Genomic DNA, 144179 nt, shown 5'->3' with positions numbered 1-144179 from the left:
TGGAGTATTGTTGCCACACTTGGGCTAGTGCACCAACCACTGATCTCTTTCTCTTGGATATGGTGCAAAAAAGAGTCTCTAACAGATCTCAGATTTTCTACCAAGCTCCATCCCTGTCATCTCGCTGCAATGTTGCATCTATGTGTTTTACAAGTACATTAATGAAATGTGCTCTAATGAACTTGCTGTACTTGTGCCTTCTCAATGTAAATAACCTGACAAACATAATAAGCAACAAAATCCAACCTCTTCATGGTAAAGATCCCCATGTTATACCTATTTACTATGCCTCCCCACGGGACAGAGTTAGACACCAGGGTCGTTTTTTAACGTGGAGAAAAAGTACAAAAATAAAAATTGTCTCAGTCGTGAAGGATTTCTCCTCCACCGAAAGAGAACAAGAAAATGAAGTGCAGCATCTGTAGAACAGATGGTATTTATTTGCTCCCCCACCGAGCAAATTAGGCACAAGGCCAATTTTTAATGTGAGGAGTGAAGGGAGGGGGAAGGGAAAAAGGGGACCAGCTCCCGAGAGGTGGGAAATGGGAGCTGGTTAAAGGTCAGGTATGTGGGGTTTCCCCCACATCTGGTCTTTGCTGCAGTATCTGCCGGAACAGATGGTATTTATTTGCTCCCCCACCGAGCAAATTAGGCACAAGGCCGATTTTTAATGTGAGGACTGAAGGGGAAATGGGGAACAACTCCCCGGGGAGTAGGGGAGCTGGATGGTGACAATTGGTATGAAGGGTTACCCCTACATTGACCAAGGTCTTATATGTGGGGTCGCCCCCACATATGGTCTTTGCTGGCAGTATCTGCTGGAATAGATGCTACACTTTGATCTTGGCCAAAAGGCCAAGAAGGAAGTGTTATATATTAGTTCATAAATGTCTATAATTTTCTGTTCTTATGCACTCTCATCATAAAGTTATAACTTGTTACGTATTTACTTCAGTTCAAGTTACGACACATCAACCCTTCTGGGTCTGACAACAAATGTTCCTGCATAAAAATTTGGTTCTACCACGGCCACCGAGGTATAGAAGGCCTGTTAATTGAAAAATGCCTGCAGGCAATGTAGGTAAGATTTGTCAAACAGTCACTGTTTTACTATATGAGGGCATTTTTAAAACGAGCATTAAAACATGTTAAAAAAGAACAGAAAGAAAACCAATTCGATTAATAATGAAACTAAACTTTATTCAATATAAAATATAAATATTATCTATGTAAAATTACGTAATTTTAAAGCAATATACAATCTAATACTGATAAAACTGAATTTAAAAATCAAATCCACCTTGGCTTTTTCTTCAAGCTTTCACCAATGAGAATGAAATTAAAAATGACTACTTTGTAGCACATGGGACACCCGAGATGAAATAACACGAAATATATGTAACACATTGGAATATTATATTTCTGTAATCTTTACATGGGGATTGATAATTCGAATTATTTGAACTTCTGTTAAGTGCTAATTGCACAACGTTTTGGCCGATGTAACTTCCAACCTTCTTCATGTGTTGTAGAAGTGTAAGCCATTTTGAATCCTCTCATGGTTCGCTGTTACACACAAGTCCTGGTAGGTGACTTGTTTGTAGTAGACAGTTCCTCAGAACAAAATATTCTTACCGTGTCGAAACCCGGGAAAGAACATGTGAAATTGCACCAGAAAAGGTTTAATATTTATGAAGCAATTCTGGTTTCTGATTGGTTGGTAGCAGCATGTGAATTTATTTGATTCGTCAGTTCTTAGCAGCATCGTTTATAAATAGAATCGTCCGACTGTGTGGGATCATACCCCATTACTCTCTTGAGATGATGGGATGGATGTGTCTCCTAGCGGCTTCGGCTGCAGGGAGACAGGGTAGTACAAGTCAAGGATTCGTCACTTGACACTCAGCCCAACAGGTGAGGGGCCGGGAACCGGCCCAGCACCTGTTGGACTGAGGTACACCGCCTGGGTAATACCTAGGAGGTCCACCCTCCCAGGCCTTGCCACCGGGCTTTCCGGTGGGGCAAGTTTATTGCTTGCTGCCTGAGGCGCCCCGACCGGGGAATGCCGACGGGGTTACTCAGGCAATTTTTAAAATTGCAGGAGTGCCCCTCCTTTAGGGGAGCCTGCGGGTATCCCACTTTCCAGGCCTTGTGCCAAATATTGCCGATGTGGGCGGCAATTAAATATATACCCCATTACTCTCCCAAAATATTCCAACATCCTCCCTATTTTTTATAATGGGGAAGTCCCTTGTGTTTGTTCTGCTCAAAAATAAATATATATTTTTATATTTACTTAGACATACCAAAAATTAGAAATCATTTGGATCTTAGAATTTTAGCCTTTAAAAAGACGCCATTTTTAATTGTGTTCAAGCGTCAAAAAGGAAAATTACAAAGTTTTTTTTTTTTTTTTTTTTTTAAGCAAAAGTATTAGTAGGTTAAAGTGTTAATACAAAATAAAATGGATACAGTTTAACGTCTTGTCCAGGACCATTTTTTTCTTTTTATATATAGAAAAATCTATATACTGAGCATTATCCCTAGGGTTTTCCGCTGATATTCATGCAAAAAAAAAAAGTAATAGCCTTCTCATAAGTGGAACTTCGCTGGTCTGTATTTTTAATATATAGAAATCTATATACATACAGGGCAGTGAGAAAAAAAAATTATTCAGTCGAATTCACCAACAAGTTTTGAGAAAAACGTTGCAGCTCTATCTCCTTTTCTACGAAATGGCATTTTATATCCATATGCCTAGATCTCTCGTTTTTTACGAAATGGCATTTTATATCCATATGCCTAGATCTTTGATTGATCATCCGTGCTCTGTGCTAAGACTATACTGGCTTGATCATCACAATTAATTACCACGGGGCTTGTAATCAATTCTGGCTCTAAAATAGTCTTCAGGATATTTTGAAGGTAGAGTGCTTCCTGGGTCGTGTATGTGATCGCGGTAAATTCTGCTTCACACGTAGAGAGAGATACAATCTGTTGCTTTTTAGATTTCCATGAAATAATAGGCCCATTTTCTGAGAGTCTGAAACAATATCCAGATACACTCTTGCGATCCTCGTCGCTTGCCCAGTCTGAATCCGAAAAACCTTATAATTTTAGGGGATTTCTTGATTTTCTAAATACTAACTTCTGTTCTTTAGTTCCTTTTAAATAACGTAGGACTTGTTTAGCTCTGTCCAAATCCTTCATTTTCGGTCGTGATAATCTCTGTGACAGTTTCGTTACTGTATAGCATACGTCGGGCCTGGTTGCAGTCATCAAATATATAAGACTACCCATAATTTCGCGATATTGTGTCATTCATTATTTCAGACTGTGTGTACACTTTTTATTAATATCATTTTCGACCGGTGCAGAGCGTTTCTTGCACTCTCCCATTCCAAATTTTAATAGTATTTTGTCGATGTACCTCGATTGAGTCATCGTAACAAGTCCTTTGCTTTGAGTAAATTCTATCCCCAGAAACCAGGATATTTTGCCAAGATCGGTCATTTTGAATCTTTTACTTAATTTTTTCTTAACATCAGTCAACATTATGTCACAATTTGATGCGATTAAAATATCCTCGACCCACAAAACCAAAATCAGTAGTTCATCGTCTTTGTGTTGGGTATATAAACAGGGGTCTACAGCGCATTCTCTAAATTGTTGTTTAATAATATAATCATGGAACACTGTGTTCCAACACTGAGCACTCTGCTTTAGACCATATGACTTGTTAAGTCGCCACACGCTATTTTTATTTTTCATTATAAATCCCTCTTGAGGGGGTAATATAAATTTCACAGTCTATTGGGGCATTTTCCACTGAATAGCAATAGTCGATTTGATAATCTTTTATATTGTCGACCACAAAAAAAATCGGGTCGTTTTCTATTTCTTTTTGGGATATCTCTCGACTTTATCATCATCATCATCATCATCATCATCATCATCATCATCATCATCATCATCGGCACTCGTCTCCGTCATTTTTATTCTTTTCGTTTGTTCTAATTATTTGAGGTAATATAATTCCATCCTCTTCATATGACGGGTTTTCGTCTTTACAATTAAACGTGTCTGAATTTTACACACCGGATTCTTTTTATTTTATTTTTTTTTTTCAGGAAAAAAATATTAAATGTGCTGGACTGTTTTTATCGTATCCCAGAAATATACCTCTGTCCGCTTTAATATTCAATTTACTCTTTTTCTCTATATATGCGAAGCAAGTTGAACTAAAATATATGCATTCTGCTTAAATTTTTTTTTTTTTTTTTTTCTAACATGAGAGGATTCAAAATGGCTTACACTTCTACAGGTTATGGGCCCAGCGTGCGTCTTTATTTCGATGGATCCGAATCAAAGTTCGAATTGTGGCAAGTTAAATTTCTGGGATATCTACGAATCCAAAAGCTACACAAAGTACTAGAAACACAACCTGAAAACAGAAACGACCCCGACTTCATTGAAAAGAACGCAACTGTCTTTGCGGAATTAATACAGTGTTTAGATGACTGAAGTCTATCACTGGTAAAGAGAGAAGCCCTGGACGACGGCTGCAAAGAATTAAACATATTGAGAGAGCATTATTATCGAAAGGAAGCCGAAACTGTTACTGATTGTATTATAAGAGCCGAGACAACTGCAAATTCTTTAAAAATGTCTGGCGAAGTTATAAGTGACAGTCTGTTAATTTCCATGGTCCTTAAGGGATTACCGAGTGATTTCAAGCCATTTACCACCGTGATAACCCAGAAAGAAATACCCATGCCAGGAATAAAAAACGCAACTTTGCCAAAAGCAGGTTTTTTCCTAAGAAAAGTACAAAAATTATGTTATAATTGGACGACCTAAGCACAAGAGTTTCCAATGTAGATACAGGACTCAAAATGGCGACTACATTAAAAATGTAGAGAGCTCTGTTAGCGAACATACATTTTTTTTTATTTTCGTGTACATTTGATGCGTCAACAAGCAATAATAATTTTCTTGTCGGTTGTGGGGCCACGACACATGTGATTACAAAGGAATCTGATTTTATCAATTTTGATCCCAACTGTAAGCAACAAAATCATTTTGTAGAACTGGCTGACGGGAGTCGAGTCAATGATATCGTTTTGAAAAAGGCAATGCGAAAATCTTGCTAAAGAACAATAAGGGTGAACTGTGTTTCGGTATTCAGGAGTTCGCTCTTCTGGGCCCATAACCTGTAGAAGTGTAAGCCATTTTGAATCCTCTCATGGTTCGCTGTTACACACAAGTCCTGGTAGGTGACTTGTTTGTAGTAGACAGTTCCTCAGAACAAAATATTCTTACCGTGTCGAAACCCGGGAAAGAACATGTGAAATTGCACCAGAAAAGGTTTAATATTTATGAAGCAATTCTGGTTTCTGATTGGTTGGTAGCAGCATGTGAATTTATTTGATTCGTCAGTTCTTAGCAGCATCGTTTATAAATAGAATCGTCCGACTGTGTGGGATCATACCCCATTACTCTCCCAAAATATTCCAACTTTGTTGAACTACGATTAATGTGTTCCAAAAATAATGCCTTACAGGATTAATGCATTCTATTAATTAAATATATTTGATTAAATATAATTATCCTATAGGGAATTACATTTGACAACTTTATTCTGCATTCAGTAATCAATAGATATGCCATAAATCACATCAAACTTCTGCTATCCCAGGCAAATTTAATTTCTAATTATTCAAAATAAAATTACAGAGCTTTTCTATGTTTTTTAGGACAACTGCTGAATGTACATAATAAGCAACAAAATCCAACCTCTTCATGGTAAAGATCCCCATGTTATATATTAGTTCATAAATGTCTATAACTTTCTGTTCTTATGCACTCTCATCATAAAGTTATAACTTGTACGTATTTACTTCAGTTCAAGTTACGACACATCAACCTTTCTGGGTCTGACAATAAATGTTCTTACATTAAAATTTGGTTCTACAGTATGTGGAGTGGTGTTGTTTCAACCGTCCACACAATGTTTACACGCTTGTACCAAAATGTGCTCATTACAATAAAATCTCGTGCAACCTACCTTTGTGTTTCTTTTTCCTTTTTTCCTCTGTATCTCTACAATGCCATCCATGCGTGGAGTATTGTTGATACATCTGATCTGATGCACTGACAACTAGGCTCTTTTAAACAGGAGAAAAATAACAGCTACCAAACTCCATTCTCTGTCCCATCATCGCACTATTGCATCCCTGTGCTTCTTTTATAAATACTTTCGAGGAATGTGCTTCAATGAAGCACTAGTGGACCCCTGATGTAAATGCTCCCAACTGACCTGATAATCAGCAAAATCTCACCCCTTCACTGTGCAGGTCCCAAATACCAAAAGGCTTTTTACTCTAATAGCTTTTTTCCTCCAAATATAAGCCTTCGTAATTCCCTCCCTGCTTCCTGCTTCCTTGACTGTCTCAACATGCAGAAATGTAAATGTAATATGCACAAACATCTCGTTGCACAATTACTCACTTAGAATGTCCCTATAGGTATGAATAAGGTGGACAAAAAGAGAACGTTGGACTTGAAGATGACCATGTTATAGTCCGTACGGAAGCAACCCCGTAATAATGTATCCCACATTTTGGAAAGAAGCTTTGTCCATGGAAATTCTGTGTGGCTTTATGTACACAGAATAAGAAGGAAGAGTTCTTGCGATGAAGGGTTTATAGAGAGGAACAAGAGATTGAAGCTCAGTCGAGCACCTTTCTATGGAAATAACGATAAAATCAAGAGAGAGACTAGAAATATCTTTTATCTGAGAAGGAAAGAGAAGAGCTTCTGTTTTTTTTTTGTTTTTTTTTTGTTTTTTTTTTGGTTCGTCTTAATAACTATTTTACAAGATTATGAAATCATTTCACAATTCCAGAAACAACACTGTGCTCTTTGTGCACGTAAGGAATGTATGTAGTTCATTTTATATTCAATGCTTCTCGAGATAATTTGGTCTCTTGCCAGTTGTCGATCCATTGCTGGAGTTATAGGCAGATTATCAGATGTCTGCAAGGTTTTATCATTCCCATTTTTCTTTCTTTTTTTTTTTCTTTTTTTGCCACCAAAATATCCAAGAACTAAATCTAGGCCAAGCGATTGCTTATATTATAAAACAGTTTTTCTTATAAACCAGAGCAATAACATATATATATATATATATATATATATATATATATATATATATATATATACTAGCAAAAGTACCCGTCGTTGACTGGGTTCAAAAACAGCCTACAGAAAATGGACTCTGATTTATGAAAGTATGATAGGTTATGAAAAGGAAGGGTTGTAAAGAGATAGCTTCGAATTTGGGTGTATCAAAACCAAAGCAAAATATGATGAAAGTAAAAATAAAATAGATAAACCCCATAATTTATTATACAATGCCTGTTCACACTGAAACACTTATCACAATATTCTGTGGATCTATATTAAAAAACCTTGTTAAACTTTGTGACATATTTCCATTCTATGGAGGTCAGGCGCGAACGAACACCCCATAATTTCATTTTACCATATTTCTTCAAAGTGAAACATAATTATCAAAGTATACTTACGCAGATAGATATGAAAAGACTTTATTAAAGTTTGTGCCTATTTCCATTCTGTGGAGGCCAGGCACGAACGCAAACCCCACAATTTTATTATATCATCCCTATTTAAGTTAAACCATACTTATCAAAGTATTCTTATGTACATCTATATCAAAAAACACTTGTAAACGCTTTTTTTTAATTTTTAAATTTTTTATTTCCATACTTTGTGAACCAGGCGCGAACGCAGACCCCACAATTTTAATGAACCACCGTTCTGCCAGATCAAACATACCCATTTCTGTGTCTCAATACATCTTCTATCATTATATGTAATCAGTTTTTTAAAATAGTCACCCATATAGGAGCCTATTCGTGACCACACACACACACACACACACACACACACACACACACACAGCTTTATATTATATTATATTATATATATATATATATATATATATATATATATATATATATATATATATATATATATATACTTCTATTAAAGATAGTATTTATTTTATTTTACATGAATAAACACAAGCAGTCGCGTTATTCATTGTGTTTGTTTAGAAAGCGAATCTCTGTAATTCTCTTCACAAAAGTTGTGTAATCAGCATTGCCACGTCTATCAGGACAGAATGCAAAAACAAACTTCATGGGTTTACTTGTGCTTAAAATAATTCTTCAAAATTTTTTAGATGAGGATTGAGAATTTGTATTATTCAAACTCCTGTTTTCATCTTTCGATGCTATTCTCACAATTTTTCAATCTATGTAATCTTCGACCTTCTTCAGATGTCTCTTATCGAACTCGGAAATCTTTCTGATTGATGGAATGAGAACAAGCTATTCTCGTGAATTAAAGAAAGAAATCTGTTCGAAATTCCATAGAGATTTCTAAGATCAACATAAAAAATTTTGCCAAGATGCACCTGAAGAAGATCGGGGGTTACATCGACCAAAACACTGCAAGAATAACAACCAAGATGAGAACAAATGTCCGAATCTATATTACATTTCTTTTAGTCTGTCTGCCTGTTCCACTTTCTCGGAAATTACAGGGCCGATCTGGCTGAAGTTTTCTATGTATCTTTGTTATGATGAGGTGCAGCAAACTAAGGATTATGGTGTCTGTTCGATGCCCAGTTAGGGATTAATAGGAATTAATAAGGATTAGTCACCAAAATTCCACATTTACTCTCATTTATTCTCATAAACTTCTGGGCCAATCTGACTGAAATTTTGCATGAACCCTTGATATGATAAGGTGCAGCGAACTAAATATGATATCCGTTGGATGCACACTTACTGATTAATAGGGATTGGTATTGAAAGCAAAAATGAGCACAAATTTTACCATATTCAAGCATCAGTTTGGCATAAAGCACTCATTCTATATCAACGGGCTATAACTGTTGCATGTTTGTAAAAAGCTAAAAAGTCTAGTTATCCGAGCAATATTCATAAACTCATTTCATTTTTATTTAAGAACATAAAAAAGGATATACTTGAAGATGCGTCCATTAATAGTGTGTTTAGTGATAAAAATGGTGTTTAAAACTTAAACATGACAGACTGGACCAACCAATGAACGGATAGAGATACACATCTAATAAATCATTCATGTATTTTCACTTCCTTCTCTTCTCTGATTTCTTTCAACTTATAGATTAGCAATAAAAATACTATAATGGGTTATTGAATGAAAGGTAATTGGATATCTGTAACTATTAAAGTTTTAGTTGTGGTCGACAGTCTATCTGACTCCATGTTCGAATCAGTAAGACAGAATATCCATTCAGTTAATTTTTTTTTTACAAGGCCACTCGAGGATAAAGGGTTAATGGATGTAAGGTGGTAGTTCAGTAATCGTTAATGGTGTAGATTAGGTAGAATTTGGATTATTTAAGAGGCAGAGTCAACAAGAATTTATTTACATTGGACTTGAAGGCTATCATGCTACCATATTTTAATCGGCTGGGAAGCAGGCCAATGGATGAAAAAGTAGGCTACACTGTTGTTTAACAGAAAATATGCTTTATCTTTACAGCGCTGGAAAGTAGTAGTAGTAGTAGTAGTAGTAGTAGTAGTAGTAGTAGTAGTAGTAGTAGTAGTAGTAGTAGTAGTATTTGTAAAAAAAATAATCAGAAAAACAGCCGGGGAAAAGATGGACTGACAAAACCTGGATAGGAAATGAGGCTAGAAACCCAAATGAACAAACATAAAAAAGAAACCAAAACTATAAACAGGAAGAATGCGATGGGGATAAGATGGAAAATTGGAAATGCAACTAGCAGGGAGAGGCATGAAGAACTGAATCCAAAAATAGAAACAAAAAAAGGGAGATTGAGACGATATAGATACAAGTCTGAACAGTGTAAGCAAAACAGGACATTTGAAAACAATTAAAGCCAATTTTACCAAAATGTGAATGGAGGAAAAACAAAAAACAGAAACAAAACTTTACTGGAGTAAGATATGGGTAGAACGACGAGATCACAACAGAAGTGCAGAATGGTTGAAAGACATGGAAGAAGAGTTACAACAAATCGAAGAAGGAACAGTGAATGAAATCAGCAAGGAAACCTTAGACAAAACAATATGAAAAATGGCAAACTGGAGAGCACCAGCGCATAATGGGATATATGCTGACTGGTTCAAAAAATTCACAACATCACACAAAATGCTAGCTCAAAACCTGAGAAGATGTATATAAGAAAACAAACACGCCAGATTGAATGACAAAAGGTAGAACCACACCGATACAGAAGGACACAGAGAAAGAAACCACCTTCAGCAACTATAGGCCTATCATGTGCTAATCCACTATGGGAAAAATACTAACAGCACAACTGAGGGAACAAATTTACCACTTCTGAATAATTGTGGACTTCTTCCTGACGAACAAAGAAGAAGGCCAAAAAAGAAAAAGAGGAGCACTTGACCTGAAGTAGGTAAAAAGAAGGAGAAAGAATTTAGCCATGGCATGGATCGACTACAAAATGTGTATGCCAGGATCTCCCAAGCATGGATAATAAAATGCTTAAAAATGTATAAAATACCAAGCAGAATCAGCAACATGATTGAAAATGCAATGAGAACATGGAGACTGAAACTGAAAGCTGATGGACAACACATAACAGAAATTAACATACAAAGAGGCATCTTTCAAGGAGATTCACTATCACCATTACTTTTCATAATAGCCATGATGCCCTTGAACAATATACTAAGAAAATAACAAGTTGGATACAGGTTCTCTAATACAGACGAAAAATTGAACCACCTGATGTATATGGACGATCTGAAACTTTTTGCAAGGGTCGAAAAGACACTAGAGACACTAATAAACACTACCAGGATCTTCAGCTAGGATATCGAAATGGAGTTTGGTATGAAAAAGTGTGCACTACTAGTTATAAGAAAGGGAAAACTGGAGACGACAGAAGGCATGAAACTACCCAACCAAATGGAGATGAGAGCACTAGGAGAACATACTTGGGAGTTCTGGAAGCAGACGCCATCAAAGCAACAGAAATGAAAGAGAGAATTGGAAAAGAATATCTCAGGAGAACAAGAAAACTCCTGGAGACTAAATTATAGCAGAATCCTAATAAAAGATATAAATACATGGGCAGTATCACTAGTAAGATACTTTGGACTGTTCATAGGGTGGACTAAAGAAGAACTGAAACAGCTCGATCAGAAGACTAGGAAACTCATGACCATGTACAATGCACTACACCCAAAGGACGATGTTGACTGATTCTACGTGAAAAGGAAAGAAAGCATGAGAGGACTGGTTTGTATAGAAGACTGTGTGAATAACACAAAAAAAAGAACTAGAAAAAGACATAATGCAGAAAACTGAAAGGATAATCATGGCAGCGAGAAACGTGGAAAAACAGATGAAAATAATGAAAACACATGGACATAGATGGACATGGATGTGAAAAAGACACATAAACCGAGAAACTGAATCCTTAATAACTGCAGTTCAGAATAACTCGATAAGAATCAACCACATTAATGCAAAGACTGACAAAACATAAGAAAATGACAAACGCAGATTATATGGACAAAGAGAAGAAACGATAAACCATATAGTAAGTGAATGCAGCAAACTGGTCCAAAAAGAGTACAAGACAAGTGGGGAGGGCAGTATACAGGGAATTATGCAAACAACTGTATCTCGAACGCACAGACAAATGGTACAAGTATAAACCGACAAGAGTACTTGAAAATGAGAATCACAAAATCCTATGGGACATGAACATACAAACAAACTCATCTAAGCAAGAAGACCAGATGTCATAATAATTAACAAGAAAGAAAAGTTCTGTGAAATCGTAGATTTTGCTGTTCCAGCTGATCACAGGGTGAATATTAAAGAAAAGGAAAAACTGAGCAAATACACAGAGCTAGCCAGAGAACTGAAAGGGACATGGATAATGAAAAAAATCAGGATAATACCTATAATAGAAGGAGCACTAGGAACAATTCTGAAAAGCTTTGAAAAAAATTGTGAGAAATTGGAATCAGAGGAATGGCTAGAAAGATACAATGAATAACAATAATGAAAACAGCTGAAATATTAAGAAAAATCATTGAATGCGGAGACTGATACACATGAGCCACATGAGCGGGCCAGACAAATTGTTGCAAAGACAAAGCATGAAGAAACATTATATGGGACCAAGAACATTAAAGTTGCATATCTATAAGTTCTCTATCTCTCCCATTGCCCCATCAGCGCCCTCACCCCCAAAAAGTGATACCAAATAGCCGAGGAAGGTCAAGACGGATGGAAAGACTGAGGAGAGAGCACTGACCAGACCTCCGCTGGACAAGTGTAAAGAGAACTGGGACATTGAGGAGGCTTTTTGTCACTCAAGTTCCAGTAGAGACTAATGGCCACTGCCAGCAAGAAACCAATGGTGGGAGGCTGTTGCAATGATGCAAATTCAGTTGTAAATGTTATCAAAAGTACTTGATATTTGGGAGACTTGTTGTCACTCAGTTTCCAGGGAATACCATAGGTATAGGTTGTCTTCAAGAAGAGCTCTTTGATGACCTGTGTGAAAGTTCCTTGTGAGCAAATGATAAAAACAGCTAATAGTCGATCTTTAGAGAAAGGGGGCGTTATGCATCCTTGTAGAGTACATTTTAGGTTGTTAAGTTGGAAAAGGATCAACTTCTGATTCGTACTTTTAGCTGGATTGAACTGCTGGTGGGGAAACATGACTCTTGATAAAAGAAAAAAACTAGTTCAATAAATTGTATTCTATATTCATACGTCAAGCCATTCATTTATTTAAACGAAGAGAAAAATAGTACTTCAAAATATATGAGTGCTACAGTACTATTTTAGATTTAAGAAAGATGGACAAATAGTAAATACGTATGAGCTGACCTACCAATTTTACGATGATGTATGGATGTATCCCGAAATACGATAAAGAGACAGAGAGATTTCCGTGGATGGCCCTTCATTTTACTTTTCTGGATGGGACATATCTCTGGTGGTTGATTTTTCATGGGAGCGCGTCTGTGACTCGATTTTCATTAATCATAACTAATTAAAACAAAGTAATTTGTACACAAATATATGAAGATCTTTATTTACATTCGGATAGATGTTTCAGTAAGAGAGAAGGAGGGGGAGGGGGAGAGGTTTAAAATGCTAATGATTTTAGGACTACACTTCCATACATGTGTCTTGTAGAATAAGAATGTCGACAAAGGCTGCCATCACGTCGGGAGTCGCAAAAATGTGTGTGCAGTCAGCACCAACCCTATTCAGGGTTTCCCGGCTTCCTCGAAAGGAGGAAGTTTCGTGGGAGTATGAAATTCACAAGCGGTCTAAACAAAAAACGGAATCCCTAATAACAATTGCACAAGATAACCTGATTAGAACAAGCTACATCAAAACAAGGATTGACAAGACACAAGAAAACAGCAAATGCAGACACTGTGGACAAAGATGCGAAACAATAAACCACATAATAAGTAAATGCAGAAAACTAAATCAAAAAGAATATAAGAAGATACACGATCAAGTGAGGAAAGCAGTACACTGGGAATTATGCAGACAACTGCATCTTGAACACCCAGAAAAATGGTACAAGCACAAGCCGGCAGCAGTACTTGAAAACGAAAATCACAAAATCCTATGGGACATGGACGTACAAATAGATAAACCCATTCAAGCAAGGAGACCGGATGTCATACTAGTTAATAAGAAGGAAAAGTTTTGCCAGATCATAGATTTTGCGGTTCCAGGAGACCACAGAGTGAATATCAAGGCGACAGAAAACTGTAGAAAATATACAGAACTGGCCAGTGAGTTGAAAGGTATATGGAAGATAAAGAAAGCCAAGAACACTAATAATAATAAGAGCACTAGGAACAATCTCGAAAGACTATGAAAAAAGAATGGGGGAGATTGAAATTAGATGAATGGCTGAAAAGATACAATGAACAACAATAATAAAAACAGCCAAAATATCAAGTAAAATCCTTGAATATTGAAACTAATACATAAGAACTTTAGGTGCTAGTCAGGTGCATAGAAATTGCAACAGAAATAAAACCACATGGAATCAAAAAAACTGAAACTGTATAATAAATATATCTTTTTGATGCTTTCTGAGAAGTGCTTTTTAATGCCAGTAAATTTTATTTATTTATAAATTGATCCCTATGGACGCCTTGGACTTTGGATATTTTCATAATAAATTTTTTGAATTTCAATTTGTTATTAACTGACGTTTTGGACTTCACTATAATTCATTCATACCGCGGATTGCAGATGCTTCATTTTGGACCTTACAGAGTACAACTTGATTGATTGTTTGATATTTTCAAATTTAACTGACTATTTGAGTTTCACTATAATCCATTCACACCTTGGATTTCAGAGTCTTCCTTTTGGACCATACAGACTACAACTTCATCAATAAACGAATCAATTAATTAACCAAAAAGGAACTAGAAACACTAATAAACACAACCAGAATCTTCAACCAAGATATCCAAATGGATTTCGGTAGGGAAAAGTGTGCACTGCTTATTATAAGAAGAAGAAAACTGGAGGCAACGAAAGACATGGAACTACCCAACCAAGTGGATATAAGAGCACTAGAGGTACATGACACCTACAAATATTTGGAAGTTCTGGAAGCAGACATCATCAGGCAACAGAAATGAAAGAGAAAATTGGAAAGGAATATCTCAGAAGAACAAGACAACTTCTAGAAACTAAACTATGTAGTAGAAACTTAAAAGGTATAAACACATGGGCAGTACAGCTGGTAAGATACTCCGGACCATTTATAGATTGAATCAAAGAAGAATTGAGACATTTTGATCAGAAATCTAGAAAACTTATGACCATCCAGAATGCACTACACCTAAAGGATGATGCTGACTGACTGAATAAATTAATACCCCCCTAAAAAAAAAAAAAATCAACCACATTAACTGGTACCACACCAAATAGGGGAAAGATCTGAAATGACACAATGGATAGCAATAATGAAATCGGCTGAAGTGTTAAAAAAAAACTTGAATACAGAGATTAAGAGATATGAGCTACAAGCACCAACCAACCGTACGCAACCAGCAACGTAAGTGAAACACGAAGCATGATGAATACCAAAAGAAAACTGAAACTGTATTATCATAAATTACCCTATGCCCTCCAAAAAACAATGAAACAATGTGTCAGCATGAACTGGCACCATACCGAATAGTACAGAAGGATCAAGGAAGATGAAAAGACCGAGGAGAGAAAGCACTAACCAGACCTGACCTCTACTGGATGAGTGTGAAGAGAACTGGGATCTTGGGGATCTTATTGCCACCCAATTTCCAGTGAAAACAAATGATCACTGCCAACGAGAATCAAGGGTACACAGCTGTTGTGACTACACAAATTGATTTGCAAAAGTTATCGAAAGAGGTGGAGAATACTGGAAATCTAAGGAGATCCGTTGCCACTCAAACTCTAGGGAACACTACAGGTTGTTCTCAAAGAGAAATCGTTGATGATGACTTGTGTGAAAACTCATTGTAGCAGTCACAGAGAACTATTTTCTCTGGTGAATCAATGCCCCCCTCTGAGTTCTCCGGCCACAGGCTGATCAATCAGCTAACAGGGCGCATTGATTCATCTGCTCCCTAAAAATCTGGAGGGAACGTCAGCAGTCAGTCCGGACCGCCAGCCTAGCAACATTTATCCTCTTTCGTCTCCTGTCCACCGAACATCTCGCAATAGCATTGACGGTCTATTTGAGAGAACTGCTATCCAGCTGGAGACGACACGATACTGACTGACCTTCGACGATCTTAAAAGAACTTTCTTTGCCTTCTTCCCTTTTAGCAGTCTGACCTGCCAGTTCCTGTTACAAATAAAATACTCTTCATTGTTATTGTTTAAAAGGAAGTTCGTGTTTCTTTTCTGCCTTGTTCTTTGCTACAATTTATTAGGAAGGTAAAACAATTATACCTCACTCTAACCCTAAATCATAGTGAATTATGTGAATAATAATAATAATAATAATAATAATAATAATAATAATATGACAAAGTATGTGCAAATGTTTGATTTCTTATTTTCTTTCTTCCTTTCCCTAAACATTTGAAATAGTTTCGTCCAGCATTTTTTTTTTATTGTTAACTTTTGTGTGATGATACAAATTTATATTTATAATTAAATGCAAAGTGGAGAATATATATATATATATATATATATATATATATATATATATATATATATATATATATATATATATATATAACTACTTCATTTACTCACATAAGATTAATATACGAAAGTATGCATAAACTTTAAGTATTTACTTCAAAAGTGCTCAATACGTAGGTAGAGATAGTTAGTAAGTTATAAAATATATATGGCGATTAAGCTACACTGAATATTCCACGTTTCATCCACTCTAGGCCTCTTCAGGCTCATGCGCATAAGCCTGAAGAGTCCTAGAGTGGATGAAACGCGGAATATTCAGTGTAGCTTAATCGCCATATATATTTTATAACTTACTAACTATATATATATATATATATATATATATATATATATATATATATATATAAGTAAGATTGTCTCTGTGTGTGCCTCTGTGTGTGTGTGTGTGTGTGTGTGTGTGTGTGTGTGTGTGTACATTTCCCTTCCAAAACGCTCTTTTAATTTTCAGTCTACAGACTCGAGATTTGAGATAAGTGGTATTGAAATTTGGGAAAACCTTTTTAATTGGTTTTTGGCCAGAAATTAAGCTGTCAAGGGGTTGAAATTCAACGATTTGACCTTTGAAAACTCTACCAAACTCCTCTGCCAAATTTTGGGTCTAACCACTTAAAATTTTAGATGGACATGGATCAAACTTTTTAATTTGATTTGAGCCCAAAACAATAAATGTTAAGGGGTAAAAATTGGGGTCAAAATTTTTAAAATATTGACCTCTGCGTTCTCTACCAAATTATTCAGCCAATTTTTGATCTAAACATTTAAAATTTTACATAAAGTGTACTCAGACATAGGGCAAGGTTTTTAATTGGTTTTTGGCCAAAAATTTATTTACCAAGGGGTAAAAATTCAAAAGATTTGACATTTGCGATCTCTAGCAACAATTCAGCCAATTTTGGATCTAAATATTTGAAATTTTACATAAAGGGTATTCAAACATGAAGCAAGCTTTTTAATCAGTTTTGGGGCGAAAATTTAGCTATCAAGAGGTTAAAGTTGAAAGAATTGACCTTTGCAGACTCTACCAAACTCCAATTTTGGATCTAAACGCTTGAAATTTTAGATGTAGGTTACCTAGACATGAATCAAACTTTTTAATATATATATATACATATACACATAAAGTTATGAACAGTACATAGGGCCCGAACAAAGCCAGGCTGAACTTCTATTCTAGCATATATATATATATATATATATATATATATATATATATATATATGTGTGTGTGTGTGTGTGTGTGCGTGTGTGTGTGTGTGTGTGTGTGCGTGTGTGTGTGTGTGCGTGTGTGTGTGTGTGAAATTGTCTGTATGTGTGTGTGTGTGTGTGTGTGTCTACATTTAGTTACCAAACTACTCTGTCAATTTCAGGTCTACAGACTCGAGATTTGACATAAGGAGTTTATTTGGGAAAATCTTTTTAATCGGTTTTCTGTCAGAAATTTGGCTGTCATGGGGTCAACGTTCAACAATTTGACCTTTGAAAATTCTACCAAACTACTCCGCCAATTTTGGGTCTAAACACTTGAAATTTTAGATGTAGGTTACTTGGACATGGATCAAACTTTTTAATTTGATTTGAGCCCAAAATAATAAATGTTAAGGGGTCAAAATTGGAGTCAAATTTTAAAAAATTTGACCTCTTCGGTCTTTACCAAATTACTCAGCCAATTATTGGTCTGAACATTTGAAATTTTACATAACAGGTATTCAGACATGCGGGAAGCATTTTAATCAGTTTTAGGGCGAAAATTTCGCTGCCGAACGGTCAAAGTTGAAAGAGTTGACTTTTGCAGACTCTACCAAACTCCTCTGCCAATTTTGGGTCTAAACACTTGAAATTTTAGATGTACGTAACTTGAAAATGGGTCAAAATTTTTAATTCAATTCGAGACCAAAACAATAAATGTTAAGGGGTCAAAATTGGGGTCAAAATTAAAAAAAATTTACCTCTGCTAAAGTACTCAGACAATTTTTGTTCTAAACATTTGAAATTTTACATAAAGGGTATTCACACATAGGGCAAGTTATGAACGGTACACAGGGCCTGAGCAAAGCCGGACTGAACTGCTAGTATGTGTGTGTGTGTGTGTGTGTGTGTGTGTGTGTGTGTGTGTGTGTGTGTGTGTGTGTGTGCTTATAAAACTCTATAGGTCTTACTTGCTTGTTACTTTATTTATCACTCTGCACAATGGATGACGTCACAACGTTCCTATTTGATAGCGTCACATAAGCATGACGTGAGATGGAAGAGATTCTTTATGATGATGTCATAAAAGGAGGAAATCATCTGTAACTATGAAGGGCGATTTATAAAAAGAAGTGGTGAATGATGAGAGAAAGAGATGGGGGGCCCGATAGAAAGGGAAACAAGTGTGAGGAAAAAGACAAAGCTAGGACGAAGAGAAAGAAGAAGAAATAGAAAAGAGCAAGACAGATAAATCAGCAGGAGAACCATGTGGCAGACAAAGCATTAGAACCTTCTTTGGAGGGGAAATAATGCAACAGAGAGAGAGAGAGGAGGGGATAGAAAAAGAGTAGGATTTATTTGTTTCCTCACTGAGCAAATTAGGCACGAGGCCGTTTTTTAATGTGGAGACTGAAGGGGAAATGGGGACCAACTCCCCGGGAAATGGGGGAGCTGGATAATGACAATTGGTATGAAGGGTTTTCCCTACATTGACCAATAACTGATTGCCACAAGGGCAATGGTCTTATATGTGGGATTGTCCCCACATATGGTCTTTGTTGCCCGGGCTCCGCAGGAGCCGAGGGCAAGTTGGGGGGATAGAAAAAGAGTAGAAAATGCTTAAGTAACTAATAATTATTAATAAGAAACAAATATATACAACTAGCAGGCCGTCCCATTACCTAGTTGTAAAATACGTTTAAATATGATATTTTAATTAATGCAGATTTTGTATTTATTAATATATTATATCAGACTCAATATATAGTAATGATTTAAAAAGTTAAAAAAGAAAAAATGACTCATGCGCCACCACCGAGAATCGAAACCAAAACGTTTAGCTTACGATTTACTTTTTCCTTGACGTTAATGCCTGAGCTATGAAGACATGTTTGCTGCAAGGCTAAAAATTAAAACATGAACCTATGTTACGCATGCATATTCGTAATACGGTTGTTCGACCTTCACCTGACAAATTCCATTTTTTTAATTTTCACACTTTTGCACCGATTTTTCAAATACCCTATATATTAAGTTTCATGGCTGTAGACCAAAAACTGATAGAGGAGTTTGGTAGGCAAAATTTTTTAAATGCATACATAAATATACATAGAAAGAGGTTTGTGTTTACTATAACCTTTTTACACAAATAGTATGCAAATATAAATCATGTAGAATATCTGCATGAATATAATTACACGAAATACTTAACTAAAGATGATCATCCCAAAAGAAAATCCAAGAAACTAATAGGAAATGAATTAAAATGAATGTATAAAAGAATACGAAAATTAGCCAGATCTTTCATAGATTAATAAAATTCCATAGCCCATTTAGTACAATGTTGTATTTTCTTTTTAAATAAATAGAAAAAAGGGCTTTTGATATGAATTTTAAAACAAAAAAAAATTATGGGAGAACAGATTCCTTGAAATGATCTCGTAAAATATGAATAGTAGATTTGCCAGCTTTATAGATAGACTAGACGACTAAAGAGTCGTGTTTTTCTAATGAAAATCACTCCAGACAAGGCATGAATCCACTCGATATAAGGAGCTAAAAATACTACTTCAAGTTCAAAAACTTGCCAACGATAATTGTTAAATTGAATAAATTCTGACACAGAAAACAAGAATTCTTCCTTCTTTGTTGAAACATCACTTATGGAATATGAGGACTAAAAAACAAAATAAGAAAAGTGGGAGTAACGAGACTGCCGAGAATAAAGCCAAGATCCACTTTCTTTTCTCTCTTGGGCTACAATAGATAATGAGTTAACATATATATACATATATATTGCATTGATTTTACCGTCATTGGATATTTTACCCTTAACCAGACTATCCATTCACGTGAAATCACTTTTTTCTTCACCCTATTCCATCTGCTTCATTTTTTGTTATCAAGTAAGATTTATGACTTACTTGTAGTTTCATTAAATACTTTTGCAAGCAAAATCCGATTCCGCATTTTGCTAAATCCTACCTTCTGTTGAGAAGGAAAGTATTTCTTTGAAACTCCGTGGATTAAGGACTATCCACTTATTTAGTGTTTCCTTTTTAAAATTAAATAGGTTTTTAACGTTTTTTCAAAGTGTTTTTTAACATGTCTTATTCACTACTTGTTCTTTTATATATATATATATATATATATATATATATATATATATATATATATATATATATATACAGGGTGTCCATAAAGTCCGTGTGCAATTTTAAAATGAATTGTTCCAAAATCAAATCATTTTTACATGTTATTTCTATTGCAATCACAAATAAAATTATAAATATTTTAAGGCGCACACAGACTTTATGGACACCATGTATATATATATATATATATATATATATATATATATATATATATATATATATATGTATAATATTTCTGTGGAAATATATTTTATTTCATTATAATATATACCAATCCTTATTTAAGAAGTTCAATCTAATTACCGAGCAATATAGTGAATAAATGACAAAAGACTATATTCAAAAGTTCTTGATGCTGACCATCTTATAATTTATTCCTTTAATTCAGTTGACATTTACAATTCTTGACAGTATCTGTTTCATAGCACAAAATCAATCACTTAATTATTATATCAATTAGTGAATCTATTTTGCCTTAAACTCATCAGAAGAAATAGCAACAATTAATCCATCAAAAGGAAATAAAGTGCGTTTTGACATGATTAAAATCTGAAAATTGGAAGAGAAACTGTAAATATCTTATAATATGTTTCCATTACGCCAATTGGAATTATATATATATATATATATATATATATATATATATATATATATATATACTGTATAAAAGTAGATGGCTTTCCTAAGAAACATATACGACGGGCGTGCAATAAGTAATGCCTCTGACCCACTTCCAGTTGTCTAATCTAGCTGAAATTTTTCATGTGCAATGATTTATATCTCTACGTGTTATGTGGCAAATTACAACTCTGAACTAATTGTAATTTCTGTTTTACAGGTGTTTGAATTGAGTCAGGTGTGAAATGGAGCCTGTTGAATGTTGAGCAGTGATCCGGTTTTTGTATTTGAAAGGACGCACACCACAGGAGACTTTTGATGAAATGAAAGAAACTTATGGTGATAATGCCCCATTATATTACCTTGTAAAACGCTGGCATTGTGAATTCAAACATGGCCAGAAGTCTGTGGAAACAGCTCCCAGACCTGGTCGCCCCCACCTCCTTCTGCCATTGATGAGGCATCTGTCCATCAAGTTGAGGCTGCCATCTTGGAAGATCAGCACATTACTATTTGCCAAGTAGCCCAAGATGTCAAGATTAGTACAGGATCTATGGAAACTATCATTCATAACCATTTGCATATGCATAAGGTGTCTGCCAGATGGATTTCCAGGTTGCTCATACTATTCCAGAAGTGAGAACACGTCGAGTGCTCGAGGATGAATTTGGAGATGTGTCAAGAAGACGAGTCAAAGTTTTTCAAAAGACTGATTACACAGGATGAAACCTGGGTCCATCACTATGATCCAGAGACCAAAGCTCAGTCAATGCAGTGGAAGCATTTGGACTCACCACCTCCAAAGAAGGCAAGGGTGCAGCCCTCTGTTGGCAAAGTCATGCTCACAGTCTTCTGGGACCAGGACGGAGTAGTGCTGACAGATTTCCTGGCAAAGGGTACTACAATTACAGGAGCCTATTATGCTTCACTTTTGAGGAAATTAAGGGAAGCTATCAAAATCAAGAGGTAGGGCAAGATCAGCAAAGGTACCCTCCTCCTGCAGGACAACGCTCCAGTCCACAACTCACATGTTGTCAGATCAGAAGTACGGGTGTGTGGTTATGAAATCCTTCCCCATCCTCCCTACTCTCCTGACTTTGCACCCTCTGACTTTCACCTCTTCCCAACCATGAAGTTGTTTTTGACAGGAAAGCGTTTCCTAGATGATGCAGCCTTGATTTTTGAAGTCACGTCGTGGTTGGAGGACCAACCTAGAGTGTTCTAAAAAAAACGGTCTCCAGAGCTGCATCAAACGATGGGAGAAATGCATAACTCTGGGTGGTTCCTATGTAGAGAAAGATTAATAACTGTGCCAAGTTTCGTTGCTCTACTGCTATGGGAAGTGAGTCAGGGGCATTACTTACGAGTGGTGTTCCAAAAATTTAATCTGTCTGAATTGATCAGAGAGAATTGCAAAGTGCATTGTTATGATGATTGAACATGCATTTATAACCTAAAAGTTTCATATCTCTGCTGCAGATATTGTCGATTTAAGACTCTAAGAAATATTAAAAAAAAATAAATAACATTGAAATGGCAAATGAAAAATTAAAATATTCAGCACTATTTTTGGAAAGAATATTTTTCAGTTTGATAAAACAGACGTTGGACGCTCATGCACAGCCATCAGTCATCGCTGGAAAATGGTTTTGAGAATGGTGGTGACTACATAGAAAAATAAATCCTGGACCACAAAGAGACACTCATTTTAATAGTACCACTTCCGTCTTCGTAGCTCTTCAACTTTTTGCATTAAAAAAATAGGAGGCTTTACTTTTGGAAAGATATTATTTATATATGTATTGCAAGAGATCAGAATAACATTAGTGCCGTCGGTTTCAAATTTAAACAAAAGGGACTTATAGCTAGTCTTCTATGCCATACTCTCCTCTAAACAGGGGCTGAAGAGAGTCCAGCATAGGAAACCAAATATAAGTCCCTTTTGTTTGGATTTGAAACTAATGGTACTGATGTTGTTATAATCTACTGTAATAATAATAATAAATAAATATTACGCTCTCATTATCTGAACTCAGAAACACACGGCTTTTTTTTTCTCTACAGTAGGCATTACTTTTAGCTAGTCTAAACTTAATATGTAACCCTAAAGGTATTACTCGTAACCAGTTTTTAAACGAGTTCTCCAAATAAAAATTAATAAAAAGTAATCCAGACTTGCCAATTTGATAAAAGTTCCATTATAGCATATTTATTATGGGGTGGAGCTGGAATGTTCGAACATTCTAGCTCGAGGTAGATATAGGCAAAAAGTATCCATGCATTAATATGGGAGGAGAGACTATCTTCAAGTACTATCCTAAACTGGGAATGGGGCAACAGACTTATACTAAGTAAATATTAATAAGTCCTTCTCACCTTTTTTTTTTTTTTAAATGGAGAGTAGATAATGTATGTGGATGTGTTATCGGCAGCTCCAGTAACTCTCACTTCTCCTTTTTTGTCATTCAGTCCTCATTTCCAATGAGTGATTTTTCTGACAAAGGGTGAAGAAAAAGCTGGTTTGTCAGAAATTTTCTGTTTCTATGTCTATCCTTGTGGTCATGTCACTAGTAAGGGTGCTGGAGGTAAACGTTTCATCTGGGCTGATGTTATCCGCCTGATAGTCAGGGACCCGAACCTTGGATTAAACACTAAGGAGGCTGTCCTATCAGTAGGTGCAAAGTACCGGGGCTGCTGTATTGCCATTTGGTGAATTGATTCTGGTAGAGCCTCTCAATGCCATACTAGTGGGTAATTGTTACGGATTTACCTTATCATGTGCTAAAAAAAAAAAAATTCCTGTCTTTTTCTCACTGTCCTTCTCCAACCAAGTTTAATGACCTGTTCCACAAATCCCAAAACCTCAACATGACAAATCTCCAGAAAAAAAAACACGAATAAACCTAGAACCCCATCCTCCAACGTAGACCCATACTACCATATCTCCTTCTCCAACATCAGGGGTCTACGTTCCAACCTTCCAGAGGTTGAAACACAATTACAGGAGACGAAACCGAACATATTCTTTCTAAGTGAAACTGGCATAGGGCCGACCACTTCCCTAGATGAGTTCATAATTAAGGGATACTCTAACTTAACATCTAAATCTGACCCCGAAGATCGCCATAGGGATGGAGCATGTGCTTATATTAAAAATGGCTTTCCATGTGGTAGGGATATCTCCAGAGAAGACCTTAATTTACCTTATATGTGCTTCCGGATTGCACTAGCTTACACCACTGCATTTATATTTTCCCTCTATCGCCCCCACAACAGGGGGGGGTAATATCTTTAAGAGTATATCTGAAAAAATTGACCACATCCTGTCTGCTCATCCTTCAGCTAACATTCACATTTGCGGTGACTTCAATGTTCATAATGTGGAATGGCTGACCCACTCAAATAAGACAGACGATGAGGTGAGGTTCTGTCATGATTTTGCCATTGCCTATGACCTCACTCAGATTGTTCACGAACCCACCCGTGTGCCCGATACTACAGGTCAGTATGCAAGCCTTCTAGACCTTTTTCTCACAACTTCTCCTAAGCTATGTTCATGTTTCGTCCTATATCCTCTGGGATCCTTCGACCACTCCATTGTATCAGTTAAGATAAAAATGAAATGTAATATGTCCTCAGACGTACCTCTTCACCGTACTGCATATCGATACTCTATGCTGACTGGGATAGCTTCCGTACATTCATATCTGATCTACCTCTGCATTCCATGTTTAAAACGGATGTGTCCTCTATAGTATCAGACCTGACCGAATGGTTAATTGTAGGCATAGATCGATTCATACCATCCAAAAAATTCCAACAAAAACCTAACAGCCAGCCATGGTTCTCTCCTGAATGTGCTGCTGCCAGCGCACACAGAAATCACTTTTTCCAACGTAATAGATGTACTGAGACTAAAGCTGCTTTCAGGACTGCCAGCAACCACTGTAAAAGAGTAATAAAAAAATGCAAGAGAGCTATATGCTCAGTCCGTTAAGTCCAAGGTAGCTGAGCAGCGGCTTGGTTACCACCAGTTTTGGCAAATAGCAAACAGGATTCTGAACAGAAGCGTGTGTTCTATCCCAACCATCATCAATGAACCTGGGGTCATCTTGTCAGCATCAGACAAGGCCAAACTATTTGCCAAGAACTTTGCAGCTAATTCTACCCTATGCGACGAAGCCCATCAACTCCCCGTATTTCCTCCTATGACAGACAACACACTATGCAACATACAAATATCTGTGGATGAGGTCGCCAATCTAAGCAAGAACCTTGATTCCAGTAAAGCAACTGGCCCTGACGGCATCCCAATTATAGTGTTAAAAATCTTCAACCAGAATTTGCTCCCATACTTACGAAACTGTTTAAGCATTGCCTTCAGGAGAAGTGCTTTCCAACACCCTGGAAAACCTCATCAGTATGCCCTGTATTTAACAATTTAGGTGATAAGTCATCTTCCTCTCAGTACAGACCAATAAGTTTCCTGTGTGTCATGAGTAAGTTGCTGGAATCCATATTAAATAAAGAAGTAGTCAACCACCTCAGCAGAAACAATCTTCTTAGTGACATGCAATATGGTTTCCGCTCCACAAGATCTACAGCAGATGTGCTAACGGTTATATCTCATAGGATTAGTGAATCTCTTGACAAAGGCTTCCTTTCTAGGGCAACTGCTCTTGACATATCAAAGGCCTTCGATAAGGTATTGCATAAGGGCCTACTTCACAAGATTTCCAGCTACGGTATAACTGGAAATGTTTTCTCAATTATTAAATCATTTCTCTCTGATAGGTTCATAAGAGTAGTGGTTGATGGACAGAAATCAGAGGCCCACAGTATTTATGCTGGAGTCCCTCAGGGGTCAATCTTGGGCCCAACTCTCTTCCTGATCTACATCAATGGTCTCCCAAAATGCATACTTAAATCATTCGTTGACATCTATGCTGATGACACGACCATCTATGGCAGCACATCAAAGACTGTAAATGACAAAGGTCTCTCTGATTCTCTCTCCTCTGATCTTGAGTGCGTGGTACAGTGGAGGAAGAGGTGGCTGGTTACTTTTAATGCATCTAAAACCAAGCTCCTATCTTTACATCATCAATGCTCTGATCCCTATCTTGCAACAATTGAAATGGATGGCTCTCGTCTTGGGGAGGCTCCATCTTTTGACAAGCTTCTGGTTTTGACCTTTACTCCTGATCTGAAATGGAACACATACATCGGGTCTGTTGCCAAGGACACTGGGAAAATGGTGGGATCCTTCTACCGCTCTAGAAGATATCTCACTGCTGATGCAATTCTCTATCTGTATAAAAGCCAAGTACGTCCAAGGATGGAGTACTGCTGCCACATCTGGGCTGGAGCTGCTAAAAGCAGCCTATCCTGCCTTGATAGAGTACAAAATAGACTTTGTGACTTAGTGGGAGATGCTCTTTTCTCTTCCCAACAACCTCTCTCCCACAGAAGAGATGTTGCGAGCCTGTCTTTGTTTTATTGTTATTTCCATGGCAAGTGCTCGTCTGAGCTCCAATCTCTGGTCCCCCCTCGCCAATCTTTCATGAAAAACATCCGTCTACTGTCATTAATTATTCCCCAATCATTACCTGTGCCTAAATCCAAACGTAGATTCCATGAGCAGAGCTTCTTTATTAGAAGTGCACGACTGTGGAACTCTCTTCCGTTTGCCTGTTTCCCATCTGACTCCAACTGGATGTCTTCAAGTCCATCATAAACAAATTCCTGACAAACCGCCCCCTTAAGTAAGACACTCCATCAAATCTCCAATACTAATGATTACTACAATACTATCTCATTGATTACTGTACACGCAATAACTCTTATCCCCGAGTTGCTTCCAGGCCTTGATAAATGGTGACCTCCATGTAAAAAAAAAAAAAAAAAAAATTTCTTTTTAATTTTTCTTAATAATCAAGCACTCTGCTGGGGGTTCGCTCTTACTAATGATATATATATATATATATATATATATATATATATATATATATATATATATATATATATATATATAAATCCCCGAAACAGTGTTTCATGGTAAACAACTGATGATCCCTTAAAAAATAAAAAAATTGGTATTACAGTAAATTCGAGAGAGTTGATGCAGTGATTGCAGGTGATTAAATGACTTACTGACTAGATGTTTTTTTTTTTTTTTTTTTTTTTAACGAATGATAAAAAGTAAATTTTTGTATGGTTTCAAATGTTGAAAACTTCAAAGACTATATATATATATATATATATATATATATATATATATATATATATATATATATTAGCAGATGGCCCAGCTTGCTCGGTCATAAAATACGATTAAATATATTTTAATTGATACAGATTTCGTATTTATTATTATAGACTCAATTCTCTTTCAATTATTATATTGTACCCAATATACAGCAATGATTTCAAAAGTTTTTAAAAAATATGACTTTGGTGCCATCATCTAGAATTGAAACCAAAATGCATAGCTTCTCGGCATTATTCATTAAAATAGTCTTTAGCTTTAAGCAATGACACTATACAATATGGTCCGTAGTTTTAAACAAGATTGTAAAATGGTTTCTAGATTCAAGCAGTACCACTGGTAAATGGCCTCTAGTTTTAAGCCATAACACCATATAAAATAAAAAGGACTTATTCTGCCTTGATAGAGCTCAAAATAGACTTCGTAGCCTCACAGGAGATGTCCTTTTTTCTTCCCTGCAACCTCTTTCTCACAGAAGAGATGTAGCGAGTTTGTCTTTGCTTTATCGTTATTTTCATGGCAAGTGTTCGACTGAGCTTCAATCTATGGTCCCCCCTTGCCAAAGTTTCACAAGAAACATTCATCTAGCTGAAAACACTATCAATAATTACCCTCACTCTTTATCTGTGCCTAAACCTAAACGTAGATTCCATGAACAAAGCTTCTTTCTTAGAACTGCACGCTTGTGGAACTGTCTTTCGTTTTTCTGCTTTCCAGCTGACTACAATATGGTTGTTTTCAAGTCCAATGTAAAAAGTTCTTGATAAGCCGTTCCCCTTAAGTTAACAAATTTACTGAATTTCCATTACTGACAATTACTATATTGTCCAATTGACTACTGTACACTCTTTAATCCTTATCCTTAAGTGGCCCCTGGGCCTTGATAAGTGGTGATACCTATGAAAAAAAAAAATACCATTAGAGCTAAGACTATATGCATATTAAGACTTTAAAAATATTAAAGTATAGATATATATTATTTTAATTAGAATTCATTGAGATGAGTATTATTTATTAATTTATTTTATTGTGGACTATTATTCTCATGTTTTTAGTTGTTGTGTTACCACCCATACCTGTATAAATATATATTTGCACATGCATAAACGTTGCGCATATGCTTAGGCAACTAATTTTGTTAAGTTCCAATTACAGTAAATACCTATATTTTATTCTTTACTGTGTTATGCACGTTTTGCAGCTGATGATGGAAAACATTGTAGCGTAACATTGGGATTTTGATGATTGTCGAGTCAGTCAGAGAAATTTATGTTGAAAGGGTGCAAGTGCAATGTTACATGCAAGTGAATGCTGGGCTCCTAATTCAGTTTTTCTGAAGATGCAAGAAGTGACAGGGCTAGATTTTGGTAGATGTGTGGTGTGTGTCTTGATAACAGAGTTAGTTCTATTTAGGCTGAAGCTGCCCAGACTAGAGTTAGCTTTCCATTGCAACTGCCTATGATGGTATGGACATGTTGAACAATGCTCAAGGATAAATAGATGTACACACATCTCAATTGAAGATCACCAAGAAAAGGGGGAAAAAGTTGTAATGACAATAAAAGACGACCTCAAGCACATTGAAACTGACTTAAATGATAAAATTTCAAAAAGTAAATCACTTTGTACTTCAATAGCCAACGTGCAACTTATATCTCATATGGAAAAAACATATTAAGCAAAGAAGAAGAAGAAGAAGAAGAAGAAGAAGAAGAAGAAGAAGAAGAAGAAGAAGAAGAAGATATAATGTGCTTTTCGGCTAAAATTTATGAACTTCTTCATATTTATCAAATAGAAATAACCTTATGTAAAACATAACAGCACATATAAAATTATAAAATTTATTACAATATCATTTTAATGTTTCGAATGGTTATCTTCTCTTTATCAAAAAATGTATTATTTGATAAGAACTGAATGGACTGTTAGCTATAGTTAAAAATGAAAAAAACAAAACAAAAAAAAAGTTTGAAAAGCTTACCTGTCTAGTTACACTGAAGAACTGTGATACAGTGGAATAGTCTGGATGACTATAATAATTGTGCATTTCTTTCCCTGAGTTACCTTAACTGTAATGCTATCCATATGTGTGCACTAAATCAATGCAGTACCATGTTTGAGTTATATTAGGGCTATTGCCTCACTTTCACTAGCATATAGTAAGTATTTTATATACACAATGCAAATGAATAAGTAATATTGTTTTTGCAATTTACAATCATCATCATCATCATCATCAGTTTAATGACCATTTTACATGTTAATATGAATTATTTGGATTATTCAATAATTATTATTTTTATGCATCTTCAGAAAAACTGAATTAGGAGCCCAGCATTCACTTGCATGTAACAAATATGCTCATATAAATTATTTGGATTATTCACGGTTCTCATCCGATGTAACCTCCCACCTTCTTCAGGTGTCTCTTGTCGAATTTGGGAATCTTTCTGCTAACCTTGAGAATCTGCTAAGAATTCCGTATGGAAATGAGGATAGCACGCCCTCGTTCCATCAGACTTGCTACTTCAAATAAAACAAATGACCAATCGTCATCTTAAAATTCACAAACGTGCTGGCATGTGTGGGACAGCTTTTAGAATTTTACTTCCAAACTTACATATCTCCGGCCAGGTCTTCATTTAGCCTTCTTTCTTCCAAGTTCATCCTTATCACTTCCTCCCATGTTTTGCTGGCCTTCCCTATGAACTGACTTCGATTGTTCTATATTTACTAACCTCTCATCCGTTTTTTTTTTTTTAACATAGTCAAACCATCAAAATCTCCTGTTTTGCATACATTTCTCTATATTGTCCATATTTAATTTAATGTTTAGATCATCAGATCTGTCTGCTTTTAAAACTCACATAACACATCCATCATATCATTCTCATATGATTTCTCACCATGCAACACATGTCCTTAACCATCGCTGACCAGATTTCACTTTTATACATCATCACAATGTCCACATGTATCTGATAGATGCTTTTCTTCATTTACAGTAAAAACACTCTGCTGATTAGTAATGGCAGAAGTTCTTTGAACTTACTCCATATATTCATAACTCTTACAATCACACAAGCATCAGCACCAATCCCAGCACCTGTACTCCAATAGTATCACCAATATAACAAAATTTCTAAGTAACCTCAATAGCATTACTATTCATGTGTGCAATATTTTTTATATAAGTGAACGATAGGATTAAAAAAAAAATTGGAAAGTTCTACTTATAGACACTGACGATAGGAACTGACCAATCAAATTGAGTCATGTTCTGCTAGCAACCAATCAGAAATCGAAATTGCTCCATAAAATATTGAATCTTTTAGAATTTCTGCACATAATGTTCTTCATGTCCACATGAGAAAGATCTTTGCTTTTTGTCTGCAAAATTTTAAAGTTCGAGAATTATACAGAACAACTACCACCAAAAACACCTTTTCATCTCCGGGACTTGTACAGAATACCTACCCATCAGAAACTCTTTGGAAAGAAGAATGTAAAAACGTTGGTTGATCCGTGTAGACTCCTTACAATGCATATATATATATATATATATATATATATATATATATATATATATATATATATATATATATATATATATATATATATATATATAGTCTTATTTGTATTATTCCGAATCTTACTGGGTTTATATAATTCTGATACAAATTGAATTTTTTATTGAATTTTTTTTTTTAATGGAGATACGAATATAGGTAAATATATAAATCTTTAAAAAAAATACTTTGCAAGGATGCGATTTAGGTGAAATATTTTCCCTTGTTTTGTTTTCCTTATAAGGGAAATGGTTTCCATAATGTTTTATTGTTAAAGTGTTTTTATTCAATAAGTCTAAAGAAAGGCTGTTCTTGCGGAAATTTTCAAATGACATAATGTTTGAATTTGTCCGAAGAGTCTTGAAACAATTGTAACTAACGATGAAATATTTGTTGCTATCAACCCATTCTTTGAAGTCTTGGTTTTTGTTAAAACAATATATATATATATATATATATTTGTATTATTTGAATTCTTTGGGTTACTGTTCTCATCTTGAGTGTCATTTTCACTATGTTTCAGTCGGTGTAAAGTCCGACCTTCTTCAGATATATGTTCTTGAACTCAGAAATGTTTCTGCCAAACTTGCGAATTTGGATGGAATTTCGAATGCAAAGATCCATGGCATAGTGGTTAGCGTACTTGGAAAAATCAATTGTAAAAATGATATTCTCCTGAAGATAGAACGTTCAATTCACAGCATGGGCAACCAAAAAATAGAATTGCAAATTATTTAGGACTTCTATCCAGTCATGGCTGATGGAACGAGAGCATGATACCCTTGTGAAGTAAATAAAAGGTTCCTTTAGTAGTTCCATCCAAATTCCTGAGAAGAAAGTCGGAAGTTAGGGGAACCTGGGGCAAAATGAGATAGTGGGGTAAAACGAGACACCACAGATAACTGAAACAGAGAGAGAGAGAGAGAGAGAGAGAGCTCTTTCGTGAGGAGTCTGATCAAGAGATCACATGGTAACGCCTTGCCGCCAATGTCTACCATTGTTTTATTCAGCCCCGTACATCAAAAGAGGGTAAGTATTCAAAATTTATCTATTTTAATCTGTGACGAACTATACTCTGAGAGTGCAGAAAGCTGGGTAGCCTGTCAAGGGGACAGTAGGAAATGGGCACACTACGGCTGTGCAGGTCTAGACGAATGCAACAAGACCCCAATCTTCAATTTGTGAGCTCTGTGAAGACTGACTTATTCAAACCAAGATCCGTCTCGTTTTGCCCCAAGCATGGGGCAAAACGGGACAATACAGTTAGCTGAATAAATCATCTGTATTTCTTTTGAAAATAATTTCTCACCTTTTTTTTTGTTGTGGCATTGTTTTCCAATACTTTGAATATACAGTACACATAACTTTGACGCGACAGTATCTCGTTTTGCCCTTAAGTATCTCGTTTTGCCCCAGGTTCCCCTACATCAACCGAAACGATGTGAAAATGGTATTCAAGATGAGAACAGTAGTCTGAAGAATCCAAATAATAAGAATAACCAATTCTCATCTGAAAAATTCAGAAACATAATACGTACATTTATTTATACGATTATTTTTATTTTATTCATTTTTAACTTAATAGAAAATGATGATGCATTTCATTATTAGACTTAACAAAAGACTGAATCATACTTGAATAATAAAAAAAGGTTGGAATTTTCGCAGATAAAACAAAATGTAAATATCTTTTCTTTTTTTTTTTTAATTTAATTTAATCTGTGACATCTAATAGTTTGATATCCTGTTAGTAGGTTGTGTGCAAATCTGTTTTATTGAAATACCATTGTTCTAGTATGCAAAACCGAGAACCAAGTACTTAAAAGTTGGAAAACATACACACCTAAACACAACTAAACTCCACTCCTTGGAGGAGAAAGGTTTCCTTCATATATATATATATATATATATATATATATATATATATATATATATATATATATATATATATATATATATATATATGATGATGAGAATAATAGAAATAAAGGAACCAACTGAGTTATGTATTTATCAACGTTACGTCTTTATTTCAGCACTTTTCATTCAGAGGAAGTCTCAAAATAACTCGGTTTGTTCCTTTACTTTATATATATATATATATATATATAGTCCTAGTCAAAATCATAAGACCACTTAAGAAAGTAAGCGTTTATGCATATTATCGAATTTTTAATCAAACAAATGGTTGAAACCATTGCCAAAAGGGAAAATATGATGGAAAAAAAAAAAATGAAATCTGCTTCATTCGAAACCTTAACCCTGATCTAATAATTATTTTTTAAAAAAACAAACAATTTCACATTCATATTGCTCGGGCCCTAGCTACTGTTCATAACTTTATGTGCATATGTATATATATATATTAAAAAGTTTGACTCATGTTCAGCAACCTACATCTAAAATTTCAAGTGTTTAGACCCAAATTTGGTGGAAGTGTTTGGTAGCGTCTGCAAAGATCAACTCTTTCAACTTTGACCGTTTAGCAGCCAAATTTTTGCCCAAAAACTGATTAAAAAGCTTGCTGCATGTCTGAATATCCTTTATGAAAATTTCAAATATTTAGACCCAAAAGTGGCTGAATAGTTTGCTAGAGACCGCAAAGGTCAAATCTTTTGAACTTTGACCCCTTGGCAGCCAAATTTTCGGCCAAAATCCGATTAAAAAGCTTGCTCTATGTCTGAATACACTTTATGTAAAATTTCAAAAGTCTAGACCAAAAATTGGCTGAGTAATTTGGTAGAGACCGCAGAGGTCGATTTTTTTTTAACTTTGACCCCAATTTTGACCCCTTAACATTTATTGTTTTGGGCTCAACTCAAATTAAAAAGTTTAATCTATATCCAAGTAACCTATATCTAAAATTTTAAGTGTTTAGACTCAAAATTTGGCAGAGGAGTTTGGTAGAGTTTTCAAAGGTCAAATCGTTGAACTTTGACCCATTGACAGCTAAATTTCTGGCCGAAAACCAATTAAAAGGGTTTTCTCAAATCTCAATTCCGCTTATGTCAAATCTCGAGTCTGTAGACTGAAAATTGGCAGAGTAGTTTGGAAGGAAAATATACACACAAAGACACGCAGATACAGGCACACAGAGAGAGACAATTTCCTTAATAATTATTATAGTAAATAATCATATATATATATATATATATATATATATATATATATATATATATACTCGTAGTCAAATTGCATATTGAAATGCTCATATCTTTGGTCCTATAAGATGAAACTACATAACAATTTGTAGGCATTTTGAAGATTATTATACTATTCTATGGTTAAATTTTATGCCAATTGGTAAAAAAAATATATTTTCAAACCAATAAAATATGTCCAAATTTGCCTACATTTGTATATATAGTGTCCTGGCAGGCAGCTTTAGTTTTGCTGTTTCGGTTGTCTTCCCTGTGACCTTGCTGGACACTAATATATATACATATAGATATACCACATATTTTGGCAATTTTGTAAGTTCCAAATCTCAATGACTATTGATCAGAATTTAACAAATGAAGGCTCGTTGGAATAGTAATGATCTGAATTGTGTAGTGAACACATTAAGGGGATCATCCCTCATCCAGCCTATTTTTGGCACTTTTTTACAGCCATAAAGTGTTTCAATCATAGTCATTTGTTTTCTTAGTTTTGCATATGAATTACAAAATACTTGATATTTTCCCAAAACATCTGGCCTTGGTGGAGGAGAGACTAAAATTTGCTGCTATGATTTCAAATGATTTAAGATAAAAGCAAGGGGAGAGTTGATTCTAAATATTTCTCATATGTTATACCTCCCCTCTTTGGTTTTCATACGTGAAGTAAATTTCCCAGTGTATAAAGATTATTTGATATTGGTGATATTCATAATCGTACCCCATTTCCAAAAGAGGGGAGATATATATAACATGAGAAATATGCGGAATCAAGTCTCCCCTTGCTGTTATTTCAGATCATTTGAAACTATAGCAGCAAGTTTTAGTCTCTCCTCCATCAAGGCCAGAGGTTTAGGGGAAATATATATATATATATATATATATATATATATATATATATATATATATATATATATATATATATATATATATATATCACAATAAATATGTTTTTCAGAGTAAATATTGTCGCAAATATATAAATGTGTGTGTGTGTGTGTGTGTGTGTGTGTGTGCACTTCACGTGGTTATGTAATATAAACAAACTTCATCGGTCAGCTCTATGGTTCATACCTACTCAACATATTGTAAGCCTCGACCCCAACACTTGGGGTTGGTCACCCTAGGCGACTAGTACTTGTAAACTAAGCATTTTCAATTTAAAATGTGATAATTTCAAATAGGAACAAAATTGCACTTTTCAAAAAATCACAAAAATGTTGGGAATGAAATATCCAGTATTTATTCTTTCATCAATTTCTCTTGTAATGCTTATATTTTGAATTCTTACATAATGGAGACTTTCTTTGTCTGAAAAAACATATACACCACTCTACAAAAAATTAAAAAGAATTGATAATAACACAGACCTTAAAATGTTTTAGCTCTAAACTGTTAATTTCTTAAAGGGAGGGTAGATGCTACAAAAAAGTATCCCACCTCCAACTGGAAACAGAGTCTACTCCATTGTTGAGGTGGCTTGTTCCCTGTTGGTTGAACTATAGTTCTCTGCGATGCTAAGATGCCTACTTTCCCAGGCTTTGCCTTCTCACCGTTTGAGGAGGAGATAGCTTATTACTAAACGCCTGAGCCGCCCCTATAGGTGAATGACGACAAGGCTGCCCAGGCATTTTCTGTGAGCCAGAATGCTCTTCCTCTCGGACACTGACTTAAGAAATTCCCTCTTTCCCGACCTTGTGTCATATCTTTCCCTTGTAGAGGGGAGATGGTTTTGTTTATCCTACTGGACTATTTGTTTTTTAAATAAATCAAAACACCACAAAACTGTACTTTAATTTAAAAATTAAAAAGCTAGTTTACATAAAAGGCCGATGATATATAAGATAATTAGAAATATAATTTTATTTGTTTCAGATTGTTACAGTTACGTGTGTGTGTGTGTGTGTGTGTGTTCTTTCCTTAAAAACGATTCTGTATGTTTTCCAATTACTTTTTTTATTAAGGTACAAAAAAAAACAGATCTTCAGAACGCTGCTGATCCCCCCCCTCCCCGCCTCTGGATTGCGCCGGTGCTATTTATCGTAATATCGTAGTAAGACTAATAACGCATGCTTTCGGTGAAAACAAAAAAGATAAATATAGGTATTTGTGAAACAAATCATGAGATGTTTTGTATGTTGCGTAAAGCGCAAGGTGGTTTCCTCAGCATGTGCGCGTGTGTCGTCTACTGACATTTTCGAAGCCCCGCCTCTTTCAGCTGTCAGGTGATTGAGTGTAGCCACGCCCCCTCGTTCTATCAGGTGATCCTTACACCGTGTAAAATGGCTCTCTCCTCACTTCGGAGATGATGATTATTTGACATAATTTACCCTCTAGAATCGTATGCAAACACAACCGGGAGATACACAAGGACTCGTCTATTTACTATCTGAGGCTTTTATAGTTAAAACATTAAAAAACAGTTTATCACAGCTATGAAACAGAAGTCTTTTTTGTTAATGAACGGGCTACAACTACTGTTATGATAAAAACCGGTGTTCACCCACAATCTGACCTTTTTTTTCTGTTTAGAACGTGGATGATGAGTTCATCTTTTCCTAATCTATTTTTTAATTTTAAAGACATAGTTGACGATATTTATCCATCGTGATTTGAAAAAAGAGAGAAAAAAACTTTTTGATTCGACTGGTCGAGTATTTATTCAATAGTAACGGTAAGTTTTCTTTTGTAATGTATTTTTCTTCGATCCGTATTTTTAGGATGACAATTAGAGTTCAACTCACCGGTGTACGAGAATGTCGACTGCTTCCCCAAAATAACTTCTTTCTTTTAATTTCCGTAAATAAAAGTATTTTTCCACCCGAAAATATATTGGTTTTAAATTATGAATATTAATAAAACTTCTACTTTAGGATAAGTTCATCGAATTGTGGCGATTATTGATTTAAATTGTAAATCGATCCCCCATTTTTGGACCTTTCTTGTTTGATGTCTTTTCTCTTTAAATAAATGTAATTGTTTTATTTCATCCCCCCCCCCCAATATATTTTTTCGAAAGATCCATTCCATTTTCTGTTTTCTATATTGCATTTTAAATCCTATCCTTTTCACAAAAAGTCACAGGACGAACAAAAACCAATTATTTATATTTTAATATCTGTGTAGAAGAAGAAAAAAAGACGTGTCGTTTCTTTATCCGGTTTAGTTCATTCATTCATTACTTTTGTCTTTTTTAAAACCATCCTTAATTCAAACCTCTCAAAACAAATTTACCTTTCAAATTATATATTTTCTTTTTATTATTATTATTAATTTTAGTTTTCTATTTCATTGTGTTTATCGTATTTTTTTAAAACCTGTTTAAATTTCGGAAATATCTTTTACTTTTATTTATTTATTTTTTTTTTAAAGAATTTGAAATATAATTAAAAAAAAAAAAGGGTAACTATTCATTGGATTTTTAAATGGATTATATTTAACTGTTTGTAATTTCTTCCATTAAGTCGATTTTCTTTTTCAGTAACAAAATATCCATTATGTTCGATTCCCCAGCCAGCGTCGATGTCGTAAAGATGGATATTTTTTTCTAGTTAGTTACATAAAACTGATATTAAAAAAATATTTGTGTATGAATAATACGTGTGTATATATATATATATATATATATATATATATATATATATATATATATATATACGTATTATTCATACACAAATATTTAAAATCGTGTAATAGCTCAAACAGATACTTTTAAATAATACATTTAACATGCTGGCTATTTTGGCATTTTTTTAATGGCAAGTTTCTATATTATTCAGCAAAAATTGGACACTAACGAACTCAATTTTCTTTTTGTATGAAAAATTAATAATAATAATAATAGGTTTCATATTTTTTCGAAAGATCCATTCTACTTGCATGAATTTGAAATGTTTTTTGTTTTGGTTTTTCGTTTTTATTTTATTAGTTTAAACTAAAAATTAAATATTCATTAAAATCACATTTAAAAAAATGTGTGTTCATCATCACTTTAGGTTTAAACTTTCGGTTTTTTATACGCCATGTGGAAGTTCAAGAATGCATGTTTTATTAAAATGAATCTCGTAGCCTAGTGGGAATACCCTTTTCTCTTCTCTGCAATCTCTTTCCCACGGAAGCGACGTTGCGTTGCAAGCCTCTCTCTGCTTTACCGTTACTTTCATGGCAAGTGCTCGTCTGAGCTCCAATCTATGCCCCCCCGGCCCGACTTTCACGAAAATAACTCGTCTAGTTGAAACCACTATCAATAATTTTCCTCCACTCTTTCTCTTTATCTGTGCCTAAACCTAGATTCCATGAACAAAGCTTCTTTCTTACTGCACCCGGCACCCCTGGGGAACTTTTGTTTTCAATGAAAAGTTTACATGCTTTCCAACTGACTACAGTATGGTGTCTTCAAGTCCAATGTGAACAAATTCTTGATGAGCCATCCCCTTATGTAATCCAAGTTACCAAATTTCAACTACTAACGATTACTATGTGTTCTCCTTGACCACTGTACACTCATTAACCCTTATCCTCTAATGCCCTCGGGGCCTTGATAAGTGGTTACTCCTTTCAAAAAAAAATCACGTATTTTTAAAACATATTTTAAATCTTTTTACAAATTTTAGCAATTTTAATAGTAAATCGTAGCACTGACAAGGCTAATTTTGATCTCGGTAGTTTGTCTCCCTTTAATTGAATATGGCGGATCAATACAATATTCAGTTCCTCATAATTTTTTTTTTTTTTTTAAAATTAATAAAATACTTTATGGATTTGATTTTTTTTTAATATGTGATTTTCTTTCTGTTACACGTACGTATATCAAAGATTTTTCGGTGTTTACTTAGATTGGTACCTGGCGCCAATTAAAAGTAAATAATATAGAAAAGTCTGTAGATGAAATATTCCAAAATTACATAATTTGATCGTTTTTTTTTTTGTTTTTTTTTTCTTCAAGAAAATCAAATTGGTACTCATGCAGAGAGTGATCCGTGCTTTTTTTTTTTTTTTACATGGAGATCACCACTTATCAAGGCCCGGAAGCCACTCGGGGATAAGGGTTATTGTGTGTACACTAATCAATGGGATAGTGTCGTAGTAATAGTTAGTATTGGGGATTTGATAAAGTGTCTTAAGGGGGCGATTAATCAAGAATTTGTTTGTTGGAATTGAAGACATCCAAGTTGTAGTCAGGTGGGAAATAGGCAAACGGAAGAGAGTTCCACAGGTGTGCACTTCTAAGAAAGAAGCTTTGTTCACGGAATCTACGTTTTGATTTAGGCACAGATAAAGAGTCGGGGAAAATTGTTGACAGTGCTTTCAGCTAGATGGGTGTTTTTTGTGAAAGATTGGCGAGGGGGGACCAGAGATTGGAGCTCGGACGAGCACTTGCCATGGAAGTAACGATAAAACAAAGACAGGCTCGCAACGTCTCTTCTGTGGGAGAGAGGTTGCAAGGAAGAGAAAAGAGCATCTTCCACTAAGCCACGGAGCCTATTTTGTACTCTGTCAAGGCAGGATAGGCTGTTTTTAGCAGTTCAAGCCCAGATGTGGCAGCAGTACTCCATCTTTGGACGTACTTGGCTTTTATACAGATAGGGAATTGCATCAGTAGTGAGATATCTTCTGGAGCGGTAGAAGGATCCCACCGTTTTCCCAGCGTCCCTGGCAACAGATTTGATGTACGTGTTCCATTTCAGATCAGGAGTAAAGGTCAAACCCAGGAGCTTGTCAAAACATGAAGCCTTCCCAAGACGAGAGCCATCCATTTCAATTGATACTAGATTGGGATCAGAGCGTTGATGATGTAAAGATAGGAGCTTGGTTTTAGATGCATTAAAAGTAACCAGCCACCTCGTCCCCTACTGTACCATGCGCTCAAGATCAGAGGAGAGAGAATCAGAGAGAGCTTTGTCATTTACGGCCTTTGATGTGTTGCCATAGATGGCCGTGTCATCAGCATAGATGTCAACGAATGATTTAAGTGTTTTGGGAGATCATTGATGTAGATCAGGAAGGATGGACCCCTGAGGGACTCCAGCATTAATACTGTGGGCCTCTGATTTCTGCCCATCAACCACTACTCTAGTTGGGGTGTCTATTCCGAAAGCCGTTCTTAACATGGAGAGGGGGAGACAACTTAAATCGAATCTGAGAAGTGAAAATTCAATGCAGTTTAGTAGTAAAATACCTAAATAAATGATAACAAATATTTTAGAATGGTGATCACTAGTTTCTCAAATGTTTATCCACTTTCTGGCTTGATAACGTAGATATGTAAGCAATCCTTTTCTATGTAAATCTTAGTTGTTTCCCTAATTTCTTTAAATTTAGAGGGGTATTTTTTCTTTACATGTAATTAATAGGGCATAATTTTACAAGTATTTAAAAATTAGTAATTTAAACTCATCGGCAAAATTAGTTAAATTCCACTTGTAGTAAAATGGGGTCCATGTAGAAGTTGTAGTTTCAGAAACCTGTTTAGGTTATTTCCCTTTTCTACTCATCTTACTGTCGATTTTCCACAAAAACCACATTGATGTGGATTGCAAAAAAAATCAAGTATTATTGTGGGTAGTATCCCTTGAGAGCGTATGATGGTTATATGAGAAAATAAAGTTGTGTACGTATTATAAATGTTTATTTTCTGTGCCTTATGTTATACATTAGTACATTAGGGGTCATTTCGAGTTAAAAGTTTACTTACTGCAGTGACTGCACCCATCTGAACTAGAGAAAATCATGATTAAAATGTGTATGTCTCATGTAAATAACTAACGATGAATATCTAATATGGCGGACCAGACGGGTGATCAAAAAGTCAGATCGAGCGTACCGGAAAACGAAATGAGACCAAATTGACATCTGGCCTTTTTTTTATTTTTATTTTTTTTTTTTTGCTTGAACTTTGCGCTTTTCGGATTATTTTGTTACGTTTTATTTTCTTGGTAGATATATTTTTTTTTTTTTTTTTTTTTTGCCGGCTTTTTTTTTTTTTTTAGGTGGGGGGGATATTTTGCCAGAGATTATAGTTATATTTTTAATTAACAAAATTGGTGCAAATCTAGATTAGTAGCAAGTAAGTAGCACTTGTAAACAAAAATGAGTACCTTTTATTTTCTTGAATAAAAAAACCAAAAAAAAACGGGTTTGTATTACTGTACATACAAACAAAATACATTACATAGATTCGAAAAAGTTGTCAAAAAACAAATATATAACAAATAAATGTTATCAAAGGCAAGATAAGTTACTTTTCTACCAAACTGGATATATTTTTCGTGTTTTTATTCAATGTAACATGTTTATTAAGATCGAAAACCATACAGTGTTTACCGATGTATTGGAACATTCAAGATGGCGTCTGATTCTCTCTTTAACACGGTAAGTGTGGGAAAAGATGTTATAAATAAAAAACCGGATAAAATACTGTTAAAAACTCGCTCAATATATGTTACCGTGACATAGGTTAAGGTTGACATATATTCGGCGGGTTTTTAATAGTATTTTGTATAGTTTTTTCTATTTATAACACCTTTTTCCAAACTTACGGTGTTAAAGAGGGTGTGAGACGCCATCTTGAATTTTCGAATACATCGGTAAACACTGTATGTTTTTCGAGCTGAATAAATATGTTACATTGAATAAAAACACAAAAAAAATATATCCAGTTTGGCAGAAAAGTAACTTATCTTGCCTTTGATAACATTTATTTGTTATATATTTGTTTTTTGACAACTTTTTCGAATCTGTGTACAGTAATACAAACCCCAAAAAACTTACTCGACGAGAACACGACTTTTAATTATTTTTTATTCAAACGTAACAAATAAAAATTTCAATTTGGCTTGAACTGCGGTTTTCGGATTATTTTTTATTTTTCTTATTGTTTTTTTAGCCGGATTTAACTAACAAACAAAACAAAACAAAAACAATTTTGGTGCTTACGTATGCACTTATGTTACCGTTGTTTTTTTATGGTTTAAGTGTTTTCACCAATGTTTGAAGTGTTTCTAATGTTTTTACCTATAACTATAATCTCTGCCAAAAAAAAACTCCCCCCCCCCCGGCACAAAAAAAAAAAACGGCCAAAAAAAAATATCCACCAAGAAAATAAAACATAACCAAATAATCCGAAAAGCGCAAAGTTCAAGCAAAAAAAAAAAGCAAAACAAAAACAAAAAAAGGCCAGTTGTCAATTTGGTCTCAAGAATCAAAAATAAAATATCGGGTTAATTTCCTTTTGTTTTTGTTTTTTTAATTTAATAAAATTTACATTTGCTATTGATTTTATTTGCATACATTTTTTTAATTCATATTTCTTTATATGAATTTTTAAAAAATATATGCAAATAAAATCAATAGCAAATGTAAATATCATTTATTTATGTGAATTATACATTTTAATATTAATTTATTACCGTAAATGCAGAAGTATAAAATAAAGCCATTTTTATCGGATTTTTTCAATTCTTACGCAATTAAATGACCCAAAATGCATGTCTATCGTTTTTAATCGTTTTATTAATTTCAACAATTAAAATATTAAAATGATGGACTTGTTTACAAAGAAACCGGTATGCATTGTGGCGGATGTAATTTCGTAATTTTTAAGCTATTTGCTATTTTATACACTACTGCATTTCTTTGTTTTGATAAATAAGCGATTTGATAAAAAAAAAATGTCACATAAAGATGAAGTGGTCATATGAAAAGGTTTACTTATTTTAAATATCTTATTAAATATTTATGTATTGAATAGTGTTAATATCTTAGCTGAAATCTTTGAAATATTAAAAAATAAAAAATGATTATAAACGTATTAGCGCCTGAATATTTCCCCTGGTAACAATTTGAAATGCTCGATAATATTGGCCTAGAATTCTTCCTTCGTTTATTGTTATTAGTTCAATTACTGTTTTCCTTTGATTTGATTAAAAAAAAAATCCATGGCGTATTCTCTCTTTGCCAATCTAAAGGCTTCACAATCCCGTTCGAATACCTGGACATCCCCCACGCAACACATTCAGGTTGTTATAGATTTTTTTTAAACGACGATTTATTTGTATTTGTGCTAAAGTTAAAACTGATCTTGAAGCTTTTAAATTTGCAGCGACATTAATTTCTGGTTAGAATGTAAAGGTCATCGAAGTCAATTATTATGGTTCATGTGTGCTTCTAAATCAAAGAAAATTATTATTTCGTCTGCTGTGCTTACACTGCTACAATATTGCATTCCTTGGAATTCTTTCGTCATTGATTTGTGTTGCGCTTGTCTTGCATAGGAATTTTAGTTATTTGAAGAATTAAGCATTCTTTGTAACTTAGTTTCCGCGTTCAAATTGCATATTGTCGATGCGAACACAAAATATGGAAAATATTTTTTAATAAAATTGAATTCAGTAACGCCTAGCTAAAACAACCGCCAACTTTCCTCACTCTCTATCTGTGTTCAAAACTAAACGAAAATTCCATGAACAGTTTCTTTCCTAAATCTGTCCGTCCGTGGAATGCATTCGTTTTCTGCTTCCCGACTAGCTATAACATGATAGTCTTTAAGTATTGTTAATAAATTCCCATTGAGTCGTTCATTTAGATAATCTAGCCCTACCCAAGTTTTACCGTGTTATCGCCATTTACCTAACACCATCCATATCCTTGAGTGGCCCCAGGCCTTGACAATTGTTGACTTTCTACGTAAAAAAAAAAAAATCAAAATTCCATATGAAAATAAAGCAACAAAAATTATAATTAATATGAAGTTGTTTTTATTATAGAAAAAACAAACAAACCCGGTGGCTGTATCTTTTAAGTAATTTTTTAATTGAATTTTTTTTTTTTTCAATATTTTTTTTATAAGTTACAATAGCTTAATATACAGGGCGTCCACAAAGTCTGGCTGCATAATCTACAGAGTGCCCATAAAGTCTGGCTACACAATCTATAAAGCTTGTTGACCCATTTTATTTGAAAAAAAAAAAAAAAAAAAACTTCATATAAATTAACTTTTTTTTATTTTTTACACCATTAGTGTTCAAATGGGACAATCATCTTTAAGTTGGGTTTTGATGCTAACTAATCCAAAACAATTATTGGTACTATGCACAATTGTTACCGTGCTGAAATAATAACGTTATTATTTTGAAAGCCATTCTTATATGCGGAGGGGAGGGTGTTTTGTAACTATTCTGTGCTTCAAAAAAAATATATATCGTGAAACTTAAATTGAACTTGAAAAGTGCATAAGCACCCAATTGTTTTTTTTTTTTTTTTTTTTTTTTTTAGACACTTTTTAATGAATAAACATCCAAAGGTGATTTAAAAAAACAAAATTATTTTGATGTAAATAATTTAAGTTTTATCTCCATCACACGGTGATAAAATGTGACACAGGGTCGGAAAATATTGAAAACCAGCGCCCCGAGAGGAAGAGTACAGTGACTTACAAAAACTGCATCTGCATTCTTTGGTAGGGCAAGGGCACCTCAAGCAATTAGCAATAAACTCTCCCTCTTCTCAAAAGACGAGAAGATAAAGCCTAGGAGGATACAACTTTTAGCACAGTACTATGCCTCAGCTTGCTTCAGCATAGAAGAAGGCCAGCAATGACCCAACTTTGGCAAACTTATTGGTAAGGACTTGTCTTTGACTGGTATGACATAACAGCCCCCCCCTCCTCACCGGTTGTTTTGATAAATAAAGCAATATTAAACTCTGTCAGTTTACAGTGAAACATGTTTTAGTAATAAAAAATATTAAACCTTAGCAAATTTAATTGAATACGTGAAATGCGGACAAAACAAGTCGACTGGGAAAAAAGCGATATCAGCATTTTAGACTAAACAAACACGCTTGACTGGGGGGAAAAAGCAAAATTATTCATTTGATTTCGTTCCCTTTTTTTTTATTGCAGCAATTTCTAGGAAATTCTTTGTCAGCAATTTCGGCGAATTGTTTTGGTGTCTTTCGTTTTTCTTTACTTTTTAAATTAAATTGTTATTATGGTGGAGGGTTGTTTTTTTTTTTTTTTACAACTTGAGGCTATCTGGAGTACGGGTACATTTTTCTTCAAACCTTCTTTCCACATAAACTTGTTAACAAAAAGCTAACCTTTAATAATAAACATTTTTATTATTGTTCTGTTTGTCTAGTATCTCTCTCTCTCTCTCTCTTTCTCTCTCTCTCTTTCTCTCTCTCTTTCTCTCTCTCTCTGTCTCTTTCTGTGTTCCACAAATTTATAATTCTTTAGCTGACTTTTAGATTAGAATTGGGATAATATTTTTCATTTTTAAACCAACGATGGCTAACAACCTCCATTTGTCCCATATTTTCGATGGCCTTGTGCTTAATTTGTCCTGAACAAGTGTGTGTGTGTGTGTGTGTGTGTGTGTGTGTGTGTGTGTGTGTGTGAAAATTTCTGTCGGTCAAAGGAGACATCCTTGTCCGAATTCAGCCAGAGTGCCTTTTTTCGGGGAGTTGTATCCTGTTGTTCTCATGGAGAGATAAATAAATAAATAGGGATTTTTAGATTAAACAAAAAATAACTTCAGTTATTTTCCATTCTTGGAAAAGGTTTTCAAAACATTAGATACGTGTCAAGTTGTGGTGGACTCAGACTCTGAACTACGATAAACTTTGTCGAAAAAATAAATATTTAGAAAGCTATCGCTTTACACATTCAAAACTTTTAATAATTTTTATTATTAATTTAATTTGTGATTAAAGTCCGTTTTATAACCCCACCCCACCTCCACCTCACCCTTTGTTGCAATTTTGTTTGTTTTGTGGGGGAGTTTTGGGATATTCTATATAATTGTTTACATTGTTTTCATTTTTTGACTTTTGGTTTCTTTTCTTTATTCTGTTTTTAATTTTCCCGATTGTCATTTTGCCATTCTTGAAGGAACGTTTAATTGCTCAACAACTTGTATTTTGACTTGTTTGTTGGAGTGTGTAAGTATTTCACTTGGTTTGCTTTAATTTACACCTTTTTCTTTCATTAAACATTGTCATTTTTATATTCATTTAGGGTTAATTCCTATTTTAGTCACATGAATGATTTAGAATGAAATGGTTTTTCGTATTTTCATTTTATTTTTCACTTCACTCATGTTTTAATAAATAAAAACAGATCTTACACTGAGTTCATGCAAGTTGCATAATATGCGCGAGACGCCGAAATGAAAAGTCGCCAGGAAGCGCAGTCATCAATTTTATAAAGAGTCTAGCTAAAAAAGGGTGATAATTCAAGATTATAATTTAAAGGGATTTTTTTATTTAGAAAATAGAAATTAAACTCGATTTAGTTATTTGTGTTGTGTTCAATTTACAAAAACAGTGAATATATTTTTTTCTATTAAGGATAGTGGTTATTATGTATGTGCATTATTAAGCACATACGCACGGACGTCTTGAACATGATATCATTACAGTGAACTAATAAACCTAGTTTCTGTTATTAAATGTTTAAATTTCTTTTTCTTGGACAATTTTCCACTTCCTCAACAACACGTAACATTGACATTTTCTCGACCCATAATTCCTTAGCCCTCGAATTAAAACTGATTTCTATTAGTGTGATTGACACTGTCTTATTTAAACCCTGATAATGAGTAGCACACACACCACAAAAATAAATAAATAAATAAAATAACACCCACAGATAAACTTTATTTGAGGAAAAAACGATTTGGTTTCGTTTGTTGTAAAGCAAAGGGAGATAACTCTACTTTTCAGTAAACGGAATACGAAAGTCTTTAACAGAAAGACCCGGCGTTACTCGAGATTTTATAAGGAACCCTGTACCTCTCCTCCTCCATTACTCTAGCACATCCCAACCAACAATACCATTATTACTTTTTGTTTTACATTTTATAATATTGTTTTGTGAATGGGTCTTCAAGACATACTCAACATCGATTTAGCGGAAAGCACTGTAAGTAAAGTGGCACTTTAAAGTTCTATCGAAATAATTTTTGGTAAATTTATAGTCTCTAACCACCCGGCGGTTCACAGGAATGAATTAGGTACTACTGCTCAAAACTCTGAATTCCATATAACCATTTTTTGTCAATCAAAGTTTAACTCGTTGTTCTAAGGAGGTAACTCTATTTTACTAAAGTAGCTGAAAAAAATCATTTTTCTTACAATTACTCGTATATTTTTAAGAAAAATTACAATATCGTCGCATTTTACATTTATTATATATATATATATATATATATATATATATAAAGCGTTGTTACATTAAATAAAGCAGTTAAAATATTTTTCTTAAACTTTTTAGTATAGTGTAACCCGAATATAAGAGATTTCTCCGGTCACTACAGCTCTTATATCCGGGGAACACTGTACATTAACACATGCTCTAATTTGGGACCAGAGAAAATCTCTCTTATATCAGTTTTTTTATCGGGGTCTCTTATATCCGGGTTTCACTGTAAAAGTTACCTCCCTTAAAATAATGAGGTAAGATTCCAAATTGCCCCATCTTTATTTTTTTATTATAATATATCTCCTATATCACGCATGTCAGATGCGAATGCACCCTAAACACACACACACACACACACACGATATTATCCCCCCCCTCCTTTTTGATAAAGTTGAAATGCCATTTATCCAAGCAAACTGGTTAATGTACTTTGAAAATATATATGATGGTGTGGAGGGGGGGAGTTTGGAAACTAACAAAAACTACAACTCAAATTCTCTTAATATTTCATCAAATAGAATGCTAAAAATTTCTTGTAAATTTATCTTATTTATTCGTAAAACTTTCTACACTATTGCAATTTTCAGCTTCATTAGATAATTTGTTGCAAAAAAAAAAAAATATATATATATATATGCGTATATTTATATATTGATACAACTGAATCTTGATTGCTTGATTACATGGTGGTTGATGCCAACGTTCATACTGGCTAACAAAGCGCAGGAAGAGATGCAAAAAAAGAACAAAATAAAAACTGAATTATCAAGAAATATGTCTAATTACTTGAAAATAGATGATGTCATAAAGAATGAATGGTAGCTTTTGATATCTTTATATATAAACTATACAAATGGTCACCATGGTGGCACGTGCAATACTTTTGATAGTTCAGAATCACAGGAAGCAGGCACAAATAGGTGAGGAGGTTGTCGAACGAGATTAAATTCATTTTTATTCAATTTTAAATAAATTTAATTTAAGGTAGTAAAATCTATTTATGTTGATGCATTATTATTTTTTTTTTTTTTTTGCTTGCCAAGTCTGAAAACAAGAGGGTGACTTTTGCTAATGTTTCACCTCATAGAAATTATATCTGCCAGTTAGTCAAACAAATGGACTGTACTAATCAGGATGTTGCAGGTGAAAAATGTATCTAGAATGATGATGATGATAGGGATAATATAGAAGCTTGGGTGGAACATTATGTAAATGTTGACTCTCTCTCTCTCTCTCTAGGATATCTCCAGTTGCTGTCCCCCTTCCCCATGTGTATGCAGAATTGGTTCCAAATATTATCCATAGGATGAAAAATGTCAAGACTTTTGGCTTGTCTGACATCATCATAGAGATGCTCGAAGCTGTTGACAAAGTGTGAATTGAATTGGTGAGGCAATTAGCAGAGACTGATTTTCATGGGAATGAGATCCCAAAGGATTGAGTTACATCCTAAATCTATACAAGGGTAAGAGGGAGGCCATCAACCATAGCAACTATTATGCCCTTAAGTTTACTAACCAGGTAATGAAACTGCTCCAGCATATACCTTAGACTTTAGGGGATGATGAGCACTAATGAAATGCGGTTCCATTTTGTGATGGGTAGAAGCACATCTAATGCCATTTTTATTGTATGCTAACTGCAGTAACAATACATTGCATCCAGAAAACCTCTCTACTTTGCATTCAGGGATCTCTAAAACACATTTGACCACATGTCTAGGAAATTATTCTAGTGGGCAATAAGTTTTGGTGTGGAGGAATGAGCTGTCCATGTTGTCTAGAGACCGGATGCAAATGCTCATGATTATATTTGTGTTGACGGCCATTGCAGTGAAGAGTTTGGAGTGAGAAGTCGGGGTCTATCAAGGCTCGGTACTTGCTCATCTTCTCTTCATGATTCTGGAGGCATTGAGTGAGTTTCTCGTGGGTGTTCTATGGAAGCTTTTGTATGCAGATGATCTTCTTATTGCAAATTCCTTGGAGATTGCTGACATGGAAGGCGTGCATGGAGAGCAAAAGACAAAATTTCCTGTTAGTGTTAATCTCAATTTTCTTAAGAATACTGGATGTTTCCTTGTGCTGTTTATAGCAAAGGTTTCGATGTAATCTTCATCGAATGTCCCCAGTTCAAACTAGGAGTCCACAAGAAGTGTGATAATCTTGTTGGGAGGCTGGTATATGGCCCAGATTATGTTTGTCATTGATGTCTGGGTGTTGACCACCCAATTGAAGATCAAACGGCAGCACTTGTGGATGTAGATGATACCCATGGAAACTACTTTCTGCTACTCGAGTGACATGTTGAATGCTGGTTTGTTGCAAACCTACTATCACTGCTTGTAAAACAGGCACAGGATGCAATATTGTGGTGATGAGACAGGGGTTGGAGCTTATTTGACAAAGTGGCATCTATTTTTTTTTTTTTTTTTTTTTTTTTTTTTTTTTTTTTTTTACCTTATCCGGTGCAGTTTTACAATTGTTCATTGTGCAGAGGGAGACAACTGTCTTTTACTGAGATTTGTTCATTTTTTTTCATCTCATAATTTAGGATGCTCAATGCAGCGATATTTTTTTATTAAATCAAAACATTAAACAAAAAGAAAGCTGCGACGATTATTTGTAATGTAACAGTTGATAACATTAATAATACAAAATGTAGTCTGTACGTGACTATTAAGAAAAAACCAACGTTATTTTCATTAGATGAAAAAATTTAAATTAGATTTTTTTTTTTTTTTTAAATTAAACAGTAAATATTATGTTAAGTTTTTAAAAAGTTAGTGTTTAACCTTTAAAGAAATACAAAAGAATGAAACTCGTAATAAAACAAAGGTGAAATTTTTAAAGCTGTGTTTACAGTTCCTTTACAACTAACATCGCATTTTCATTTTTTGTAATATTAAAAACTAAATGTTGGTGTTATTAATATAAGCTTTGTTAAAAAAAAGTCGCTGCAGTTTTAAGTTTCATGCTTGTTTTATTAAAAAGTTTTAAGTTGAACTTCAAATAAGTGATGGTTGCTAAATCTACAATTAAGTTGTTGATTTAAAGTTCACCACAAAAAAAAAAAAAAAAAAAAAAAAAACACCATATATTTTTATATCTTTGGTTGTACTACACCCATGATTAAAATAGTGAACACCTGCTTCTCCTCCTTAATTTTTTTGTGGATACAATTTCTCTAGACTTTAAGTAGAATTTGTCACATACCACTACCCATCTGCCAATCAACATTGGTGAATTCCTCATTGTTTTGTTACATACACAAAAGTATACTAATCTGTTCGTTATTTGGCATCTTTTTAATTTGTTCTAGATTAATTAATAACTAATTGCCATGTTTTGGAATAAGATAATTAGACCCTAATTATTTTGTAAGCTTGTGATAAACATAACAAAATGGTAAAAACGTTTTTATTTTTGTAAAGATGGACAACATTAGATTAACCGAAGTTGTAGTTTGAAAAAAAAAAATGAATTATAAAAACATACTTGGATATAATTAAATCACCTGATAAATAAATCCCAAAAGAAATACACCTGTGCTATGTCAGATTGTACCTTTCTAATTACACTTTTTTGATTACTCTTCTGCCTTTTTGGAGCTATAAATTACAACTGTGTATATAAGTACCAGGTATTTGATATAGGATGTAGGTTAGCTAATTACAGTTGGACTACTTGAAACAGCTGATTTTTTTTTTTTTTCAAAGAATTCAAAGAAAACAAATGATTCATTGGTTTTCTATTTTTCTTTTCTTCTTCTTTTTTTTTTTTTTTTTTTTTTTTTTAGTGAAATAAGTTTTTGAAAAATATCACTAAAAGTATTCATAGTTCTAAAAATGTTCAGTTTTTATTATAATATCCATTGTTTGTGGCAGAGCAAATTCGTTGTTTTATGAGTTTGAATCCAAATTAAACATTTGGGCTACAAACTCATGGCCCTGTTTTTAATCATGTATCGCTTTTTCTTTTTAGATTTCGTTCATTACAAATGATAAACAAATGAATTCAAGGTGTTAAAAAGCATTTTTAAGATCTAAATGCCAAATACATATATATTGAATTTAAGTGACAGTCATAGGAAATGGGAGGGGGGCATTAGGCTAGATGACTAGTAAAATGGTGTGGTAGATTTAGTTTATTAAATTTTTCTTGTTACTAAATAAAGGGTGTTTTCTTTTTTATGTTTTATTTATTTTTAGAATTGGAAAACTTTAAAATAAGTCATATCTATTTCATTTTTATTATATTCCACATGTGTATAGCAAAAATAAAATAGTTGTAATAGACATTATGCTAGGTTTAAATTTTTTCTTTCTTTTTGGAAAAAACATCTTTTAAATCTAAATGCCAAATATATATATATATATATATATATATATTGCATTTATGAATTAAAAATGAAAACCTAGAAGACCTGAAAGTCAACATTTTGCTCACTGTTTTGTGGGCTTTATCAAAAGAGAAAAAGTTAAATGGTCCATACAAGATGTGTATGTATAACTTTTTTTTTTTCCAGTTTATAGAGTAAAAAATGGTCTTTGAAGGAAACTAACTTTCAATGATAAAGAATTAAAAAAAAAAATAATAATTTCATAACCTAATATATTTGCCCGGTCTCATTCAAAAGACTCACATTTTAACAGGTCACATATCTCAAATAAACCGCTGAAAAACTGGGCAAAACGTTGAACTTTTAGGTCTTCCACATTTCTATTTTTAATTCATGCCATCAGATTTCTATTATCCTTTTATTATTATATTGCATTTACAAAAACTAACTCTTCTATAGCCATTTAATGTTTTTATGATACACATGCATGTCGTAAAAGTGTGTTTTTCTAACATCATTTGATATTTTTGATTCATTCATTTCAAATGAATCAAATGATTCTTCTTTGCATTCATCCCCCTCCAATATCTTTTTAGTCAGAATTTTTTCTAGAAAGACATTGAGTACTTATAGGAATGATTATGTGAAGGTTGCCAACATCCTAAGTGAAAGTGTTTCTATGAAATGCCTTAGATTCAAACTTGTCACATGCAGATTGTCAATCTGTGTCGTTAGTCACTTAGCCACTGTCACATACAATTGTTACATTCCTTGTGATTCTTTACCAATTTCTGTTCATTTTAAAATGAATTTATTGTTTGAATTATTTGGATTCTTTGGATTGCTGTTCTCATTTTGAGTCTTATTTGTACAACATTTTGGTCAATGTAACCTCTGACTTTCTTCAGGTGCATCTTGTTGAACTCTGGGAATCCGCATGGAATTTCAAATAAAACCCTTTATTTAATCCACAGGGGTTATATACTTTTGTTCTGTCAGCCATGACTGGGTAGAAGTTCTAAATAATTAGCAATTGTATTTTTGGGTCGCTTACACTGAGGATTGAACCGTCAATGTCCAGGAATGTAATTTCACAAAGTACTCTATCCACTGGTCCTTGTGGACATTTACTGAAACGGGCAATTAACTCAAAATAAGAACAATAGTCCAAAGAATCCAAATCAAATAATCAATTCTCATCTCAAAAATCCAGAACCGAATTTTTTTTTTTTTTTAACTATTGCTATGTAGTTTTTTGTTTTGTTTTGTTGTTTTTTATGGAGTTCAGTTTTCCAAAAATTTCATGTCATTTACGTGTAAATTTCACAGAAACTGCATTGTTGTCATGGTAAATGAAACTAAACGTCCTTAATGTTGAACATAAGATTTATTCCTCCAAATTTCAAACCTGCAGATTCTTTGACGAATTTCAATAAATGTTCAATGTTCTCATCGTTTGCGATCTAACCTTCTCTTGTATTGTTCAGATCCTTTTTTTCTGCACAGATAGCCTTTCTCTTTACATGTTTTTTACCATGTCCAAATCTGCATTGTGTTGGTGACTTTTCTTCAGAAATACACTTATAATCATGTCAGACTTTTCAGACATATTCCAACATGCAAAACGTCGTTACTCTTCTAGTGAATAGTAGTTCTAAAGAAATTAAACATTCAAATTTTGAATAGAACCGAGCGAAATTACATAGTTTTTGATTCTGTAGTTTAGTATTGAAAGTTTCCTACAAAGAGGATGCATTTTTCTATATAAATTACAATTTTAAAAAAGAAATGTTACGTGTGTTTTTTGTTTTTGTTTGCACATAAGAAACCGGAATATTCAGATTTTAATCATTCCAGTAATCATAGCCACTTGGCTCTGAGAATGTAGAGTTCAGACAATTCCAGGTATTTTTGTTTGCTTAAAACATGTGCTGCTTAAGAATATTTATTATGTTTTATTATTTAATTAATGGCTGAAATACCCGGAAATATATAGGTAATCTCTTTATATAAATCCTCATAAAAACAAATGAGGCTTCTAGTATAAGTATTGTTTATAATCTGTTATTTGCAGATAATCCGGTAAAGTCAGAATATGGCACTCTTTCCAGTTATGAATTATTACTCTGTTGATCTGTTATCTCCTTAAAATGTAATATTTAGAAGGAAATTTTTTTCTAAACTCGATTCCTCCAAACTAAATAGAAATCATATTAAAATAGATGTTCACAGGGCTTTTATTAAAAATTAATTATACCTACCCGGTGTTGCTTGGAAGTTTTTTTTCCACTGTCATTTTTAGTTTTGCTCATTGCCTGCTCTCTCTTTGACTTGTTTTATTTCTTGTGAGGAATTTTTTTTTTTTTTTTTCGAAAAATAATAGAGGAACTGTTTAAAATGAAAAATCAGTTTTGCAATAAAATCAATAGTTATATTTGTTTCATTTTTTTTATGATACTTTTATCTATCAAATTGTGTCTTTTAAAATTAAATTGCATTTAACTATTGCTAAATTAAACAATTTTTTATATAACTAATTTTATGGTAATGTTCTCGTAATTTCTTCTGTTTTATAAAATTATTGGATGTGAAAATTTCGAAAAAATTCAATATTTTACCACATGATAATTTTAAAGTAAAAAATGATTTTCTATTCGATAGTTTAAATGCTTTCAAATTTCACAGGGTCGCAATGTTTTTTTGTCTTTGTTTTTTTAACAAATTAAAAATGATGTCTTTGAAATTACCAAAATATCAAATTTGTTTTAGTAAAGTTGCATGTTAATTGAATTTTGTAAATAAAAATTTTAAATGATTTTCTGTTTTAAAATATAGCAAAAATCAAGTTTTGCCAAAAGGTTATTTTCAATGTTTTTAGAAGTTATGACTGTATTACAAATAACTATAAAAACGTACAAATAGAAAAAAAAAATAGAAAATGTGTAGGTATAAAAATGGTGTTACCTATTGTGTGTGTGTGTGTGTGTGTGTGTGTGTGTGTGTGTGTGTGTGTGTGTGTGTGTGTGTATATATATATATATATATATATATATATATATATATATATATATATATATATATATATATATATAATGATAAAGAGTATAGTGTAAAAAGATGTTATTAAAAAAAAAAGAAAATGCTGCCACAAGTATTAAAAAAAATTAACTTCAAGCCGAAAGAGGGGGATATAACAAACAGAAAGTGACTAATTTAAGATTAAAAAAAAAACAAAAACATTTTAACTTTAACTCATTTTTTCCTGATTCAGCAAAACAAGTCTTAGCTAAGCTGAATGTGTAACTCAATGAGTCACATTATGTCTGGTGTGTGTGATATATATCTATACATATACATATATATATATATATATATATATATATATATATATATGCACAAAAATTGTACAGACAGCTGTCTTGCCATATCATAACCTTTCAATGTAGCTAGACATGGCAAGTGTTTTCCGTGTTGGAAATTGAAACCTGGCCACCCAATAACTTGCAACTGTTTTCCAGTATTTATAGCTCTATGCTAATATGCTGACTCTAAAACATAATTTCTGTTGCTTTTATATATTTTATATTCACATTTCTGATTAAGAGTGTTTGGTTATTTTTTGAAGAGCTGTGTCTTATGCTAAATGAAAACCATTTATTTTTTGACTAGAGAGCTCAACCCACATGTGTGTTTATATGTAAAACTTATTTTTTTTCCACGTATAGTTAGTCATATCATCTCACCTGACCCTTTATAATACCAGAAAGTAGCATGTTCTAAATATAGTCCCACCCACAATAATACCCCAACCATCACCATTGTGTACTTTTACCTATTTCACTTGAGAAAAGTGGTTGTATAGGAATTATCTTTTTTTTCCTTGTGATTCATTTGTTCTTTCACTATTCCTCCACAAACAACATGGGGGTTGGATCAATATGTATCACCCTATAGATCACACCATATTATCACCTACTTTCACTTTGTATATTTCTTTGAAAGAGGATTGTTAAATCCATAACATTCTGGTCACACCATATCACCCCACATGCCAATAAGTTTCCCCTCCCTCTTCCTGTTAGTTTCGTGTGATAAGACTGCCACTTCTGACTGGCCAGATATTTTGGGATGTTTTTCTTTTGTTAAAGGTGTGTTTTATTTACTTGACATTGCTACATGAACTCTATAATCATCTGCAAATATAAAATTAACCACACACACACACACACACACACACACACACACACACACACACACACACACACACACACACACAGAGAAGATATCTTGTTAGAATAGAGACTCTTAAAAAAAATAAATAATAATTGAAACAATTTTTAATTAAAGTTCCATTCTTGGTAAATTCCATTTTTTCCTGTCTTCACTTTCACAAATTTTACAAGATTCTGCACATTTTGTAACATTGTTTTAAACTTGTTGCTTTCATTCTCATCTCTACTTCCTTCCAATTCCTACATCAACAACATTTGTATATCATTTCATGTCCAATTTAGCAAAGATCTCCAGCGTTTTAAATCTGCTTGCTTTGCTACAAAATTTGATAATATTATTAATAAACTAGAAAAAAATATTTCTTGGAAAATCAAATGCTATTTATTTTTAACTTTTAATTTTTAAATTAATAAATAAAATTGAAGAAAACTGCATTGTACTTATTTATTATACACATCACATTTTCAATTAAAAAAAAATTGCAAACTTTTTGGAGAAAAAAATCCATAATTTGTTTGTTATTGAAAATGACATGAAGTAAACTGATTCCGTTTTCAATTTATGATTCTACAATTGTGTAACTTGTCTTTCTCCTGCATGTTCACAAAGATTTTATAAATTCATAATTATTTTTATTTATAACTATCTACATACACTGATAAATTAACTTTAAAATCACCTTTTATCATATTAACATTTAATGAGTTTTATTCCTAGAAGAAAATTCAGTTGAAACCCAAAGAAAAGGTGATTTATACTCATAGAAAATTGAATTTGGACAAGAACTTTTGAAAAAAAAGGAAAACCACAATGATTTTACTTATCTATAAAAGTGAGAATGTGTGCATGTGTGAGAGGATACTTCTCAATCTATATACTCAGCAAATTTTTACTTGAAATTTGGTATATACTGTATTCAGACATGTGGAAAAGTTCTTAATCGGTTTTCAGTTGAAAAAAGGGCTGCTAAAGAGTCAAAATTGAAAAATTGGTATGTGTGGGGGTGGGGGTAAGCAGATTTTTATCTGTTCACGAATGCATATGTGTGAATTGTTTACATGACATTACTTATATTAAGAATAAGTAGGTTTGAAAACACTTTTTAAAGATCATATCAAGCTGGCCTAATCGTTATTATACTTGACTCGCTGTCTTTTGGCTTTGGTTTCAATCTCAACTTGAGTTGTTTTTTTTACTTATTGAACTGTTTAGAAGAAATATAATACTCCCATGCACATGTCTCAGTTTCTTTCTGTTTTTCTTTTTTTTACTTTATTTTCTTTTAAGGAATTTTACGTTACGTTTAATACCGGGCAACGCCAGGTACATCTAGTTTAAGTAATAAAGTTGGTATATACAAAAACAGATGATGTAAATAAGAGAAATATACAGAACTGAAGGTTGTCAACGCTTGCAGTGTTTTTTTGGTCTTTTTCTTTGTTTTTTTTTTTTCTTTGTTTTTTTGATGAGGATTGATATTTGTATTTAGATTATTCGAACTACTCATCTTGGATGTTATTCTCACAACGTTTCAGTCGGTGTAACCTCTGACCTTCAAGTGTATCTTGACAAACTTTGAGAATCTGTACACAATTTCGAATGGAACCCTTTATTTAATCCATGGGGGTAATTTGTTCTCATTCTATCAACCATGATCATGTAGAGTTTTTAATTATTTGTAATTATATTCTTAGTATCGTCCACACCAAGGATTCAACCTTTGACCTTTTAAAAGACTATCACTCAGAACTGATTATTATTTGTTAGGACTGTTACCTATTGTTACCAAGTTCCACTGTTGTCTAACTTTAATTTTAAAATACACAGCTAGTAAATATATAGATGATCCTCCTTTTAAATATTCTTTTTGCCATCTAATGCTCATAACTTCAACATTATCATTCATATATTTTTGATTATTTAGTTGTGATTTCAAATGAATTCCAAACTACTTTGGCTGTGATTTTGAAGACAAATTTGATTTCTATCGACTAGCAAAATGATTTCTCAACTGAGTGCTCTATTATCGTTGCCATGTGCCATGCCAATCTAATTTTAGCAAATATATTTATCATAGCATTGCTTGAACTTTAGAACAAAAATCCGAGAAAGAAACTGAACTTGTCAACTGCTACACATGTGCTAATAGCTGATGTTGAATGAAGCCATGCTTTTCGTATGAAAATGTCAACTGGAGATAAAAGTTGGCCATCTGTCATGGGAGTTAGCAGATGACCATTCACACATGAATTTTACAATCCATTTAAATTTTCCATTATGGAAAACATGACCCACTCTCTTTGCCAAGTAAGTGATAACTATTCAAGGACTCTATACATAATGGTGATCTATCTGACTGCAAGCATTATCAATTTTCCTTTTTCTAGACTAGTTACACAATGAAAGCTTTACAGTTTAATCTACTATATCATCCATAGCTGACTGAGAGAAGATATGGATTCATACCTTTCTCAAGGGGATTAAAAGAAATGATGTGATAACCCTGAAAGTGTCCTCAAAATGGAGAGACTTCAATTGGGAATAGTGTGATCAGACATCTCTCCACTCATTTGTAGTGGAATGATACCATAAATGGATGGTAACATTTAATGCCACTTAGACCTTTAAACTTTTCTAATCATTGATTGCCAGGGCTAATAGAACCTTATCTGAGAGTCTAACATTTAACAAGTAACATGAAATGGAACAAATACAAAGAAGGTACTGTCAAGTCTTTGCTAAAGAAGGTTGGTTCCCTCTACCAGGCTAGAAAATTTCTCACACCTGCCAGTATCTTATATCTCTACAAAGCCACCATTCATCCAGGCATATAGTATTGTCACATCTGGGCTGGTGCACCAACCACAAATCCCTGCATATTAGACAGGATTCACAAAAGAACCTCTAATCTAATAGGTTCCACAATATTTACTAAGCTCGAGCCACCGTCCCATAGCCGCAATGAGGCAACCCTGTGCTTGTCTTACAAGTTCTTCAATGAATTTGTTGCATTTGTACCCCTCTTCAATGTACATACTCCCTCGGTCAACTCAACAAGCAGCAAAATCTTACCTCTTAATTGTAAAGCTTCTCGGAAAGCTTTGTACTCTAATAGCTTCTTTTCCTTGAACTACTAGCCTTTGAAATTCTCTTCCTATTCCACCTACGTACCATCGTTACTATTAAAACGTTTTTGCCACTAACTGCAGAATGTGCTGAATATCATGGCTGAATGTCCTCCAAACCCTACATTTTTGATGTTTGCTTTGTTCATCCATTCACAAACTGTTTATCCCTCTTTTCTTTCGTCTACCTTAAACTTTATGTGAACAACAAACATCTCTCTGCACAGTTTTACACTTAGTGTGCAGCTATAATTCTGATCCTTAATTTCATAAAAGCCCCCTATGAATTAAAATAAAGGATTATTGATAATCCTTTATTTTAATTCTTTATTTCTTCTTTGCTTGGCCGGGTTTTTTATCTGCAATTTCCGTTTTAGTCTTTAAATATTCCTATCTATCTAATATATCAATCTACCCACACATTCATATCCTGTATGTATATTTACTTATATTGTATTATATGCATTTACTTACATACTTACTTGCTTTATCCTGAATTTGCAAATACCGGCCATCCTCTCCCCTTAAAATTTTTTATTTTATTTTATTTTTTATTTATTTATTTATTCATTTTTTCATTTTTTATTTATTTTTTATTATTTATGAATTTATTTATTTATTTTTTCCATTTAGTGTCTTTTAACAACTCTTGCTGACATTTTCTTAAGTAATAACCTGTACATTTCAGTTGACCTATTTTTTTGCCCTATATTTTTTTCGCACCTTTTGACATTTGATTTTCTATTTCATATATAATTCTATCATTATTTAATTTTTTTCCTCTTCTTCTTCCCTGATCTTTCTTATTTACATTATGTCTCAGCAGCCACGTGAAAAGCATATCTTTTCTTTTATTAATATTATTGGAATTTTTCCCCTTTTCCTTGTACATATTTTTGAATTATTCCATGGATTTCAACCTTTTGGATTATTTTGGACCATCTTCCAATTACGTGATTTCCTTGGATTTTACTTGTGCAAATGGAAATTTAATTAACTTTCTTGGAGTTATATTTTTGGATTTTACCGTCATTGGATTATTTACCTTTCACCAGACTATCCATTCACATGTAATCACCTTTTTCTTCACCATATTCCCTCTGCTTCACTTTTTTGTTATCAAGTAAGATCTTTGACTTACTAGCAGTTTTATCAAATACTTTGGTATGCAAAATCCGATCCCACATTTTGCTAATTCCTGCCCTCTGATGAGAAGGAAAGTATTTCTTCGAAACTCCGCGGATTAAGGACTATCCACTTATCAAGTGTTTCCTTTTCAGATTAAATATGTTTTTAACTCTTTTTCAAAGTGTTTTTAACATATTTTATTAACTGTTTGCTCTTATTATAAGCTCTATCTCCTATTTGGTTTTATTGAGCTTTTACATCTGGTTGCGATTACTTTATAAATATTAATTCTTTAATATTTATAATATACTTTAGTTTTACCATATTGGATCATTTTGGTAAATTTAATGTTAATTTTTATTTTATATATATATACATATATATATACACACACACACACACACACTAGCAGATATCAACAAGGACAAATGCCTAGTCGAACTGGGTATCCTCTAGTTCTTATCAGACAAGAACTTTTGCAAGAATCAATTACATAACACAAGCAGGTGGCTAGTATACAATTTGCATCATGTCACATTTGAGAAAATCCAAGAGTGATTGTCTTAAAAAAAATTGGCTTCTATAAAAGATTTTTAAAAGAACCCTTTATACAACAGCTCCCTGAACCCATAGACACTCGGCATAAAATAACCCAAAGGGTTGGCATGCCATAAAACCCAACAAAACAAACAAACAAGAGTGATTGTCTAAGAACTTCTATGACTTTAACAGTCCCAACATTTTCCAACTTCCCTGATTGTAACTTTATGGTCTGTTATGTGTGGAAGTGTAGTTAAGAAAGCAACTGTACCATTTACAATACCAGGAAGGTGGATGTGGCTAAGTGGTTAACAAAATGGACTGGTGACTGCGATTTAGTTTGTTTCATAGAAAAAATTTCACTTAGGAATGTTGGCAATCTTCATGCAGTTCTTCCCATGAGTACCTGATGTCTTTCTAGAATGTTTTCTAACTAGAAAGATATTTGGGAAACGAATGCTAATAATAATCATCTGATTCATTCGAAATGAAGGAATGATACTCATTTGCAATATCAAGGATAAGCTGTTGCTAAGTATCTCTAAAAGAACCCAGTAAAAAGGCTGTATACTCCAGCTTCAAGTCTCGCCTAGATGCTTAGATTAACTTCTTTTGAGTGAGCTGTATTCATCAAAAGATTCTCTTAAAGGTGTATTTTGAATTTTGAGAAGTCGGCAATTACTAACGAGTTTTTTTCTTTCCAAATAATGTCAAATTTATTCTGAACATCCTGTATATAAGACAGGAATAACAACTCGTGTGTGTATATTTGTTTTTCAACTTGAATGATTTTTCAATTGACTTGTCAGTATAATGATATAAACATAATGACTATTTTTAAAGGTGCCAACTAAAGATAAGTAAATAAAGCCCTGCTGTTTGTCTGCTCCAGTAAAGTAGATCAGCTGATTTTTTTTCTTCTTTATTCTTACTTTAATAAGTCGGAGGGGCTAAGAGAAAAAGTATATCTGGTTTATTAATAGAATTTTTATTTGATTTTAAGCCAAGCAGGAAGTACTCACTCCCAACTTTGCATGTGTCTTGTTTATAGAAGCATATTTATACATAACGAAGAGTATCTTGTTTTATATCATATTTATTATTTGGTAGGATTGGTTTATTGGATTTTTGTGTGTGTGTGTGTGTGTACATTATCACATGAAAAAATGCCTTTCCTGTTTTTTTTGGGGTGGGTGGGTGTTACTTAATACATGATAGTATTATTGTACTCGCAGATCGCCCAGCATTACCCTATCATAAAATGTTTAAATAAATTTTACTTTATGTGAATTTCATATTCTTATAAAGCCAATTCTCTATTGATTATTATATTGAACCAAATATAGTAGTGATTCCAAAAGTTGAAAGAATAATATGACTTTGGTGCCATCAGCTAGAATCAAAACCAAAACATTTAGCTCTCTGGCAGTATTTGCTACCATCTGAGCTAATGACATGCATCAAAACTTGACAAATTAACAGTTAAACATGTATATTTGCACATATGTAGAGCATACACATTACATTGAACTACACCTGCCAAGTTCCAATTTATTTTTATTTTTATCCCACTAGCAGCTATTTTCTGGCTAAAACAAATCAGTTTTGTTCCACAGATCCAAATACTTCATTAAAGATTGACTGTAGTTTGGTAGAGACCACAGACAAGGTCATTTTTATATAGAGAAAGAGATTAGATTACAGCAATAATAATAAAGTATTGCATTTTCATATATTAAATAGGATTTTCTTTTTTAGTTTGTATATTTACTATTTCTTTGACTTTATTAGCATTCATTAATACAAGTAGATACATAATTTTGCTTTGCAAGTCAATTATTGTAAATATTGGTCTATTTGATAAAGATTCAATTTCTAATTGATTTTAATATTTAATCCTGTTCAATACTTTTATTTTATTAATCATTTAGAAAAGGAATGAGATTTTACTTGCATGCAATTTTTTTTTATTCTGAAGTATTAGGATTGTGCAATTAAGATTTTTTTTTTTTTTTAAAGAAAAATCTCGTCATAATCTTTTTGTCTCTGCACTAACCAAAAGCCATAATTAAAGTTATGCTTTTTTTCAATTTTTTTTTTTTTTTTTTTTTTTTAAGATCTATTCTAATTTGGATATCTACTATATTTAATAACTGATGGTTGCTCCAAAATACTCCATAGTAATAAAAAAATGTATGTACATACATATTATTCACTTTTGAATTGAAAGCCATTTTTGGTTTCAGAAGTAATGAAAGTCTTCTTCCAAACAAAGTGACAGTCATCAATCAGAAGCTTTGAATTGTAAAAACGAAGACGAAGAATAGGATTTTCCTTTGGGTAATCAATCTGTACAACTGTTGGATTGTAAAAGCCTGCAGACAGAGAGCAAATTCCTTTTCGTGTTGAACACTAACAATCAAGTGAGAGAATGCTGAGTGATTCAATAATTTTACTTTTTTATTTTTATTTATTTATTTTTTTTTTTTGGAACATAGCTATATAAAAGATTGTAATGTAGGCTATATTTAGTTTTAATTTTATGCAAAGTGGCAAAAAATAGTGGAAATCCTTTGTGAAAATCCTTTGGTTTTTGTGAAATTTTAACAATAGATACTAGACATCAGTAAATAAATATTCCTCAAATTTTAGTTTCTTTAGGGTATTTTAAAGAGTTTTTATGGGACATATGGCCACATCCCATATAAGAATTCAAATATATCAGATTTGCATTAAATTTGATCCATACTCATTAGACATTCCTTGAATTTCAATTCCTTAAGATTCCTCAAGTTTAACCCTTCTATAATCAAAATCATGTAATTTTGATCCAAATTTGAATAAGGATTTTAAACATATTTAGTAGCATTATACTTTGCTAAGGAGACATAAAACTGATGCAAAACCTGTTTCAGAAATTCATTTTACCTGTCCTGATATTGCATTCTTTAAGTATATAAATATATTACAATGGTGAAAAGTTATAGCCTACATGACTGAAGCTATGACTTAGAAAATAAGTTCATCTATCTAACTTTATGATTTTTAATAGTCTCAATCATTAAAATTAAATGTTAAACATATTAAATATGTAATCCCTTTAAAAATTTCTAAATTAATGGACCATCTTCTCTATCTCTCTAATAAAAATAGTTCAAATCTTGCTATAGTGAAAACTGAAAATATAGCTTGTGGGCTTTAAAAAAGTGTTATTACAATTGTAAATAACAATAATGTTTAACTTTGTGTATAATATTTGTCCAACACATGCCAGCATGTAAAACGGACATTAAATTCAATATTATGATTATAAGGTGAAAATTATAGACATTTAAAAATAAATTCATAAAAATAGGAACATGGTGTTCAGGGCTAGTATCAGTACATATAAATTGTCATTCTTAGGCAGTGTAAGGAATACATTCTAGTATGATATACACACAAACATGTATTTAAAAGTGCGGTTCACATGTAAATTTTTTTTCTCCACCTTTCTTTATGTGGATGTTGCAGCAAACATTGGTTGCCCAAGTCTATTGTTACTGTTTTGTAATAATAGTGAAGCTGGTTTTTATAGGTCAGTGCACTCGCCAGGAGTTGTCATACGTCTTCAGTGCCCATTTGTCATGACACAATGGTAGTGGCATGAACAATTGGTTTTTCATTTTCTTACTTTTTTTTTTTTTTTTTTTTTTTTGACTTATTTTCTCTTGCAAACCTTAATTAACAAAATCACAGATCAGTCAGGCTCTTACGATTAGGATAATTTTTGATTTTGATAAAGATTCTGCATAAACTTCTTTCTGCTATGTTGCATTTTGTTTTCTCTCCAACAAAGAGTTAAATATTATTACTTATGTAGTGATATTTCCTTTTATTTATGATAGACTATTCCAATCTTTAATTTATTATTTTTAATAACTTTAAAAAACAAGTTCTAGGTTTTCTTTATTCTATTTTTTTATTTTAATAAATATTTGATCAATAATAATTCAATTCAATGTATATTTATCAAAGTTATGCATTGGTAAGAAATATCCTCTGAAACTATGATACTTGACTTTTGCATTTTAAACTTTTATCCAAGCCATTATACATAAAAAAAAACTATAATTTTATAAAATAGTAGGTTCTCTACAGTGCAATATAGACTACAATGTATGGTGGACTGTCACCGTGGGAAGGCATGTGAAGCTTCCTCCCTGTGCACCATGATGAGTACCTAACTAGAGCAAGCAATTAATCGATTTGATTGAAAAATGGGCTATTGCACCTGTTTAAATGACAATAAAAATATGGGAGGGTGAAACATTTGTTAATCATCAGTCAATCTTGGGCATCGTCCGGTCTCCCTGCTATTATGTATATACTGTGATGTTTGCAGGAAAGAACCCCAACAAAGTGCTCAATTATAAAGAAAAATCAATATAAGAGCATAATATTTATTTTAAAATGTTACAGGTTTTTCTGATCTTTTGTAACATTTAAAAAATTACAAGTAGTTATAAATAGTGGTCTATAATGACAAGCAGTAAGAGGGAACATGTAGAAAATAAAATAGGTTTAAGGCTCCTAAAATTAATACAGGAATTGTTCTCCAGGATCTGTAGCATAATGGATAAAGTATTTGGGAAATTTAGTTGCAAAGTTACATTCTTCTGGAGAGTAAAGGCAAATTTACTTAGGACTTCTACTGGGTTATGGCTGATGGAATAAAAGCATGCTTCCCTGTGGATTAAATAAAGTGTTCATTATATCAACCAAAACGTGAAAATAACACCCAACATAACAGTAGCTCGAAGAATCCAAATAATATGAATAGAATGGAATATCTTGTGTGTATTTCTTTTAGTCTGTCCATTCTATTTTTTTCTCTGAAATTACTGGGCTGATCTGGCTGAAACTTTGTATAAACCTTTACTATGATAAAGTAAAGCAAGCTTAAGTATTAGGTATCCGTTCAATGCACAGTTAGATATAAATAGGGATTAGTAGTTAATGAACGCAAATTAAACCATATTTAACCATCAATCTGGTATAAAGCACTTAATCTAAGTCAATGGATTAAAAAGTCTAGTATCTTGTGTATCGGTTTCCATGATTGTTTTGGTGGCTTTACTTGTGATCCTCACGTGTCATCATATTTGATTGCATCTTTGTGACTGGTATTTGCATACAAATGAGATAATAACTAAGAACAAGATAGTAGAATGTCAATTTATTAACTCTATTCGATAATCACCTGTTGAGTTGTAGGTTGCTTCAAGGAGAATGGACGTTTCCCTGTCCATTCCCCTTTCTAGGTGATCATAGAAAAGCTGTCCCTGTATGGTCACTTGTAAGCTTAGTTTGTCATGCCAACTGATTGAATTTGATTTATTATTTAAAAAAAAAAAAAAAGATCTTTTCCCTGTCATATCACATGATCTGATTGACTAATCACGGCTTAATACTGCTGACCTCTTCTTTATTTGCTCTAATGGAGTGTTCTTGCTTTGAGGTTTGTTATTCTCATGTAGTTCTATTTAGTTTGTGTTTACAACATGCCAACCCAGTTTGGGTTATTTAAAGCTGAAAAAGAAAAAAAAAACTTCCTATTGTAAACTATTCATTTTATATAATTAACAAGAGTTGCTATTTTAGTCATGAATTAGAGACTTTGTGACTTTCTCAGTGTTGTCTGTGCATAATTGAACGCAAAAGACCCAATAGATTGAAATTGTATCACAGATTCCATAGTTTGTATCCATTATGCACGTCATCTTACAACTAGTATGAAAAAAGCAATTAAGAGTAAAATGTGTTGTCATATTACTGAACAAAAGTAAAACCTGTTTAGGATTAATATGTAAACCTTTAACTTTTTTCTAATGCGTTTTTTCAACTTGAGCAATTAGTATTGGTTGACCTTCTACATGATCCTGAAGCATCAAATAAATTAAGTTATTCTTGGTAGAAGTTCACTGTTCTTTTGAAAGGAGATGATCTGTTTATATCTCGTATTAGAAACCTTAACAAAAAACATTATTTTACTGGTATGCCATGGGTGATGTTTAATGAGAACTTCAGTTAAAACATTTTTACTTGAAACAATTTTCCCAATACAAAACTGACTTACATCCTTAACCTTGACACACCAATAAAATAAATAGGTTGTTTCTATATGTATTTTTTTTTTTTAAGTTTGTATCTAATAAGTACTTATTTAAAAATTTACTTTGTTTATTCCAGCACTGTCAATGGGCTTGAACAATTCTGGGTCAAGATATATATTACACACAGTTGAAAATTGTGCAAACTTTGCTTCACTAGCAAAAAATATTTCTCTTCACTGCACACTTTTCAGGTGTCCATTCTCTTTAGAGGCAGAAGGAGGTCGACAACTTATTTAACTCAATTTTATTTAACCTGGCATTTTACCTAGATTAATTATCTGGTAGGCCAGTCATTTTTTTTTTTTTTTTTTATATAGGTTATTTTCTGAATTCTCGTTCCCATTGACAAACAAGGCAAATTAGTCTTGCCAAAATCTACTAATAAAGAATGTTACTATTAAAATTACTTTTTTTTTTCCTCAAGTGTCTACCTGACTATGCCTGTAGGAGGCAGCGGGCCACACAGGTCATGGCTTCTTCTCAAAACAGAAGGCCACCTCTGGTGAATCATTTCTTTGTCTCTTATCTCTCTTGTCTATTCAGCTGTCGATTTCACTCCCCCATTCCCTATCCGCCTGGTTCTTGATTATTTGTCCACTCTGAGTCTTGAATTAACTCTCCACACTTGTCCTTTCGCCTTCAAATCATCTTCACTGTTGCTTCTCAAAACTCTCTTCCATATTTTTTTTCTTTTGTGCGTGTCCTTTTTTGCTATTCAGCTTTCAGGCTTTTCAACTTCCTACTTATTTCGATCTGATGTCTGTTTTCTTTCACTGAAACATTACTCTATATTTTCTCTGTCTGTTGGCTATCACAGGATGAAAATAATTTTACATGTGAGTAAATTATGGTCTTCATTGTCAGATTTACTGTTCAAATAGCTTTTGTTTTTTGTATTTGTCCATCTATTTATTTCCTTTTTAAAAAATCTCATTGTTCATTTTCTTAGTCTATTCTATCATTTTATAAAGCATAACTGAACTGCTTTATTTTTTATTTATTTTTTTTTTTTTGCAAAATTTTTTTAATATCAAGCATGTTTTGTTTTTGTTTAATTATAAGCATAAGTTTGCCACTAATATATATTTTGAAAGTGAAGATAGGTTTCCTAAAAATCTTAATTTTAAAGTGCTCAATGTGAAAAACTGAACTAATAGTCATAAGACTAAAAGCTTTTTGTTTGAAACTGCAGTTTTTACCCATATATATATATATATATATATATATATATATATATATATATATATATATATTATACGGGCAAAAACTGACCTAATATGTGTGTATATATGTATGTTTACATAAAACTGACAAAATTTCGACTTGATGGTCGTTTCAGAGTATCCTTTTATATAAATATATAACTATATTTTTTTTTTTTTTTTTTCTAAATAAATATGGAAAATTTTTACTTGCTTTTTCTGAAGATTCTAAGAAATAAATGTTCTTTTAACTGCTGTACTTACTTTTCATGATATTTGAGATTTAATACAAACAATTTATCACAAATAAATTTGGCATTTCTTCATAATATATATGTATATTAGTTGTGTTTACCTGCCTGGGAGTCTTTCATTTTTGTATGAATAACACAAAAAGGGTTGGTATGCTATAAAACCTAGCAATTTACATTTTACTTGGGCAAAACATAAAAACAGACAATAATATTAAAAGCTCTTGTGCAACACCAAGTAGGTAAAGCTAATATATAATAATTTGCACGAAGAAGGAAATGTTAATTTCAAACTGCTTTTGCTTTAACAGTAACACCTTAAGTTTGATTTTGTGGTCTATTAATAAATTTATTTTTTCTACTCTCTAAAGATAAAATAAACCACATTCTGATATGTTTAAGTTTTTTTTTTTTTAAGAGGGGGGGGGGGTAATTTGCGGTAAAAATAATTGAGTAATAATAAAAAAAAAAAAAATGAATCTTGCTGAAAAAATTTCTTCGTTTCACTTTGCAAATTAATCTCTGGTTAACTTGTCCTGCTTCTATTTTCATAATTCAATGAATTATTTCATGACAGCTGCCATATTCTCTTTTATGTTTGTTTTTGCTTTGTTTACTTTTTGCTTCTATTACTAATCCAATGTGTGTGTGCTAAACAATCAGATTATCTTCATTCACTTCATTTTAGCTAATCTTTTAATCTCTTCAGTCAAAGAAACGCTAAGGACAACATTAATACACTGGCTTTAACAAAGTCTTGTACAGCAAATTTTACCTATGATAAATGTTCAGTGAGGTTTGGGAGTATTTGTGTACAGATTACAAAAAATGGATTATTTTGGATTGGTCCTAAAGTCGGTGCCCCGTATTTAAGTTCAAAATTGCTAGAACTAATCCTCACGAGTAGTTTGTTTTATAATTGACATATGTTTGATAGGGAAAGTATAATAATTAAAAGTTGTGCCGTTTTACAAGAGTGTGGTAAGTTTGTCTCTGCTTTATTGTTATTTTCATGGAAAGTGTTCGACTGAGCTTCAATCTATGGTCCCCACTCCCTTGCCAAACTTTCACAAGAAACATCTAACTGGAAACACTATCAATAATTCCCCCCCACTCTTTATCTGTGCCTAAACCTAAACGTAGATTCCATGAACAAAGCTTCTTTCTTAGACTGCACGCCTGTGGAATTGTCTTCCGTTTTCCTGCTTTCCAGCTGACTACAATATGGTTGTCTTCAAGTCCAACGTAAACAAGTTCTTGATAAGCCGTTCTACTTAAGTTAACAAATTTATCGAATTTCCATTACTAATGGTTACTATATTGTCCAATTGACTACTGTACACTCTTAACCCTTATCCTCGAGTGGTTTCTGGGCCTTGATTAGTGGTTATCCCTATGTAAAAAAAAAAAAAAAAAAAAAGTCTTTACGTTCGCTAAACGTGGTTGTCTACTTTTAATTAAGATCAATATGTTTCTTCTTGTGTACTAAGCAAACAGCTTGCCACATATGTAAACTTCTGTCGAGCAGGATTGATAAAGTTTTTTTTTTTTCTTTTTTTTAAATACGGCCTAATCTGTTTTTAGATTCTTTACGTTGACATGATACCCCTCCTAGCCACCCACATTTTTATATAGAATGGTCAGAAAAAATCTATATTTCTCTTAGTTTGCCTGTCCATTCCACTTTTTCTCTGAAACTACTGGTCTGATCTGACTGAAATTTTGTATGTATTTTAATAAGATACATCTAAGTATTATGATATGCGTTTGATTCACAGATAAGGATTAATAGGATTAGTATTCAATGCAAAAATGAGCACAAATTTAAGAATATTCAACCATCAAATTGTGTATAAAGCACTTATTCTAAGTCAATGGGTTATGATTTGTCCTGTTTTTAATGGGTTAGAAAATCTAGTTTAAGATATGTTAAAATTGTAGATCCTTAAATGGATTTAGTTTGAGAGAAATGGATTTTTTTCTGCCCTTTTCAGAATGTTAACTGAAAAATTAATGAAATGTGAATGGATTTTCTTAAAATTCATCCATTTAATCTACACACATAATGAAAGTGCTCTTTCAAACTCAAACGTGACAAATCAATAGCTTATTTTTTAGATGACTGGAACCATTTAAAGATGTTATTTCTAAGTGAAATGTGACCTTCGAGAAGTGCTTCTTATAGAACTGCTTGGATGCGTTTAAAATAAGATGATTCCCTTCAAATTTATGTTTAATTATGACAAATGATGCTTCAAACTAACCATGTTAGAAAACTACTCACACTTGATAGTATGCTATATCTCTAATAAGCCACCATTCGCCTATGCATGGAGTATTGTTGCCACATTAAGGCTAATGCATCTACCACTAGTATCTCTCTCTCTCTCTCTCTCTCTCTCTTAGAGTCTCACAAAAAATAAGTCTCCAATCTAATAGGTCCCACACTATTAGCAAAGCTCCAATGCCAGAATATTGCATCTCTGTACCTATTTTACATGTATTTTAATGGAACTAGTAACACTTGTGCCTTCTTGACATAAATACCCCCATTTAAGCTGAAAAGCAGCAAAATCCCACACCTTCACTGTAAATGTCCCTAGATATCAGAAAGCCTTCTACTCTGATAGTTTCTTCCCATGAACTGTTAGAATCCCCTCCCCCATCTCCTGCTTCCTTGAGTGTACTAGCATGCAAAAATTTAAATGTAATGTGAACGGATAGCAGTCTGCTCAATTTCCTACATAGTTTCCTTGTAGACATGATCCAAAATAACTGCCCTTTATGTCCAAGTGGCAATACGCTTTGTTTGCAGGGGAGGAAAAAAAAAAACTGTAACAGACTGACCAAATGCATGGTTACATCAAAAACAACCATACTTGGCAAGAATTTTTTTTCTTTTTAATTTTCAAAACTCAACATTTTTTAGTAAATATTATTTATATAGACGCTTTATTGGAATAATAATAAAAACTACATCCTGTTTTGACTGTCTATAAATTGTCAGTACTTATATACTTCCCATGCTAGCACATAATACTTTTACATTTAAAAGTCTTTAATATTTCAAGTTTGTGGTTAACAAAATCATGGGTGTGCCGAGTTTGAGTTCGAACCCAATTGATTCTACGAAAAACACTTTCATCAAACCTGCACTTGACATTGTACCTAACCTCCTATGTGCTTTGAAAAAGAGAGGGAGATAGTGGGAAGAAAATAGAGGGGGAAGAACCAGCACATGTCTGACTAGCCATGACTTCGTAAAATATCTTAAGAAATAACTTAGAAGCAATAACCTTATTTTAACATCAATTTTAATAAAAAATATAAAGTAAGAAAAATAAACAGTTAAAAGAAATGTTTTAGTTTTACAGCTGTCTCATTTACATTTTAGAAAGTGTAAATATATGATTATAACAAAATATTGTTGTTACTGTATTATTTGAAAGCTGAATCATAACTTTGTGAAACCCACGTGATACTCCACAACATCGCCACTAACGTTTCTGTGGTCTTCTCTTCTGGCTGTGTCATCATCTCTCATATTGAGGGCTTTCAACAGGCTGCACATGGGTTCACAAGTATATAATAAAAAAGAATATAAAATTACTCCAAAGGAAACGTGGAAAAACGTTCTGTGAATATCAGTTGGGTGCATGTGTGACACTATCATAGGAAACTATCATCTAAATGCTAACATCCATATCTTCGTTTTCTTGTCAAAACTGAGCTTGTAAGTTAACGTCAACTCCTTAATCTCCCAAAGCTCTCTCGACCTGCTCCAAGTCATGATTTGCCTTTGATGGTCTCAAACTCGCAACTCCAATTTATTGTCCCCTCCTGCCAAACTTTCACAAAAAGCACTCCACTAGCTACAGCCACTATAAATGATTTTTCCCCATTCTGCCAGTTCCTAAATCTAAATGCAGATACTATGAACAAAGCTTTTTTCCCAGAACTGCCCGCCTGTGGAACACTGTTTCACTATCCTGCTTCCTGGTTGAATACAACATGGTACGCTTCAAATCCAATGTAAACAAGTTCTTGAGCGTCTCCATAAATCAAATTCTACCCAATTTACACCATTAATGATTTCTACACTTAACATTAACCCTTATCCTCAAGTGGCCTTTGAGTCTTGATAAATGATGACTTCCAACTAAAATAAAAACTCCTCAACTTGACTGTCATCTACCATCGTAAGCCCAAGACTCTCCATCCACAAATTGCTACCAACCACTGTAAAACTTATTACCACTCTTAAAAATGACCGTAAATTAACTAACCCTATAGAATTTTTAGAAAGGGTAAATATATAGTTAGAACAAAATCTTCTATAACTATATTATTTAAAAGGTGAACCATGACTTTCTCATCTCCATTAACTCTTAACACCATTGGAATGGTATAATGGATACAGACTTTGACTATGGAATCAGCAAACCTGAATTCACATTCAGTTGACTCATTTATATTCATTTATCAAGTCACAGAAATTATTGTAACATTTTCAACAAAAAAAAAATAGTTTTTATACATGTGTGGTGTGTTTATATTCTTTTTATTGCTAAGTTTGGCATTATTGTTTCTCTACTCTGCATTTGATGAGTTGTTCTTGATGTCTTGTCTGTTTAACTAAGACGAATAAAACTTTTCATAAATAAAGACATACAAGGGAGACGTTCATTGAGTTTTAAGGTTTTATTCGGAAAGAATTTACTCAGCCACATCTGGGCAGGAGCTGCTAAAAGCAGCTTATCCTGTCTTGACAGAGTTAAGAATAGACTTCGTAGCTTAGTGGGGGATGCCCTTTTCTCTTCTCTGCAACCCCTTTCCCACAGAAGAGACGTAGTGAGCCTGTCCCTGCTTTATCGTTATTTTCATGGCAGGTGCTCATCTGAACTTCAATCTATGGTCCCCCTTGGCCAGACTTTCACGAAAAACACTCGTCTAGCCACACTCTTTATCTGTGCCTACACCTAAACGTAGATTCCATGAACAGGGCTTCTTTCTTAGAACTGCATGCCTATGGAACTCTATTCCGTTTTCCTGCTTTCCAGCTGACTACAATCTGATTGTCTTCAAGTCTAACGTGAACAAGTTCTTATTGAACCATCCCCCTAAGTAATCCAAGTTATAAAATTCCCGCTAATGTTTACTACACTAAAATCACAATGACTAATGTATATCCATTAACCCTTATTTTCGAGTGGCCTCTGGGCCTTGATAAGTGGTAACCCCCATGTTAAAAAAACAAAACAAAAGAGACTAATGTTATTGTAGCTAGATATGTACTTAAACTTAATTTTCCAACGAAATGAGTGACGCGCACAAACATCAACATAACATTCCCTTTAGATTACAAGTTTCCTACATTATTGGCAGTGTCTCATTTGCACAGCTTCCCGGTGAGATTGATTGGAAAACCTTACTTTTCTTTCTGCTCAAAAATGTGACTTCATTCTTTATCTATCCAGTGATGCCTGGGAATAAAACTAAGTGACTGATTTGTTTACAAAGAAGCCAAAATCCAACAAGATAACTATTAAATCATTTTTTCTTCAGTTCCTTCATCAGAGATTGAACTTACTATCTCCAAAGTAGAATTTACTCTATAATAATACATAATCAAGTCTTTATCTACTTGACCATGTATCCAGTAGTAGGTTTTCATTTATAGCAAAGGAGACCTGAAGAAGGCCAGTAAGCTCAATGAGTGAAGTGTTGTGAAAATTGCAACAACTAAGATTAGTGGTCTTGGCTATCACCTTAAGATATCCAATAGTGAGGCTACATTTGGGGGCTTTAGAGAATATGGAGTTGCTTCTTGGTTACCATTGCTCTCTGGTACACTTTATCCTGGAGTAGTAATACCTATTAAAGCATCTGATGCTACTAGATCAGGCCAGTCTAAAGATACTGGCTTCCTGACCAAAAATACACCAAACCTTGATGTGATTTTTTTTCTTTTCCATTTGCAAAACTCTATCATGTTCTGTAAAATCAAAAGCAAAAACAATTTTCTTCTACAAAACAATCAAACCAAATATTATAAATAAATATTTGGAGATATGAAGACTTTGTAACATAAAATCCTTACGACACTATTCAAGTCTTCATGAAATTTTTCTCATGAGGTCAATTTAGGTCATTTTTCAAAGTAAGGTTATATGGCTTGTCATGCCATTTTTCTGGGTCCAAATTTAATGGGAATTCAAAAAAAAAACTGTCAAAAATAGAAAATCTGACCTAGTTTTAGAGATATTCTAGTATTTTCAAAGTGTCAGATTCCTAAATTGAAAATTAGTATTTTGACGGGTTTCCTGAACATAAAACCATGCTGTTTTTTTACTAGGAACCTAAAATTGAAAATAAGATACTTTTTTAAAGAAGCTGCAATCAAGCAATTTCATCCCTAAGACAATGTTGCATGATATGCTTCGATTTTGAAGCTAGTGCAGCATCACTTTAATTTTCACAAAATTCCTGGATATGATGAACAGGCTTCTGATTGTAGTTGTCCTCGCCAACCCATTTCACAATCAATTTATCTCTCTGCTTAGAGATGCAGTGTTGTAAGTGCCACTTAATTGATCCTATCGAATTGCATAGAATATTTGAATGTGAACTACCATCAAAATGGCTTTTTGATAATGTTGTACCATAACTCTTGTGTTCAATGTAGTAAAACAATCCAACGTCATTATCGTAACAAATGTAGAATACGTCAAAGTAGTATATACTGTGAGAATTTCCCAGAGCTTCGATTCTGTGATTGTGTACTTTGGTACATTGTTTTGGGCATGATTCATGGGTTTTCCAGCATTTTCCTCGCATACATACAATGAAACGATCATTTTTCAGAAAATTTGACCTGGACAATAAATTAATGTGTAGTCTGAATATCAATACTAATAGAAAAAAATTGGCTCATACATTTGAAATGACTTTTTCTTAAAATTTTTTGTCACAAATTTAGGCCCATTTTTCGCTACTTTTTCACACAAGTGGTGGTCTAGCTCGAAAAATGTAACTTAGGTATATATGGCATAATCATATTGACACATCGGTTCTCACCAGATCACTGAAGTTAAGCAAAATTGAGCCTGGCCTGTAGCAGATGGGTGACCATTTGGGAAAGCGAGCTGCTGTATATACCGCGAGGTAAAATACCAGGTTGAGAAACTGCCGTGGTCTATCCGTCTCTCGAGGGTAGATGAGACTCTCTTAAGCCATGGTAGGCATCCTGTCTAGTGATGGTGTCAGGAAAAAAAAATACTCTACATAGCCCTGGCAAAGCATCAAGTATTCAGCTACCAACAAGATTTGAATTACACTACAAACTCATGTAGTGAGCTCAATTTCAGCTATGGCCATGCTGGATGGGGAAACCCTATGATTTTGAAAGCTAAACTTATTGGCTACAGACCTAACCACATGTCTACGTCTGTGCTTGTGAAGGGTGGATGGAAATATTTTGGCTTCATGTGAGAAAAAAACTTTTTCGTGGAGACTTGAATAGTGTCTTACTTAATTCAGCATTAAATAACCCCAAAAATGATAAGATGTAATATAAAAATAACCAACCAACAACCAAGATTAGAAAAGCAGTCCATTACATGTGAATGATGTAATATCATCCGATATTAACAGATGTTTATTGAACTTAGCTTAGTTTTTAGAAAAAAAAAAACCTTTATGTTCTGTTTCTTTTACAATTTCATAACAATAGTACTTTTAAGTTACCTTCAAGCCAAATCTGTTATAATCTCTACCTATTTGTATTTCCGTCTTTTGATCTTTAATTTAACAGATAAGCCAAGAGATTAACCGAAAATAATAATCTTATAAGGATAAGCAGCCTGTTGTTGTCTTGTGACCTACTAGAAATATTGTACAAAGATTTTGTTTTGTTTTCTTTCATTAAATTGGAATCTGTTTCAATTTCATTTTTTCTGAATTTAGTTGACTTTCCTTTTTTTTTTTTTTTTTTCTTAGTGGATAACTTCAAATATTCAGGTTTAAAAAAAATTGTTCTCATGGTTAACAAATATTCAGTAATAAAAGTGAATATTTAAAATTTTTACATTTAAACTAGGTTTTACAATTTTAATTGAATGTTTAATAATGTAGACTGAGAAGATTAAAGATTCAAATGATTATTTTTTTCATTTTACTTCAAAGTTCTACTAACACTTTATCTCTATATAAGATATTTGATTACTCCATTGAAGTTCTCATTTACCTCTCAAACACTGAGTTAGTAAAAAAGTTAGTAACATAATTTTCTCCTCCTCAATTGAATCATTTAAATGTTATAGTATATATTTCTTCTGGTCCCTTCGTCTTACTGGATTCCAGGACAAGAATTCATCTTGTCTGGTGTAGTATTCAGCTTCATGCTGTTACTTAAGGTAACGTCAGTTGAAGAACATGCATCATTTATCGTAAAAGCTAGTGTGGGTTAGCCATACTGAGATCTTATTTGTGCTACAAATACCATATGATTTTGTATATTTAGTCAGGGTTTACTTCTAGGGAAAAGTATCCTCATGCCAGGTTGTTCTGACAAACCCCTGTACAGAGAGACTTTAGACACTCGAGGATAGTGTCTGGTAAGCATTCAAGTTCTTCCCTGTGGGAGCACATGTGCCAAGGAAAGGGTTATTTTTAATAGCAGCAACCTCTTTTCAGACGTTTAACAAAACGAATGCTTAGCATGTTTTGCTTTAGCTCGAAACAAACTGATAATTCTAAATCCTCCCCTTCGTCTCAACAAATAATTAAAGAACAATAACTTTTTGAACCAATCAAGTTTAGTTATTCGCCTTGGTTCTTTCCTGATTGTCTCTGCATATTGTGAGCCACTTTTCAAGATGACGATTTAAATATAGACATGCTGACAAAATATTAAATCCATGTGAATTATTCAAATCAATTGTGAAAATGAGTAAATTGTTTCTTATCTGTTAAATTTAATGGAAATCGCTTCAGACTAGGTATAAAGTCACTTAATGTAAAGAGCTAGAAAATACTATTTTCTGGTCTAAAAACTTAAACTACCCAATGATAAATGCTAGATGCATATATTCTGACCCAGAAAACAGCAATTCTTCCCACTTTGTCAGAAACATTGCTCATTGAATGTAAAAACTAAAGGACAAAATAAGGTAAGTGAGTTACAAGGCTGTTGTCCCCTCTCGCCAATCTTTCACGAAAAACACCCGTCTAGCTGAATCCACTGTGAAAAATTTCCCCCACTCTGTATCTGTGCCTAAATCAAAACGCGGATTCCATGAACAAAGCTTCTTTCTTAGAACTGCACGCCTGTGGAACTCTGTTCCGTCTGCCTGCTTCCCACCTGACTACAACTTGGATGTGTTCAAGTCCAATGTTAACAAATTCCTAATGAACCGCCCCCTTAAGTAAACACTTCATCAAATCTCCACACTAACGTAATGTACTTGCAATAACCCTTATCCCTGAGTGGCTTCCGGGACTTGTAAGTGGTGATCACTGTGTAAAAAAAAAAAAAAAAAAAAACCCTAACCCACTTTCTACTTTCCTTAGATGTTCAAAATCAATTTATTTTGTCTGTAGTTCTTATTCCAGTTTATTCAACACTAGCAGGTTGCCCAGCATTACCCAGTTCTAAAATACACTTAAATAATTTTAAATTTTAATTTATGCAGATTTTGTATTATTATTATTATTATAGTTAATTCTCTATTGACTATTATAGTGTATCCAATATACAGTAGCGATTTCAAGTTTAAAAAAAATGGCTTGGATGCTAGAATCTAAAGCAAAACATTTAGTGCTTTACATTTTACCATCTGAGCTAACAAGATAAGGTCACTTATATATAGAGAGAGAAGATATTCACAGATATTCTACCATAATTTGATGATTGCTAAAACAGTAGTTAAAGATATTTCATACCCCATCAACTATTATCATAATACAAAAATAAAACAAAACAAAAAAACAAAACAAAAATTAAATTTTTAAACATGCACACACACACACACACACAAGTTTATTTTCCTAATTCTGAGTTTGAGTGATTATATTACACTACATGGTGGTCTTTCTACAAAATTATATTCTGAGAATCATACACCAAAATGATTTGATGCTTATGTTATCAGTTATAGATATATTCACATATTTGTAACTTTCTGAAACGTGTATATCAAATGTAATACATCAGATATACAATGAAATTCTTTTGACAATAAAATTTGAAAGGTTGCACAATATGTAAGTATGTAAAATATCTATAAATTAAAATTGGCTTGAACTTGATTAATTTAAAGTAATCTTAATTGTTTTTTGTTTTGTTTTTTTCTTTTCAGAATTCCATTGAAAGATGAGTGCCTTAATAAACAAATTTTGGGGTTTCTATAAAGAAATCAACCCTGCCACTTTGACTGGATCGATCGATGTTGTCATCATCCAGCAAGAAAATGGCACATATCACTGCTCTCCATTCCATGTACGCTTTGGCAAACTTGGTGTCCTTCGAGCCAGAGAAAAAGTCGTAAGTTTTTTCTTTCTTATTCTTTCTAATTTTTTAGAATCCTTAAATGCCCCACCCTACCTCCAAGCTTTTGAATAATATACATTGAAGTTATGTGTTCTCTAAATATGATAAAGTTATGAAAAAAATTTAAACAGTGCTCTGGAAACCTGTTTTATTATTTTTGGGCCTCCTTGGTTAAAATACTGCTTGAAAATATAAAATAATTTTAACAATAATATTTTAATTAAAAAAGAAAAACATAAACGTAAAAAATAATAAGCTTGCTCTAAGTAAATTTGACTCAAACTTCAATTCTGTCAAACAATTTTTAAAAATAACTATGCTTTTAAAATTTATAACTTATGTTTCTGCAAAAACCTGTGGTGTAACAAATAAAGTACTTGGTAAAATTTAATTACAAGTGACACTCTTCTGTAGGTTGAAGGTTCAATCCTCAGTGCGGGCAATACTCAAAATACAATTGCAAACTATTTAGGATTTCTATTCTGTCATGATTGACAGAACGAGAGCATGTTACCTTCATGGATTAAATAATTTTCCATTCAAAATTTTGTGCAGATTCCTTAGTTTGAAAATATACCCCTGAAGAAGGTCAGAGGTTACATTGACCAAAATGTGAAAATAACTCGATGAGAACAGTAGTCTGAATAATTCAAATAATACAAATTTATAACTCCTATTCTGTATAAAATATATAATTTATTAGATAAATGCTGTAATTTGACTAAAATTTAATATTTGATACGTGATGTTTAAAAAAAAAAAAAAAAAAAAAAAAGAGAGAAATAGTTAGATTACCCCATTTGTTTTTTTGTTTTTTTTAAATAAAAAAATAATTCCCTAGTATAGCTCTTGTATCATAGCTGAATGACTGTGGAAGAAGTGTTATTAGCTCCTAGTGGTAGGGTTGGATCAAATACTGACTTTTAACAATTGAAATACAAATACAAATACTTTTATTCCTAAGTCTAAAAATACAAATACAAATACTTTTATTCCTCAATCTCAAAATACAAATAAAAATACAATAACTGATTTAAACAAAAACAAATATAAGTACTTTTTTTTCAAAGTAATAAAGAAATCTGAAAAATATGCAAAAAAAAAAAAAAAAAGAAAAATATTTCCTTCCAAATTTGACATCTACATTACATTCTATATCATGTCCTCATTGCATTTTATTATCATTAGAGCTCTGAAAGTTTCCTTCTCTCTCTCTCTCAAATATAAATACAAATACAAAATACTATTTTCCTGGATGCCATAATACAAATAAAAATTACTTTTTCTTGTGATGTTAAAATACAAATACAATTACATTAAAATTGTATTTAAATAGAATTGAAATACAAATACAATTGTATTTGATCCAACCCTACCTAGTGGTAACTAACACTACTCATTCTCTCTGTTTTTAAACAGTAAATAGATTGTTTGATTCAGATATACAGAAAAGTAAAAAACAAAAATATACAAATTACTACTGTAAAGTTTGTATATTTTATATACATTTAATTCCCATGTATTTGAAATATATTATTCTCTGCACACATGGCTACCATATTCACATCTAACAAAGCCAACGAGATGTAAAAGGGAGATTAAATGTAAATACATGAACGTGCACAAAGAAAATGGCTTTGAAAACTGAATTCTAAACAAGAAATCAAAGACAATAAAAAATGCATGAATTGCTAAAGAAACAGAAATTGTATTTCATGTTTACAAATCAGTTTTCTGAGTTGTTTGCTTTGGGTTTTTTTGTTGTTTTTTTTTTTGTCTTTTAGAGAAATAATAAAATTACTAAAACCAAAGAACTCATTTTAAAACTGAATTTTTTTTAATTTTTAAATGGAAATTGATCCAGACAAGATATGACGCCACTTGATGTATGGAGATAAAAAAAGAAATATTACTTCATAGTTAAAACTGCAAGGAAGGTGGGCTCTCTCTACCGTGCTAGAAAGTTACTTATGCCTGAAAGTATCCTGTACCTTTATAAGGCCACAAATCGCTAATGTATGGAGTATTATCACATTTGGGCTGGTGCATCTGCTACCAGTCTCTCACTCTTGGACAGGGTTCAAAAAAGAGTCGCGAACCTAATAGATCCCGAACTGTCAGCTAGGCTTCAGCCTCTCTCCCATTGATGAAATGTTGCATCCCTCTGCCTGTTTTACAAGTATTTTAATGATAGATGCCTCGGCGTAAATACTCCCCCCCCCCACCTGATAAACTTGACAAGCAACAAAGTCTCACCCCTACACAGTAGAAATCCCCAGATGTCAGAAAACCTTCTACTCTGATAGTTTCTTTCCCAGAACTGCTAGACTTTGGAATTCCTTTCCAGCTTCCTGCTTCCTCGACTGTACTGACATGCAGAAGTTCAAGTGTAATGTAAACAGACATCTTGCTGCGAAACTCCCTACATAGTATTCCTGCAATTATGTCCTAAATAGTAGCCACCTACATCAGTGGCATTGTACCTTGTTTGGAGTGAAAATGCAATAAAAATTTAAAAAATAGTCAATGATAAATGTTAGATGAATAGATTCCGATCCAGGAAACAATTCTTCCCCCTTTGTCATAAACATTGTTCATTGGATGCAAAGACAAAATAAGAGAAGTGAAATTCACCTATGGTCCACTTCTATTTTTCTTCATGTATTATTTCCTTCATTTCCCTTTTATTTCTAGTCAGCATTACTAATATATTCTAACAAACTATAAATATTGTTATTAATGAATGTTCCTTGACAAATGTCTGTCATTTTTATTAACCTATAAACTTTTAGCTTGCACACTCCTCCAGTGAAGCCAGCTTTAAAATTCACACTGAACACAATTTTTCAGGTTGCTTTCTAAATTTAAACAATTTAGAATCTGATTTTGTAAATATGGAATCTTCATTTGTTTGTTTTTGTTTTTTTTTTTTTTCTTTTTCTCTCTGGTTTCATTGGTGTTTTATTAGTTTTTCTATCTAAAGTAATTTTTTTTTTTTTTTTTCAATTTTCAAAGGTGGACATCACAATCAATGGCAAAGCTGTGGATCTTCACATGAAACTGGGAGAAGCTGGTGAAGCTTTCTTTGTCCAGGAAGTTGAAGAACCAGCCGAAGAAGTAAATAAAAAAAAAAAAAAAAAAAAAAACATTTTAATTTATTTTGTCTAGTTGTTAACTACCAATATAATTAATTGTTTATTGCTATTAAATGTTTGACTGTAGACAAAAATTAAAAATGATTGAAAATTAAAACCCGCAGAGTTTTACCATCTGTTGACCATGGGAGGAAAGGAAATCTTTCAAACGTGTATGCAGTGGGATCATGTATCAAAGTGAACTCTGGCCAGTGAAGGCTGAAGATGTGTTGCATGGAAAGAAATAATGGATGTGCAATACAACTTAGACAGGCTTAGATCTGATGACCTTGCACGAAAATGAAATCTATACAGTATATGGAAATGTGTGCAGAACAGGAAACTTCAATAGTACTGCTCTATTGAAAAAAATGGCTGAGAGTTCTTGGATTAGTAGATATAAAATAGTCCAAGGAGCAAGGTCAGTTGGTAGAGTAAGACCAAGTGAAACATGGAAGGAAATGATAAAGAAGGATGAGAGAGAAAGCAGGATCAATAAAGACTTAGCAGAAATAGATTACACCCGTCTAGCTGAATCCACTGCGAAAAATTTCCCCCACTCTTTATCTGTGCCTAAATCAAAACATGGATTCCATGAACAAAGCTTCTTTCTTAGAACTGCACGCCTGTGGAACTCTGTTCCGTCTGCCTGCTTCCCACCTGACTACAACTTGGATGTCTTCAAGTCCAACGTTAACAAATTCCTAATGAACTGCCCCCTTAAGTAAACACTTCATCAAATCTCCACACTAACGTACTGTACTTGCAATAACTCTTATCCCTGAGTGGCTTCCGGGCCTTGATAAGGGGTGACCACAATGTAAAAAAAAAAAAAAAAAAAAAAAAGATTAGTTTGGAAGTCAATTTCTGAAAGCTGTCCAATATATGTCAGTATGTAAAACAGATGCAAACACCATATGATGGTGAATATGACTAGAAGATGAGATATTTTATCTTACCTCTCAACAAGGATAAAGCCATACACAAGGTCAGTTTTTAATATAGCGAAAAAACCCAGCTCTCTCTCCCTCACTCATTCACAAACGAAACAGAAAAAAATGCACATTATGCTGCATCATGTGGAAAGTTGTGATTAGATCATATTGAAACAATCATGTCTGATTACCAAAGTTAAGTGACAGTAAGCTTGTTCAGTATTTGGATGGGTGACCATTTGTTAATACCAGATGCAATAAGCAAATACTCACCTAAGTGTATAAACTGCTGGGAATATAATTGGCAACAGATTGATATCCTGTCTTTAGAGATTACTAGCAGGCCGCTCGCTTGGCGTTACCCGGTCGTAAAATACGCATAAATATTATATTTTAATTAATGCAGACTTCTTATTTATTGTAAACAGAAATACTGTAGGTATTAAATGTAACGTTAAATTTAAAAAAAAAAAAAACAATGAAGTAAAAAGAGAAAGAAATGGAGACATGTGCATGCAAGTATTATGCTTTTTCTAAATGGTTCGCTTCTTGTAAGTAAAAAAAAAAAAATACTCGAGCTAACTTTGAAACCAAAACCTAAAGACAGTGTGTAGAGTATGATAACCATTAAGCCAGCTTGACACGATCTTTAAAAGGTGTTTATATCCTGCTTATTCTGAACATAAGTAATCTCTCATGGGAATGATTCACGCATGCGCATTCGTGAAACAGATGACAAATAGAAAAATCTGATCAACCTCACATACCAATTTTTCCATTTTGACCTCTTAGCAGCCTTTTTTTCCAAATGAAAACAGATTAAAATGTTTTCCACATGTCTGAATATCCTATATACCAAATTGTCTGTAGATCAAAAATTTGTTGAGTATATAGGTTGAGAAGTATGCTTACACACACACACACATTCTCGGTTTTATAGATATATAGATTGTTACATATAAGAAGTTAAAACAAAAATGTACGGTTTAATCAAGACATTAAAAAATGAAAATATCGAAAAAGGTTATATTGCACGTATCCGTTATGGAACAAAGTTCTCTGAAAAAAAAATTCACTTAATTTCATCAAGTGAATTTTTTACAGCAAAAAAAAAGAACAATTTATGATACTGAGCAAAAGGTTCGATTTTTAGGAAGAAAAACTAGTATAAAGATGGGGAGGGAGTGTCGGCGCTCTACATTGAGTTATCTCCCCGTGGCGTATTCAACTAATTCCATAATGGCTGACTTCAACACACTTCAACACACTCTCATAAAAACGTGTTTTTCCGCTGTAAAAAAAAAAAAACTACTCAAATTAAATGAAATTTTTTTTTTTCAGAAATCTTCAGTCCAAAACAGATACATACGATATAACCTTTTTTTGATATTTTCATTTTTTAATGTTCGATTAAATTGTACAAGTACCAACAAAAATTATTTTTAATCTGTAATTTTCCACCCGACTATATTAAAGTTCTGAAATTTTGAGATGAGGGCTGATTGTTTCTATTACTTGTATGTTGCACAAATAACATTCAAGATGAGAACAATAGTCCAATCAATACAATACAATATAAGACTATATTAGTTTTTTATAAAACCAACTCCTTGATTGCATATATTGAGAGATTCACTTCTCAAATTAAACGGAGAAATGACTAATTGTATTTCTGAAGCTCTCCTCCAGCATTTCAACCCAACTAAAACTTTTTTTCTTTATGGAAATCGCATGAAGCCATTTGATGTAGAGAGCTAAAAAAAAAATATCTCTTTAAGATCAAAAACTAGTCAACAATAAATGCTATATGGATAGCTTCTAACCCCCCAAAAAACATGAGAACTAAATAAAATAAGGGAAGCAAGAATTCCGAGGCTGTCGAAAGTAAACCCTAGCTCCACTTTTTACTCTCTTAAATATAATTTAACTTTAAATTCTAATAAAACAATTGTAAATTACTTATTAAATACTAGCAGGACCTATGACAATTCCACAGGGGACTCATTCATATGTAATATATTGATGTTGGCATTCTGTAGATGTTCAGTGTAAATGGAGATGCTCTGATATTATAGCTTTTTTTGTTAAAACTGCAAAAGTATTTATCTAAGCTAGCACAAATGCCTGGCAAAGCTTCATTGTAAAGTATACTCAAATATGACATTTTAATTCTTGCAGATTTCGAATATTTTATTATAGAATTAGTATTTTATCAATTTTTATATATTATACAGTTGCAATATCAAATAAAGAAAATATTCATGACTTGGGTGCATTAGCTTGAATCGAAACCAAAATAAAAATTTATGAAAAAAAGAAATATAGTCATCCACATACAGTACTGCTTCGCTGTTTCACAGCTCATCAGTGCGGCTAGAGAAGCAACTACTTCAAGCCAGGATTGAAACCGATCACCCAAACAACACTGAAGCTTCTAACCATTGTGCTATACAGCTGCTGCTTTGTGGGCAGTGAATTAACAATATTTTGACATTGTCCAAATATTTAAACTCAATTTGTTTACACAAAGAGCATCGCTTCATACGCTAATGGTAATTTGTATATCATATATATATATATATATTGAGTTCTTTCAGCCATAATCGAAACCAAAACTTATGAAGAATTCTTGATAAAATTATTTATGACAAGAAATGGAAGTATATAGCAATTAAACGACCCGGATGTAAGTGTGACACAAAATAACACACACGCTATCGTATTAATATATTGATTAATAACATCAATTCATAAAGATCTGGTTGAAGTAAAGAAAAAAAAATTGGGATTTTATTTTACTTGCACTATAAACTAAGATACAGTGTATATTGGTAATAGATGTGTGCATTAAAGTTAATTTACTTCAAAAGAATTTTCAATTATGAATTTTTTTTTTTTTTTTTTTTTTTTTGCCTTTTATTAAATAAGACATAATGCCACTTGGAAATAGGGGGCTGCTACTTGGGAATATATATATATAGAGAGAGAGAGAGAGAGAGAAGGACACTATGTAAGGAGTTGAGCAGCAAAATGTCTGTTTGTATTGCACTTAAACTTCTGCATATCAGTACAGCCAGGAGGGAGTTCCAAAATCTAACAGTTTGAGGGAATTTCCTATTAGAGTAAAAAGATTCTCTACAGTGAAGGGGAGGGATTTTGTTGCTTGTTGGGTTAGTCAGGAGTATTTATGTTGAGGGGGCACATGTGCTAAATTAAACCATAAAGTAAATATACAAAGTTTTAATATAAAAATCAGGCATTTAAAAAAAAAAAAAAACTTTCTCGGGAGAATTAAAGATAATTATCATTTTTACTTTAGATGATTTATTAAAGTTATGTTTAGAATAGTTGCAAACTTTATAGACAAATATTTTCTTTTTTAGAATGAAACTAAACCTGTTTCGTTTTTATTTGTTTTCAGTTTCCTCCTTATCTGGCAACGTCTCCAATTCCGTCCGGAGCAGAGTTGATGAAACAAGGCCTTAAAGAACTTTTACAATCTGAAAGCCGCTCATTGTCCGATGAAAACTCCACAGGTGATGGACGAACTCTGTCTGAAATATCAGTTGGGCATGTCATCTCCTCTGCAATTAGTGGCCGAGAAAGCTCTCCTGAAGGTGGAACCAGTGAGAGTGAAGGACACGGCCACACAAAGAAACGAAAGAAACGGAAAAACATGAGACGTAAGGCCGTGAACAAATTGACTGATGGTAAAAAACACAATGAGGAGGACATATTTGAAATGGAGGATGTGTCTACTGATGAGGACTGCCAGATGATTCGAAACCCCTCGTTGAGTACTATTACCGTGGAAGACAAGATGAATCGCACAGATGACTGGGCTAAAAAACAGTATCAGTATTTTCACCCTATGAGTGACACAGATGTTTTACCACATGAGTAAGTATTTATAAAAAAAAATTAAATATATTCTGTGTGTGTGTGTGTAGACATCTCGACTCTAACATTAAATATCTGAAAAATATAAAATACAAGATGCTTAAGATTTTTCTTTTGAATTTTAGTGGAAAAAAAAAATACATAAATTAAATGTCTGATGCATTTTAAGTTTTTATCCTAATTGTTGGATTGTACACTGGTGAAGCCTCTTCATAAATATTTGTGATATTTTGTATATGATAAAAGTAAATATTCTTTGTGTGGCGCAGGGGACAATTCTCTGTCAATGTTATAGTTAAAAACATCCTTTCTCTTTTCCTCTCAAGGCCTCTCTTTGTCTCAATCACTCAACACCTCTCCCTCTCCTTCCTGGGAGGGGGGGGGGTTGCTCACATAAATATCTTTGGTGGTTTTCTGGATTTCTTCACAATGCTGTGTCTCTATCTGTAATGCTTTTCCAAGTCAAAACATCTGACATTTCAAGAAGATAATTTTAATTCTGTCTCTATCTTTGAGACAATATGCCCTCTGGCTTGTGTGTAACAAACTAAGAATGTCAGCACTGTGGTTAGTCCAATATCTCTAGCTAGATTTTTACATTTCTCTGCACTCCCCATTCCATCTCATCTGTATGCACCTGTAAACACTCATGACACTATCATGTCGCATCCTATTTTTTTTTTTGTTTTGTTTTTTTTTAATTTTCAATATTTGAATTATTTTTACGGAAAAGCATTTTGCCTAAATGTTGGTGGGGGAGAATTTTTTTCCTTCATCGATGTGAATCTGGCTAAGTTCAGCCACACCGAGTTGTAACACAGCAAAATGCTCATCTGTGTATAATTATATATGTCAATAAATTGTCACATTATTCAGCAATGTTTCTGATAAGAAGTAAGGAAGAATTACTGTTTTCTGGGTCAGAATCTATTCCATCTAACACTTCTTGTTGGCAAGTTTTTGATCTTGATTTAGTTTTTTTTTTTTTTTCTAGCTCCTTACATCAAGTGGCTTTGTCTTGTCTGGGGCGATTTTCATAGAAAAAGTAATAAAATTCACTCTGTCTTAATTTATATGTTAGTGTGTGTATTTATAAATTTTTAATTTTTTTTCTCTCCATAGAAAATCAGATGGTTATAGAAATCGTAGACAAAGATAAAATTCAAAAGTTTTATTTCCATGGAAATTTAAGAGCTTTAAGATAAAAAAGGGTTAGAAAAAAGAAGCGACAAAATCAATGAGAACAAAAATGTTTTTTTTTAATAAGACTGTAATACAAGTGTTACTGATACAAACTTTGGCTTTGGTACGTTTGGTGTTTGAGTTATATCTGTGTTATTGGATCACTTTGACTGATAACCTTGAGAAATGTCCTGCACTGGCTATGAGTGACCAAGCATAATAGGTTCTTGATGCATGCCACACTGTAATCTGCACTACTTTACTAGCAGAGAGAAAGAGTTCTTTGTAATGAATAATAGTCTACCATAATAAAATTCATGTGTGGGGTATCATTTCATAATTAGATGCTATTTCATTATTTTCTATAAGCACTACAAATAATATTAATTTTTTTTTCTTTAAGAATGTTGCTAACCATTGTTATTGTATAACTGTACTGATATTGGCTAGTGCCATCTTATTTGTGAGTCTGAGAGACATTCGGCCACTTGAGTGGTATTAATCTGATTGTAATCTAATTATAAACAGATCCTGGTTATTGAATAAGTTAATCCAGGCAGGTTGCGTTGACCAAGCTATAGTCAGCTATGAAGTTTTCAACTGACAAAACAAAGGTGGCCGTCAAATGTACTTGTTCAGAAAAGGTCTGGTATTTGATAATCAGCTAAAGAGAGGTCTGAACTTATAGCTTGCCCCTTTCCTTATCTTATTGTATAGAGCAGTGTATCTCAATGTCTATCTTTTATACCATCAGCACATCTAGGAGCAGATTTAAATGTTATGAGGTGAAACCTGAGATTAAAAAATAAAATAAAAATATGAATTTTATTTGAACGTTTCTAATCGGTCAATTGTGCAGTTTTAGTGTGAACCTCAATATTTTGAATGTATGGTAATTCATTCAATAAATGTTTTAAAAGATTAAATTATAAATAAATACTTTTAAAAAAATTGATATTAAAACAAGAGTATAAGTTAAATAACTAACAAATAATAATAAAGATTTTTTTTTTTTCTAATAAATATTAATTTATTCAAATATTATCAATGTACTAATATTACTATACAAATACTATGACAGTATTTCATGATGGACTGGTGTGTTATTGAGACAATGGTTGAAGTCAAGAATTAAGAGAATGTGCTTTTATTAGATGCATCTTGACATTTTCATCGTTAAAAAAATGGGGACTCTTTTGCAGGATGTTACTTAAATTGTATAATAAAGGAAGATAATTTATCTAACTTCAATATAATTGACTAGTACAAGGAAGACAACTTATAATATTATTACATGTAGTACAATAGTTGATAGTCACTGATATCTCTTTTCTTCTTTTCTTCTCTTCTCTATCTCTTCTCTTCTTCTCTTCTTCTCTTCTTCTCTTCTCTTCTATCATCTATCTATCTATCTATCTACTTCTATTCTTCTTCTATCTATCTATCTATCTATCTTCTATATAAATAAAATGAACTCATTTTTTCCCCATGTGAGTTTGACCTTAATAGGATTAAAAATCAAGACATTACATGCAAATGTAATGTGCACAAACTACAGCACAAAATCTGAGGTGTGCTATAGGCCTATTACCCTTACACTTCCTCGATAACCGTACATTCCTATATTTTTCCCGGTGAGAGTTAACTGCCAAAATCTGTTAGATTCAATGGAAGTTGCAACATCTTTTCTCTCTATTAGATTCCTCCTTTTCCCGCTCCCCATTTACGCTGCATTGGATGCGTTCACAAGAAACAGTACAAGGAAACACCGGTTTGGAATCTTACCTGGTTATTTATGCAGTTTTTTTTTTTTTTTTTTTTTTTTTTTTTTTAATCTTTCCCTGATTTATGCTTTCTGCTTTTACCCTAAATAAAATAAAATAAAAATAAGAAAATATAAAAAGAAAATGTGATTATTATTATTGTTTTCTTTTTGCTTTTTTTTTTTTTTAGTTAGTGTAAGACGCAACCTGCGAGACTAACCAGTTCTTACTTCCGGTTTTATTGCTTGCAACTAAACATTTATTTTCACACAAAGAATTGTCTCCACGTTAAAAAACAACCCTGGTGTCTAACTCTGTCCCGTGGGGAGGCATAGTAAATAGGTACACTTAAATTAAAACAATTCATTTAGAATTTGAGAAAACAATAAAAATCATTTATAATTTGTTCTCTGCGGAATTGATATTTGACCTAATTCACCTTTTAGTTAATTCATCACTTTTTTTTTTTTTTTTTTCATTTTTTTGAGGATTTTTCAAACACCCAGGCACTGCCGGACCGTTTGTATTGCTTCACGTTCATTTTTAAAATTTTTTTTCAGGATTTTTTCTTGATAGTTTTAACATTGTTTGTTTTTATAATATTTAAACAGGGTTATTACTTCACTTTGTCTTCATTTTACTACCCCCCCCCAACCACACACGCATCTAAAAACCCGGGCAACGCCTGGTACCCACCGCTAGTTGATGAATAAAGTGGTGCCTGCTACATTGTGATTTACATTTCTCAATGAATCACTAGAGCAATCACAGTCAGTTGAGGAAGTTAACAGTGAAGCATAATCTACACCATAACCAGGTGCAGCACAAGTTGACTCGCAATGTGCATTTTTGTTTTGTTTTTTTTCTGTGTACTAGTTTATTTATTTATTAAACTTTTTTTTTCTTGCTTTCCAGACTACAAGATGATAATATCAAGGATACAAAAAGTGACACAGAAGTAGAAAAATCACATAAAACGAGTTTAACCTCTGATCTGATAGCTGAGGAGCAACCAACATGGGAATGGGGTGACCTTCCCAAACTCACAGAAGTTACAACAGTGACCAGTAGTTCAAACCCAGTCACAACTAGTAAGTAATTATGTCCTTCTGCTTAACATCTATCAAAGTATTAGACAAAAATGAATTTGTTTGTTTTTTTTTTTTTGTTTTTTTTTTGGTGGCTTTTTTCTTTATAGTAAAGATCTAGGTTCTTTAATATGACAGAAACAATGTTTTTTTTTTTTTTGTTTTTTGTTTTTTTTACTCACATTCACTCCTAACAAGGCATATTGCCAGTTGGACACAAGGGGATACTATTTAGGATCATGCCTAGGAAAGATTAACAAGATGTTGGTTTACATTACATTTAAATTTCTGCATATTTATACAGTCAGGGAATCAGGTAGCAGAAAGGAAATTCCAAAGTCTAGCTGTTTGAGGGAAGAAACTATTAAAGTAGAAAGTTTTCTGGCATTTAGGGACGTCAACAGTGAAGGGGTGAAATTTTGTTGCTAAGCAGGTTTGTCGGGGATATGTACATCGAGAAGGCACTAGTGCAACGAGTTTACCAGAGCGCATTCCATTAAAATATTTGTAAAACAGGCAACATTGCGGCGATGGCACAGGGGTTGGAGCTTAGTTGACAAAGTGGGACCAATTATATTCAAAACTCTTTTTTGAATCCTATCCAAGAGGGAGAGGAGACAATCCTCCATGCATTGGCAAATGGTGGCCTTGTAGAGGTATAGGATACTCTCAGGGGTGAATAGTCTTCTAGCTCAATAGAGGGAACCCACCTTCTTTGCAGCAGGCTTGGCAATGTCCTCAATGTATTTGTTCCAGTTCATATTGCCCGTGAATGTTAGACTGAGGAGTTTGAAGGAAGAATTCTCAGGTAGGGTATTATAAAAAATCCTGGTTTTCATTGGTTTCAGATACATTAATCATAATACTTGACTTTTACCTTAAAATTTTAATTGAACCAAGAAATTATTTTAAAATGGATAGCTTAAAGGCTTCAGAATCATTGTTGAAATTGTAATATTTATGAAGTAAACATTTGCAGGACATTTTATTTTTATCTCTTCATAATAGATTATGTATTTCTAATTCATATAGTACAAACTTTTTTTGACAGACTCTAATTTTATTGTTGGCTTGGTTTCCTTAGTTATTTCTAGAATCCACTACATACAGTAGGAATCATGTATATGGTTGCTAATATTCATAGTGAGAGTAGTACTATGGTTATTTATCTCCAATGGTATGAAGACAAGGATCAGGAAGTGGAATCAAAGAATCAAGCCCTAAAATAAGAGCACTCTGGCCTGTGAAAATGCCTTAGTAGCTCTGTCAGCATTCTCCAGTAAGGGCACCTCAGATGATTAGTAATAAACTAGCCCCTTTTCCAAGAGCAAAGGTAAAGTTTGTGAGGGTAGACCTCCTAGAACTTCACAGGACTAGCAACATACCACAGTCATCAGGGAAAAAACGTTTTAGAAATGGCCCAAACTCGGGGGGGGGGGTACTATGAAACCAACAGGATTTGATCTTGGCACTCCACATTACTGTTCACTTCATCACGACCATCTCCCAATTTTTAACTGAAACATGACACTGACCTGACAGGTTATGTCTCTTTAGGGAAATGCTTGAATGAATTTAAAAATGCTATTTTAGACTTAAACATGATAAATGGACCAAGGGTCTCTAGTGTGTGGATGCATATAAAAACAAACTCTTCAAAAAAAGATAAATGCTTTCAGTGTTATATATTTGTTATTTTCAGGTGGTAATCCAGGGGAATCTGAAGCTGGAGGTCTTTTTGGCTTTATTAGTAGCAAACCAAAGACAACAGTCACTAACAAACCACAACAGGAAGGCATCTACTTGGAAGAGATTAACAAATTGGATGATCCAGAAATTGCAAAATATTTTCCAAAAAGGTAGTTGCAAGTTATTTAATTTTCTACCAAAATTATTTCTACTTTTTTGAAAGTGTCTGCCTATCCAATTCTAACTCGTTTGGCATCTCCAATATTCATTTGCACTTTAACCACACTCTGCCAGTAGCTGATGTTTTAGCACGCTAACCATTTTGAATAATAAATGTTTGTTTGCATTTTAGACACTTACCTTTATCCTTATGTTTGCACTCTAACTACTCTCCTACTTTTACTCTATGACCTTTAATCCTGTAGCTACCTCTGCTCTATGGTCTCTACTCTTGTGGGTACCCTTGTTCTATAGCCCCTACTGCTGCGAATGCCTTTGTTATATGACCCCCTACTCCTGCAGCTACCCCTGCTCTACGGCCCCTACCTCTGCTCTATGGCTCCTACTCCTGCAGCTACCTCTGCTCTATGGCCTTGACTCTCCAGATGTCACTGTACTATACCCCTGCATCTGACAATATCATCCAACTCACTTCCCTGAATTCAAATTTATTTATACTTAGGCTCTTTTTCTTTTATTTTTATTTATTTACTTTTAAGTTAATACCTAATTCATTTATAAATCATATTTTACATAAGATATCACAAAATAGATTTGTTACCAAAGCATAAAATGGTTTAGGGATTCCTTATTTCTTAAAAAGAAAGGTAATTGCACATTATGGACAAACATTAAAAAAATGTTTATGTATATATAATTTTATTTTTTTTTATTTTATTTTATTTTTTTTAATTGATGTAGACAAGATGCTGTTCATTCTAAACACTTCCAAATGTTTTGTCTGAATATTTTGGGTGAACAGTTATTTCCATTGTTTTTATCTTTAAACTATTGTCCTTATCAACATTGCTAATTATATTATTACGTTTCAGTCACTGTATTTGTTGCCCTTCTTCATATATATTGTTCATTCATATTTTTCCAATATTCAATGTTGTTGATTATTTGTGTATTGTATACACTGAAGTTTCCTTCACACTTGAATTCAATGAACCAATACATTTGATGAAGGCTGACACCTATGTCTACCTTGTCCACATTTTCATTGGATTTAATGTGGTCATGTTGATGATGACAATAGTTCAAATAAAAATATCTTTCCCATTTTTATTTCTTACATTGATATCATTTTTTTCCCTTATTTAAAATGGCAGCTATTAAATTGCTAAATTTAATATTTTCTATCATAAAATCAATATTTAAATATTATAAAAACAATTTTCTTTATTATTTTCTTAAACTCTTTGCATGCTAACTTTAAATACTAAAGTAATGTCTCGGATTTTTTTATTCAACAAATTTATGATTATTAGAGAATCCACACTAAGAATTGAACTATTAAATAAAGAAAAAATGCCACTTTTTTCATGGCAATGATCATAAAATACACCATAATATTTTGTTTTGGGTTTTTATTAGCTTTGTGTCAAGATAAACATAACTAAATTGAACACTATCAAATAATAAAACAAAACATTTGGTATTAGCAATAAAACCCAAATTTTAGCATGCATAGAGTTTAAAAATCAGTTTAAACTTTTTCTCAAAAGAAATTTAACTTTAAATTTTAGATTTAATGTTTTCAGGTAAGTCTTTTTGCAAGACTTTATTGTTATATATTTTTTTAATCATTTATGGAATGTGTTAGAATGTTTATTTTCTATTTCTTTTTTTAATAACACAAAACCTTGTCCCTATAACTTAATTTTCTAAAATGTCACTAGTTTTTAAATTAAAACTTATTTGATTTCTTTTTTTATTTTTTTTTATTTTCCTCATCTTTTGTGATTTACTTTCCTAAGTCAAGATGCCCAATAAATCCCCTAAAAGGTTTATGTTATCATTTATCAACCTATAACTGCCTATGCTATTTCATGTACCATTTTAAGAAAACAGTTTAGTAATTTCAAGTCGGTGAATAATATTAAAACACTCTCTAACAAAAATGTACTTTTACTCTGTACACTTTTTACTAAATTATGTTTCACGTAATGTAGTTGCAAAGTTGAATGAATAGTCTTATGAATTATGATTATAAATATTATAACTATTTTTTCTCTATAATATTGCATAATTGAAAGAAAATTTAAATTATTTTTAGTTTTGTAATAATTGAAGTAGGTTTAATGATAAAAAAGAAAAGATTCTTAATGTATATGCATTTACTTGAAGAAAAAAAACAATTGGCTTAAACTATTAAACATTTGTCTCATTATTTTAAACTAGCAGGACTTGTTAACCGGAGTTACCCGGTGGAAGCATGACAGATCCAGAACAGAATCGTTAAAGGATCCCCCTCGAAAACAAATTAAACCACTGCTGTCCCTGGAAAATAGTGGATACTGGTGGCCGTAGCCAAAATGAAATAATCTGGCTTCCACTGTTGGCCATTGTTTTCCGTGGCAGCTAGTAGAAGCCACTGTCTGTGATTGTCGGTACTATTGGTTACTGGCAATTAGTGTTGGTTTGGGGCGATAACTTGCAGGTACTGGCTGATTTTAAAGAAAGCATTTACTAACTTGGTAGATTGAGCGAGGTAGATAACTACCTTCTACCGATGACAGTATCTTTCAAGTTGGCCATCGTTTTTCTTATCGGTATACTGCACACATTTTTTTTCTAAAAATAGCTTTAGCATATCTTCGAAATGATAAAATATTCCACAGAAAGTAAAAGTGGTAAGAAAACAACTATATAACAAATAAGTGTTTCCATAGCTAATAAAATGTACGTTGCATAATATTTTTGTATTTTAACTTATTTGAAAACATTTAATCAGTTCTAAAAAGAAAGTGTCGGCATAAATTACAGTTTTGTAACCTATGTAATCGGTCAAGAATATAAAATTAAATTTGTTAACAGGAATAAAAAATGCAAAAAAAAACAAAAAAAAAAACAAAACAAATATAGCATCATTAAATTCTTGATAATCACTCAGAAATCGAAAATTATATATTGGTACACGTAAAAGAAAATTTTTTTTTTATTAATTGAGGTGGGATGGGGTAGTGGCATGTTGGTATTTTGTGCATATTTACTTTCCCAAACCAATGCTGTGTTTACATTTGCTCGAGTTCCATTCGAGCAAGAAAAGAGCAATATTTATTTGATTACATTTATTTATGTTAGTTCCATATGGACAAGGAAAGAGTTAGCAATGCATGCTGAAATGCTAATACTTCTAAAACCTTTTGACACCATAGCAAAATTTTAAGACTTCCAGTATTTAATTTTAATAATTTTGAGCAATTAAGACTTCAAAGAGGCTGTATATGTTTTTTAGCAGAATTGCATCATGTGTAGAAGTTGATTACATTTTATGTTTGTGCAATTATCGAGTGTTAAGACGCTATGTATATTTTTTTTTTTTACTTATGCACGTATGTTAACATGCTGAATAGTTCAAAATAAGTTACCAGTATTTATGAAATATTAGGATAATTTTAGGGTTACCAGTAGTTAAATTTGTTTTTTGACCGATTATGTTTCTATTTGTTTTTTTTAGCACTATTGCATCCTGTAGAGGAGTGTTTTTTTTTTTTGTTTTTTATTTTTTTTATAGCATCTGTTATTAATTTGTTAGGTGAAAGTATGCAATAGTTGCAAAATACTATTCTCTCATGTTTGTAATGGGTTTTTAAATAATCACATGATTATTTCAGTGCCCTTCAGTAAATGTGTAAGTCCAAAAAGAATATAATGAATGTCCAAATAGAAAAAGTATGAATATATAAATAAAAAAAATAAGTGAACATTATTCATCAAACCATAGCATATGGTTTGTGCAAATATCGTCTTCTGCTTGTAGGCGATCAGAATGAAAAAGGAAATTTTATCCTAATAAATCCTATTTTTCCACGAGTCTCACTTGGCAACATCGAAAATGGCAGGATTATACAGAGTGAGTAAAAAGACGCAAGCGAGCAGATGGGCAAAAATTGGAATGAAACCAAAGAAAAGAGGGTATTTTTTTTTTACAACCTAACCCAGCATAGTATAAACACCCCAACCTTGGAAGTCATTCTTAACATGGGGAGGTTAGGAGTGTTTATACTATGCCGGGTTAGCACTTAAAAATAGCTTTTTAAAGGCTGTTTAAATGTATTAGGTAAAAAAAAAAATAGATTTACAATTTTTTACGGATTAAACGATGCTGGGTTATGTCGTAAAAAGAATTTCAAACTAACTTTCCATACACAAACAAAAAACTGTATGTGTTCACTAATTCAAAGAAACAAAACTTTTATAACAAAAAAATAAAAATAAATAAAAAACAATTGCCAATAAAAAAAAAAGTAAATAAAAACAGTAAAATTTCTGAATTTCTTACGGTAGGTTGTTTGTTTCGACAAATACAAAGAAAGAAAGAAGACTGTAGAAGATACATTTACTAATAAATACTATACATATGTTTGTGTATGTTTTAGTCCTAGCAGAGAAGCGAAACAGTCATTAGTTATGTAAAAGAGTGGAACATTCATTTGCTGTTATGTTGCAAATTGTCTGTTAACTGAAATTGATGGCATGCAAATCAATATTTGTCCTAGTGATGCCATGTGTAATGTTTTGAAGTCTTCATTCAGAATGGTCTAATTTTGGAATAAGAGAATTAGCGGGCAACCAATCAGAGGCAGTGGACTTTCCCAAGGTAGATTTTATTATTTTTTGATTCTATTACGGGGAAGTTAATGGTATATCTGTTTGTATTAACCAGTTTCGGGCTATGTAAGTGTAGAATTTGTGGAACGTGTAGACTTCCTCCTGATGGCGGTGGTAGGGATAAATATTTAGAGGGAAAAATAGGTACCCCTTCCTCTAACGATGTTGTGATGGTGTTGCTCATAGGATGTAATGTAGTATTTTATTATCACAATTGAATGTGTCTGCAAAGATGTTCAAAAGTTACATAAGATAGTGGCTACTAGCCTTGCTGTACTGAATTTGTGTGTGGCATCTGTTGCAAACCTAAAATACTTTGGTCCAGGGTGGAATTTCTGCAGTCATTTTATTTTATCTGGAGATATTTGATATTTAGATTTTTTTTGTTTGCTCATCTTTAAATTAAGAAGGGATTTAGTTAAAATTATATATATATATATATATAATGTGTGTGTTATAATGGAATAATTCCAGAGGAAATTCGAGTATGAGAGCTCAATGTGGTAAACAGAGCAATAACATAAAAAGTATAACACGGAAATTACATAATTGTCGATGCAATAATTTATTTCAACCTTATGGTATTTTCAAGCATCTAAACCAGACAATTACATTTTTGATACTTGATCAAAAATGTAATGTTATACTTATGTTATTTATATATATATATATATATATATATATATATAACATCTTACAAACATTTCCTTTTAACAAAAGAAAGTTAAACTTGTATAAATATTTTTTAAAAAATCTTTTATTTTTCTAAATCTATTGTTACAAGAATAGTGAGTCTGGAAGCACTTCTCCCCTCCCTCTTTTCTTTAATTCACAGACCTTAATATGGCCTTTGTGATAAAAAGAATATACCTACAATAAGTGGATGTAAATTGAAGAAATTCATTAACTTTTACCATTTCTTTTTCTGTATTGACATTTAGTAATATGAAAAGATTTTTACAAAGTATTTAATAGAAACAAATTTTTTAAATTCTGGGAAATGTTCCAAAAGTATAGCTAGTTGAAATAAAAGATGAAACTTTTTTTTTTCTATTTAAATTGATGTTAAAAAGAAGTTATTGCTTGTTAGTGTTGCAGATCACTACAATGTAAACATAATGAAACCTGTTATTGCCAGGGATAAACAATAATTTTTCAGATTCAAATAAAAATAATAAATAATAAGTAGTTATCTGTCCTGAATTCTGCTTTGGGTCTTAGGAAATATTAATAAACAAAACACACTAATGAAACAGCAGTGACACAGAATATTGTATAATAGAGACATTTAAAAAAGGATATAATGAAAACAGAGTAAGTAGATATTTTCCTGAGTTGGGAATAAACTCAATTAAAACTAAATGTAAAAAAAAAAAAAAAATTTGATAGTTACAAAATTTAATAGAAGCTTCTATTTAAAATGTTAAAAAGATTCTTAAAAATTGTAAAGGAATTCGGAAGCTTACATCCAATAAGTTTCTAGCAATTAAATAAATTGAAACGACATTAGTTCTAGAACAATTTTGGTCAATGCAGGATAGATACAGTTAGTTACTAAATAAAATAAGAAAAGTCAAATTGTCTTTTAATGATAAAATGGAGTTATTGCTTATAAGTTGTTAAGGCATTTTACTCAGTCATGTCTAGTTAGACGTGCTGGCCTCCCCCTCTTTTTTTTTTTTTTTTTTTTTTTTTCCCAATCTATAACCCCCCTCCCCCGCTTTTTCAAAGCATGCTGTCTCTCCCTCCTCTCTCTCTTTCTCTATCTCATGTTATCTCTCTATCTGTTTCATATTTTGCTGTATACAATGTCAAACAGAAAATACTCCAATAAACCATTTTCACAATTATTTGTGCAAACTAGTGTCAGAATGGAAATGTGTTCATAATAATATTCTTTTTTTTTTTTTTAAACAAATCCCTTTAATTATTATTTGAATTCTTCAAATTATTGTTCTCATCTTGAGTGTTATTTTCACATTGCAGTTGATGTAACCTGATTTTCTTCAAGTGCATCTTGTCAAACTCTGAATCTGAACAAGATTTTGAACAGAACCCTATAAGAGTAGCATGCTCTTGTTCTATCATCCATGATTGGGTAGAAGTCCTAAATAATTTGCAATTGTATTTTGAGTGTAGCCCACACTCAGGATTGAACCTTCAACTGAATTTTAAGTGAACTATTAGCTGATGGAACAAGAGAATGCTACCCTGTTAGAAATTCTGTGCAGATTTCTGAGTACAACAGATTCTAGAGTTCCACAAAATACACCTGAAGGTCCAAGGTTACGTCATCCGGAGTATTGTTAAAATAACACTCAAGATGAAAGCAGTAATCCAAAGAATCAAAAGTATAGGAAAAATCGTCATCAGAATTCAGAAACATAAATTCCTTTAAATCAAATTTTAAGTGATTTCATACTTATTTTGTTCACAAGCAATAAATTTTTGTTCCAATACTAATTAAAAAGAATTATTTAAAGTTTTTCAGTTTCCGTAGATTTCAGCAAATATTAATCTGTTTTCATGTAAGCTATTAGGATTAATAAAGATCTGAATACCTACGAAACAAAAGGAAGTGAGGGCTAGAAAAACCTTCACCTAAAATTCATAAACTCATTCATATTTTATTTTTTTAATATTACCTCAAATGTAGGTAAATATGACATACAATTTTTTAAATCTTATTCTATTTCTAAAATGTTGTATATCACTCCCTATCCCTAACAATAATTAACCACCATTGGCTGTTGTTCTTTGTTTTTACTTTTCTTTTTACTTTACTGTATAGCTTTTAATTATTGAATGTTTCACATTTGTTTATGAGGACTGTTAGATTAAGTGTATTGCAGTGTCGATAATTCTGTGTGATGTGTTTGTATTGTTCATACATTTACACTTATCCTTATTTTTTTTTTAATCATTCCTTGATCCCAAAAATAGAAAATTTATGAAATCACAATTTATTTTTCATTTATTTTAGATGATTTATAGTTTTGAAACTTGTGACAATTTAAATTTAAGATTTATTTTACATTAATGTTATTTTACTTGTACATAAGTTTCCATAAAAAAAAAATTGTGTTTTTTTTGACAGAACTTTGCTAAGAGAATTTGAAATAAATGACTAAATTCTGTGACTTTATTCATACAGATATTTATTTTTTAAATGAATTTAAAATTCATTTTGGTACTTTTACAGGAGTAGTCAAGACATTAAAAAATGAAAATATCAAAAAAAAAGTTTAAATTGTATGTATCCGTTATGGAATGAAGTTCTCCGAAAAAAAAAATTTCATTTAATTTCATCAAGTCTTTTTTTTTTTTTTTACAGCGAAAAAACAATTTATGATACCGAGCAAAATGTTCGATTTTTAGGAAGAAAAGCTAGTATTAAAGATGGGAAGGGGTATCAGTGCTTTAATTGGAGCTATCTCCCTTTGGCATTTCTAAAATTCAAACAAAATTTTTTTTTAAATCCAAGATGACTGCCTTCAACATGCTCTCATAAAAACGTGTTTTTCCACTGTAAAAATAAAAAACTACTTGATGAAATTAAGTGAAATCTTTTTTCAGAGAACTTCCTTCTATAACGGATACATACAGTTTAAACTTTTTTCGGTATTTTCATTTTTTAATGTCTTGACTAAACTGTACAAGTATCTTCATTTTAAAATAAAATTGAAAAGTGGCAGCATTTGTTTTATTTATGTTATATATATTGTTGTCATTTTTCAATATTCCTTATTTTGTTAATGTTTTTCCTTTTGTCTGAATATTAATGTCTGAGTTTTCTCTCATTAAACATATTATTCGGGTGTTTTGGTAAATAAGGGTTTCTTTCTATATTAATGTTTTTATACATATTTCCTTTCTATTAATTTATAAAAATGAACAAATTCTGACTTGATAAGCAACAGCAAATGTAAGAGTAAAATGTTTTTATTTCTTCATAAGATAAGCCGTCTTGATGAACAAATACTTATTGAACAATAACAAAATCAAGTGTGTGGTTTGAGTTATTTTGGGGTGAGAAGCCTGCAAAAAAAAAAAAAAAAATTCCTAAATTGCTGGCTTCTGACTCTCCCCGACCTCTTACTTTTTGCTATGAAAATATTGATTTCATTTTTGATGATTACTAGATGGTCAGAACTGCTATGTCGTGTACCTCCATGGAGCAAAAACTAAAAAATTTATGAATGAAATTGGAATTTGAATTTTCTTCGACTAGATTTTTTTTGTTCTCATCTCGAGTGTGATGTTCACAACATTTTGGTTTTCTAACCTTCTTTAGGTGTATCTTGTTGAACTCTGGGGATCTTTCTGTCAAACTCTGGAATCTTCAGAATTTTGAACAGAATCCTTTTATTTAATCCACCAGGGTAGCATTCTCTTGTTTAATCAGTCATGACTGGGTAGAAACTCTAAGTAATTCGCTATTGTATTTTGAGTGTCGTCTTCACTGAGGATTGAACCTTCATATTCCAGAAGAGCAACTTTACAACTTTGAAATTTAACCAAGTACTTTATCTTGTGGACAACTCTAGTATAAACTTTAGGAACCTTGAATCTATTTTTGTTTTTCGATTTACAATCTTACTACTTTTCGCTACGTATCACTTTATTATTACTTGTGTGTGTGTATATATATATATATATATATATATATATATATATATATATATACATACATATACACCCACATACTTATCACTACATATAATTACTGTGTATGTGTGTGTGTGTATATATATATATATATATACGCACAAGCACTTATCACTACTATATATATATAATTTATGATTAATTGTATTAAATTCTATTTTAGGTCTGTGTAGTAGGTAATTGTTGCGCAGGATATACACTGTTTTGATCTATCTTACTCCCCATGAGGAGAGATGAGAACACTAATTCAAAGAATCGAAATAATCAATCTCCTCATCTCAAAAATTCATAAACATGTTTAGATTTTGTTCAACAATTGCTTTCAAGCATCCATAGTTGAAAATGCATAGTCATCCTCTATCTTCATCTTCAGTTCTCATTACCATTATGGAATTTCTCAAATTTCTTTTCTACTGTCTGATCACTTGTAGACCTTTTTTCTCATGCTCTGTTGATATTGGTAGCTGTTTGGACAGCATTATGGTAGTTTGAATTCTTTTTTCTTTTTTAAGTTATTAAAATCATATTAAAGAAATTACTGAAATGCATTAGAGAGTACACCTCAATTATTAAGCATGTAAAATTTTGTATAAAATACTGCAAAAGAAGCAACCAGAATCAATGTTTTTAAAATGAGTCGAAAATCTTCAAGTATTTTTCAGGCAACCTAACTCTAATAGTTAAAGACTACTTTCTTCAGAATAAAGAAGTTTTGGAGAGTTTTTTTTTTTTTTTTTTTTTTTTTTTTAGCTAAATTCCCATCTAAAGTAGAGAGTTGAAATCTGAAATTTTATAATTTATAGGAATCCTGAACCAGAAGACTTTTTTTTCTCCCAAGTGTCCACCACTTATATATTGATTATAATTTTTTTTTTCTTTTACTTTATATTCAAATAAATTAGTAATTTTTCTTTTTCCCTTTGATGTAAATGTCATTTGTATTTGAATCAGAAAACCAGTACAATTCATTTTTTTTTCTTTCTTTTAATAAACATTTGCTTAAAATCAACTACATTTCTGTGATATAATGCCATTATTAGAAATAGGATCAGTGTGTGTGTGTTTTTTATCCTTTCTCATGGCATAGTTTCACTAGAAAAGTAGTTTGTTCTTTCAATGGCAATGTTTTCAAATGTTCTAATCAGCAGGAGCGTGAAATTAATTTGATTGAAATACTTTTTTTTTTATAGCTCAATACATACATATTAATTCTTTCCAATCATTGCATTTATTTATTCATGTCTAAATGTCACATTTCACACTAACATTTTATGTTAAAGTCTTCCATTTTCTTTGTTTTATTTTTCACAAGTTTCAGCTTTATTCATTTAACAATTAATTTCTTCTAATTATTTCATCTTTTTATTTTTCTAATTTAACAAGTCTTTTTCTAATGAAATAAAATGTGTCATTCTTAATATAAAGTTAAAACATCTGTTCAGGTTTTTGCAAATTGAAACTTTTTTTAATGAAAATCGCACAATAAGTTTTTATTTAATCTGTATTTTTCCCCCAAAGGTTTTAGATGGACAATCACTGATTTCAATTCTTTCCTTCTAGTATTGTTTAATTTTTTTAAATGTTTAATAGCATATCAATACTTTTATTTAAAGCAAAAAACTTATTGTAAATCGAATAGGAGTTAGTTGCATCTTTTTGAAAACCTTATTTCATAAAGTCAAATTTGAAAATTTTAGAAAACTGAGTAATGGCATATAATTTCATTAAATAACTAGCAGGGAGGTCGACTGATCTTTCCAGTCATAAAATACACTTAAATATATTTTAATTCATGCAGCTTTTGCATTTATTACAGAGTTAATTTTCTATTGAATATTATTGTACCTAATATATAGTAATGATTTCAAAGTGAAAAAAAAAAACTTGGTGCCATCAACTAGAATCGAAACCAAAACATTTAGAACTCTGCTGCATTCTCTACAGTTTGAGCTAACCCGACAGATGGATGAGAAAGTTTTAAAATTGAACCACTTATAACTATGATTAGTTTTATGCATATACAAACTAATACAAATATTTTGGCAAGTTGAAATGCAAAATGTTCATTTCAACTTACCAACATATTTCTTCACGTGTTAGTCATCCATCCAAACAAACATTTTACTCGTTATAAGCTATCTTTCGTGTATGATTACTATTTCTATTAATTTCAGTGTTATGTGACCAGTAGTTTAAGAGGTTATCGGTTAAATATTTATAGATACATCTACAGTTTTATTTATATAAAAAAATTATTAAAAATATTTTTTTCTTTTTTTTTTTTCTAAAATTAAAATTACTCGATTTTCTAAAATTATATAGCATTACTTGATTTTCTAAAATTATACAGCACTAACAGTTCAGCCTGGCTTTGTTCGGGCCCTATGTACTGTTCATAACTTTATGTGTGTATGTATTAAATATTAAAGTTTGACTCATGTCCAGGTAACCTACATCTAAAATTTCAAGTGTTTATACCTATAATTGGAGAAGTTATGTAGAGTCTGCAAAGGTCAACTCTTTCAACTTTGACCTCTTGCCAGCCAAATTTTTGCCCAAAAACTAATTAAAAAGCTTGCTGCATGTCTGAATACTCTTTATGCAAAATTTCAAATGTTTAGACGCAAAACTTTTAGAAACCGCAAAAGTCAAATCTTTAACTTTGACCCCCTGGTAGCCAAATTTTCGGCCAAAACCTGATTAAAAACTTGCTCTGTCTGAATACACTTTATGTAAAATTTCAAATGTTTACACCAACAAATTTGGCTGAGTAATTTGGTAGAGACCAGAGGTCAAATTTATTTAACTTTGACTCCAATTTTGACCCCTTAACATTTATTGTTTTGGGCTCAAATCAAATTAAAATTTGATCCATGTCCAAGTAACCTACATCTAAAATTTAAAGTGCTTAGACCCCAAATTGGCAGAGGAGTTTGGTAGTTTTCAAAGGTCAAATCGTTGAATTGTGACCCTTTGACAGCCAAATTTCTGTCCAAAAACCAATTAAAGACTTTCCCAAATCTCAATGCCCCTTATGTCAAATCTCGAGTCTGTAGATTGAAAATTGACAGAGTAGTTTGGTAGGGAAATATATACACACACACACAATTTCACTTTTATATAATATATATACTAGCAGTTCAGCCTGGCTTTGCTTAGGCCCTATGTAACTTGCTCTTGTGTGAATACCCTTTATGTAAAATTTCAACACGTTATGTAAAATTTCAAATGTTTAGATCAAAAATTGGCTGAGCAGTTTTCTAAAAACTGCAAAGGTTAAATCTTTTGACCTTTGACTCCTTGGCAGTCAAATTTTCGACTGAAACCGATTAAAAAGCTTGCGCTATGTCTGAATAACCTTTATGTAAAATTTCAAATGTTTAGACAAGAAATTGGCTGAGTAATTTGGTAGAGACTGCAAACGTCAAATTTTTTTTTAATCTTTGACCCCAATTTTGACCCCTTAACATTTATTGTTTTGGGCTCAGGCCAAACCTTATAATTTGATTTATGTCCAAGTAACCTACATTTAAAATTTCAAGTGTTTAGATCCCAAATTGGCGGAGGAGTTTGGTAAAGTTTTCAATGGTCAAATCATTGAATTTTGACCCCTTGACAGCCAAATTTCTGGCCGAAAACTGATTAAAAAGATTTTCCCAAATTTCAATACCCCTTATGTCAAATCTCGAATCTGTAGACTGAAAATTGACAGAGTAGTTTGGTAGGGAAATACACACACACACAATTTTACTTTTCTAGATATATAGATTACTCGATTTTCTAAAATTATACAGCATTACTCGATTTTCTAAAAAATATACAGCATTACTCGATTTTCTAAAATTATACAGCATTACTCGATTTTCTAAAAATATACAGCATTACTCGATTTTCTAAAATTATACAGCATTACTCGATTTTCTAAAATTATACAGCATTACTCGATTTTCTAAAATTATACAGCATTACTCGATTTTCTAAAATTATACAGCATTACTCGATTTTCTAAAATTATACAGCATTACTCGATTTTCTAAAATTATACAGCATTACTCGATTTTCTAAAATTATACAGCATTACTCGATTTTCTAAAATTATAAAATTTAACTTATTGTAAATATTTAATTGAAGAAAAATTGATATTTTACTTATAGCTGGGTTATATTTGCTGTTGATAACTTTTCCAGTGATATCATTAGTGAATAACTGATTTCAATCGATTTGTCAATACCCGTTGAACTCGTGCATCCTCAAGAGATTTCAATCATTTGAAAAGATTTGATCAGTAATTCAAGTTTTGCATTGACTTTATTTTCTGCGGCAATGTTTTCATTTTTTTTTTTTTTTCCTATTTTGCATGTATTTCCAGCCTCGTTAAAATGCCCCCTCCCCAAATGTCTGTATCTTATGACATAAAGTATATTTGCACAAAAGGATGGTCGGTTTTCAGCTAAACATATCCCTCATTCACTCTTTCTCTCACCACCCGTTCTGTTTGTAACTCTCTCTCTCTCACAACTCCCTTTGTGTGTGTGTGTGTGTGTGTGTGTGTGTGTGTGTGTGTGTGTGTGTGTGTGTGTGTGTGACTCTGTACCTCCACCCAACCCCTCTGTGTCTGTTTTCTCTCCTTTGGGTGCTTGTCTCTTTCCACCATCCTCTTTGTCTGTCCTCCCTCTCTGTCTGTCACTGTACTTTCTCTGTCGCTTCACCCTTTCTATCTTCCCCTCTCTCTGTCTATCTTTCCTTCTTCAACACAGATGATCTGCTTCTTTTTATTGGGTGGGGGATGCAGAATGAAGTGGACCTGGGTTTTTTTTTTTTTTTTTTTTTTTTTTTGTGGTAATTCTGAAAATGTTTCCATTCATTTTTTAATATTTCAGAGTATTAACTGAACACAATATTTAATGTATAAGATTGCATACTATTAATACATACAAATAAACTTGCATTTTAGATGGTTTTGTTAGTGGAGTAATCAATTCTTTGCCTTTTGTCATGACTGGAACTACCAATTGCAAACTATTTCAGTTTGTTTTGAAGTTAAAGATAGTAGTAATAATATTGGAATGTCCTAGAATATTATGCTTTAATATAATGCTACAATTTATAACTTTATATTGTACGATTACTTTGTTGCCCATGAATAAAAATGTTATCAACTAACAAAAAATATAATTTTGATTTATTTGCACAGATTAGAGTGTGCAACCTTATATTATTTTTGTCTTGAAAGAAAATATTTGCAAGTTCTTGTCGAATTCTCTCTATATTAAAAAAACAAAAGTAAATAAAAAAACAATCTGTATGATGTACATACCTGAAACAAAAAGATTTTTCAAAATGACGAACAGCCACTCTGAGTACTCGTAAAATTTGATTTTATTATTTAAAAATAAAACTACTTGATCAATGATGGAATATATTTTAATTTCATCATGGGTACATACATCAGATTTTTATTTTTGTTTTTAATATGGGGGGAATTCTGGACAAAAACTTTAAAATGTTTAAAAAGCTACTCTGTTAATACTCTAAAAATATTTTCAAAAAATGTTATTTTTGATATCTATAAATAATATTGCTTTCCTTTAGCTGTATCGGTGACACTCATAGATATTATTTTTTATTTAGCAAGCATCTCATTTTTATCAGCGTTTTATATGGCTGGAAATACAATAGTCTTGTTTTGTTTTTTCTTCTCCACTTTCTCATTACAAGTTATTTTACCTTTTTTCCCCTCACAGCCATTTTGAATCTATCAAGGACAAAGAAGAGGACAATGAGTCCGGGCGTGGAGCTTCTCTACCTCAATCCCCACATTCTGTGGAGGGAGCAATTGGGGGTCCATCTGTGAATTTCCTTGAGTCTGAAGTTAGACACCTAGGAGAAGTCTCTCTTTCCTTATGTGGGGGCTTAGGTGACTCCGAGGGTGTTACATTGGAAAAATTCATGCAGAAAGTCCTGACCTTTGACGATCTCTGTGAGGCACCGAGTATCCTGAGTAATCCAGATCTAATTGTCAAAATACATGACAAGTGAGTCCGCTCTCTCCATTTAAATTATTTCTATTTTTTTTCTTAAAATGAAAAAAGAAAAACATATCGGACATCTGAAGCAGTGTTTATGACAAATTTACTGCACTTTTAACCAGTAATTTTAGAGCCTAATAATTTTCCTTCATAGTAATAGCAGTTGTATTAGTATTAACATGTTTATCCTTCTATTGTTCATGTCAAATTCAGATTTCTGACCAATAGTTTCAGAACCTATAAACGTTTAATAGACGAAATTATGCACAAGTATAACATAGGTGCTCTAATTGTTAATTTAAAAAATTCTTTTAGTGTGTGTGTGTGTGTGTGTGTGTGTATATATAAGGAAGCTTGTATAATGAAAACTTTTCAACAAAAATGAAATAGCATATCATTTTGTGACTGCAGTCAGTAAACTCCATAATCTTTAAATATGGCTGTTAATATGTATGCACACCAACACTACACACATTGGAAAGCAGGAAGATTAACCTGACCTTCCATCTACTTACAGTACCTTTGTAGTCCCAAATGATCACATCTAGTACTAGCTAGGCTCAATTTTGGTGATCTGACAAGAACTGGTGTGTCAACATGATTGTGCCATATAGCATATGGAATATATATATATATATATATATATATATATATATATATATATATATATATATATATATATATGATAATTATACTTGTACAAATTTTAACTGAAATATCATTGTATATTTGAAAGCTTATATTAAAAATTAAAAAATTATGTCCTTTACATTTCTTTATTTCACTTAAACTTTTTTTTATGATAGATGATAAATGCATAGTTTGCATTTATCTGATTTTCTTAATTGATTATGTGAATCATTTAAATGTCTTGATTAGAAAAATAGTTCAACCCAGTAAATAATAATTGGTGTTGTAAAAATGGACAAAAAAATCCATGATTCGATTTACATTACATTGGAGGGGAAAAAATTGTTTATTACTAACTGTTTATTCTCCCATAAACCCAGTAGCTGCATGTTATTCTTGTTCAGCAAAAAAACTGGTATTTCATACTGATGATTAAATTTTATTTGCATCATCTAATTTTCCTTTGCCCCTGTATTTTTACTGATCAACATCATTAGTAAAAGTTCGTTTTTTTTTTTTTTTTTTTTTTTTTTTTATCAAAAATCTATTTTGCTGTTACCTTTTTTATAGTCCGTTTTTCTTTGATCACAGATAACCAAATGCTGTGAACTGTTTTATTTAGTTAAAGTCAGCATGGAAAATAATATAGCGTGGCTTTAGCGTGCGTCAACTTTAATCGTCCCTTATGTTTTGCTTTTGCTTAATTAAAATTTATATTCTTTTTTGAATGATTTGTACATCTTTGTTCTTTTTTATTCTAACTTGCTATTAATTTTCATAGTTCATCATATGTTAAGATGACAATCTTTTCAGCGTTATATTTTACATGTCATGACTACAAACTTATCAATTTTTCTATTGAAATTGAAAAAATAAAATTGTTGGATATCTCCAACACTGCTTTTATTTGTAGACAATTTTATATTGTATAATGTAATTGAATATTCTAAAAAAGCAAATTAACAGTATATATTTTCATTCAGTATTTTTTTTTTTTTTTTAATTAAAATTTTTTATCAATTTATTATGTAAGATACAAACAGAAAATATTTTACTGCAATAATCATGTGTGTTGTTACATGCAAGAAAATGTCTAGGCAAGGCACAACATAAAAAAAAACTAAAAGAAGGAATTAAAGAGAAAAATAAAATAATTTATTGAACAGATCAACAATGAAAACAAATATCTAAAAGAAAAAGTCTGTAAGGGAGATAAATCTGGATTTGGGTTAATCTAGCTTTTACTTGGTGTAAATAATAACCAAGTTTGAGAAATAATAATATATTGCTTTGGTCAGAATATAAGATCAGAAAATCAATATTTACTAAGAGTCCAGTTCTTTGTTTCAGGAATTCCTTCTGGACAGATTTTATTCCAGGAAAATAGGCCAGAGTCAAATATAGTTGAAAGGTCGCCCCAAAATAGCGTTTCTTCTTAGAGCTGACTTAATAACTGAAATTATGATGCAATTAGCTATTTAAAGTCGTTGTGGATGGAACTTTCTAGAATTTAAAAAATGGAATGTTACGACTTGGAATTTTCTGAAGCCCTCGGAAAAAGAACGTTTTTCTGTTCTATTTTTAGAACTCTCCAGAAACGCTTAAAAATCTTTTTTCTAATTGTAATGTATTTTAATAGTAAAAGTTTTATATTTTATATTATCATATATATTATAATATTAATTTTATATTATTATTAATATATTTTTATATTTATTTTATATTATTTGTGTAAAAAATTGTAATTTCTTCATATTTTAAAGAGGAAAATGTCTTATGACTGTGTGTGTAATAAATATATATATATATATATATATATATATATATATACACACATATACACAATGAAGCTATAAAAAAATCTTAAACAAAGCAAATTCACCAAGATAGGAAAAGCTCAACTCTTAATTTAATATATCTATATATGATGAGAATAATGGAAATAGTATCCCAACAAGATAGAGATGAAAAAGGAATGAACCAAGTTACATGTCTACCAACATTTCGTCTTTATTGTAAGACTTCTTCTGGATGAATAAATTGAAGAAAATAAAATATCAGTACAATATTTAAAAGTATATTTGTTGTGAAAATAGAAATAGAACAAATTAAAACTTTTCACAACAAATATATTTTTAAATATTGCACTGGTATTTTATTTTCTTCACTTTATTCATCCAGAGGAAGTCTTATAATAAAGACGAAATGTTGATGGACATGTAGCTTAGTTTGTTTCTTTTTTATCTGTCTGTCTCTGTCTTCATGAGCATGTTTCAGTCAGCTAGTAACTAGAGACCTCTTCAGGCAACACAGCTTATACGAAAGCAAAGTTTGCAATGAAAATATTGAATCTTCTTTAACAGGGAGTTAAAATCAGGAGGTTCCGTCAAATATTGTGAAAAATAAGATTTGGTTGTGTGGATTTAAGTCTGTGTGGGAATGAATGATAGGGGGGGGGGTAAAAAATGATATTCATATGTATGTATGTGTGTGTGTAATGGCCCGCTCCAAACTTTTAGCATACTAGTGTGTGTAGGTTCAATTAGTGGGGGAATATGAATTTGATATATCTATACTAAAAGAGGTTTCAGATTTAATTGGAGTCATTCAGCTATAAAAATGTTTGCATTTGACTAGAATTTTTATGTGGTCAGAAAACGTACTACATGCATTGCCCTCTTGTATATCCCCGCCCCACTACATCATCCCTACCCACATCAGTGAAGAGGTTAAGAGATAAGGAAGAAAAGAAAAAGACCCAAGGGAGAAAGAAAGAAAAGAAATAAGAAAAAAAGAAGGGAAAGAGCAAGAATTAAAATTTTATTGGTGATTCTAGGGCATGTTTCTCCTTCCAATTCATCCCCCATCCCTGTCTACTCCCCTGCCCTCACTCCCATTTCTCATCATAGTTTTTTTTACTTATTTGCTATGTAGCAATAATCATAATAAAATCTCAATGTATATAATTAATTTATCTCCATACTTAGATATAATCATCTACTTTAATTGTGATAATGATAATTAAAAATAGAAGGTAAAGTGGGGGTAAATAATTTGTTGACTGTGATATAAATGACAATTGATAATTTTTAATAATGTTGATCAGTAACAATAGTGGGTAGGGAGTATTTAAAGTAAGATTAAAAAATTGAAATATAACGAATAATGGATTTAAAAAAATAGATGCGATGGCAAAAGATAAAATATAGTATAAGTCTAGATAATTGATTTGAAAATGTCTATGCATGTGCACATATGTATGTTTTTTGTTACTTTTAGAGTAGATTCAAATAAAAATATTTGAGAGTTAGTCTTTAAGTTTGTGTAACGGTGCATATTCTTTGCTGTTTATTTTTACTATTCTTTATTTTTGGATTTTCATCTTAAAATTCATAAACTCAGATACACCAGTGAACTAAATGCAAGAGAAATTCAAACAATTGCACTTAAAGGGATAGTCAGAATCTTAAAAAGATCTCTCGGGTTGGAATGTCGGAGTTAGCAAGTGAATGTTTGGCATCTGGTAGGATGCCCCATCTCCAGCTTGAACAAACTGATTGAATAAAAAAGTTCAGAAATTCTTCTTGCATAACTAAAAAATAAGTATTTTTACTTGCATATTATTATTTAGAAATATTCTTTTTATTCTCGTATAGAAGTAGACTTATTATTTTGCTATTTAATTAACATAAGTATTTGGTGTGTATGAACACCTATGTAAACTAGATGGTGATGCAAGTCCTTTCTCGAAATGCTCACAGAAATATTAAGAAATATCAGAGTGGTTGCAACGACATAGTGAGAGGGATGAAATACATATATAATGAAGGGGAAGATGACTTGTTTTGTTAATTGTAAATTCTGGATAATTAGAACAAAACAGAATTCTTTTTAAACCTAATTCTATCCCAAAACTGAGGTATATTTTAAGATGTAAATTGTATTATTAAATTATATATGAAAAAACAGCTTTAACTCATATTTAGTGTAATAACAAATGTATGTATAAATAGCAATTTTGTTCACATTAAGGGGGGGGGTAATTTAATGTTTGAGTACATGACGGTATCAGCCAACTGAAAATGAGTATTGTTTGTATTATAGAACTCTTCCTACTGGTTGTTTTCCTCTTATTTTTTTTTTTTTTTTTTTTTACTTGGGTGTCATCACTTATCAAAGCCTGAAAGACATTCGAGGATAAGGGTTCATGAATGTAAGGTGATAGTGTAGTAATCACTAATGGTGTAAATTGGGTGAAATTTGGTTATGGGGACGGCTGAACAAGAACTTGTTAACATTGCATTTGAAGGGTACCATGTTGTATTCAACTGGGAAGCAGGCAAGCAGAAGTGTTCCACAAGCTGGTAGTTCTGGGAAAGAAGCATTGTTCATGGAATCTGCATTTAAATTTAGGTATGGTTAGAGTGGGGGAAATTGTATATAATGGTTGTAGCTAGCAGTGATTTTTGTGAAAGTTTAGCAATGGGGAACCATAGATTGGAGTTTAGTTGAGCGCTTGCCATGAAAATAATGATAGAGCAGACTCGCAATGTTTCTTCTATGGGAAAGAGATTGCAGGGAAGAGGAAAAGGCATCAACTACTAGGTTTCGAAGCCAGTTTTGAACTCTATTAACGCTTACCCTTGGTCTTGGGCATCTCCTGTCTTTGCCGTAATCATCTATTATTCTTGTTAGCTCCTTACATCAACTAGCTTCATGCCTTGTCTTGAGCAACTTCCATTAAAAAAAAACTGAAATAAAATAACTGTTTTTAGATGAAGTGAATTTAATTATAAAACTTTTATGTATTTAATTCTTTAATAGGATTTCTTTTAATATTATTCTTTCTTTACCGTTTTCTGGATATCCACACTTGGCAGTGCTTAATTACAAACATTATTTAATGTTAACAATAAAAAGAACACAAAAACAATGAAAATAAAGTATACCATCACTTTTGATGCAATTGTCACTTATGTTTGAATGAAATTATTAACAATTAACTGTTTTAATAGTCAATAATAAATAGTTTAAGAAAACTCAAAATTTTTGTTTTTTGTCCAGAATTTCTCCTATATTAAAAATATTTATATATAAAAAAGAAAAATCTGCATGATGTACATACCCATGATGAGACAAAAATAAAACAAACAAAAAAATAAAACTACTTGATCAGTGTGTGTGATTTTTTTGGAATATATTTTCATTTCATTATAGATATATATATCAAAGATTTTTATTTTTGCCTTTTTAATATGGGGAAATTCTGAACAAAAGCCAAATTTATCAGTAAAGTAGAACAAGAAAAATATTAAAATGTGTCTATTCAGTCTATTTTTTGATTTAATGCTATTTTAAACTCTAGTAGTAATGAAATACTTTAAGCTTAAGCTTGTGCAGGGGTTTATTATATTGAGCCTCTAACATGCTTCATTTCAAAATAGCATTGTCAGAACTAAACCTGCAGGTAAGATCCATTCTATTTTAGACGTGTTCAAGGTTTGGTTTGGTTTAGTCCATTAATCTAAGTTTGAAATAGTATTTTCATTGTTAAACACGCACACAAATTGAATGGACACATCTTAGGAATATTCTTGTCTAATTGATTTTTTTTTTTTCTTTTATTCAGACTAAATTGCTTTCTTTTTTTTTTTTTTTTTTTTTTTGAAGAACCTCACTTTGAAACATGTGACAGGTCTTTTGTTCATTTAATTTAGCATTCGAAGTGGCAAGTTGTGTTGTGACATAAGACTTTTGCCATTTGGATATTTATGATCATTCCTAAGGCATTTTTAGATTTTTATTGTTTTTATAACAAAAAAATCATTGATTTTATTTTTTCAGTTTTTACAACTGGCAAACAGCTGCACCAATTGTTCTATCAATGATTTCTTTTCAAAAGAATCTCCCACAAGTAAGTCTTTTTTATTACATTTATTACATTGTTTTTTTTTTTTTTGTTCTAAATTTCAAAATTTAGAAAACTATATGCTGATTTAATAAATGTCTCAATTTATAAAAAAAAAAAAATTTCTTGATAGTAAATTCAAGATGTTTTCAAAAGATTTCTTCAGTGATTTTTTTTTTTTTTTTTTTTTTTTTTTTTAATTTAAAAAAATTTTAAAATTCCATTAATTCTCCACAAAACTCTTGACTAGAGAAGATAGTTTTAAATCAAATAATCAAGCCTACATGTCTTTATATTAACCTTACAACAATTAATTAGTTACTTATGCTCTATTATCCTCCTTTTCAACCAGGCTTGTATCCTGCTTGACTATGTCTCTGATAGTTATTGAGGTAGAACTCTTGGATCAGAGCGCCCAAATGCATATATTTTCGGATTTTAATGTTCACCTCAAATTGGCTTGGTTTCTCTAACTTATACTATTGCAACTGGTAACAGCATGCATAGTTTCTCTATTGTACATTCTGTTTCAGATTGTCACTTTTCCGACTTGCCTCCTAGATCATGAGGATCAGCAAGCCTTACTTCTCTATCTATTCTTGATTATATTACCTGAGGCTTGTGTGATGGATGTTCATAGCCCACTTTGAAATGCTGCTCATCTTGTACTAATGGTTAATATTGCTCTAAACCTTTGACCCCAAATTGAAGAGCAGTTGCTTAAGACAACTGGATATAACAAACAGGCTAACTGAGAATCTGAGATCACATCAGAGATGCATCATGGGATATAATTTTTCTCTCCTTGCACAAAGGAATTAACTGAATGGGTCAAATACGCTATAGCAGCGCATGTTCCCACACAAATTCTATAGCAAGCTCCACTCTCAGCAATGGTTCACTTCAACCTACGGCAGAGGCAGCAAGCATTCTGCTGATACAACCACCATAAGTCTGTTAAGAGGGACGTAATAATTTTTTGTTCTTTCTATTCTTTTTAATTTTTTTTTCTTTTTTTTTTTTTTTTTAAGTTATATGTATCTGTTTAAGAATCTATTCTTTTAATCAATAATTGCATTTCAAATGTTGACGCTACCACATGCAAATTATCAGAGACAGATGAATATTAAACAGTTACGCATAAGTGGATGGAATAAAAAAAAGAAACATTGGTTTCAAGCAAGGAAAAACAAAAATTTCAGAAATTCTAAAACACTAAGAAATGATATCCAAAGAAAGATAAACCAACAAGACAAATACACTCAATCACACGAGGAAAACGTTCTACAGCACAATCTTGAATTTAATTGGACAGAGCTAGGATCATTAATCAATCATCGTTGAGTTTCAAATTCATAACAGTTTGAATATTGCATAAGGAATATATACTTTTTAAAAATATATACATTTTATATACACTCTCTTTCTCTCTCTCATATATATATATATATATATATATATATATATATATATCTTATATATATATATATATATATATATATATTGTGTGTTTGTTGAAATGGGATTACACTAATAGATGACAAAAATGTGATAATTTTGTATGCTTAATTAGATCTTTAAAAAATTATGTGTTTCTGGTAATCTATTTTTAATCAATAATTCCATTTCAAATATTGTCAATGTTCTCGTCTAAGTTTTAAACCACTACTCTTATAACTTCATATCATTCTATGTCTAGTTATATGAAACTCAACCAATGAGATATCTACCTTTTGTACAATAGTTGAAACTGTAGTTAAACCTCTCCATCAAACGTAAGCAACTTTTTTACATGTTGGAATAATATTCTTTTAAACTTGATACGCAACGTATATTTTTGTTTTCCAGCCAGTCGTAGATGGTTTAGTTAAGGACAACATGCCCAAGAAAGTTGACAAAAAGAAGACTGGAGGAGGTGTAAGTTCCTGGTTCAAATGGGGTCGGGGTTCTCAAGACTCTCAACAACTGGCGATACCCACACCACCGCCACCACCACCACCCCCACCACCTCCCATTACAGAAAGTCAAGAGTCTACTACCAGTACAACCATCACAACAGATCCCTCTACAGTTAGTGCTACGACAACCACAGCCTTAACAGCTCCCTCTACAGTTAGTGTCGTCACCACGACTCTGACGGTCCAGACAATTGGTGCAACTACGGTTACAGATATTACAGCTCCTTCAACAGTTGGTGCCAATATTCAGACAGCCACTTCCACAGTCAATACCATTACCACGACAGATACAACAGTTCCTTCTATAGTCAGTGCCACTACCACAATGGCCTCCTCTACAATAGGTGCCACTACTACAACCACCACTACTACTGTCAGTCCTGCTGTAACTGTGATGAGTGGAGCTGTTACTAATCCACCTTCTACTGTAACCAGTGGAATTGGAACATTGGTTGCGCAACCGCAAATTGTACTTACCTCATCCAGTCTACCTGAAACGTCCCAAACATTGGAGGAAGTCATTGTACAAAAACCTAAGGTAAATTATGTTTACATATATACTAGTGTATTGATGCTGGGTCACTGCTTATCAAGGTCCAAAAGCCACTCAAGGATAAGGGTTGATGAGTGTCAGGAAGCTGATGTTGGGATTTGGATAATGTTTGATTATTTAAGAGGATGGCTCAACAGGAGCTTGTTTATATTAGACTTGAAAACTACCATGTTATAGTTATCTTGGAAGCCGCCATGTGGTATTGTGTTCCACAGATGGATAGTTCTAAGAAAGAAACTTTGTTTGTGGAATTTTTTAGCTTTAGACACAGAGAATAAGGGAAATTGTTTCAGCTAGATGAGTGTTTGTTGCGAATGTTCTATGAGGAGGGGAGTATAGATAGAAGCTCAGTTAAACCTTCACATTTAAAACTTTGAGAAAAGTATCAACTCATATCTCTTCTCCTCTACTAGCTGTGTAAAATTATAGGATAAACTGAATTCTGTCCTAAATAGGTAACCAGTCTAGAAGGACCACTCTGAATTCAAACCTCTTGGTGTTTGAAAGCATTTGTTGAACAAAACTTGTCAAATTTCTAGGGCAATTATTGTCAATATTTTAATGGCGTCCAACCACTAGAATCAAATGGCTAAGTTGAGTTCAATAAATGCTTGTTTCTGAAATGGGTCATTATTTTCCAAATAATCTAATAATAATAATAAAACCTTATATCTGAAATATCTATATTATTTCTTAGTCTGTCTGTTTGTCTATTCATTCCATGGCACTTGTGCAGTTTAATCAAGACCTTAAAAAATGAAAATATTGAAAAAAAGGTTATATTGTACGTATCCATTTTGAACTGAAGATCTCCGAAAAAAAATTTCACTTAATTTGATCGAATAGTTTTTTTTTTTTTTTTTTTTTTTTTTTTTACAGCGGAAAAACACGTTTTTATGACAGCACATTGAAAGTAGACCTCTTTGAATTTTTTAAAATTTTTGTTTGGATTTATAGAACACACTACGGGGAGATAACTCAATTTAAAGCACCAACACTCCCTCCTCATCTTTTATTACTAGCTTTTCTTAAAAATCGAACTTTTCGCTTGGTATCATAACAAATTGTTTTTTCGCTGTAAAAAAAAAAAAAAATAGATGAAATTAAGTGAAATTTTCTTTTTCGGAGAACTTCATTCCATAACAGATACGTACAATTTAAACTTTTTTCGATATTTTCATTTTTTAATGTCTTGATTAAATTTTACAAGTACCTATTCCATTTTTTTCATAAATTACAAGCTGATCTGACTGAAATTTTGCATTATAACTATTGTTATAATAAGGTGCAGTGAACTAAGTATTATGGTATCTGTTCGATGCACAGTTAATGCGGATTAGTATTTAATGCACAATGAACAAAAATTTAACCATATTCAACCATCAATTTGGCATAAAACACTCATTCGACGGGCTATAACTTTCTCCTGTTTTTAACAGGTTAAAAAGTCTAGCTTTTACATAATATCTAACATTTTGATATGCAATTTAAATAGAAACTTAAGATTTTGGAATGAGAAAATTATTTATTTTATAAAAATAACTTGAGTTTTCCTATTCTCATAAGATATATAGTGTTCAAAAACTTTGGCAACGTGTGTGCTACATATAAAGCTGACCAGGTCAAACATGCAACTTTCAGATTCATGGCACACAGCAGTGGGGTCGGTGTTTGTTGTTGATCAGAGAACCACATGGTCTCACAGTGTTTAAGTTTTGCTTCAAAAGAAAACTTTACAATAACATATGTAATATGTGGTCAAATTGTTTTTTAATATTACAATTTAATCTCTCTTTCTCTCTCCAATTCTTTTATTCCTCCTTAAAATCTATAAAATGCCCCTCCCCCCTATTAATTTTGATATTGCTTCAGGGTTCTTAGTCGCGTGCAAGCGCCTCTATAAGTCACTCCGTAGGTCGGTCAGTCCGTCGGTCTGTCCGTAAAACTTTTTTTCTTGGCCTTTTTGGTTAAGATCAAAGGTCTGTTGTTAATAGATGCTGTTTTTAGCTTTTAAAGCTTTTCTTGGCCTTTTGGCCAAGATCAAAGTGTAGTATCTGCTTAGCTAGTTTCTGACTAACCTTATCACCCTCCCCCGTAAATTAGGTGCTAAGTAGGATGTCCCCAAGTACGAAAGGGCAAATGCGGTATTATGGTGAAAGAAGATTCTAGCTAAGAGAAACTTTTTAGTTCTAGAGTGACAAGGATGACCAACGACCCCCATTTTCCCCTCTTTTGAGTTGGCCTTGTGCTTAAGTTTTTTGTTCATGTTCATTTTTTCCTGAGTAAAAGATTTAATATTTCAAAGTGTAGTATCTGTTTTTACTACATGCTGTACTTATTGTGGTATAAAGTGGGGGATCACTTTTCTGTATTAATTTAATGTAAAATGATCACCCACTTTACAACCAGTCACTCAAAGCCATTAAAGTCATTCTCCAGATCATTGAAGTTGCTTTTGAAGGATTCCAGTTATTTTTTAAGCATTCAAGTCATTCTTAAGATCATTGAATTGATCCTTAAGTCCATTAAAGTCATTCTAAGTCATTTGCTTTTTTATTTAAGTCATTTCAGCCCATTTTTCGGTCATTTTAGTTTATCTTTAAGAATTTCATACCAATCCTACATTCACACATTCATTCATTACACGAGAGCACGCGACTAATGGTTATCGGCCTTGTTTAGATGTATCCTTGCATTGCCTATAATAGGCTTTGTTTGTAAGTTATTTATAAGTTTGATCATCATTAAATGATTGAATAGATTTGTTTTTGTATTTTTGTTTTAATTTTTTTAACCTCTTCCTGCTCCAAATTCTAAATTTACAAATATTTTTCATCTGTCAGGAACCTCTCACGAATGATATTGATGCTATTCCTGTTCGAGAACCAGCGCTTTTTAGTGATGCAGAAACTGATGTATCTGAGCGCGAGTGTGCACAGTCAGGCACAGCATCAAATTCTTCTGAGCAACATGCCACAAACAAAACCAAAAAAGACAGATTTAAGAAATCTTTACGTCTTACATCGGAAGAAATTGTAAGTTTTTTATTTATTTTTATTTTTTAATCGCTATTCAAAATTATGTTGAATACAGGCATACATTTAAATGCATGCACACGCACATCTAATATCTAACTGTATAAATTAATTTGAATGTTTTTTTGTTTTTTTTATTCATCACTACACACATGTATACTCAAACAACCATGTCAAATTCAGTCTTGCAAGGCCCATAGAAGTCAGTTTGTGTTGTGATAAGGACTGCACTCCTACAATTATAACTGAATTTAGTATAAGATGTGGTCAATTTAACTAAAATTGAAATTAATGGTTCAGTTTTATCTGAATGCAACAGCAAAAAATCCAATGCACATGAATTACAACAGTTCAAAATGGACAAATAGTCAAATAATTTTCATGTTTTGTTCTGAGGCTTGACACATCTTATTGTCAGCAATCTTTTGTATGTCTGATTAAAATTTCTGTGCAGTTCTATCAGAAATAACAAATGATTATTAGCCAACCTAATTCTCTGAAAAATTTTACTTGGATTATTGTAAATTTCTCTTGAGCTTCATAATGTAAATACCTGTAACTTGTTTGATAATAAAGATAACTCAAAAAAATATCCATGCTGTTCTAAAGTTTTAGTCAGTGGATTTGTTGTCAAAAAAATCTTTCTTAAAATGAGAATAGATAAGAAATTATCACTACTTTTCTGACATCCCTCATATTTTGATATTTTTATCCCTCCACTTTTCAAAGTTGCTGTCTGTGTGGGCCACAAATAAGCTTGTAGTAGGTTACATGTTTAACATGCCTGTACTAGACAATCGATCAGCAGGTTTACTTCATTCCACATACTTTCAATTTTATTTCTTTATTTACATCATTCTCTTGCTCTTCTTTTCTCATGCTACTGCTACTCCTTGTTTCCCTTCTCCTCTCATTTGCTCCTTCCTTCCACCATTTAAAACATTTAGTGGATAACCAAGCAAGCAACATTATCAGTTTTAGTACAGGGTGACCCAAAAAAAACAAAAGCAAAATGGAGGCTATCTAGAACATATGCTGTAGAACAGAGCAAAAAAGCCCAAAGACCCTTGTGCTTTGATGTGATATTTTGAATATAATAAACTAGTTATGACCAAAGTTTCATTTCATTCAAACCAAACACTAAAAAAAGGGCCTAATTAGAGTTGGGGCCCGTTTTTTTTTGGGGGGGGGGGTCACTAAGTTTTTAAAATTTAATAAAAGAACTAAAAATCAACGATAAACAGGCATTCAGATATGTGATTTTTTACTTTTTTTTTAAAACTTTGTTACTACTGATCAAGGACAAAAAAAAAATATTAATAAGGTGGATGCAGTGTTGGTTTTATGAAGAATATTATGAAAGGGAGATGGAGTTTGCTTTAAGCAAAGTGGGTAAACAAATATATAAGTGTTTAAGAAGGCTGTTAGCAGTGTAGGATACCAGATGGTGAAGTGACATGTGACGCATGAACAAAAATAGACAGTCGAAGATCACGTTTAAATCATAAATCTTTGTATATAGATTTTTCAAAGATCCTTCATATAGAAATCAGTAAATATGGACTTGCTGTTAAATATAACCTAGATGGTAAAATATAGTTTTAATTCATATTCAGGACTGTTGTATAAAGGGTTCTTTTTTTAATTTTTTTATAAAGGCCAAGAGATAAAGAGTAGGGGTAAAAAAAAAAGAAATAAACCAAAAATATGTTGTAAAACAAAAATAGAGGTATCTCTTGAAATTGTCAAACATTTTACAATCTCGGTTATATTTAACAGCAATTCCGTATTTTTACTAATTCATATGTGAAAGATGATTTTAAAAAAAATAAATATACAAATATTTGTAATTTAATGTGATCTTTGGTTGTCATGTCACTTCACCATTCCGGTATCCTACATTTCTGACATCCTCCTTAAACACTTGAAGAATATTATATTATTTTCATTTAACAAACATGTGGTAGAGTATCATAGTGAAGATAGACTACATAATTATCTGAGAATCGATCAGGTAATGATGAATTATTTTCTTGTTGTCCAGAAAGAGAACCATTCAAATCAGAATACTTTGGATATCCTCTTTTTGGATTATTAGATGAGGTTTGTTGACTTGATCTGATTGGTAGATAAATCTTATGATAACAAAGATAATTTACTGATAATCCTCTTTCTCTCATTGTTTCTAAAACAATCCTGGATGTCAGCTGCCACATTTTCACTCCATCCACAAATGATATGACCATTAGGTCCTTGTCTAGAATCCCATTATATTAAAAAATAGCAAAAATGAAGAAAAATCTCTACGATGTATGTACCCATGACAGAACAAAGATATCATGTTCCAAAAATCACATAAATTGATCAGGTAACTTTATCTTTAAATAAGAAAATCAAATTTTATGAATAACCAAAGAACGGCTGTTTTGTTCACCACTTTGCAAACGATCTTAAAAAATAAAAAAAGGGAGTTAACTCAACAATAATTCAAATTTGCAAGATTTATGTTTCTGATACCTACAAATTCTTATTTGCTTAAAAATGATTTTCTTTAAAATAAAACTACTTGATCGATTTACATGATTGTTGGAATATTATATTTTCCTTTTGTCACGGACATGTACATCATACAGATTTTTATTTTTGTTTCTTTTGGGTTTTTTTTTATTTAGGGAAAATTCTGGACTAGAATCAACCATTATTCTCCTAACACGAGATCTTGTCACCAACTGTTGCTTTTGTTCAAGTATTTATTTGAAATCAGTTGATCAGAAATAAGACAGCTGTTTTACTCTATGGAAAAAGTTTTCAAACATCTACATTGTTTGGTTTATATCTGCTCCCATGCATACAATGCAAAAGGCATGAATTTGTGTTGACTTGAAAAGATAAAGAGTAGGAAAAAAAAAAAAGAGAAAAACAAATATGTTGTGGCTTCTGCCTTTGTCGACTTCCTTATTTCTCATTTTAATAATTATTAAGTCTCAATACACATGCACACACACTTTCATGTAGAATATTGTATTCACTTCTGATTGATACCGTCAAAATAATTATATAGAACAATGTTTAACATCTCATCTCCCACTGAAAACTTATTGGCCAAAAAGATTTTGAAAAATTCAATCTGCCACATTTTTTTTCTAATAGACATTTTATTTATTTTTTATAAATTGCCTAACAAAGTCGAAAATAATAATGCTAAAAGAATGAATTTTTTGGGTCTATTTGAAATATTTAGAAACTTGATCTGTATATTAATGATAGGAAATCGTGTGCATATACAATTTTTTTAATTATAAATTTCAATGAGATTATTAATTATTGTTTAATAATATAAAAGAATATGTTCAAAGAGGTATATTGAAATTTCAAGTTTTTTTACATAAATGAGCTAGAATTTTTTTTTTTTTTTTTTTTTTTTTTTATGTAAATTATTTTTCTTTTTTCCATGTTTTCTATCCAGTATTTCAGATTAGGACTGAAGCAGGCAACCATTTTGTTTTATCACTATTCAAAGTAAACAAATTCATTAAAAAAGTTTTTAAATCGTAATTATAATTTAACAGATTAGTTAAATGCTTTTTATGATAAAATTTATAGTTTTTATTTAAGCTTAATTTTTTACTTTCTATAAGTTTAACAGTTAGTTACTAGTGTGTATTTCTCTTCCTTTTTGAGGTGTATGATGGAAATATACTGTTTTTTGAGAGTTTTGTTCTGAATTGTCCCTATATTAAAAAACAAAAATGAAGAAAAATCTATATGGTGTATGTACCTGTGATGAAACAAAATTCATATTCCAAAAATTATGTATATTGATCAAGTACTTTTACTTTTAAAAAAAGAAAAGAAAATTTTATGAATAACCGTAGAGACTGTCATGTCCACCATTTTAAAATCAGTCAAGAAACAAATGGTTATAAATCAACAATAATTCGAAGTTAAATTTGTAATGCCTGCAAATTCCCATTAATCATTTAAAAATGATTTTCTTTATAAAAGTAAAACTAATTAATCAATTTGAGTGATTTTTTTGTTTAAACTGTTTTCATTTCATCATGAATACATACATCATACAGACTTTTCTTTACTTTTGATTTTTTTAATATTCGAGAAATTCTGAATCAGAACCGTTTTTATTTTTTTCTAAAATATATCCCAATAATCAATTAAAAAAATTCTTACATTTTTTTTTCAGCGTAAGCTAGGTCTGAATGAAGGTCAAAATGAAGTCACGTTTTCTGTGACGACCCAATACCAAGGTACTTGTCGCTGTACATCCCACATTTACCTTTGGAAAAGTAACGAAAAAATTGTCATTTCTGATATTGACGGAACAATTACCAAGTAAGTAAATTGCAATTTGTTTCCTAACTTAGCAATTGTGTATATTAAAAGAAAATATTCTGCTTAAAATTCTAAAATTAGTTCAGTCATAAAATCGTGTTTGACCTTATTGTTTTTCTACTTAAATTCTGTTGTTACAACTTCAGTTATTGAAATGTTAGTGTACATAAAAGTATGTTTTCGATTTTAATGTTCAAATTCAAAATCTAGAAGATAAGACAATATCAAATGAAAGAATGATTTATCTGTAAAAAATAAATTTCATTCAACAACTTGTTCACACTATGCAAAATAAACATTTATAAAACAAATCTAAAGAATCCAAGGACTTTCTAGTAGAAGGAAGCAAAAATTAAGGTGCAAGTCCAGAGTTTAACCTAATTAAAAAAAAATACAGAAAAATCTTTACAATGTATATACCCGTCACTCAATGAAAATGACCTATTCCAAAACTTTTGTAAATTGATAAAGTTTTTTTTTTTTTTTTTTTTTTTTCAGATAGAAAATTATTTTTATGATTTTTAATGAATTTAATAGTAAGTTTTTGCCATTATTTTGACCTTGGTAGTTTGAGTAGTTTCCGTTTATTAAACATGGCAGATAAGTATGCAACTGTCTTTTTTCCTCATAAAATTTGATTTTTTTAGTTAAAAAAAAGTTAGAATATTTTCAATTGGTGACCGGTAAAGACTTTTTTTTTTTGTCTTGTAATTAGGTTGAACTTTGGACTTACACCAAAATTAAGTATGTTTGTTTCAACTGGTGTACATGAATAGTTACAAAAGTGCGTGTTTTGCTTTTGTTGCCGGGAGTTAGATTTAGTAATCTGTGAAATTCTCATTAGATATCATTGCGAAAAGTTTTTTCGGTCCCAAAAACGTTCTTGCTAGATTGTGACATACGCTTATGAATTGTCTGAAAAAAGAATGAGGCAGAGAAAAAACTGTTTGAGATTTTTATAATACGAACAAGATTTTGGGATTAAACATTTATGAACTCTGATTGGTTGAAAGAAACTGCTAATTTGAGCTTTTGTCCAATCAAGTCTATACATAAGTACAGTATTCATCGCTGCTGTTAATTTTAAACAGATTAAGTTAACGTATGTCTATTTACTGTTATGAAAATAAACTGTTATCAGTTAATCTCATCTCTTACTATTTTTATTCAAGTATATTTTCTTTAACCAACTGAATAAAAATTTAGTGGTTGATTAGAATTCCCTCTATATTAAATACAAAGATTTTTCTGTATTTTTTTTTATGTTCCTGTGACAATGACAAGATCATATTCCAAAAATCATGTCAATTTTATTTTTATAAAAGGAAATCCTTTTTAACTATTTAAAATGATTAATGTGAAATGTAGGCATTACAAGGTTAACTTTTCAAGTTTGAATTATTGAGTTATTCCATTTTTTTTTTCCAGATGGCAAGATGAGATGGTCCCTCCTCACTTGCTCATAAAATTTGATTTTCTTAGTTAAAAATAAAACTACTTGATCAATTTCTGCTTTTTGGAATATGACATTTTCATACATCATACAGATATTTTTTTATTTTTGTTTTTAATATAGAGGGAATTCTGGACAAGAACCAAATTTGATAAGTAAATAAAAGCAAGTATATTACTAATTATATTTTAATTGGGTTAATTACTTTCTAAATGTACAAATATTTGATGCTAACTCCCCAAATACAAAGAACAAATATAATTCAATTGGAAAAAAATATCACCAAATCCTTATTTGTTAATTACTCTTCTGAATGTTTATTTAATTTTTTTTCTCTTTTGTTTCCCTTGCTTTGTGTAGGTCTGATGTACTTGGACATATCCTTCCAATTCTTGGCCATGACTGGTCGCAAAGTGGAGTGGCTCAACTTTTTACCCGTATTTTTGACAACAGTTATAAATTTGTCTACCTAAGCGCACGGGCTATTGGCCAATCACGGATAACCAAAGAATTGCTTAAAAATATCAAACAAGGTGACCTCGTTCTTCCAGATGGCCCACTCTTGTTGAACCCCACATCTCTTATCAGCGCTTTACACAGGTTGGTGACCTCTCTTGCATTATTTTAAAATATCATTGGGGAAGAGAGGGAAGGGTCAGATAATGCTGGAAAGTTTTGATCTGAGTGGATTAACAATTGAGTAGCATTGGAATATTCTGGAATTGTCCTGGTCATTAATTGTCCTTTTTCACACAAAATAATCCACAAGATTTAGACATGTTAGTCTAAGGACTTTTCAGCATTCTTTAAGCGGTGTGTATTCAGTTATTTTGAAGTGAATTACAATCTGTCATTTCATTGTAAACAGTAAATATTTGTATCTTTGTCAAATGGCCTTGTGCCAGACTATGCAGACTAAATATTGAACATTTCCCTTCTATGAGTTAAGGCACAGCTGATTTTCGGATGAGTAATTATCAGGCCAGATAGGAAGAATATGTCTGGTGAGTAGAAAATAATAAAAAAATTAATGATAAAACATGAAGTGGCCAGAATGACACGGATGACTGCTTGTTTTTTTTGCCTGGAGATGTGCTTATTCTGCATTTCCCTTTTCCTGAAGGATATATTTGTGTATAAAATCAAAAGTATATGTATTTAAACAACTAACAATGTTATGTTATTTAATGAACCTAAGAAAAACTACAAAAATATATCAAACTCTATTGAACATTTTTTTAAATTTATTTTTGAAATGTAAAATATATATTCTGTATAAATCACTGTACCCTCTTTCTGTCATTTGTTTTCGATTCCCTTTGTCTGGCTGTTAGCTGATACTGAACTAAATGTGAGACATACGAAGACAGTAATATTAGTTATACATAATTCAAAATGGTAACCAATTTTACAATATACATTTGTTGGTTTTTTTTCATTGTTGTATTACATTTTCACCCCAAACAAGGCACACTGCCACTTTTATGTAAGGAGCTACTATCAGAGACACAAGTTGCAAGGATACTATGAAGAGAGATGAGCAGCAAGATGTCTGTTCACATTACACTTGAATTTCTGCATGTTATTACAGTTGGAAGCAGGAACCCAGAAGGGAATTCCAAAGTCTAGCAGTTCTGAGGAAGAAACTATTAGAGTAAAAGGCTTTCTTACATGTAGGGATCTCTGTGTAAGGGTGGGACTTTGCTGCTTGTCGGGGGTATTTACATTGAGGGGGTACAAAGGCTTGTAATTTGTCGGAGCATTCACCATTAAAATACTTATAAAACAGGCAGATGGATGCAACATTTCATTGATGGGATAGAGGTTGAAACTTAGATTACAGTTCAGAACCTATCAGGTTGGCGACTCTCTTTTAAACCCTGTCTAGGAGTAAAAGACTAGTAGCAGATGCACCAGCCCAAATGTGACAACAATACTCCATACATGGGTGAATGGTGACCTTATAGAGATACAGGATACTTTCAGGTGTAAGTAACTTTCTAGCACAAGAAAGAAAGTCTACTTTCTTCGCAGCAGCCTTGGTAATGCTCTCGATATATCTGTTTCATCTCATGTTCCCTGTGAACATTAAGTCAAAGAGTTTGAATGAAGTGCTTTCAGATAATGTATCTTTAGCTATTAGTGGTTGAGAAGGTTTCTTGTAATGATTAAAGGAATTAAGTTTAGTCTTGGCAGCATTGAACGTTACCATCTATTTTTGAGCCTATTCCACTACAGACTGGAGGTCTTCCTCTAGTGTTTCTGCCATTTCCTTAGATATGTGTTCATTTGTTTTCCCCTTGTGTCTGCTATAGAGTGTAGTGTCAGCAGCAAATGTACCCATCTCAGAGACTATTTTATCAGAGAGGTCATTTATGAATATCAGGAATAAGAAAGGTCCAAGGATCGATCCCTGAGGTACACCTACATTTATATCATTATTTAGACGTATGACCATTGAGGACAACCTGGATTCTTCTTTTATTTAAGGATTTAATGTTAAGTATTCATCCAGTAATACCATCGGATCTGATTTTCACGAGAAGACCATTGTGCCATACTCTGTCAAAAGCCCTAGATATATCCAGGGATACTGCCCTCCCCTCCTCTGCTTTATCCAGTGCAGGGTATATGTGTTCAGAGATTAGTTAGAATATCTGTAGTAGAATGGGCTTGCCTAAATCCATATTGATGGTTGGACAGAAGTTTGGCAATTGTAAAGTGGTGGACTAGAGCTTAATGGACTCAAATATTTTGGCAAAAAGTGGGAGGAGGCTAATGGGGCGATAATTTAATGGATCGGTTCTTTCGCCAGAATTCTTGTAAACTGGTACCACAGGAGCAGTTTTCCAGCAGTCAGGAAAGCATGATTTGTTAAGGCATTTGTTGAAGAGTTTGGAGAGAACTGGAGCAACCTCAGCGGAGCATTTTTTTAATAGTACAGCTGGGATGAGAAGGGATAATTTTCAGATCATCTAGTGTGGTTTCTGTCTATGAAGGAAACTCAGGGAGGTAATGGTTTGCTGGGTCCAAGGTAGAGTTTGCAGCAAACTAACTGAATGTTAACTTTCTCGATTGCTGTATAAACAACCTCATGATTGTTGGATAGTGGAGGAATTGTTGATTGCCCAGTATTTACTACACTGTTGTAAATTTTCCAGAAATCACGAGTTCCTAATTTCTGCACTTCAATATGTTTTCTGGTGGTTTCAGTATGTTCTCTCTTAGCTGTCACTATTTCTCTCTTACAATTACTTCTAGTTTCTATAAATTTTTGTCTGTTTGTACTGGACATGTCAGATAAATCTGCGGTATGCATGCTGCCTTTGAGCAATTGCAGCTGCACAAGTAGAAGTAAACCATTGGAGAGAGAGTGGGGTTTGCTTAAAATGAAAAAGAAGTGATGTGTGTGTGTGTGTGTGTGTGTGTTTTTTGTTTTTTTTGTTTGTTTTTTTTTCACCCCAAACAAGGCACAGTGTCACTAGGACGTAAGGGACAACTATTTCAAACAAAATCTACAGAGATACTATGTAGGGAGTTGAGCAGTGAGATGTCTATTCACCCTACACTTGAACTTCTGCATGTCAGTAGGTACTCTGGAAGGAATTTTAAAGTTTAGTAGTTTGGTTAAGAAACTATTAGAGTAGGAAGTTTTCTAGCATTTAAGGATCTCTACAGTGTAAAGGTGGGATTTTGCTGCTTGTCGAGTTAGTCAGGAGTATTTATGTTGAGGGAGTACAAATACCTGGAGTTTGTCTGTGCACATTCCATGAAAATATTTGTAAAACACAGGCATGCAACATTTCGGTTATGGGACAAAGGTTGGTGTTTGGTTAATAGTGCGGGACCTATTAGATTGGAGACTCTTTTCCGTGCCCTGTCTATAAGCAAGAGATTAGTGGCAGATGCACCAGCTCAATTATGGCAGCAATATCCACTCATGGGTGAATGGTGACCTTGTAGAGATATAGGATACTCTTAGGTATGAGCAAATTTCTAACATTGTAGAGAGAGCTCATCTTCTTCACAGCAACCATGGCAGTGTCTTCAATGTATTTGTTCCAATTCATGTTGCCTGTGAATGTTAAGCCAAAGAGCTTGAACAAACAGGTAGCATATTATTAATCATGGCAGTTGTGGTTGAGAACGTTTATTGTAATTATTTAAGGAAAGAAGCTTAGTCTTAGTAGCATTGAATGCTACCATCAATTTATGTCCCTTGTTTCACTACAGACTGGGTGCCATTGCCTTAGTTGCGTGCTCATTTGTTTTCTCCTTCTGTCTGTTATAGAACCTGGTGTCATCAGCAAATACACCCAGCTTGGAGACAATTTTATCAGGGAGGTCATTTACGCATTTTTGTTTCAACATCAGAAATAAAGGTCCAAGGATCAGCCCTTGTGACACAGCCACATTTATATCATGTTATTTTGATGCATGATTGTCAAGGAAAACCTACATTTTTTCTTGTCTAATAAGGATTTGATTATATTAAGTATCCAGCAGATTTTCATTTTATTCCTATATTTTTATCCCATATACATTTTTCTGTTAATTTCTAGAGAAGTGGTTAACAAAAATCCAGAAGAATTCAAAATCAGTTGCTTAAAAGATATTGCTGCTTTATTCCCAGCTAATCCATTTTATGCTGGATTTGGAAATAAAATCACAGTAAGTAAAATCAACAATTTTTGTTTTGTTTTTACAGTGTGTCTTGTGAAATTTTACAGTTTGTCTTGTCAAATTGTTTAAAAGAAAAATGAAGTTTTCTAGAATTCCTCCAATATGAAAAAAAAATTTTTTAATCACTCTAATGCACATACCAATGACAAAAATCATGTAAATTGATCAAATAGTTTTAAAAACTTACACATTTAATTTATAATTCATGGCTTAAAGTAAAGAGATACATAAAATCAGACTCCATAATCAGAACGAGCACATAATTTTACATGAGTGTAGTAAGTTTCATGAGAATAGCTTAACAAAATAAATAAATGGTGAAGAACGTAATGAACATCTTTAAATGATATGGTCCATATTTTGATACAGTTTTTAAAGGATTATTAATGAAAAGTGTAAATTTCAGCATTTTAAATTATAACTTTTGAATTACTGATGGTAATTGTATAATTCAAATAGTTTGGAGCTTCTTTTACATGGCTCTAATCGCTCAAGTTGATAAAATAAAAATTAGTTAAAAAGAAAAAAATCAATTGAGTGATATTTCAAATAGTTAATTGAACCTGCAGGATGCCAGATGGAATCTGAGAAAAATTAAGTGTGTGTGTGTGTATTATAAGTGAACGTGTGTGTGTGTGTCTGTATACATTTTCCTTCACAATAACTCTGTCAATTTTCTGTCTACAAACTCGAAATTTGATATACAGGTTACTGAGATTTGGGAAAATCTACGTGATCGGTTTTCGGCCAGAAATTTGGCTGTTAAGGGGGTCAAAGTTCAATGATTTGACCTTTGAGAACTCTACCAAACTCCTCCAACAATTTTGGGTCTAAACACTTGAAATTTTAGATATAGGTTCCTTGGACATGGATCTAACTTAATAACTCAATTTGAGCCCAAAACAAAGGTTAAGGGGTCATAATAGGGGTCAAAGTTTAAAAAATTGACCGTTTTTGTTTTTTTTCTCAGCAGATACCTCCAAACACCTGGGCAATGCCAAGCACCCATGCTAGTATATGTGTGTGTGTGTGTGTGTGTGTATATATATATATATATATATATATAAAAAATCTCTTAAGATTGGAACCTATCAAGATAATAAAAAGCTCAATATACTAGATAAAGCAATTAAAGAAATAGGAAAATAGATGATGGATCAATAAATATTGTAATTTATTCAATTTTCTTTTTCATTATCAATTTTTCTCTATTACGCGCACGCACACATATATATAACTAGCTGCATGCCCGACATTGCCCGGTTATACATGTTTAAAACATGATATTTTAATTAATGCAGATTGCATATGTATTATAGAATCAATCCTCTATTGATTATTATATATTATGAGGAATAATTTACCCGGTGAACTAATTTGCAAAAAAAATTTTTTTTAATTATCATGATGACGTTCATCAAATTCCATCTTGATTTGTTTACAATATCACGTCAGTTGATATTTGGGCTTGATTTTAAAGTCTTTTTCTTTTATAGATAAAAAAGAATTTTTATGTTACACCGGCCAAGATTACACCAGCGTAATGTAAAATATTCCCTTGTAAAAATTCTTTTTATCTATAAAAAAAAAAAAAAAGAAAGACTATTTTTAAGATCAGATTTTTTTGGATTTTCCATACTTATCAGATGAATTTCTGTATAAAACATATTTAAAAAAACTGCCAGACATATAAAGTAGCCTTGTATGAAATTTGCAAAAGATAGGCGCAACCGTTAGGGAACCTCTGAGGAAGGAACTCTCTCACACACGCACACGCGCATATGCACAGTGGCTTTTATATAATAGTAGAGATAGAGATAAGTATACAGATCATATTTGTTAGCAATTTTAACTGTTAATTTTGTTGTTGTTAATCTTGTCCTCCATGAAAATAATGGCTATATTTCCATTCTTGATCAAGGATGATTTGACATCTTCATATTTGTGAAAGACAAAGTTCTCTTTGTGATCTACACCAGAAGGACAACAGATTTCAAACATCCTCAGCATCAGCAGAAAAGATTTGAAAGATTCAAGATTCAACTACAAGTCGAGATCATGGAGAAAAACAATCTGATGCTATTAGAATGCCAGATCCATTGTTAAAGTTTTGGAGATCATCAACCCTGAATGCAGCGTTGCAACGAAGAAAGGTGTCGATAAATAAATTAGGCGGGTCATACATGAAGACAAATTTGTCGCATTTCTTCTTCGGGTTCCTTTTTCCATTTTGTAAACTAAATTTTTTTTTTTTTTCCTTTTTTTCTCTTCTTCAGGATGTCTATGCTTATAAAGCCTTAAACATTCCCGATTCTCGTATCTTCACAATTAATCACCGTGGAGAACTTCGACATGAACTGATTCACACTTTCCATTCCTCGTAAGTACACAAATATTTCTCCAAGAAAAATGTTCTACATAATAAAAACAAATTATAGAGCTGTGTTTTTTTTCCCTGTGCATTTTTTTTCTTTTATAAATTTTGTTGAATAATTTTCTTAGCTGAACATTTATAAAATGGTTAAGTTGGAAAGAATCTGTTGTCATTATTGTTATTGTTTACATATACAAAAGCTGTATAAATAGTAGTAGTATTACTTCTTTAAATTACATCCCTTTGATTTCACGCATGCGTATTGACAGTCTAACAGTTCCGCTAAGGGAGAGACACATGCAAGAACCTATTAATATCTCTTCTAAGGAGTCATGGCTTTCTTATACAATTAGTTCCAAAGATATAAATACCATTCTTGCATAATTGTTTTTTTGTTTTTGTTTTACCTCAAACAAGGTATATTGCCTGCTATCAGGATCATCTAACAGGGGACTATGGGGAGTCGTCGAGCAGTAAGATGTCTATTTACATTACATTAAAACTTTTGCAGGTTAGTTTAGCAGTCCAAGGGAAGAAACTATTAGAGTAGATGGTTTTCCAGTATCTAGAGCCTTTAACAGTGAAGGGGTGGGATTTTGCTGCTTGTCAGGTTAGTTGGAAATATGTACATAGAGGAGGCACAAGTGCTTCGAGATCATCAGAGCACATTCCATTTAAGTACTTTTAAAACAAACACAGATGTAACATTACAAGGATGAGACAGAGATTGGAGCTTGGTCGATAGTGTGGGACCTGTTAGATTTGAGACTTTTTTTCGAACCCTATCTAAGAACGAGAGATTAGTAGTAAATGCATCAGCCAAGATGTGGCAACAAAACTCCATGCCTGGGCGAATTGTGGCTTTGTAAAGATGTAGAATACTTTCTGGTGTGTGTGATGTTCTAATGCAATAGAGGAAGGCAGCTTCATTGCAGCAGCCTTAGCAATGTTCTCAATGTATTTGTTCCAATTCATGTTGCCTGTAAATGTTCAGGTGAGAAGTTTGAAGAATGGCCTCTCAAATTAGATATTCAGCAAAGTAAAGTCTGTAAGAAGTATCCAGTGGATATCCAGCCAAAAGTAAAAAAAAAAAAAATTTTTTTTTTTAAAATCCAAGATGAAAGTCTAGATGTCTTCAATAAAATTCTGCAGATCCACAGCCATTATGATTGAATATACATTTTTATATGATGTGTGAAAACATTTATATGATATGTGTAAAAAAACATTTTATGATATGATGTGTAAAAACACAAGAAAGCAAAGTGAGGGTATAAAATTAGGGTTCGGATTAAAATATTGTTGCATTTTAATGTGGATTATAACTATTTTTTTTTTTTTTTTCTCTCTAGGTATTCCCGGTTGAGTGATATTACTGACCATTTTTTCCCTCCTCTTCACCGCACAGTAAAGGGTGACAAGTTACATAAAGATGAACAAGTGGCAATCGAATATAGCAGCCCCATCTACTGGCGGAACCCAATAGTTCCATTGTCAGAGACTGACATAGATAAGCTAAAATTTGGCAACAATAATGATTCCCCAAAGTCGAAAGCTAAAGACTCTGTCAAACAGAAGAGATGACTGTCAGATTCATTGAGTGAATCTTTTTCTGGTGAAAATGCTCTTTGGGTTGAGGTTACAGAGGATGTTGTCCCGAGTGGACAAGTGTCGACATTTTTCCTTCCATAAAATTGAAAAAAAAAAAAAGAAAGAAAAGCAGAACGACAAAACGAAACTCCTCCCCTTCCTCTCTTCTTCCAACTTCGTTTTCTTGCTGAATCACCTATTGTGTACATCATTATGTGCTCAGACGAAGAAGGATGGTATACTATGATGACAAACACTTGTCAACTATATATATATATATATATATGTATGTATACACACACACACACATGTATATCAATCTACCAACATTTTCATGCTCTTGCAATTCTCAAGTCAGACAGATTCCATTGGATGTTTATCATGATCTGAACATAATGATTGATGATAACTGATATATACTAAGGAATGACAAAACAAGATTGATACTAGTGCAAAGGATATATAGTCATCTATCAGATGGGTGTGTACAGCTGCGCGAGATGTTTGACAGTTCATCCTTTACAGAAAGAATGCCGTACTCTTGTACAAACACTGTTCTGTGATAAATACAAAGTGCATTTGATGCGCATAAAAAAAAAAAAGACTTGCAGATGTTTCAGAAACAGTCTTAAGTTTGTCATAATTTATGGTTTTTTTACAATTCCATTCACAAAGTACTTTCATTCCCCATACTTTAAATCTCCATTTAATACTTTTCTTTTTCTGATCTTCTCCATTATTACAAGACCCCTTCTCTTCCCTTGAACAGATTAACTTATTGATTTATAAAAAAAATTTTTATTTATTTTTATTTACATTCTGAAGTTGTTTAAGAAATCTGTGATTCCCTTTCCGAAGAAATACAAGGTTTGATATATTAAAATTTGGTGAAGACGTTCAAAGTAAATGAGGTCATTATTCCCTTATTTGAATGCGTTGCACTTTAATATTCTGATAAAAAGTCATTTTTTTTTTTTTTTTTTTTTTTTTTCCATGAAAAACATCTTTAAAGATTGATTGGACAATGGCTGCAAGCCACATGCTCCACTGTACTGTGATTGGGTACACCACAACCCCAACTAATATTGTGATTAGACAGAGTGCATAAATTTTAAACATCTGATCCCATCTTCCAGCATTACGATTGGACAATCTGCATTTATGCAAATTAAATATTTTGTGAAATGCTGTTGCGAAAACATTCAAAGCTCTAATTTTTTTTTGTTTTTGTCAATAAGATTGAACAGATCTTTTTTCTCTGCGATTGGATAAATTATTTTGCTTTGAATCGAATGACTTGATGTCTGCCCCCACGCAATTACATACTTGTGAGTTTTATTGAAACAAAAAGACTCGTCTTTATTTGCTTCGTTATCCCGTGTGTTTTCTACTTCATTCCCTGTAATTCATTGTGGCATGTAGATACAACTTTGAGGCCATTGATAGTGAGATCATCTTTTGGAATGATTAGAAAACTTGTTACTTTATCACATCTGTTTGACTAAAAACCACTATAGATTTCAAGGTACAAAATTTTAAGAGAAATTTCAATTTGCTTCATTGAACAATTCCGGCTGATCGGAAGAATACGTGTGTAATCGGAAATCATATTTTCACTCAGTTTTCATTTCCACTCGCTCATAATTTGACTCCTCTTTTTGGAGGTAAATATTTTAGTTTCTGCAGATTTTTGGATTTCAACTGAACAAAACTTAAAATTGTGAATTTGATCAGCTATCTTTGAACTGAAACTCTGACGTTCTAAATTCAACTTCGACACAGATGCATAACAAATTTTGAATTTGTATTTACAAAAATAGATTTTCTGAAAAAAATTGCAATATATATATATATATAGGGAGTTTTTATTTTTTTAATTTTCATTCCAAAAGTTGTTTTCAATATTTAATAAAACGTGTGAGACACACACATAGACACCATTCAAAGCTTGGATACTTGATTATATTTCTCTCATCATTTAATTTGAAATTTTTCTTTGTTTCCATTTTTTTTTTCTTTCTTTTTCTACAGTTCATTTTGATTCTAAAATTTCTATTAATTAACCATGTTTAAATGAGATGTTTTAGAAACCTGAGAAAAAGTAACTCAATATGAATTTGTGATTGTTTAGAATAGTAAATTGAAGTTGGCTATTTTAAAATGAAAAACAGAAACAGGAAAATTCTATAAAGAGAATTTTCTTTTTAAAATTTTCATTTCGATTCAGATTCTTTAAAATTAAATTTTTGCAGTTTAATTGAAAGTGCTGCATCTTTTGATGCAAATTGGTGGTATTTCTTTATCATTTTAAATTCCATACAACTAATCAAATTTATGGGCAACAAATTTTTTTTCGTGGTTGGGCGGGGTCAAAGATGTTTCCACTAATTTTAACTAATTTGAAGAAAGAACACTGGCAAATTTAAAGGGACAGATTAGAGAGTAAAGTCTTTGTTGAATTTGTTAAATGATTTTATGTGCATTTTTTTTCCCCCCTATTTTTTTTCCCCCCATTTTTTTTTTTTTTTTTTTTGGTAAAAATGAAGATTTTGGAAAATTGAGTAATGCTGTAATTTTTTTTCCTTCATTTTAATGAAAAAAACTTTTACAGCATAACCATTTTAAAGTTTCCATTTTAAGCTTATAAATAATGCTTTCAAAAGTTGTGGTTAACGCTTATTCAATTTTTTTTTGTCTACAAGATGACATGAAAATGTCACTTTCAACTCTCTAAATCTGAAGAATTTTTCTTTGATGTTGACTTTTTTGCAAACCAAAAATACCTCTTTTGGGCTTGATCAAAAATTTTAATCAAATCTTGAATTTTGATCATAACATGGCAATTTTTCTTAATCTTGATGGCAGAGGCTTACCGGCAGCAGAATAAAGACTCTTAGCCATAGAAATGCAACAATATCAACAATGCTAGGAAAACCAAAAGAAAAGGGGAAGTAACTCTTCCCATTCACGACCTGAACTTAAAAGAAAAAATATTAAATTTCAGATGCGACCAATTCACTTCTGCTTTCTATGTGTATTTTCTATTGACTGAGAAAAACTTTACTATTAAATATCACCAAAAAAAATACTTTTACTAAAAAGAAAAGTATTGTTTTCAGATTACTGGAATAAATATTTTTTTAAATCTTGAGTAAAACTTGCATATTTGTCTTCGGAACAATATTTTATCAAAATAAAACTGCACATTTTCGTAATTCAAAAATTCCTTCCTAATATCACCCTCCCCATATCTTTGATAAAGTGATATTAGATGTCCTAAAAAAAATTCCTAAAATACATGCATATATAATTGTTTTTATAAATTTTAATTGAGAATTTGGGTTTGTTTTTAGCATCTTTTCTAGGTATACAGAATTTAAGGTCAAATGATTTAAAGTTTAATTTTTTATATATAGTTTTTAAAAAAAACATTTCCGTGGAGATAATTCAATGTTTGTTTTCGTTGCAAAAGAACATGCATAAAACGGACAAATGACATTGTTTTTGTTTTGTTTCCATGTAAGATTTTTTACTTTCCTTATCCGTCTAAAAATTGAAGAAGAAACGTTGAGAAAAATTTAAGTAGTTAAGATTTTTTAAATAAATAGATTATTTGTTGCTTATTTATATTGAAATACACGTAGAATTTGTCAAATAAAACTTATGGATATACTTATTGGAAAGTATAAGTATATACCAAAAATTATGGAAGATTATTGGGTAGAATTTTAGTAATAAATAACATTTATTTTTAATTGTATTTTTGAATATATGTTGCTGTGTGGTCGAGGATTATCTCCATTTTAATATGTAGACACCATGTTGTCTTGTTGGTCAGAATACTGAATTCAATTTATTAAAATTCTATTCTATAATTTTCTGTACTTTTTGATGTACACTAATGCTGGGTGTCAACTGATAAGTATATTCCATAAGTTTTATTTCATTTTAAACTGCGATATTTCACATGTACCTCGATATAAATAAGCATCAAATATTTAGCTTGAAACAAATGCTACATGGTGTTGCTGTTCTCTCTGACAGGAAATCCTTTGTCCATGAAGGTAACTACGACCTTCTTGAAAATCTTTTATTAACCTCAGTTCATAAAGATGGATCCATATTGGTTTGTTCATCAAACCCATTAGAAGTCTAAATGTTTTCTAGCATAACCTCACATTGTACTTGAATACATAAAGTTATTGAAATTCAGGATAAGTTAAAAGCTAACAAGCCAAAGTTTATCATTCACCATTCAAAAAATATTTTCCTCGTTTTACATTCCAAAAGTATGAAATGGTTTTTAGGTTGTCTTCATTTTGACGATTTTAAAATTGATTTAATAGTGAAAACTGAATTTTATTAAAGTTTTTCTTGTAGTTCATATTTAGAATTTAACCTAAAAAAAAAACATAATATAGGAAAAGCTTTAGGATGTATGTACTTGTCATGGAACAAAGATGTCATGTTCCTAAAATCATGTAAATTGATCAACAAGTAGTTTTAATCTTAGGGAGGAAAATCAAATTTTATGAATAAGCAAAAAAGGGACCGTCTATCTTGAAGGAGGGAGTGAGAGGCGATGTCCACAAACTTGTGGGTTCATCTTGTAATGCTACTGATTTTACATTAATTACTTTAAATCGTTTAAAAATGTTTTTCTATAGAAAAAAAAAACTGAAATATGATTTTTCCTTTTTTTTTTTCTTATTGAATTCTAAATTTTTTTTTTTTTTTTAATTTGCCTGAAAACATACTTTAAAACCCAATGCACTGACAATCTTACAGAATTTTTATACTAGTGGTCTCACCCCACATTCAGCAAAGATTTAAATACATTTATTTTAAGTATTGCTTGTCCTAAATATAAAATATCTTCTAATTTGATCATAAGAATATAATTTACCATCATCAGTATTACAAAATTGACGAAATAAAAGGATTTTCTTTAATCTTATCAAAAAGGGAAACTTTGAAATAAGAACTTTTCAAAAATTTACTGAAAAAATAAATATTGGCTTCTGAAATTTTCTTGCAAATTCTTGATGCAGTGGAAATTGTCATGTTGTCTTGCTTAAACTCTAAATCTCAAACCATTTTAAAATTCCTGTCTCGTGTGCTTAAATTTGAAATACTTTATATACACACATCTCATGCAATTCCTTAAAAAAATAGAAATCATTATTAGTAGGCGAGGCTCTGGTTTGAAAATTAAATTTTAGATGTATAATATGAGAGTATAAAAATGTGCACATGAAATGGCTGCATCTTAATAATCATTTTTAGTTTTCAGAAAAGAAACTCCAGCTTCATTTTGTAGAAGCACATCTTTATTAAATCCAAAAGTTTTTTAAAGAGTTTTAATTTAACTTGAGCGTTTGCGTAACCAAAGAATTAATCTTTCAACACAAAAAAAAACTTTAAAAAAATTTTTTTTAACTTACCGTAAAATTGACAAATTCCGAAAATAAAAACGGATCCAATTTGTTCTTATGCTACAAACTAAAATCTATCAAGGAAACCATTTTCTGGCTGAAATGATTTAATTGATAAAACGTCAGCAAAGCTAAAACAGTAAATGCATTATGAAGTTTTTCTTAAAAAAATTTTTACAGTTGCTCTTCAGTTTCAGATCAACCATGAGTTTTTCTTAGATTCAATGTGACATAAGATAATATCTACTGTCAATAAAAATTTGTTGCATTTTTAATTTGGTTTGTTTTTCTTTGTAATCGTCCAAACAGGCCGTATTCAATCTCTAGAAAACTGAAACCCAACCTTTCCTATAATGCCATTTCCTAAGTTTCCTAAATATATGGTTATATTTATGCATTCCATATCGGAGTTGTTGCATAAGAATCCCAACCAACAAAATCAAAACCGCTTATCTATGAATTTGAAAAACTGATATTCATATAGATGTGTATATTGATTCTGTAATGTTGATACTGATTTAGATGAGTTTAAAAGAATTCATTTCTGCATCTTTTTGCTTTTGTTAATGGTGAGCTCTCAGTCGAAATTGATGGTTTCTCCAAATTTTACAGGAAGAATTAATGATTGGATAGAAATGAAAAAAAAATTTAAGCACATCAAAAAATATTACCATAGTATTAAAATAATTAGCATGAAAAAAAAAAAATCAATGATCAAAATGCAATTGCATTTGTTTAACCATTAAACCTTGCTTTAATCATATTTTTCTAAAGAACTCATCTTGAAATAAATATTGGAGAAGTCTTTGGTAAAAAAAATTGCAAAACCATTTTTTTTATTTTTTCAATACCCTGGTTATTGAATATATTTGGCATTGATACTTTGAATAAATGGATTATTTTAAGGTAAAAATGAAAGTAGGTTCGTTTTTAGTAAAACATCTGGCATGAAAAGAAAAAAAAAATGTTTCAAAATCTTCGATTATGCTTGGTCATCTTACCATTTAAATTTCAAAGTTTGTTTTTCACCACTTATCCTCGACTTGCTTCCAAGCCTTGATAACGGTTATGAGTGTACAATAGTCAATGGGATAATATAGTAATAGTTAGTGGAAAATTCGAATACTTAAGAGGACGGCTCATCAAGAACTTGTTATCAAACTTTATGTAGACCAACAGAAATTTCAAGCCTGGAAAAAAAACAACCACTTTGCAAACTGAACATCAGCTCCAACAAAAAAGAATATGGTGCTAACAAAGAAAACTGTCTCATAATACCAGAACAATATTCATCAGAATGAGTTTAAGTCTTTTTAATAGGTGACCAAGGATTGTACTTCAGTTGTGCTAGCAAACAAAGGTGGAAAAATGCTGTCACCTGGAGGAATATTGAGGAAACGGTAAATCACGCATGTCCAATCATGAGGAGAATAGGGTTTCAATAACAGAACAAAATTGGAAAAGTAAAAGAATCTATACGTATACTATGCTGTAGTGACTTGTTAAATCGGCTAAGTATATATGGGCACCAACAAGAAAGAATATACAATCAAACTTGGAAATAAATTCATAAAAGCTGTGGTTGGTCAAACAAGATTAAGACGGTATTTTTGAAATGGTTATGGTATAACAAGTACTGCTAGATCTTTTTCATGATGCAAATATAGAAATAATGAAACCTGTAAGGCAACCATATCTATAAGTGATTAACTCGTTTTATTCTTAAATACAATATTCTTGAAGCAAATTTCAACTACAAAAGAATGAAATCAGATATGTTAGTGGGATAATTCATGAAAAGAGTTCTGAAGTAAGACTTAAAAAATTTCATGAGTCATGCAGTGCGTCTCCAAATTGCTACATGGCTTGTTTATTTTGTATTCAAATTTCTATTCTCACTTTCGGGGTTGTTTTCACATTTCAGTCTATGTAATCTCTGATCTTCTCCAGGTACATCCTTTTTAAACTTCAGAATCTTTATATGCACTTGCTGATCATGGTATACAATTTGATAGGAATTTATTAATACAGTATTCTCCATTTCTAAAAGTAATTAAGATCATAGATATTTCGAAATGATAAATTCCATAATGGATTTATTACATTTAAAAAAAATCTAGTGAAAGACTGACAAAGTCTCCATTCATCATATCTTCTATATAAATGAAGTAGTAGCGTCTTTGTGTACAACTCTTACAGTTCACACCACAGGACCGATCATGACCAAACCTGACATGATGATTAAAGAAAATGATTTACTAATTAGCTCTAAATTTGTAATGGGAATTAATAGAATTTAAGTATTCTATTTAGAAATATTATATAGTTGATTTTTTTTTTTAATTTATTTTTAATTATTAGTCTAACCAACATCAGCTGCATTTAAAAATGGAAATGTTTTCATTTAAATTATGAGTTATTCCCCTTTAAGTTATGAGATTTTATTTTCCTGTTTGAATTTCATAGATAAGGATGACCATCTTTTATGCTTCCAAAAATCCAAAATATGGTCAAATTTCAGAAAAATCGTAACTTAATATATTTGCTGTATCTGAAATTGTGTGTGACTAAACCCTTTGCCCAGCAAGATGTTTTTTGCCTGGCTACACTGGGTATGTACAGCTAGTATATAATTTTGAAGACAGAAGTAGTAAAATCAGGCTATAAAAGTTGATAAAATACATTTTGTTGATTCTCTGAGGTTAGGCATCACTGATGAACTAGTTTAAGTCTTGAAACATCAAATGCACCTCATCAGCAACTTGATCATTTTGCAAAAGGATTCTTGAATGCAATGCACAACAAACATTAGAAAATTGAATGAAAAATCTGTTTAATCACTTTTTTTTTTTTTTTAGGTAAAAATCAAAAGGATTCATATTCAATTTAACATTTGTTTCACATACTGGCATACAAACGGTTTTTAGAAATTGGCTTCTAAACTAATGTATCTCTGGCCAGGTCTTTATCGTTTTTTTTTTGTTTTTTGTTTTTTTTCCTCGCCCATTATTTTTATCACTTCATCCCATGTTTACCTTGACCTTCCTGTAAACTGACCCTGCTACTTTAACTGTTTTAGATCGACTAACCCAACAACCCTCATCCATTCTTTCTGTACTATCAAAGTTTCATGTTCTGCACACATCTCCTTAAACTTTAATCTTCCTAAGCTAATCAAAACTAAGTGTCTTTAAACACATTACACGTCTTTCATATCATTTCTCTCTATGCAATCCTCACTAGGTTTCACATCCATATATAATGACACTGGGTACACATGACTGTTAAACTCTTCCCTTGGTTGATAATGGTAAGATTCAGCTGGTTAGTAATGACAAATTCCCTGAATTTACTCCATCCATTCCTAATTCTTGCAATTACACTAACACCTGCTCAACCCTGTGCTCCAAAACTTCAACAATCTCAAAATCTTTGTCATTCAAATATACTTTTGCAACATCTGTGATCTCCATTGTCTTACACTTCTTGTATACAAACTATATTGGATCTATTAGATTTCAAGAACCCCATAAAATAAACAAAATGAAAAGGACAACTTTGGATCTATACCAGTCGACTTTTGACACTCATGCCATCTATAAAGAATAATTTGTACAGAAAAAAAACTGTGCAACAAATTTCAGGTTAAAAAAAGTACATAAAATCTCTTTTAGTGTAGGCATCATTTTCATGTATCATATTGTTGGTTAGGAATGAAAAATACAGAATTGTTAGCTTTAACAACATTTGCCCTCTTAACCCTCTTGGGTGTTTAGTGTCATCTTCCTTTTTATATTCCAGCAGTAGTCTGCCAACATACCAGGGTTCCATTTTCCTTTTAACACGTTTCTTCATCATTGAAATATCCTGATGGAATCTCACCATGTTTATCACTCACATAATAAAAAAAAAAAAAAAAAAACTGCCAGTAATTGATTTTCCATATCATTGTGCATATAAAAATGGCTA

At 32.1% G+C, this 144179-nt stretch overlaps 1 protein-coding gene across 7 annotated transcripts; it reads left to right on the top strand.

Annotated features, from left to right (window-relative positions):
• The first annotated feature begins 36412 nt into the window (after window positions 1-36412).
• Window positions 36413-134904, top strand: LOC145279678 (phosphatidate phosphatase LPIN2-like). Of its 7 annotated transcripts, none has more exons than XM_080130944.1 (16): window positions 36543-36965; window positions 78823-79007; window positions 82029-82130; window positions 86504-86982; window positions 90843-91018; window positions 92718-92874; window positions 94456-94470; window positions 107957-108247; window positions 114716-114785; window positions 116628-117275; window positions 120134-120325; window positions 124527-124675; window positions 126489-126728; window positions 130691-130799; window positions 133088-133191; window positions 134538-134904. In XM_080130944.1, the coding sequence occupies exons 2-16, from the start codon at window positions 78837-78839 to the stop codon at window positions 134767-134769; spliced, it is 3135 nt and encodes a 1044-aa protein (XP_079987070.1). In that variant the 5' UTR covers window positions 36543-36965; window positions 78823-78836; the 3' UTR covers window positions 134770-134904. The 7 variants fall into 7 exon arrangements, with proteins under 7 accessions (XP_079987074.1, XP_079987076.1, XP_079987070.1 ...); XM_080130947.1 differs by lacking the exon at window positions 36543-36965 and adding an exon at window positions 43289-43308; XM_080130945.1 differs by lacking the exon at window positions 36543-36965 and adding an exon at window positions 47085-47213.
• The last annotated feature ends 9275 nt before the right edge of the window (window positions 134905-144179 follow it).

The sequence above is a fragment of the Euprymna scolopes genome, chromosome 7, assembly GCF_053919585.1.
Source record: "Euprymna scolopes isolate OS-2025 chromosome 7, ASM5391958v1, whole genome shotgun sequence".
Taxonomy (NCBI): domain Eukaryota; kingdom Metazoa; phylum Mollusca; class Cephalopoda; order Sepiida; family Sepiolidae; genus Euprymna; species Euprymna scolopes.
Note: the sequence above shows the minus strand (reverse complement) of the source record. Positions and strands in the feature narration are given on the sequence as shown.

Excerpts from the sequence above, each read along its gene's own strand:
- LOC145279678 (XM_080130944.1), top strand. The coding sequence starts at position 78,837 with ATGAGTGCCTTAATAAACAAATTTTGGGGTTTCTATAAAGAAATCAAC. Across the intron at positions 91,019-92,717 it reads TTCAAACCCAGTCACAACTA|GTGGTAATCCAGGGGAATCT; the intron begins GTAAGTAATTAT and ends TGTTATTTTCAG. Across the intron at positions 120,326-124,526 it reads GTCTTACATCGGAAGAAATT|CGTAAGCTAGGTCTGAATGA; the intron begins GTAAGTTTTTTA and ends TTTTTTTTTCAG.